The following is a 144179-nucleotide window of genomic DNA, read 5'->3' as shown; positions in this document are numbered from 1 at the left end:
CTATTGAGTGGCAGAACCAAGATCTGAACCAAGTCTGTTACCTTCAAAGCCTAAGTCCTCATCACAACAAAACTCAATTAATATTTACATTTAGCGAATTACTTTGCAACCTGGGGAGTTCTTGGCACAATCCCGAATAAGAGTGAGAAAGAAAGAAATAGCACTGTTCCTACAGTCAACCAAAATTTTTGGAGCAGCTGCTAGATGCCTGGCCCTTTTTGGGGTTCAGCAGTGATCACGACAGGAAGAGTCCTGCTTTCATGAACCATGTAGTGGGGAGGAGAGACGGGTGCAACTTGGGTGAGGGATTTCACCTTGCTGGGCCTCTGTTTTCTCATCTGGAAAATGGGATGGGTGTTCCTCATTTTCTGGGATTGTCCAGCCCTCACATTCTCTGATTCCATAAGAAGCATTTGTTTTCCTGTTTCTTTAAAATTCATTCAGGCCGTGAGCCGTGATGAACGTTGTTAGCTGCTCCCCAAATCACTCTATTCCCACCCTTTTCCTGTGATCAGGTCTTTCCCGAAACATGACTCACAATCAGTCAAGTCACAGAACCTAAGGGGCACCCAGCAGAAAAATTCCAACCCTTGCTTCTCAGGAGCTCTGCGGTCTACCTGCCAGGTAAACTTAACTCACCTGGCACAAGGTGGCCATCCCTGGTTTCCCATCAACATGATCTCAGGCACAAACCTCCTTGTTTTTCCATTTTGTCTTTAAGTTCCTTGTTGAAACAACTGTACAAATATGACAAAGATAGAAAATCAGGCATCTTCTGCCCCCAGTGCCTACTAATAAATGATTTTCTGCCACTTAAATGATAAAGATAGAACATTTCAACATTCTGCTGCCCTTATTATTTGTCATTTTTGTTGATATTTCTATTGAATACATCTTTCAATATTTTAACAATGGAACGTTTATTTAGGTTGTTCCAGACCCAGCCTTTAGTGGTAAAGGTTTTGTTGTTATATCTCTATTAAGTTTCCTTTAAAAATCATTATCCTATTTAAATGGATTAAGTCAATTTTATAGGCATTTATCTTATGATATTGATGAAATTAGTACATAGAGGGCAGTAGGACAAGTTGATTGGATTTGAGAACCTCTATTAGCACAGTTAAGTATAAATATTATCTATATGTAAACCAAAGTACAGGCTGAGTGAGATTCTCTGACACTTTTTCACTGTCTGCCCCTCAAGCCTGTGAGAAATGGAATATTTCTTGCCATCTCAGTAAACAAAGGATGTCACAGTCATCAGCACTTGCAGCCCTCCAGTGTGAGCCACGGGCCCTGAGGAGCTCAGGATATGCAAATACAGAATGCAGGCCCCAGAGAGCTGAGGTGCATATCAAAGGAAGGATTTCAGTGAGCCCAGACTCTGGCATCTTCGCATACAAAGAAAAGCGCTACATTCCTCACGTCGGGAGAGCTGGTTTTCCTTAGTTAACAATCACCTTTTGATGTTCCCCATTACCTGCGCCAGTCCCCTGCCCTGTACCCTCCCCCGCCCCCCCCCCCCCGCCCCGTACTTCAGCTCAGGGAGGAAGGAGCGCAGAGGGACTCGGCTGAATAAGGGGCCTGCGAGCCTCGAGAGAAGTTTTCAGCCGCTTTCCCCGCAGTCAGGAGGAGGGGCGCTGACGCTGCAGCCGGACCCTGCGCCTCCCTTGCCCCGTTTCCCCTCAGGACGCTCAGGCCGAACCCCTCCCCACGCCCCCCAGGCCCTGCGAGCCAGGCCGAGGGCAGGGGTGAGAGGAGGGACCGAAGTTCCCCGGGACCAGACGCTGGGGGCCGCTCTTTCTACACAGCAGCGGCGGGTGGCAGCGAACGCCTGCCCCTCAGAAGCTGGTCTTGCGCTGCCGCCCGGGAACCGGACCAGGCGGAGGGTCGGCGCCTACTTACCCGGCCCGCCGTCCGCACCACTGTCGCGGCTTCGGCCGCCCGGGCCCCTCCAGAGCCGGCAGCCTCAGTGAGGCCGCCCTCCCCTCGGGCTCCGGGGCAGGTCCGTGACGGCGGAGGGAAGAGACCCCGAGCCGGGAGTTCCAGCTCTGCGGAAACGCGGGCTCCATTCTGGGCGCAGGGGGTGGGACCGCTCTGCCCAGAGGCCTTCCGGGAGGGAGGGGGGCGCCGGGGGAGGGAGCCGCCAGGAGCGCAGGGCCCCAACAGGGGTCCTGGAGGGGCGGCCCGGCCTGGGGGGCCCCGCCCACTGTGACCGCAGTCCAGGCCTTTTTCCTGGAATCCTACGCAAAAATGTTAGAAAGATACACGGTCTAGAGTAAATATTCACAAATGATTGTTGCTGCTGTGCTTACTATCCTAATAAAGGTGTAAAATCCATAAAACACTTTAAGTTCAAAATTAAATACGAATTTTTACCTTTCTAATTATGTCTCTGCTATTCACAATTGTCGTTAATGAATCAGAGACTGTGGCATCACTAGTTAAAAATGAGCTTGTTAAAAAAATAGAACTCAGGCCCACCGGACCTACTGAATCACAATCTGCACTTCTACAATCTCCCCAGTGTACTTGTGTACCCATGAATAGCTGAAAGGTACATTTCTACCTCGACATGTCTTTTCTGTCTGAGAAATACACACATCTTATCCAATTTGATATAAATAAACACTCAAAATGCATATGTGTTAAAATGCCTGTGTTAAAACCATCATTTTATCATTTCTTTCCAGATAAGTATAGTCTCTATATTGGTTTTGTGGATCACATGCCACACTCTTTTCTTGTAGTTAGAAATAAGGTAGAGAAAGTTACTTTGTAAAATATATCTGTATATCTATATATCTATCTATATCTATATATCTGTCTATACCTATATCTATATATAGATATACATATATATATATATATATATTAGTGGATAATTGAAGACACTCTTCTAAATTAAAACCAGTTCTCTGGTTCTCCTAACTTGCTGTTTTCTTCTTGGGTCACATTATGAACTCTTCCCGCGGCCACGTGGCATGGGTACTTTTAATTTCAGGGACTGCTGCCATTCCAGGATATGGCCATTGATTTCTCTCAAGAGCAGTGAGAATGCCTGGACCAAGATCGGTGGAAATTGTACGGGGATGTGATGTCAGAGAAGTTTAGGGACCTGCTCTCCTTGGGTGAGGATACCTTCCTTCCAGAATTCCTTATCCAACCACAGGGTTTAGAGTCCTTCATTTGTAGAATGTCTCCTGGAATCTTCTGCTTCCTACAATAGGGTTCCAGACTGCAACGTTTCAGGAAACATTGGGAGTTTGTGGGTATAATTTATCTTATTCTTTTAAAATTGCAGCCTCCCTCAGCCGCATAGCACGGGGAGAGCAGCTCGGTGCTTTGTGACCACCAAGAGGGGTAGGACAGGGAGGGTGCGAGGGAGGGAGATGCAAGAGGGAAGAAATATGGGAACATATGCATAAGTATAACTGATTCACTTTGTTATAAAGCAGAAAATAACACAGCATTGTAAAGCAATTATACTCCATTAAAGATGTTAAAAAAATAATAAAAAATAAATAAAATTGCAGCCTCCCTTTTAATATACTTTGTAACTGCTTGGGATGTGTCTATATGAACTGTGTACTATATGCTTCTGTTATAGTCCTTACAATATTTTATTGTCTTATTTTCTGTAACAATTTTCCATGGATTCTTTGGGCTTAAGGTATATTAAAAGGGAGACTGTGATTCTGGGACTTCCCTGGTGATGCAGTGGTTAAGAATTCGCCTGCCAATGCAGGGGACACGGGTTTGATCCCCGGTCCGGGAAGATCCCACGTGCCACGGAGCAACTAAGCCAGTGGGCCAAAACTACCGAAGCCGGTGCGCCTTGAGCCCGTGCACCATTTATTTTTTGGAGAATAAAACCACCTCTGAGTGATCAAAATTTAGACCAGCTAGTCAAAATGCTTCATCACCTGTTCTTCTAAAACACTGATCAACGGAACAAGTTTTACTAGGGATAACAGTGTAATTGTATTCTGGAGTTCATATCGGCAATATGGTTTATGACCTTGATGCTGGATCACGACGTTTCAATGGTATAACTGCTATTAATTGTCTGTTTGTTCAACGATTAAAGTCTCACGTGATCTGAGTTCAGACTGGAGTCATCCTGGTTGCTTACTGTCTATTGCAGATTTCTTCCAGTATGAAAGGACAAGAGCAATACGGCTTACTTTACAAAATGTCTGCAAACTAAACGATGATACAATCTACATTCAATTAATTTATACATACCCTACTGTAGAACCGGGTTTGTTACGGTGGCAGTGCCCGGTAATTATGTAAAACTGAAACCTTTATCTGCACTGGTTCAAGTCCTCTTCCTAAGAATATGTGTATAATCAACATTCTTTCACAAATGACCCAATTTAATTCACCGTAGCATTCCTCATATTAACTAAATGGAAAATCCTAGGCTATATACAGATCCAGAAAGGGCCCCAAATCATCAGCCCCCATGGATTATTGCAACCCATTGCTGAGGCATTTAAATTTCTTATTAAACAACCACTATGTCCATCAACATCATCAATTTATATATTATTGCCACAATGCTAGCCTTAGCCCTCGCTCTCACAACATGAATCCCCCTTCCCATATCTTATCCACTAATTAATATAAATGTAGGCATATTATTTATATTAGCCATATCACACCTAGCCATTTATTCCATCCTCAGGTCTGGATGAGCTTCACATTCAAAATACTCACTCACTGGAGCTCTAGGGACAGTAGCACACACAATCTCATATGAAGTAATGTAGCAGTTATTCTATTCCCAGTCTTACTGATAAATGCATCATTTCCACTTTCAACAGTAATTATTACACGAGAACACCTATGACTAATTTTATCCTGACCCCTACCGATAATTTGATTATCTCCACAGTAGCAGAAATCCAATGAAGCCCCACTTGATTTAACAGAAGTAGAATCAAAACCTGTATATGTCTTCAATGTAGAAAATGTAGCAGGCCCATTCACCCCGTCCTTCCTAGAGAATATGTCAATTTCCTTATAATAAACATTTCCTCAACAAACTATTTTTAGGAGCATTCGACAATCCCTAGGTGCCAGAATTATATACAGCCCAAGTCATCATTAAAACACATCTAACAATCTCCTTTCTATGAATTTGAGCATACTACCCAGAAGTTTGATATGATCAACATATACATCTCTTATAAAAAGTTTTTTTACTACTAACATTAGCCCTATGTATATGAGAGTTTTCACTACTTGTCATCATACCAGGCAACCCACCACAAACTTAAGAAATATGTCTGACAAAAGAGTTACTTTGATAGAGTAAATCATAGAGGTTTCAATGCTCTTATTCCTGGAATTGAATTCTTCCTAAGAATTTTACATTCTCCATGTTACCACATCACAGCACATGCTGTATAGTAAGGTTCTCTAAGTAAGCTTCAGGCCCATACCCCCAAAATGTTGTCGTATATCCTTCCTGTACTAATAAACTCTCATTGTTTTTACTATCATTCTACTGACCATTTTCCCAGGAAATATAATTGTATAACAAACTAACACTGGTTAATGGTACCCCCATTCTTTCTAATAAAAAACACGAACCCATAAGCTACAGAAGCATCCAACAAATATTTCCTAAAACAATCCACCACATCAATACTACTTATAATGGCTATTATCATTAATCTAATGTACTCTGGTCAAAGAACACGATGAATAACAAAAATCTTTAATCCAGCAGCATCCACCCTCATGACAATCGCCCTTGTCACAAAAGTAGGACTTTCCCCATTTCACTTCTGAGTGCCTGAAGTCACACAAGGCATCCCATGAACAGCAGGCCTGATGCTATCCTGACAACATTGCACCCCTATCAGTTTTATATCACATGTCACCATCCATCAAGCTAAATATACTATTAATCATAGTGATATTATAAATCATAGCTGGAGGCTGAGGCAGACTTAGCCATACTCACCTGGAAAAAATTACACCCTCCTCATCAATTGCCCATTAGGATGAATAACAACTATTATAATGTATATTCAGATTATAACAATCCTAAACATACTAATTTATATCATAACAACACTATCTTCTTATTTATGCCCAGATCATGTACTACAAGAGTATCCTTATCACACACATGAGATAAAACACCTCCCATCATAATCCTTTTCCTCAGCATTATAATATCATTAGGACATCACCCATCACTATCAGGGTTTTTACCCAAATGAATAATTATCCAAGAGATAACAAAAATGACAATATAATTCTACCAACACTAATAGCCATCATAGCAGTCCTCAGCATATATTTTTACTTGCAGCTAACATACTCCACATCAGTAACTATATTCTCTTCATGAAACAACACAAAAACAAAACAATTTGAACATACAAAGAAATAACCTTCCCATCATTACCAATCATAATACCCACACGATTACTACACATAACACCCATTCTGTCAGTGCTGGACTAGGAATTTAGGTTAGTTCAGACCAAGAGCTTTCAAAACCCTAAACAAGTAAAATTTACTTAATTCCTAAAAATAAGGATTGCAAGACTTTATCCTACATCAATTGAATGTAAAGCAAACATTGTAATTTAGCCAAATCTTTATGAGATTGATGAGTTTTAACCCCAGGAAACTTTAGTTAACAGGCAAATCCTCTAGTCAACTGGCTTCAGTCTACTTCTTCATTTGAGAAAGAAAAAAAAGGCAGGAAAATCACCGGCATAATTGAAGCTGCTTCTCTGAAGTTACAATCCAATTTGTTGATTCACCAGAGGGTTTACCAGAAAGAGGGCTCAATCTCTGCCTTTAGATTTACAGTCAAATGCTAACTCAGTCATTTTACCTCTGTTCATACACTGCTGATTATTTTCAACAAATCACAAAGATATCGGCATTTTATATTTACTATTTGGTGCTTGAACGGGAGTAGCAGGCAGCACCTTAAGTATATTAATCCAGGCTGAGCTTTGCTAACCTGGAGCACTACTTGGAGATGTCCAAATCTGTAAGGGAGTCATAACAGTCCCTGCACTTGTAATAATTTTCTTTATAGTTGTACCCGTTATGATTGCAGGGTTTGAAAACTGACTTGGGCCACTAATAACTCGGACACCTGAGGTAGCATTTCCCCAAAAAGATGATGTAAACTTTTGACTACTTCCCCCATCATTCTTACTCTTACTATTATCACAAATAGTAGAAGCTGGCTCTGGTACCAGTGGAACCGTATATTCAGCTCTAGCCTGCAATCTGGCCCACGTGGGAGCCTCTTTTGACCTAACCATTTTCTCCTTACATTTAGCAGGTGTCTCTTCAATTCTTGGTATTATTACTTTTATTACTATAGTCTTTCATACAAAACCAGCAGTCATATCCCAATACCAAACACCACTACTAGTTTAATCTTCCCCAACTATAGCCATATTACTATAATTACCAATGTCAGTCCGAGCAGCCAGAATTGCCATACTGTTAAGAGATAGAAGTCTAAACACTACTTTCTTTGACCCTGCAGGAGGAGACCGAATCCTATACCAACACCTATTTTGATTCTTTGGTCACCCTGAAGTCTGCACTCATGGCCTACCAGGGTTTGTTATAAACTCGCATATCATTACATACTATTTAGGAGAAAAAGTGCCTTTCAGCTATTTGGGAATAGTATGAGTCATGTCTACTGGCTTTTTAGGATTTCTCTTGTGGGCCCATCATATGTTTACCATAGGGATAGCTGTCAACTCAGGAGCATACTTTGCATCAGCTACCGTAATTACTTCTATCCCTACAGGAGTAAAAGTATCTAGCTGATTAGCAACTCTTTCTTTAATTTTTTTTTTTTGGCTGCGTTGGGTCTTGGTTGCTGCACGTGGGCTTTCTCTGCTTGCGATGAGCGGCAGCTACTCTTCGTTGAGATGCGCAGCCTTTTCATTGCAGTGGCTTCTCTTGTTGCAGAGCACGGCCTCTAGGAGCGTGGGCTTCAGTAGTTGTGGGTTGCGGGCTCTAGAGTGCAGGCTCAGTAGTTGCGTCGTATGGGCTTTTTGCTCCGCGGCATGTGGAATCTTCCCAAACGAGGGCTCAAACCCATGTCCCCTGCATTCGCAGGCGAATTCTTAACCACTGTGTCACCAGGGAAGTTCCTGGTTAGCAACTGTTCACGGAGGTTATATTATATGACCTCCCACTATATTATGAGTTTTAGGCTTTAGTTTTTCTTTTTACAGTAGGTAGTTTGACAGGAATCATCTTAGCCAACTCATCCCCAGACATTGTCCTCCAGGATACATACTATGTAGTAGCACACTTCCATGACCTAATGTTCATGGGAGCAGTCTTCACTATTATAGGAGGCTTCCTACACTGATTCCCACTATTCTCAGGTTATACAGTTAACTCAGCATGAGCAAAAATTCACTTTCCAAGTATATTTGTAGTAGTAAATATGACTTCCTGCAGCACTTTCTTGGCCTCTCAGTGATGTCACTACGTTAGTCTGAGTACCCTGAGGCACACACAACATGAAGTATTTTGTCTTTAGGCTCATTCATCTCAGTAGCAGCAGTAATGCTAATAATCTTCATACTTTGAAAAGCATTTGCATCTAAACAAGAAGTCTTAGCAGTGAAACTGCTACTCCTAACCTAGAATGGTTACATGAATGCCCTCCACCATATCCTATGTTTCAAGATCCTACCTATGTAAATGTAAAATAAGGAAGGACTCAAGTCCTTTTCAACAAGTTTCAAGCCAACACCATAACAATTATGTCTTTCTCAATAAATGAGATAAAAGTAAAAAGTGATGTAGATTTGTCAAAGTTAAATCATAGTTTAAAATCCTGTATATCACTAAGGTATATCAATTTCATCTAGGCTCTCAAGACACAACATCACTGATTGTGGATGAACTTTTACGTTTTCATCATCACACAATAGTGATTTTTAAAATAAGTTCTCTAGTCCTCTATATTATTTCACTAATATTGACATCTAAACTAACTCATATATGTACAATAGATGCACAGGTAGAGAAAATGTGAACAATATACTAGCCATTATTGTAATCTTAGCTGCTCTACCATCATTGTGAATCCTTTACATGATACATGAAATCAATAACTCTTCCCAAACCATAAAAAACTATGGGTCAGTAATGATACTGAAGCTACAAGTACACAGATTATGAAGATTTAAATGTTGACTCCTCTGTAATCCCCACATCAGAGCTAAAACCAGGAGAATAATGACTAATAGAAGTCAACAACCGAGTAGTTAGAGATAGTCATTGAATATTAGTTAATTTCATCTGAAATTGTTGTACACTCCTGAGCTGTTCCTTCTCAGGCCTAAAATGAGCTGCTATCCCAGGACGCCTAAATTAAAGAATCCTAATACCAACAGAACCAGGCCTATGTTGTGGACAAGAGAGCTCATTTTCCTGAGTTCAAAGACAGGACAGAGGGATATGGCTGAGATATGGGGTGAATCTGGAATCATCCCATGGGGATGCACTCTCCAAGCTCCAGGATAGGAATGGGGCCTCTAGGGTCCCAAAACACCCACCATGCCCTCCCAAGAAGCATCTTGGCAACATTCCCTGTCAGTGATGAGGCAGCCCTAGCACTTGTCACGCCCCGATGTTGTGTCCTACGTGGGCCCCATGCTCTTGGGACCACACCCCACACTCTGCAGGTCCATGCTACAGGGTCCTTTGTGCCTCTGGAGTAGAGACCACACAGCAAGCAGTTCCCTCCCCAACCAGCAGGAGGAGGGGAGGAGAGCAGGGGCACCAGGGGAATCTCACTCAGACAACAACACCCCAGGGGCGCCAGCGGGACCAGTGATGATGCAGATGAGGCCCAGGCCAAGAGGTGGAACCAGAGGACCCAAAAGGCAGCTGGTCAGGTCCTGGCTCATCTGCACACCTTTGTCCCTCGTACACCCCCTTCCTCATACACCCTCTCCTTGAATGCAGATGCTTCAGATGCAAACAGGTAGAACTTCAGACTGAAAGTCAACTCTTCCAAAGTGAGCCATCAGCAAACACTGCAGGATTCCACTACAGTGGGTGCCCTGGAGTCGACAACTCAGGGACCAAAGTGGATATCGGTGCCAGGGGCAGTGGGAGGGAATGGGGAGTGAGACTTTCATGGTTGTGGAATTTTGGTTTTGCAAGATGAAAAGTTCTAGGAATGGTGGTGACGGCTCCACGAGAAAGTGAATAGATCTGATGCCTCAGAAACGTGCACTTAAAATGGTGACGATGGTAAAAGGTATGTGACGTGTGTTTTATTTCACTTAAAATAAATTCTTAAAATAATGTCTTGTGAATCGAGATTCCATTTCGACTCCCCTTCATCACAAATGTTGGAGGCCCAGACACAGTTCCCTACCTTAGGGGCCATCACTGTACCCTCACAGACCACGTGGGAGACCATTCTTGGGGGGGGGCTAGTCTGTGCTCACCTGACCTCTGTCCAGGGGGACCCAGGCAGTGGTGACCCCCATATATTAGACTTATGATATGTGATGATATTAATATGATACAACCAAGTGTTGTTACTCACCAGAACACAGAGCAGCAACCCACTCAAACATGCCTGACCTCATGTGAATGTGACAAGATTTAGAGAAGAAAATGAACCACAGGTTAATCAGGGCAACACCCTTAATGCAGAGGTTGGAAATCTCAAAGGGGACAGGACACACGGCAGGCAAACAGCACATACGCGGACTCCCCGTACATGTGATCCTGACCCATGCAGATGTGGTGAGACCCACACAGTCCCCACACCCTGTACCTGGGGTCACACATCCACACTCACCAGGGTGACCCACCTCCCCAGACTCTGCCTCTAAAGTCACACGTTCTCTCTCAACAGGTGACCCCTCCTACCCAGACGCCTCCACCTGGGTCAAATGTCCACGGTCCCAGGGTGACCTCACCTCCCCAGACCCTGCACCTGTTGTCACACGTCCCCTTGGCCAGGACACCATGGCTCTGCTGGTGGCTCCCCTACTGTGGAAACAAGCTGGGTCCCTGGGACCTCCTGGGTTGAGAAAAAGTGTAAGGTGGGTCTCCTCTCCCCACATTTGTCCCAGAGAAGTCCTGCTCTTTTCCCTTTGGTTCTGTGTGATTTTAACTGTTTTTAAAGCTTTCATGCTAGAGTTGAACACATGACCTTGGTTCTGGCAGGCTCAGTCCTTTCTCGTCCCACTTACATGTTGAGAAAACTCACAGAACAGCAGGGCTGAAAGCCGAGGGGTAGCTCTGGACTCTGCTGAGTAGGGACAGTAGACTGGAAGGAGAGCTCAACAGCATCCTCAGCTGTTACCCATTGGCCTTTTGCCCGATTTGCATGCCCTGCAATCAATTCACCAGCTAAACCTGCCTCCCTACGCACCATGCACTTGCTGGTGAATTGGAATTATTGCCAGGTGGCCCTCCTGCAGATTCTCCACAAGCCCCAGGGAAGGTGAACCTTGCAGGGATTAAGACTAAGGCCCCAACCATAGCACTGACACTTGGGAGGACCAGGTAACCACACTCAGAAGAGAGGCTGTTACGTAGACAAGCCCACCTCAACTCCAGACCCCAGACATCTAACCACTGACCTTCAGATGCAGGCATGGAGCTTCCCAGTACTGAGGCCAGGCTGGGTTTCTACCCAGGTTCCCATAGTCCTAGCATACACAGAACATGGTCAGGTCTAAATCTTCTTATTATAGACAACACATGGTCAGCTCTAAACATAATCAGTAGACAGGACATGCAGAGGTCTAAATCTACCATGTAGACAGAGCTTGATCATGTTTAAACTAGCTTAGGGCTGATCTCACAGGAGGTACAGGTCACACACATGGGTCTCTCATCTTTGGACACCCACATCAGGAAAGTGAACAAAATCTTTGTCATTAAACATCTCAACAGGCAAAACAGAAATGTTACCAATATCTCTGGCCACCTGATGGTCAGGATCCACGGGTGAGCCACGAACTTAGAGTGCAGCCCAGTCTGCTGCCAGGACAGACAAGAAGTGGCCTTATTCCAGCCTCCCAGGCTTCCAGAAGGAGGTGGCTGCACTGGAAGCCCAGGCAGGACAGTTCTGCATGGTCCGGTACGGGAGATCCGGTCTGTCCATTCTGCTGTGGCCAATTCCGGGCAGGGCGCTCAGGGCTGCTGAGAACCCTGCACTCAGGTCTTGCTTCCCTGCAGCATGTGTGTGTGTGTGTGCGTGTGTGTGTTTGTGTGTGTGTAGAGGGGGCAGTGGCTGACGGCTCCCATGGCTCCCATCCCGGGCACCGCGCTGTCTTCCAGGGGAGGCACGGGGAGAGCTAGGGGCACAGAAGCTGTTGGAGAGGAGAACCCACCGCGGAACTCCTTGCACACTGGCTCGCCCCACCTGGTGACCCGCCTGCCCATCGTGGGCCGCATGTCACACCCCAGTCCCCACCCCCGAGGGCAGGGAGCCTGCTCTTTCAAAAGCACAAGGTCTCACATGAAGGAGACCCAGCGGGGACTGTCACACTCCCATTCCTGATGCTGAGTTTGGGAGAATGAACCCCCTTGACTGGGCGATGGGACTCTGTGAGGAAAGAGGTGGCGGCTCCATCCAAGTTGGGGCCTGGCTGAGAGATGGGAACACAGGAGCCAAGTGCAGGACCTGGAGGGCAGGCCAACAGGAGGGGCACCCCCAGCCTTGGCCGGGCTCTCCAACTGTGACATTGTAGCTTTAGGGGATCTGGGGCAGGTGACTGAATGTAATGGGGTCTAAACTGGACCCTGAATGGGGCTTAAAGAAGGTGTGAAGGATGTTACTGAGACAGTGACAGTCATTGGAAGACAGACTCTGTGTCAGGACATCCTGCTCCATCCATTTAAATCCCTGAGATCTGTGATCTTTATGTGGCTATGCAGGATTGTTAGAGCAGCTGCGTGTGGATATATCTGCAAGTGGTTCCAGCAAACACACAGTTGTGCACACAGGGAGGCACAGCAAACACACAAACATATGTAGGTGCACAGCACAAATATATTCACACACTAGCATATGAACACACATGCACGCATATGCCCATGCACACACTAACGTGAGCAAGTGCACACTAACTAACGTGTGCAAGTGCACATACCTATGCACATGCACAGCATATGTATGTAAATAGGCACATGCACACGCATGTACATAGCACACACACAGGGAATAAAGTTTATCCATAAAGTGAATCCATAAAGCATTAATTCCTGAACACAAGTGAAGCTGACATGTATTTTTCCCTTTTGTTAGCTTTGATGTTTTTCACAATAAAACGTTTAAGAAAAAGGTTAATGGCAAATGACTTTTGATTCATAGGACTTTCTGACGTTATTCCACAAATATTATGACAGGAGAAATGAATGTAGATATTACATGTGTCCACTAATGGATGAATGGAGAAGAAAAACATGGTCCATCAATACAAGGGAATGTTATTCACCCTAAAAAGGAAGGCAATTCTGACACAGGCTGCAGCAGGGATGAACCTTGAGGGCATTATGCTCAGTGATGTAAGCTTGACACAAAAAAACAAACAGTGCTTGATCCACTCATACAAGGCCCTTAGAGCAGTCGGAAACATAGAGACAGAAAGTAGGATGTTGAGTACCAGGGGCTGAGGGAGGGACAATGGGGACTGAGTGTTTAATGGGGACTGTTTCAATTTTGCAAGATGAACAAGTTCTGGAGGACGATGGCAGTCAGGTTTGTACAGCAGTGCGAATTACTTCTTGACCCTGAAATGTGCACTTAAAAATGGTTAAGACAATAAATTTTATGTTTTGTGTACTTGACCACAATTTTTAAAACTTTTTTAAAAACAACAGGAAGTAGTCCATGAATACCACAAGATGCACAACTTCACTAACAACCAAGGGATTAAAACCATAAGAAAACTACTGTGCACATAACTACCAGAATGGCAGACATGAAGACACAGTATCAAATATCAGCAGGATGTGGAGCAATGGAAAGCCTTGTGCAAAGCAGGGGGTGCAACCACTTCTGAAACAATCGGGCCTCAGAGAGCAAAGTCCATGCACACAGACCCACAGTGTTCCTCCCAGATGAACACAAACCCCCCAGCCCTGCACCAGGACACACGGACATGGACTCTGCAGTCACAGGAGCCAAACATGAAAGAACCTGAAGGCCATCACAAGCGGATGCAGAAATGAACCATGCACGCTCCTATGAAGGAATACTCCACAGCAATGGAGTACATTTTGTTTAAAGGTAGTAAAACTATAAAAATTATTTTAAAAAAAACTATATTCACAAGATGGAAGAATCTATAATTCTGGCACCTAGGGATTGTCAACTGCTCCTAAAAATAGTTTGTTGTGGAAATGTTTATTATAAGGAAATTGACATATTCTCTAGGAAGGACGGGGTGAATGGGCCTGCTACATTTTCTACATTGAAGACATATACAGGTTTTGATTCTACTTCTGTTAAATCAAGTGGGGCTTCATTGGATTTCTGCTACTGTGGAGATAATCAAATTATCGGTAGGGGTCAGGATAAAATTAGTCATAGGTGTTCTCGTGTAATAATTACTGTTGAAAGTGGAAATGATGCATTTATCAGTAAGACTGGGAATAGAATAACTGCTACATTACTTCATATGAGATTGTGTGTGCTACTGTCCCTAGAGCTCCAGTGAGTGAGTATTTTGAATGTGAAGCTCATCCAGACCTGAGGATGGAATAAATGGCTAGGTGTGATATGGCTAATATAAATAATATGCCTACATTTATATTAATTAGTGGATAAGATATGGGAAGGGGGATTCATGTTGTGAGAGCGAGGGCTAAGGCTAGCATTGTGGCAATAATATATAAATTGATGATGTTGATGGACATAGTGGTTGTTTAATAAGAAATTTAAATGCCTCAGCAATGGGTTGCAATAATCCATGGGGGCTGATGATTTGGGGCCCTTTCTGGATCTGTATATAGCCTAGGATTTTCCATTTAGTTAATATGAGGAATGCTACGGTGAATTAAATTGGGTCATTTGTGAAAGAATGTTGATTATACACATATTCTTAGGAAGAGGACTTGAACCAGTGCAGATAAAGGTTTCAGTTTTACATAATTACCGGGCACTGCCACCGTAACAAACCCGGTTCTACAGTAGGGTATGTATAAATTAATTGAATGTAGATTGTATCATCGTTTAGTTTGCAGACATTTTGTAAAGTAAGCCGTATTGCTCTTGTCCTTTCATACTGGAAGAAATCTGCAATAGACAGTAAGCAACCAGGATGACTCCAGTCTGAACTCAGATCACGTGAGACTTTAATCGTTGAACAAACAGACAATTAATAGCAGTTATACCATTGAAATGTCGTGATCCAGCATCAAGGTCATAAACCATATTGCCGATATGAACTCCAGAATACAATTACACTGTTATCCCTAGTAAAACTTGTTCCGTTGATCAGTGTTTTAGAAGAACAGGTGATGAAGCATTTTGACTAGCTGGTCTAAATTTTGATCACTCAGAGGTGGTTTTATTCTCCAAAAAATAAATGGTGCACGGGCTCAAGGCGCACCGGCTTCGGTAGTTTTGGCCCACTGGCTTAGTTGCTCCGTGGCACGTGGGATCTTCCCGGACCGGGGATCAAACCCGTGTCCCCTGCATTGGCAGGCGAATTCTTAACCACTGCATCACCAGGGAAGTCCCAGAATCACAGTCTCCCTTTTAATATACCTTAAGCCCAAAGAATCCATGGAAAATTGTTACAGAAAATAAGACAATAAAATATTGTAAGGACTATAACAGAAGCATATAGTACACAGTTCATATAGACACATCCCAAGCAGTTACAAAGTATATTAAAAGGGAGGCTGCAATTTTATTTATTTTTTATTATTTTTTTAACATCTTTAATGGAGTATAATTGCTTTACAATGCTGTGTTATTTTCTGCTTTATAACAAAGTGAATCAGTTATACTTATGCATATGTTCCCATATTTCTTCCCTCTTGCATCTCCCTCCCTCGCACCCTCCCTGTCCTACCCCTCTTGGTGGTCACAAAGCACCGAGCTGCTCTCCCCGTGCTATGCGGCTGAGGGAGGCTGCAATTTTAAAAGAATAAGATAAATTATACCCACAAACTCCCAATGTTTCCTGAAACGTTGCAGTCTGGAACCCTATTGTAGGAAGCAGAAGATTCCAGGAGACATTCTACAAATGAAGGACTCTAAACCCTGTGGTTGGATAAGGAATTTTGGAAGGAAGGTATCCTCACCCAAGGAGAGCAGGTCCCTAAACTTCTCTGACATCACATCCCCGTACAATTTCCACCGATCTTGGTCCAGGCATTCTCACTGCTCTTGAGAGAAATCAATGGCCATATCCTGGAATGGCAGCAGTCCCTGAAATTAAAAGTACCCATGCCACGTGGCCGCGGGAAGAGTTCATAATGTGACCCAAGAAGAAAACAGCAAGTTAGGAGAACCAGAGAACTGGTTTTAATTTAGAAGAGTGTCTTCAATTATCCACTAATATATATATATATATATGTATATCTATATATAGATATAGGTATAGACAGATATATAGATATAGATAGATATATAGATATACAGATATATTTTACAAAGTAACTTTCTCTACCTTATTTCTAACTACAAGAAAAGAGTGTGGCATGTGATCCACAAAACCAATATAGAGACTATACTTATCTGGAAAGAAATGATAAAATGATGGTTTTAACACAGGCATTTTAACACATATGCATTTTGAGTGTTTATTTATATCAAATTGGATAAGATGTGTGTATTTCTCAGACAGAAAAGACATGTCGAGGTAGAAATGTACCTTTCAGCTATTCATGGGTACACAAGTACACTGGGGAGATTGTAGAAGTGCAGATTGTGATTCAGTAGGTCCGGTGGGCCTGAGTTCTATTTTTTTAACAAGCTCATTTTTAACTAGTGATGCCACAGTCTCTGATTCATTAACGACAATTGTGAATAGCAGAGACATAATTAGAAAGGTAAAAATTCATATTTAATTTTGAACTTAAAGTGTTTTATGGATTTTACACCTTTATTAGGATAGTAAGCACAGCAGCAACAATCATTTGTGAATATTTACTCTAGACCGTGTATCTTTCTAACATTTTTGCGTAGGATTCCAGGAAAAAGGCCTGGACTGCGGTCACAGTGGGCGGGGCCCCCCAGGCCGGGCCGCCCCTCCAGGACCCCTGTTGGGGCCCTGCGCTCCTGGCGGCTCCCTCCCCCGGCGCCCCCCTCCCTCCCGGAAGGCCTCTGGGCAGAGCGGTCCCACCCCCTGCGCCCAGAATGGAGCCCGCGTTTCCGCAGAGCTGGAACTCCCGGCTCGGGGTCTCTTCCCTCCGCCGTCACGGACCTGCCCCGGAGCCCGAGGGGAGGGCGGCCTCACTGAGGCTGCCGGCTCTGGAGGGGCCCGGGCGGCCGAAGCCGCGACAGTGGTGCGGACGGCGGGCCGGGTAAGTAGGCGCCGACCCTCCGCCTGGTCCGGTTCCCGGGCGGCAGCGCAAGACCAGCTTCTGAGGGGCAGGCGTTCGCTGCCACCCGCCGCTGCTGTGTAGAAAGAGCGGCCCCCAGCGTCTGGTCCCGGGGAACTTCGGTCCCTCCTCTCACCCCTGCCCTCGGCCTGGCTCGCAGGGCCTGGGGGGCGTGGGGAGGGGTTCGGCCTGAGCGTCCTGAGGGGAAACGGGGCAAGGGAGGCGCAGGGTCCGGCTGCAGCGTCAGCGCCCCTCCTCCTGACTGCGGGGAAAGCGGCTGAAAACTTCTCTCGAGGCTCGCAGGCCCCTTATTCAGCCGAGTCCCTCTGCGCTCCTTCCTCCCTGAGCTGAAGTACGGGGCGGGGGGGGGGGGGCGGGGGAGGGTACAGGGCAGGGGACTGGCGCAGGTAATGGGGAACATCAAAAGGTGATTGTTAACTAAGGAAAACCAGCTCTCCCGACGTGAGGAATGTAGCGCTTTTCTTTGTATGCGAAGATGCCAGAGTCTGGGCTCACTGAAATCCTTCCTTTGATATGCACCTCAGCTCTCTGGGGCCTGCATTCTGTATTTGCATATCCTGAGCTCCTCAGGGCCCGTGGCTCACACTGGAGGGCTGCAAGTGCTGATGACTGTGACATCCTTTGTTTACTGAGATGGCAAGAAATATTCCATTTCTCACAGGCTTGAGGGGCAGACAGTGAAAAAGTGTCAGAGAATCTCACTCAGCCTGTACTTTGGTTTACATATAGATAATATTTATACTTAACTGTGCTAATAGAGGTTCTCAAATCCAATCAACTTGTCCTACTGCCCTCTATGTACTAATTTCATCAATATCATAAGATAAATGCCTATAAAATTGACTTAATCCATTTAAATAGGATAATGATTTTTAAAGGAAACTTAATAGAGATATAACAACAAAACCTTTACCACTAAAGGCTGGGTCTGGAACAACCTAAATAAACGTTCCATTGTTAAAATATTGAAAGATGTATTCAATAGAAATATCAACAAAAATGACAAATAATAAGGGCAGCAGAATGTTGAAATGTTCTATCTTTATCATTTAAGTGGCAGAAAATCATTTATTAGTAGGCACTGGGGGCAGAAGATGCCTGATTTTCTATCTTTGTCATATTTGTACAGTTGTTTCAACAAGGAACTTAAAGACAAAATGGAAAAACAAGGAGGTTTGTGCCTGAGATCATGTTGATGGGAAACCAGGGATGGCCACCTTGTGCCAGGTGAGTTAAGTTTACCTGGCAGGTAGACCGCAGAGCTCCTGAGAAGCAAGGGTTGGAATTTTTCTGCTGGGTGCCCCTTAGGTTCTGTGACTTGACTGATTGTGAGTCATGTTTCGGGAAAGACCTGATCACAGGAAAAGGGTGGGAATAGAGTGATTTGGGGAGCAGCTAACAACGTTCATCACGGCTCACGGCCTGAATGAATTTTAAAGAAACAGGAAAACAAATGCTTCTTATGGAATCAGAGAATGTGAGGGCTGGACAATCCCAGAAAATGAGGAACACCCATCCCATTTTCCAGATGAGAAAACAGAGGCCCAGCAAGGTGAAATCCCTCACCCAAGTTGCACCCGTCTCTCCTCCCCACTACATGGTTCATGAAAGCAGGACTCTTCCTGTCGTGATCACTGCTGAACCCCAAAAAGGGCCAGGCATCTAGCAGCTGCTCCAAAAATTTTGGTTGACTGTAGGAACAGTGCTATTTCTTTCTTTCTCACTCTTATTCGGGATTGTGCCAAGAACTCCCCAGGTTGCAAAGTAATTCGCTAAATGTAAATATTAATTGAGTTTTGTTGTGATGAGGACTTAGGCTTTGAAGGTAACAGACTTGGTTCAGATCTTGGTTCTGCCACTCAATAGCTGTTTGGCTTTGGGAAAGTTACTAAACCTCCCTGAGCTTATTTCCTCCTTTGTAAAGTGAGGATCAATGTATCTGAGCCAGCAGAGCACCTGCATGAGAGATGTGCACTAAATATTGGTCTTTCTCACTCTCCCACGCTATCTCTCTGTTCTTCCCAGAGAAGTTGTACAGAAGGATATAGTACTTTTTTAAAAAAATTAATTAATTTTTGGCTGTGTTGGGTCTTCGTTGCTACGCGCGGGCTTTCTCTAGTTGCGGCGAGCGGGGGCTGCTCTTTGTTGCGGTGCGTGGGCTTCCCATTGCAGTGGCTTCTCTTGCTGCGCTTGTTGTGGAGCACCGGCTCTAGGCACGCGGGCTTCAGTAGTTGTGGCCTGCAGGCTCAGTAGTTGTGGCGCTTGGGCATAGCTGCTCCGCGGCATGTGGGATCTTCCCTGCCCAGGGCTCGAACCCATGTCCCCTGCGTTGGCAGGCATATTCTTAACCACTGCGCCACCAGGGAAGTCCCATATAGTACTTTATAAAGAGGGGTTTTAATTTATTTCAGATAGTGTACATTTTTCTTGTAGAAAAGATTATTCCACTATAGAAACATTAACACGCAATACCACTACAAATGCAGTATTCTATGGGTTAGATATTATCAGTAAATCTTATAAGTGATTGGGCAAATGCCAAAGCACTAGGTACTGGGGAGTAAGAAGACTCAAATCTGGGGTGCCCCCACCCCAATTTCAAGAGCAGCGCGTGTTTTTCAAATCCATATTTCATCCGGTCTTTGTTTCTCATCCATCCTCTGTGTCTGCCTTTCTCAAGAAGGCTCAGATCCTCCGCTTTCGCACCCTCCCGGCTGGCTGTGCCCCAGCTCCCGTCCTGGATGCTCTGCATGCATGGGTGTGCCTGCTCTCCCTGTGCGTCACCAGCTTTGCCAGGGAGCTGCTGTATCGTGCACTGCTCGCTGTACCCCAGAGTACCTAGACCCTTCTGGTACATGAAGTACACCCTCATCACCATGAGTGCACGCCCATCCCCTTACCTTATATCCTGCCTCTAAGGCAGGCTTGGGGGTGACTACAGTGTGCATTCAGCTATGTGAGGTGCTGGGATCAAAGTGAAGTTCCCAACTTTTGAAGTTGCAGGCTTGAGGGGCACACAGTGATTTAAAGTCAGGTCACCTGACTTAAAGGGGGGGCTGACTGATTTAAAGCCAGGGCAGCTGACTTAAACCCTGCGTCCCTCGGCTGCAGGACGAGCCCAGCTTTGGCGGTGCACGGGTTCGCTCCAAGCCAGCACTGCTGTTCAGGAAGAGCTTCCAGTAGCGCCTTAGTGCAGGGGGGACTTGGTCCGTTGTCTTGCCGCTGCCCTCAGAGGGGGGCCGCCTGCTCTTCTGGAGGAGAATCAGGGAGGGGGAAGTGCAGAGTCCCTTGTCTGATGGCAGGGAAGGGGGTGCGGGGCTGTGTGGTGTCCTGGGGCTGGACTCACCAGGTCGACTCATCCTCTCAGCCTCCTAACCTCCCCCCACACACCCCACAAGAGTTTCCAATAATATGTAATTGCGCCTTAGGTTCTCGGTCTTCAAACTCATAGCCAGGCTCCCAGGTCCCTCGATTCAGTCAATTCCTCTGTGCTCTTTCTTCTATTAGATACAGTCCCAGAGGGAGGGGCTGGGGGATGGGACTGGAGGGACTCCCGCAGCACTGGCCTCAGCTGACTAAAGAGATCCGGGGCCTGTGCTCTCACATATGTGCGAGGACCCTTAAGGCGGCATCGAGGGGGCCAGTTAGAGGCAGTCCTTGCTGCCTCAAGTGAGTATGGATCACCATCGGGTGGGAAGCACGCTGACCCCTGAGAAGTACTGTTAGGAGGATGTGTTCCTCCCTCGGCTTCAAGGACGTGGGTGGGCTTCAGGGCTCCAGTTCCCCTCCAGGCCTCCAGGTCCGACTGCACCCCAGCGGCCTTGCAGACCTGGCTTCCTGTCCCAGAACTTGCCAGGTTCCAGGAAGAATCCAGACTGCAGAGATGGTGCCTGAGCGCTCCAGCTTAAGAAGTGCTGTCCCTGGGGACCCAACAGTGGAGGGAGGAAGGGTGAGGGGAGTAGGGGGGTGGGGTCGGGAGGGGTGGCTGCCCTGGGAGACGTTGAGAGAGAAATATCGCCCCCCACACCCCCTGGCCCCTGCAACTGACCCATTGGTGCCATAGGATATCAGGGCCTTTTAATCAGAGATATCTCTCTTTCTTTACTCCTGTGTTCAAAACTATGCGAAACCAACTCTTCATCCTCTTGCTGCCTTGCCAGGACTTTGAAAGCACTGTTCTCTTGAAGCGCTCGTTCCCTAAACTGCAGTTTGGAGCTGTCCCAGCTATTTAAAAGTGTTCTCCTTAAACTGAGACTAAATCCTACTCTTTTGGAAAAATGACCTTCACTTCAGAGGAGATGGTCTTTTCAGCCCATTCCTTCCTTCTGTTTCCCTCTTAAGAACCCCTGTGCTCAAAGAGCTTGGTGATTTATTTTTTGCTTGATGTAGAAAAGAAACCTTCCGCATGCACCCCAAAAAGCTTTCCTGGAACACACGTGTCTCAAAACCATGACAGTGTTTTGCAGTTAGTATACATTGGGTAGACTGCCTAGTAATCCCTCCAAGAGCCAGAGGTGAGCGACACCTTTACTTATTTGATTGGATGCCCTTCAAGTTTAGGAAGGTCCCATTCTTGTGCCCCAGCAGATGAGACAGAGCCCTGGATGGCTGTGGCTGTGATTAGATAACTTCTGATGATTTGATTTCCCTTACTGAGCTGCTGCTTCTAGGTGAAATTCATTTTATTACCTGTTGTGGTTTTTTTTGTTTGTTTGTTTTTTTGCCGTACGCGGGCCTCTCACTGTTGTGGTCTCTCCCGTTGCGGAGCCCAGGCTCAGCGGCCATGGCTCACGGGCCTAGCTGCTCCGCGGCATGTAGGATCCTCCCGGACCGGGGCACGAACCCGTGTCCCCCACGTTGCAGGCGGACTCTCAACCACTGCGCCACCCGGAAAGCCCTACCTGTCCATTTTTTAAAGAAAGACTGACAAAGTGACTGTAATAGGTCAGGAGTCTGAGCTCAGGGTTGGTCAAAGGTACTCAAAGGGAGGAAGGTGGATAAAAATAGGCGGGTAAAATAGGAGGGTTGGCAAGTACAGCCAGGACAATCGTGTTCACCATGCATACTAATAAAGGCCAGAATCTCCTCATTTATGTCTGGTGCGAAGTTCTGATGGTTTCACAGGATCCAACTCAAATCATATTCAAACTAGGGGGCTTCCCAGAGGGTGCTGAAGCACCGGCAGAGCCCACCTGCACTCCCACTTTGGCACTCCAGGATCAGAGTTGGGTTTGGAGATGGGGTTGCTGTAACCCCAAGGAGGTGAGCAGAGAGGAGGAGTCGATTACCGGTCTCCTCTGACTCTCTGGCCCAGATTGCCTGGCTTCACAGGGGGGACAGAGTTTTGCTTTCAGCAACTGGTGGGGCACTTCCAGGCTGGTGGGGTTGCCCAGTGGCCCGACAGCCTGACAGGCTGACTGCGGTGTGACCGCCCTTTGTTTCTCCAGAATCTGTACATCAGGAGGTGCATGGTTGCGGGAGCCCATTCACCGACCCTCCCCTCAAGGGGGATGGCACCTTCCCTGGCTGTACCCTATGATCACCAGGTACTTGAAATGAATGCAAGTTTTTGACTTCAAGGAAGAGCTCACATAACCCCTTCTGCCTCATAATGTGTGGGATTTACTATAATGGAAGGACATTATAAAGAACAGGTAGAAAACTCACCTGTTGGTCTCCATGTAGGATTTTATTTTGCATGAATCCCTCCTACATGAGTAGATAGCAGAGGTTTATTTTTGTTCCCGTGTGTGTAGTTGTGGCAGAGGATGTAGGTATGGTGATTTGATGCCCTCAAAGAAATATTCTCAGAATTCTCAAGACTTCTCTTGATTGGAACCGAAAGAGACCTGGAAAAGGAGGAAAAGAAAAGGAGGAGGGAGAACGAATGACTGTTTCTCAGTAAATTCACATTCCTGGTTGATTGTTCTGTCTTCTCGTTTCTTTTAACTTCTACGTATGTCTAATGGAATAATGTAGAAAGGCTGATTTTTATGCTTTAAAAGATTTTACATCACGAAGAAACTAGAAGTGGCTAACAGAACTTATTCAAATCCATGTTACATAGAGACTTTGATATTAAATTTGTATACTAAAATGGGTTAATCCAAATTTTCTCTTTCTTTTTGAGTGAATATTTGTAACATTTTTGTAGATGATAATTTATCCTAGATATACAAAATTGTGAGAATGGGTACCATTTTTCACCACTTAAATGATTTCTTTTAAATGAATAGATCGTACAGTTTAAATGCCAATGTTGAGTCTTACGCGTTGTTTTTTAATTCCTTGATTTCCAAAACTTGTGTTTATTTAATTGATTTCTATCTAATAATCTGTGTCTCCCCTTTATTGTTTCTTACTTTATATTTTATTGATCTATAGTTAATTTGCATTATTATATTAGTTTCAGAGGTACAACATAGTGATTCATAAATGTTTAGGTTGTTCTCCATTTATGCTTATTATAAAAGAGTGGCTCTATTCCCCATGCTATACAGTACGTCACTGTAGATTATTGATTTTATACATAGTGGATTATTCCTCAGAATCTCCTACCACTATTTTGCTCCTCCACCCTGTCTCTCCCTGCTGGTAACTACTAGTCTGTTCTTTAATCTGTGAGTCTGTTTTGTTGTTGTTGTATTCAATTTTTTAGATGCCACGTGTAAGTGATAACCTACCAGGCTTGTTTTCTCTGTGGCTTATTTTACTAAGCATAATACCCTCCAAGTCCATCCATGTTCTTGCAAATGGCAAAATTTCATTTTTTGCTGAAGTCATCATAAAAAATCTTTTTTATCCCCTAACCTATTGATGAACACTTAGTTTGACTCTGTATCTTGGCTATGGCAAATGACACTGTTATGAACATTGGTGTGCAGTTATTTTTTTAAAATAGTGTTTTTGTTTTCTTCTGATATACCCAAGAGTGAAATTGCTGGGTATTATGGTAGTTCTCTTTTTAGTTTTCTGTGGAACCTCCATTCTGCTTTCCACAGTAGCTGCACTACTTCACATTCACATCAAGAGTGTACAAGAGTTTCCCTTTCTCCACATCCTCACTAACCTTTGTTATTTGTGACCTTTTTGATGACAGCCATTCTGACAAGACTGAGGTGATATATCTCATTGTTTTGATTTGCATTTTATTGCCGATTAGCTATGTTTAGCATCTTTGTGAGTTCTGGCTGTCTATCTGTATTTTTTCCTTGGAAAAATGTCTATTTAGGTCTTCTCATTTTTTAAAAAAAGATTTTGGGTGTTGTTCTGATATTGAGTTGTACGTGCCGTTTCTGTAGTTTAGATATGAACCCTTGCTTGGTCATCTTTTTGGTGTTAACCTCTTACCATGTGCAAATATTGTCTCTCCTTCAGCAGGTTGTCTTTTCATTTTGTCTCTGGTTTCCTTTGCTGTGCAAAATCTTTTAAGTTTAGTGAAGTCCCATTTGTTTATTTTTGCTTTTGTTTCATTTGCCTTAGTAGACTGAACCCAAAACTGTTGCTGTCATTTATGTTGCAGAATGTTCTGTATTTTCCTCTAGGGGTTTTATGGCCCTACCTTTAGGTCTTTACTCAGTTTTGCATTTATTTTATATATGGTGCGCTAAAATACTCTAATTTTATTCTTTTCCATGTAGCTGACCAGTTTTCCCAGTACCACTTATTGAAGAGACAGTTTTTTCTCCATATTGCCTGTTTTGTCATAAATCAATTAAATATAAGTGTGTGGGCTTATTTCTGGGATCTCTATTCTATTCCAGTGATCTTTGTGTCTGTTTTTGCTCCGGTCCGATTCTCTTTGATGACTGTCCCTTTGCAGTATAATCTGAAGTCAAGGTGCATGATGCCTCCAGCTCTGTTCTTTCTCAAGACTGTTTGGCTATTTGGGGTCTTTGTGTTTCTATACAAATTTTAAATTTACTTTTTCAAATTCTGTGAAAATGTTTTGGTATTCTGATAGGGATTGCATTAAATCTGTAGATTGTCTTTGGTAGTGTGGTTATTTTAACAGTATTAATTCTTCCAGTCCATGCACCTGCTATATTTCCCCATCTTTTTCTGTTGCCTTCAACTTCTTTCACCAATGGCTGATAGATTTCTGAGTACATGTCTTTTACCTGCTTAGGTGTGTTTGTTCCTAGGTATCTTATTCTTTTTGGTGAGATTGCATATGGTATTGTTTTCTTAATTTTTTTCTTTCTGACAGCTTTGAGTTTTGTTTTTTCTTCTTTTTCTAATTCCTTCAGGTGTAATGTTAGGTTGTTTATTTGATATTTTTCTTGTTTCCTAAGAATAAGCTTGTATCACTATAACTTCCCCCTGTGAACTGCGTTGGCTGTGTCCCATAGATTTTGGATCATTGTGTGTTCATTTTCATTTGTCTTGGGTATTTTTAGAATCCCTCTTTAATTTCTTCAGTGTTCCTTTATTCCCTTTTTATTCCCTTCATCTGTGATGTGAGGACTATCTTTAATATTACGTTTGGATTTCTTTCACTTGTGTGTGTGTGTGTGTGTGTGTGTGTGTGTGTGTGTGATTATTTAAGTTGCTGAGCTCTTAATTTCACATGGATACTAACAACCCTGCATTGTTAGTGTGCTCCCCCACAGTTACTGAATTTGACCTTATATTTTACATCTACTTGTTTTGTGTGTCCCTTAACTTCTTATTGTGAATATAGATGATTCTATTATTGTTTTCTTTCATGCTTCCTATTAGCTGTGTACATGGTTGATTTCCTGCCTTTGTTGAATATTTGCCTTATCCAATGAGGTTTTTCCTTTAGTAAGTTTCCTTTCCTAATTTTTATGTTTCAGTCGTGGCCTTTTCTTTTTCACTGAGAACAGCCCCTTTAAGATTTCTCATAAAGCTGGTTTGGCGATGCTGAGCTCTTTTAGTTTTGCTTCTCTGTAAAACTTTAGATCTCACCATCAAATGTGAAGGAGAGCCTTGCTGGGTAGAGTATTTTTGGTTATAGGTTTTTCCCTTTCATGACTTTAAATATACCATGCCACTCCCTTCTGGCATGCAGAGGTTATCCTGAAAAGTCAGCTGATAACTTTATGCAAGTTCCCACGTTTGTAACTTGTTGCTTTTCCTTTGCTCCTTTTAATAGTGTCTTTTTATCTTTATTTCTTTGCCATTTTAATTACAATGAGTCTTGACGTGGTCCTCTTTGGACTGATCCTGTTTTGGCCTTACTGTGTTTACTGGACTTGGATGTCTGTTTTCTTTCCCAGGTTATGGAAGTTTTCAGCTCTTATGTCTTCAGGTATGTTCTACACTGCTTTCTCTTTCCTTTTTGCTTCTGGGACCAGTATAAGGCAAATATTAGTACACTTGATGTTGTTTCACAAGTCTGTTCAACTTTCCTCATTTCATTTTAATCTCTTGTTTTACCGTTCATCTTCAGTGATTGCCTGTACTCTGTCCTTCAGGTTTCTGATTCATTCCTCTGTATCATTTAGTCTACAGTAGTTTCCTTCTGTGTATTTTTCATTTCAGTTATTGTATTCCTCATCTCTGTTTTGTTGTTCTTTAATGGTCCAACTCTTTTTTAAAAAAAATTCTCACTTCTTGCTCTGGTCGTCCATTCTTCTCCTGAGTCCTTTGGTCAACTTTATAGTCATTACTTTGAACTCTTTGTTGAGGAGATGGGCTATCTCCACTTCACTTAGATCTTCTTCTTACCTTGTTCTTACCTTGTTCCTTCATTTGGATCGTGTTTCTGTGTCACCTCGTTTTTCTTAACTTGCTGTTTTTATTGCCATGTATGTAGTAGGTTCATTACACTTCCTGACCTTGGAGAAGTGGCCTTTTGTAGGAGAGGTCCTATGTGTCCCAGCAGCCCACTGTCCCCTGGTCACTAGAACTATATGTTCCAGGTGTACCCCCTATGTGGGCTGCTTGGGCTCTTCTGTTGTGGAGGGCTGACTACTGTGGGTGGTCTGGTAGGCTTGCCTGCCCCCAGAGTGCTTGTTTGCCAGCCTCTGCCTTGTATGGAGGCTGTCCGTGCTGCTTGGTGAGGCTACATCATAAGGCAGCTGGCTGCACAACTCTGGGGGACACCAGATCTAGTGCTGGTTCACTTATGGGTAGAATTGCAGTCCAGGTGATATCAGGGCTAGTGCCCAGTCGCTTGGTCCTGGGGCTATGCTGGCCACTGGGAGGAAGACACAGGTCCTGAGTTCTGGCTGCAGGGCCCAGGAGTCGCAGAGTGGTGTTGGATCAGTCTTCCTGACACAGCTGTCTGCAGGGTCTGGGGTATCCCTAATCTTGTGTTGGCATTCTGATGGGCAGGGGCAGGACCCAGCTGAGTCCATGGCTGCTTCTGGCCTGCAAGTGAGTGTTCTGGTCACACAGGCTGCTGGGCTGTGGTATTCCTGGAGCTGCTGTGTGCCTGTTGGTGTATGAGGCTGATCCCACTGCTAGAGCAGGTTTGCTGTTGGGTAGGTCCAAGCTCCATCCAGTCCCTGTGCAGTAATCACCTGCTGACGGTGAGGCTGATTCCAAGGCCAGAGCAGGCTCACTTGTCAGAGGGGCCAGGGACTCTGGGGCTGGTGCCTGTCCACTGAGGTGTGGAGGCTGGTCCTGGGGCTTTTGGTGGCTGGGCCCATGTCCAGGGGCAGCTGTGCATTGAGAGGGTCTGAAGGCAGGCTGTTTGCTGGTGGATGGGGCTATTCCCCTGCTCAGTTAGTTGCTTGGCCTGCAGCATCCTAGTACTTGTGTCTATAGTCTTGTGGAAATGGGTAGGGCTAGGTCCTGAGTCTAAAAAGATAGAGGGTGGATTCTGAAATTATGCTTGCTGGTACCAGTGGCCACGAGGTAGAAGGAGCTCCCCCAAGTGTCTGCTGCCAGTGTCTATGTCCCTGAGGCTGTGCTGTAGTTGCCTCTTGCCTCTCTGGGAGAGTCTCCAAGATCAGGAGGTAGGTGTGACCCAGGATCCTTTCAAATGAGTGCTTCTGTTCTGATTCTCGGGTCATGTGGGATTTTGTGAGCATCTTTTTTTTTTTTTTTTTTTTTGCGGTATGCGGGCCTCTCACCGTTGTGGTCTCTCCCGTTGCAGAGCATAGGCTCTGGACGCGCAGGCTCAGCAGCCATGGCTCACGGGCCCAGCCGTCCCGTGGCATGTGGGATCCTCCCGGACCGGGGCACGAACCCGTGTCCCCTGCATCGGCAGGCGGACTCTCAACCACTGCGCCACCAGGGAAGCCCTGTGAGCATCTTTTAAGTGTGGAATCTCTATTTCCCACAACCCTCTGGCTCTCTGGAAAGTAAGCACTACTGGTCTTCAAAGCCCAACTTTCTAGAACTCTTCTTTCCAGCCCAGGATCCCTGGGCTTGGGAGCCTGATGTTGGGTTCATACCCCTTGCTACCTGGGAGCACCTCAGAAATTGTAATTATTCTCCCATTTGTGGGCCACCCACCTGGTGGTATGGGTCTTGACTCTATTGAGATTTTGCCCTTCCTTCCTGTCTTGCCGAGGTGCCTTCCTTATATCTTGAGCTCTAAAACATCTTTTATGGTAGGTCCCGGCCTTTTTCATCCATTGCTGTTGTGTAAAGAGTTGTGACTTTGGTGTGCCCATGAGAGGCATCAAGCTCTGGGTCTTTGAATGCTACCATCTTGGACAATCTCTCCACTTCATTCTTAGATCATATCATTTAATTTTTCTTAGTATCTTATTTGATTAGCGACAGTTTGAAATTTATTATCACTCATGTTTACTTCTCCTGTTTTAAAAAATTTAATGGTGCATTCATTCATTTTGAAATGAAGGTAGTGACCTGTGAATTTCAGTACCTCAAAAATCAAGGATAGGACAAAAGTCTTTTCTACCTGTGTTACCCTCAAACTCTGCACCCCACCCCAGCCTGGGGATTAACCTCTTGCACCCATGCTCACCTTCTGTTTTTGGACCGTTCACCATCACTGCATCTGTATGTGTGTTGACGAAGTGAACTCTGGTCTTTCCAGTTTTTGTGTGTTGTTTTTTGGATTAGGTGACAGTCCTACTCTGAATGTACATTTACTGGTCTGCTGAAGTTCATATATAAACCTGTCAAGCACATTACCAGAATTGGAATTGCTTGTATATACACTTTGATAAATTTTAGAGAGAATGGTAGAACAGAAGTAAATTGTATTTCAAATCCCACAATATTCTCACACCATGAAAACCCTTCCCTTTTTAATGTATTTGTGTGTAGTTTATCTTTATGCCCATACTATATTTCCCAGAGATGGGTAAGTGTTATGTTTCTTGCTAGCACATTTACCGTATTGTTCAAAGTCAGGCGTTTAGTGGTTTAACATGATCATATTTCCATGAACTTGCAAGTACAAGATCTTCTCTCACACTGTCTATTACTCCCTGCTGTTTTATATTTCCGTCCTAGTTCTCAGTCCTGGTCTTCTCTTTATGTTCTTCATCAACCTGGATAGGTTATACTATTTTCTCTCTTATTCAAGACCAATAGAATAGAATAGAACACCCAGAAATAAACCCTGATATATGGCCAAATGATTTTTGACAAGTGGCCAAGACTTTTCAAAGTAGAAAGGATAGTATTTTCAACAAACGGTGCTGAGAAGTATTGTTGTCAACATGCAAAAGAAGGAAGATGGACCCTTACCTAACATCATGTGCAAAAATTAATGAAAACGTATCAAGAAACTAAATATAAGACCTAATAAAATAAAAAGTCTTAGAAGAAGACACAGGACAAGAGCTTCATGACATTGGATTTGTCAGTGTTTTCCTCAATATGAAACGAAGGAACAACAAAGGTACAGCTAACAAAAAAATAAACAATTTGCAGTACATAATTTAAAAAAATGTGTATCAAAGAAATGTAAACAGAATAAAATGGCAATCCACAAGATGGGAGAAAATATTTGAAAGCCATCTATCTGACAAGCGATTTCTATTCAGAATATACAGAGAACTCCTACAACTCAACAAAAAGCAAACACCCTGATTCAAAAATGGATAAAAGACTTGAATAGATGGTTCTTCAAAAAGATGTACAAATGACTGAGCACTTGAATAGATGGTCCATATCACTAAATGCATGTTTATATATTTGTGTGCATGCATACACACACAAGCACACACACACATACACAAGCAGAAAACAAGTATTGGTGAGGATGTGAGGGAGTTGGAAGCATTGTGCTATGTCAGTGGGAATGTAGAATGATACAGCTGCTTTGCAAAAGAGTATGGCAATGTTTCAGATATTGAAAAATAGAATTACTACATGATCCAGGAATTTTACTATGAGGTATTCCCAAAGGAATTGAAATCAGGGTCTTAAAGAAGTATTTGTACTCCAGTGTTTAGAGCAGTAATAATCACAGTAGCTAAAATATGAAAGCAACCTAAGTGTTCATCCACTAGTTCCTGGATAAGGAATGTGTGGTATACCCATATAATACAATATTATTCAGTGTTAAGAAGGAAAAGATCTAGGAATATGCTACAACATGGATGAATCTTGAGGAAATTTAGCTACCAAAATGCTATTTTTGTGACAGTTAGTGAGTCATAACAATACGACTACTTATTTCAATTATATGGGGTACATAGTGTAGTCAAAACCATAGAAACTGGGAGGGTAATGATGCTTTTCAGGTGGTTATGGAGCAGAAAGGAAAGTTATTTGTAAAGGATATAGAGTTACAGTTTTAAAACGTAGAAAAGAATTAGAAAGATAAATGGCGATGTTCATCGCCCAATAATATGAATGTATTTAACATCACTGAATGGTGCACTTTATAAAAATTAACATGTTATATTTTATGTTATTTTATTTTACTAACATACAAAATTGGGAAAGAATGTAATATCAGGAAAGGGAGTGGCCCTGGGATAGAGCAGAGAGTAATCAGAAGGGTGAGACACTGCATATGTTGAAGAAGAGCTGATAGTCTTCATTGGACAGAAGAGACTTTATAAAAAAGAAAAAAAATTACTCTGACGGTGTATTAAATAGATATCTGTGGGTGTACTGCTATCTCCCATGGGTTATCTTAAAGAGTCTTTAATAAAGTCCATAAGGCTTGCTGAGGCTTTTTAAAAAGCTGGATTCCCTAGGAGATAATTAGAGGGTGGTACTTAAGTCTATGTCTAGGTTGACAGATTTTGCAGGGAAGGTGAACCTGAGAAGAGTGGAGGTCCTGAGAGTGTAAGTACATGGAAATTAGAAAAAAAAATAATAAAGGGAATTAGGAAAACATTGGACTTCGAAGGTCATGTATTACTGAGTCAGACCTGAGGTTTCTAAGGAGCGACATACACAGTTGCTCTTTGGATTACTTGTTGATAAAGATAAGTGGGAAAACTAGAGTCATTTCCAAGTGTAGGCAAGATATAATGAGAGGATGGAGGTGGAAAAGTAGGGAGGCCCAGAGAAAAGTGGGAATGTCATATTGGGCCAAGATGGTGGTAATATCCAGCAGAACAGATGGTAGGGCAGACTGTGGATTCATCTCTTTTATTTCGGCTCCCCACCTCATCCTTAATAATTCTTTGGGAATATTTCATTGCTCTGTGATGCAGGTACAGAATTCGAGTGAGGAGACTACACCCTTAGTGTCCAGCTGTCTGAGTCCTCAATGTGCTTCAAATGATGGAGAGCTATTGCTTCTTTATGAGAAGAGTTAGTACCTCATAGCTAAGCTTAAGCTGGAGCTTATGCAATATTGATTCCATTTTATATATACTGTTGGCATGGAGGTTCCTCCTCCTCTTTTCTTGACCGTTATGAAATGAATCTATATTTCTCAATATTTGGGTATATCAGATAAATACATTAAGTAAAGGAATCTTATATATTGCTCCCTGCATAGTTTGCTCTTTCTTGTTTCTCTTTCACCTTTACTAAATTAGCACAGGGAGAGATCTTGAAATGTTCTAATCAGGAGAGATTAGAACATCATATTTCTAGAGAGGTTGGTTGGACAGAGCAGGGGTCCCAATGAGAATCAAAGCTTCTGTTTCTACTTGGAAGTGTACCTGTATAGAGTAGAGGGCTCCAGGAAATATCCTAGAATATTGCAATATCCCTGCGGGAGATCACTAAGAGAGGCAGGATCTGGTACCAGATCAGTGTACTATGAAATGTGTGTCAGTCGTCTGATGTGAGATTCTCAGAGCCAATCCCATATGGTAGGGCTGAGTGCAGAGTGATGCAGACCCTGTGAAAGCCTCTGATTGCATGTTAAAGATGAAGCTCTGATTTGGGGGAGAATTTTCTTACCTGACTGAATGTCACCCTTCTGTGGGGATGAGATTCTGTGCTTTTCCTCTCTTGATGACCACTGACTGAAAATCATTAGAGGATCATGTGTAGAAAGCATTCTTTATTTAACTTCTTAAAGAAGAAAACATTTTTATCCACTTTCAAATTGAGGATCAAGGGGAATGACATCAGTGACAATGTCAGAGTAGGGAGCTCTGGCTTGTGTCCATCGCCAGAAACACTGACATACGTGGTAAAACCTGTCAGAATGATCTTGTCAACACATGTAAGTTTCCTTTTCTTTTTCACCCTGTAGATTTATCTTTCATTGAAACTTACCTTACTACAGGATGTGGAGAATAAACAGGGAAGTAGAAACTGTATTTCCTGATGAGAGAATCACTAAGTCACATTAGCTGTTCTGAGCTATGCCTTACTCACCGTGACTGTAATTCAAACAAACAAACAAAACACTTTTTATTTTTTGTAAGTCAGCTCTGACATTTCCTAGTTAAAGACAAGGTAACAGATACAGACTTAGATCTACCAGAATGGAGCAAAATTTTGATTGTACCTGTGTTGAATATATGAGCATGACCTGCTACAAATCTTCATTATACTTATTGCCACAACTGACAAATTCGCTTTTTCCACTCCTGATATGTTGCATGTACGGAATGCATAGGTGACTAACCCCAGCTGGTCACAGGTAAACTCTGCCACATGGATTACTGCATGTTTTCCTGCTGGAAGACCACACATTCTCGAGTATCATGCCTGCAGAGTATCTGGGCTGTTCTTTTTTTCTGGATAAAGGTTAGATAATCACCTAATTTTATGAGAAATATAAAAATTGTATTTTCACATTCTTCAGGTTTTTATTTATCCATTCTCTTTCAAGCCCTAAGTGCAAATATTAAAGTGATTTCCAAGAGGGTGGTAAATAAGACAGCTCCATTTATGCTCCAAAGTTAGCAATAAAGCATAATACAATTGTAAATGCATTAATGTGTGATTACTATGTAGATACTTATGTAAATGCAATTTTAGTAATGCTTTGTGGAGAGCTTCAGAATCTAGGTATTAAAAAAAAAGGAGTTCTTGAAACTGTCAGGGAATTATAGAGAAGTCTTTTGTCTGTAAATATCAATCTGAAATAATGCATATTCTCAGAAATAAACTAGGCATAAAATTGTAGGAAAAAACTTCATGAAATGAAAGAGCATGTGATGGCCATACAAGAAAAATAATATTCTCAGAGAATAATGAACAGTGTGGAGTTCAGCAGAAGGGTGATGCAGATTCAGAGAGTAATACTTTGGAGAGCCTAATTATGAGTTCCTCATATTTCATCTTTGAAGAGACGGTAGTCATTTGAAATATGATGTTATAAGATGACGTTAACATACTTAAATACTTTCGTTTAGAAATGACCACTTAGAACCAGAATAAATGAAAGAGAACACAGAATTATGTTTTTGTTGATTTTTGAAAATCTCAGGTGAGTGCTGATAATTTAAAAATACATGATGTCTTTCACTGCAAAGTAAAGGAGCTGTTACAGTGGAGGATTCCTGGACTGAATGTCAATATTATGACATAGTATGAGTTTGTTTCATGTTCGGCAATTGCAATCATTGTTGCTTTTGTTGTGGTCATCCATTTACAATGCTTGGTGTCAGTTGATTTTTCTCTTGGAAAAATAAAATACAGTCTGTGTGTGTGAAAAAGAAACCATATATGATGTCTTGATAAAGTTGTATGGAATTTGAGATCTGGAAAAAAGCATTTCTTTTCTGTATTGCTAGGATGATAATTGGATATTTTTGCAAGACAGAGATTTCAGGATGAAAATCTCGTGTCTCTAAGTGGGAAGTCAGTTCATGGCGGAACATTCTATTAAAGCTGTGTGAGTGCAGAAATATTTCTTTGGAAGGAAGAGGTCACGAATCCCTTTTTAACAGTTAGTGGTTTATAGTATACCGAATGAGCAAAATGGCTATTTCTGAACTTTAGGAAAAAATAATATAATTTTTCTGCATTTATATTATGAAGCTGATGTAGAATATCAAAAATTCTTTATTTTGAAAAACAATGTAATCAATTTGACATAATTCATATATATTGAACCTGTGGTACACACACACAATAAAACTTACATTCAAAAACCTTTTGCACTTAAGAAATATTTTCTAGTGTAGTTGATTTACAATGTTGTGGGATTTTTAAATACATGTTTATTGGAGTATAATTGCTCTATAACACTGTATTAGTTTCTGCTTTACAACAAAGTGAATCACCTATATGTACACATATATCCCCATATCCCCCCCTCTTGAGACTCCCTCCCACACACCCTATCCCACCCCTGTGGGGGACATAAAGCACCGAGCTGATCTCCCTGTGCTATGTGGCAGCTTACCACTAGCTCTTTTACATTTGGTAGTGTATATATGTCAGTGCTACTCTCTCGCTACGTCCCTGTCTCCCCTTCCGCCCTGTGTCCTTAAGTCCGTTCTCTACATCTGTGTCTTTATTCCTGCCCTGTCACTAGGTTCGTCAGTACCATTTTTCTAGATTCCATATACATATATGTTCGCGTACGGTATTTGTTTTTCTCTTTCTGACTTACTTCACTCTGTATGACAGACTCTAGGTCCAACCACCTCACTACAAATAACTCAATTTTGTTCTTTTTTATGGCTGAGTAATACTCCATTGTATATAATGGGTCACATCTTCTTTATATATTCATCTGTCGATGGACATTTAGGTTGCTTCTATGTCCTGGCTATGGTAAATAGTGCTACCGTGAACATTGTGGTACATGTATCTTTTTGAATTATGGTTTTCTGTGGGTATATGCCCAGCAGTAGGATTGCTGGGTCATATGGTAGTTCTATTTTTAGCTTTTAAGGAACCTCCATACTGTTCTCCATAGTGGCTGTATCAGTTTACATTCCCACCAACAATGCAGGAGGGTTGCCTTTTCTCCACACCCTCTGCAGCCTTTATACATTGTTGTATTAATTTCTGCTGTGCAGCAAAGTGATTCAGCTTTATATATCTATATATCTATATATCTATATCTATATCTATATCTATACTTTTCCATTATGGTTTATCACAGGATATTGAATATAGTTTCCTCTGCTATACAGTAGGTCTTTGTGGTTTGTCCATCCTATGTAGAATAGTTTGCTTCTGCTATTCCAAAACTCCCAATCTTTCCGTCACTCTCTCCTTGGCATCCACAACTCTGTTTTCTATATCTGTGTGTTTGTTTCTGTTTCGCTGTCATGTTCATTTGTGTCCTGTTTTCGATTCCACATATAAGTGATATTATATGGTATTTGTCTTTCTCTTTCTGACTTACTTCACTTAGTATCATTATCTCTAGATCCATCCATGTTGCTGCAAATGGCATTATTTCATTCTTTTTAATGTCTGAGTAATATCTATTGTATACGTATACCACACCTTCTTTATACATTCATTTCTCAATGAACATTTAGGTTGTTTCCATGTCTTGGCTATTATAAATAGTGCTGCTATGAACATAGGGTTTTATGTATCTTTTTGAATTATAGTTTTGTCTAGATATATGTCCACAAGTGGGATTGCTAGATTATATGGCAACTCTCTTTATAGTTTTTTTGGGGAACCTCCATACTGTTTTCCATAGTGGCTGCACCAACTTACATGGCCACCAACAGTGTAGAAGGGTTCCCGTTCCTCCATACCCCGTCCAGCATTTGTTAAATGTAGCTTTTTTTAATGATGGCCATTCTGATCAGTGTGAAGTGATACCTCATTGTAATTTGGATTTGCATTTCTCTAATAATTAGCGATGATGAGCATCTTTTCATGTGCCTATTGGCTATCTGTATGTCTTCTTTGGAGAAATGTTTATTTAGGTCTTCTACCCATTTTTCCATTGAGTTATTTGTTATTTTGTTACTCAGTTGTATGAGCTGTTTGTATAGTTTGGAAATTAAGCCCTTGTCAGTCTCATCATTTGCTAATATTTTCTCCCAGTCCATAGGTTGTATTTTCATTTTGATTATGGTTTCCTTTGCTGTGCAACAGCTTATAAGTTTGATTAGTTCCTGTTTCCTTTTTGCTTTTACAGTAAGTCCCCTACATATGAACAAGTTCTGTTCCAAGAGTGCGTTTGTAAGTTCAACTTGTTTGTAAGTCCAACAAAGTTAGCCTAGGTACCCAACTTACACGGTCGGCTATATGGTATTGTACCGTAATAGGTTTATAATACTCTTCACACAAACAACACATAAAAAGCAAACACAAAAATAAAGAAAACATTTTTAATCTTATAGTACAGTAACTTGAAAAGTACAGTAATACAGTACAACAGCTAGGATACTCGGGCTGGCATCGAGGGAACAGGCGAGAAGAGTTACTGATTAGAGGAGGGAGAGGAGGTGGGAGAAGGCAGAGGTGAAGGATTATCAGCAGTAGGAGACAGAGGGAAAGCTGCCATTTCACTCATAACTGACGTTGATGACACAAGTTCTGGTTCCTTGCTGGATTTAATTCTATCTACCCTCTTGAAAAAATGATCCATTGATGTCTGGGTAGTAGCTCTTTTTGTTATGTATGAAAAACAACCAAAAACATGAATGGTTTGTAAGGAAATGACAAATTTCAGAAAATTCAGAATCTGAATACACTCTATACATAGTTTCTAGATAAAGACACAGAAAATTGCCAGATACTCAGAGGCCCCCTGGTCGCATTCAAGTGACTCCCCTTAAGGTTTAATATTGTTCTTGTATGTAAAAAAAAGATCATGTTACCTGTATTTTGTATTTTATATAAATGTTATGGCACAGTAAAATCACTTTTGGATTGGGCTTTTTTATTTTATGTTGCTTGTGAATATGCCTATATGGTTGCCTGTTGTTGTGATCATGCATTGCCACTGTTGCGTGGGATTCCATAGTGTAAATATTTAACTATTAATTAATTTATTCCAATGTGTATTACAATATGAGTGATTTTCAGTTTGTGCCTATTGAGAATAGCACTTGTATATAAACTCTAGAACTTGAGCTTTGGTGGTGTGTGTGTAAATTATTTTTCAGTATACATGTAGTAGTAAGATTTTCGAGTCATAGCTTTCATGTGTTTATCTTTTTAGATATTTCTAAATATTTTCAAAACATTTGTATGATTTTTCGTCCTCAGCAGCAATGAATGAGATTCAAGGATTATACACACTCTTGTCAAACTTGATAATACCTGTGATTTTCATTTGAACTTTCTGGTTGGTGAGTGATCATTCCAGATATCAGTTTTTTGCATTTAATTGACTACTAAGAAGCCAAGCATCTTTTGATATGTTTACTTAACATTCTGTACTCTCGTTTTTGAAATATCTTTTGGTATATTTTCCCCATTTTTGCTATTACATTATCTTCTTATTGAAGACTTTTTCTCTTTAACATCCGAAGACTTCTTATTTAGGAGGTTTTAATATATGCTTGCTATTAGTTCTTCTCTCTGTCTCTTCTTCTCTTTCTTTAGATGAGTGTCAGTTTTTAATGTTAATAACATCTAATTTGTTATTTTCCTATTTATTTAGTCTTATTTCTATTTATTTATGTAGTCTTCTTATCTGTAGCAGAACACATTATTTATTCTAAACCGCAAATATGTTTTCATTTCTTCAATAAATCTAATTATTAAGCTTTAAATTTATGTTAACTTTCTAAACTAAATATGTTGTATCATAGTGAGTATTAATTTTTCTGTGACAGCTGAAAGGTTACATTTATTCAGAAAACGTTGTATGCAACTTTCCTTTCATTTGCTCCTACTTCTCATTGATTCACAGAGGTAAACATCACTTCATCCATGGATCTGACTTTTCTCTGATTTCTCATGGTCATTCTCACTAATTCGTCTTGCCTCCTGAAATCTTTAGCAATCCCATTATTCCACAGAAGCAAAAACCTTCCTTGGGCCTTTTTCCTCAGAAGATTGATTATCCCCACATTTTAAATGGGAGATTGCAATAAGTTAGGAGAAAATGCCACAAGGGTCTCTCATTTTTTTTCCACACCTTGTATCAGCCTCTGCTTCTACTCTGTGTTCAAAGATTTTTGTACAACACATTGATGGAAGATGCCAGTTGTTTCTCTCCTTGGGGCAAAAGACAGATTAATTACCTGACAAATAAAATAAAGACAGTGTCTTGCTCTGTTCAAATGTTGGACAGGACTGCTTGCATCCTAATTTAAAAGTTTCAGATGACTGAAGCTTTAGATTCCTAAGCTGTAATCCATACTTGCACCATGCACAGCACCCAACAGGACTGCCTTACATGACCCCATGAGACTTTTGTGTGCAAGTGGAACAGATAAAAATATGAAACTATTGCTGTCTTTTTGTGTCATAAAAATGATCTTTTGTCTCATTTAAAATATTTTTTTCTAAAATCCAAACCGTGTCAGGCTAAAATATTGGAATTTCAAATATGGTAAAATCTAAGACCCTTCAAATTTCTTTCCAGTTTTGTTGATGATGGGATGCCGTCAGAGATATGACTTCATTAAACACAATAGGTGAGATTCCTTCATAGGCCTGATTGGGGAATATGAAAATAATACCCGGGAAAATCTGGACGTTTTCTAGTTCTCAAGTGTTGGTTAAGATGGTAGAAAGGGCCCTTCATTGTCCTATATGTGAATGCGGATCAATTGAGAGAGGTGGGGATAAAACAAGCAGCCTAAATATCCTTTATGTTTGTTGTGCTATTAGTAGAAAGAGGAAGGGTCAACATGTCACCATGGTTGATATAGCAAATAAGCTGCTTGAAACTACACAGAAATATACCTGCTTGTATTTTCTGTGCAGTTTCCCTCTCTTTTGGTGTGCCCTGATACCTCCCTTACCTTATGTACCAACTCCAGCAGCATTAAGCAGAAATCCAAAGAAATCTATTTGGAATTATGAGGAAGGGAAGACTCGAAAATTTTATAGCAGTCTCTATACAAGTATACACGTCACCATCCTTATCTATGTCATGCCATGCATGGAGGGTCAGTAGGTCAGGGGATTCTGGAAGCACCAAGGTCTGTGGGGTTAATCACAGCTGCATTCATGGGCAGTAAAAGAGAAGGGCCTTATCTTGGTCACTTTCTCAATGCTAGTAGCTACAAAAAGAAGAGGACAGCAGACATCTTAGGGAGAAGAGCCAACATTAAATGAAATGTCCTAATTACTCTAGGCAACCTCTCGTGATAGCCTCCCATGGCTCCTCAAATCCCTACATACAAGGGATATGTGTATCCCTACATACAAGGGATAGTGTAATATTACTGGAGCGTGTGACTGCAGCTTAACATTATGTTTGTTGAAAAAAATAAAAGTAGGTTCAAGTGATAGGGTTTGAAACGGGTTCACAGTGCGAGGGAAACTATTGTAACACTGTGGACAGAACCCTTTGGATGGATTCATCATGTTTTTGTTTTTGTTTCTTTGCTGCTTCAGAATCTGTAGTAGAGATTGGTGTGTTCCATGATGCATTCCCGCTTCTTATAAGTTTTAGATGGAATACCCCATTAGGAAGAAGTGCACGTAAGGAAGATTAGTGAGTCAAACTCCTCTGCCCTCTGTCAGGAATGGGTGCAAAGGGATTTAGACCAAGTGCTTTCATCCTTTGATGTGCAGAGTTTTCACTATATGAATGATGTTATGTCTATTTGCAGTTCAGGAGCCTTGGTCTCAATATCCCTGTTTTAAAAGTGTTATCACATGTCTGCCAGAAAGACTTTCTGATGATACTGGAGGAAATTGAGAGTTATCTTTAACAATTAAGGGTTTTGTAGCAACATGGATGGACCTAGAGATTGTTATACTGAGTGAAGCAAGTCAGACACAGAAAGGCAGATATCATTTGATACTGCTTATATGATGAATCTAGAAAAGAAAAAGAAAGGTACAAATGAACTAATTTACACAACAGAAATAGAGTCATGGATATAGGAAACAAACTTATGGTTACCAGGGGATAAGTGGGGAAGGGATAAATTGGGAGATTGGGACTGACCTATACACACTAGAGTATATAAAATAGATAAGTATTGATAAGGACCTGCTTTATAGCACAGGGAACTCTACTCAATGGTGTGTACTGGCATATATGGGAAAAGCATCTTAAAAAAAAAAAGGGTTTTGGGATTATATAATAAATATAAATGTGCAAACCTTTAACATGAAAGGAAAAATCAGTTAACTCTGTGGTCCCTGTTATGGTATAAACATTTTGTACCTCTAATTTTAAAATTTTGAAACCCAGCTCCCATGTTGATGGTATTAGGAGGTGGGGCTTTTGGGAGGTGATTAGGTCATGAGGCCAGAGACCTGAAACATGGGATTAGTGACCTAATAAATGTAGCACACAGAAGATCTCATGCCCATCACATGATTTCATTGCCGAGCGAGAAGACCCACATTATGAACCAGATATCGTTCCCTCACCAGACACTAAGTCAGCTGGCAACTTGTTCTTTTTTAAAATAATTAATCAATTAATTTTTGGCTGCGTTGGGTCTTTGTTGCAGTGTGCGGGCTTCTCATTGGGTGGCTCCTCTTGTTGCAGAGCGTGGGCTCTAGGCGTGCGGGTTTCAGTAGTTCTGGCACACGGGCTCTGTAGTTGTGGCCTGTGGGCTCTAGAGTACAGGCTCAGTATTTGTGGTGCACGGGCTTAGTGTTCCATGGCATGTGGGATCTTCCCAGACCAGGGCTTGAACCCATGTCCCCTTTATTTGTAGGCAGATTCTTAACCACTGTGCCACCAGGGAACCCCCTGGTAACTTGTTCTTGAACTTTTCAGACTCAGCAATTATGAGAAAACAAAAATATTCTGTTGTGTTATAAAATATCAAGTCTCTCGTATTTTGTTTTAGCAGTCAAAGAGCTGGCTGAGGAGAAATATCCGTGAGCTTGAAGACATATCAAGAGAAACCTTTAAATCTCAAAAGAAAAGAGAAAATGGGCAGGAAAGAAACCAACAGAACAGAGTAATCAATAATTGTGGAACAATGAAAATGCTGTGACCTATACATAATGGGTATAGCAGGAGGAGAATAAAGATAAGAAAGATCAGAAAATATTTTTTAAAAATGACTGAGAATCTCCCCAGATGAATGTCTGACACTAAATCCACAACATCCAAACTTAGAGGAACATATGAATAGTAAAGAAAACTGACCAATATCTCTCAGGAACATCAATGCAAAAATCCTCAACAAAATGTTAACAAATCGAATCCAACAATATTTTGAGAGAATTTTATATCATGAACAAGAGGGAATAATCCCAGGTATGCAAGGCTGGTTCAACATTCTAAAATCAAATAATTATATCCATCATATCAGCACCCTAAAGACAATCATTAGCATATCAATAGATTCAGAAGACCTTTGAAAAAATCTAACACCCATTCTTCATAAAAACTCTCAGTTAAAGAAATAGACTGGAGCTTTCTCAAGTTGATAACAGAGATCTACAGGAAACTTTTATCTTACATCATGATTAATGGTCAAAAACATGAAGCTTTTCCACTAAGTTCAGGTAAAAGCAAGGATGTCCCCTTTCATGACTCCTTTTCCATATTTTACTCCAAGTCCTTGCTAATGCAATAAGGCACAAAAATAAGTAAAACAAATACAGATTGGGTAGAAAAAAATGAAAGCAGCCTAAATAAAATGTGGACCAATATACTTTTTGGACACCTCACCAAAGAAAATAGACACTATGCATATAAGTATACAGAAGAATAATCCAGATTACATGCTGCCATGAAAAAGCAAATTAACAATACAATTAGATACGATTTTCGCCATTAGAATGGCTAAAATGTGAACAATGACAAGAACAAATTCTGTAGGGGATGTGGAACAATAGGAAATGTCATTTGTTATCGGTGGAAATGAAAAATAATACAGCCACTTTGGTAGTCTGATTGACACTTGCTATAATATTGAACATTCCATTACTGTACAATCTGGCAAGTGTTCTCATGGATATTTACTGAAAGTAGTTTAAAACATGCTTCCAGACGAAAACCTGCATATGGATATTTATAGCACCTAATTCAATATTGCCAAAATGTGAATGAAACTAAGGTGTCCTCCAATACGTGAATGAAATGATATAGTATTAATATATTCTGGGAATGGGATAATATTGAGCACTAAAAAAGTAAGCTATCAAGCCATAAAAATATATGGGAATTCTTTTTTTCTTTTGAAATGTAGGTGATTTTCTTTATTTTGTAATTTAAATTACAATGATTTAAATTGATTTACAATGTTATGATTTACAATGTTATGTTCATTTCAGCTGCACAGCAAGTGATTCAGTTACACATATGCATATACTCATTCTTTTTCAGATTCTTTTCTGATAAAGGTATTCCCAGAATATTGAGTAGAGTTCCCTGTGCTATACAGTAGGTCCTTGTTGCTTATCTATGTTCTATATAGTAGTATTCGTATGTTTCCCCCAAGTTCCTGATTTGTCCCTACCCCCCACCTTTCCCCTTTGGTAACCATAAGTTTGTTTTCCAAGTCTGTGAGTCTGCCTCTGTTTTGTAAGTTAGTTCATTTGTATCAATTTTTAGGTTCCACCTAGAAGTGATATCATACAATATTTGTCTTACTGTGTCTGACTTACTTCACTTAGTACAATCATCTCTAGGTCCATCCATGTTACTGCAATTGGCATTATTTTCTTGTATTTTATGGCTGAGTCATATTCCATTATATATATGTCATATTCCATTATATATATGTATCACATATTCTTTACCTATATTCATATTCCATTATATATATGTATATATATTCCATTATATGAGTCATATTCCATTATATTCCATTATATATTCCATTATATATATATTCCATTATATGGAGTCATATATGGAATATATATGTATATATATTCCATTATATGAGTCATATTCCATTATATATATGTATCACATATTCTTTACCTATATTCACATGTTGATGGACATTTTGGTTGCTTCCATGTCTTCGCTATTGTAAAGAGTGTTGCAGTGAACATTGGGGAAGATGTGTCTTTTCGATTTATGCTTTCCTCCAGATATGCGCACAGGAGTGCACTTGCTGGATCATCTGGTAGCTCTATTTTATTTTATTTTATTTCATTTCATTTCAATTTCAAGTTTTTTGGAGTATAGTTGATTTACAACACTGTGTTACTTTCTGCTGCACAGCAGAGTGAAGCAGTTGTACATATATCCAATCCTTTTTGGATTCCTTTCCCATACAGGTCATTACAGAGTATTGAGTAGAGTTCCCTGTGCTATACAGTAGGCCCTTATTTGTTATCTCTTTTATATATAGTGGTGTGTATATGTCACTCCCAATTTCCAATTTATCCCTCCTGCCTCCCCTTACACTGGTAACCTCCATTCTGTGCTCCATAGTGGCTGTTACCAATTGGCATTGCCACCAGTAACATAGTATTGGTGGTGCAGTGGTTAAGAATCCGCCTGCCAGTGCAGGGGACACAGGTTCGAGCCCTGGCCCAGGAAGATCCCACATGCCACAGAGCAACTAAGCCCGTGCGCCACAACTACTGAGTCTGCGTTCTAGAGCCCATGAGCCACAACTACTGAGCTCACGTGCCACAACTACTGAAGCCTGTGTGCCTAGAGCCTGTGCTCCACAGCCAGAGAAGCCACCGCAAACAGAAGGCTGCGTACCACAACGATGAGTAGCCGCCGCTTGCTGCAACTATAGAAAAGCCGCACGCAGCAACGAAGACCCAATGCAGATTAGAAAATAATAACTAGTAGGTTTCTCTTTTCTCCACACCCTCTGAAGCACTTCTTGTTTCTAGACATTGTGAGGATGGCTATTCTGAGTGGTTCCAGGTGATACTTCTTTGTACATCTGATTTGCATTTGTCTAACATAAAGCCATGGTGAGCATCTTCATATGTGCTTTATTTATTGTTTTTGAACAGTGTGAGTAAAATTTACCCCTTGAAAAAGGGTTATTGAAAGGTTGCCTTGTTTTGAAGTCTATTTCAATTACCTACCCCAAGACATTTGTTGAGGGCTGTTGTCATTTACAGCTCCCCAGGCATTGTGAATATGAAGTGCCTATAAGGTCCAGTTTTAGAATTGTTGTTATGGGAAACAGAAGGCGGCGGGATTTCTACTGTCCCTCTGTGGTTACTGACACAACCTTAGATGTAGGGAAAGTCCTGTTCCTGGGTTTTAAATTAGAGTGGAATGTGCCTGACCAAACATGTAAGGGCTTCTGTCCCATTCCTTCTTCCCCCTTACCCTTCATCCCCCGAACAAGTATAAACCCCTGAAAAATCACCTGTTGAGGGTGCTGTCTTGTAGCGTGGGATGACCCTAATGAAGGAGTCGGGAGGTCGGAACCCAAACACCAGGATATGTTGAGACCAGGTGATTTTCCAAATGTCATCCAGACCAGAGAGTCCACCATCCTTTGGGTGTCAGAGGGTTGGTTTAGTAGTATGAGGGCACACTTAGATCTGGAGATTGTGATCCCATGCAGAAGGGGCCAGGTACTACATGTTCAAGGAGTCAAATTAGCTGGCATATCCTCCCGAGGTCCTCAGACCCACAACAGTCCAGCCTTGGGACCAAACTGGGTCTGTTTCCAGGGATGTGACACTAGCTCGTTCACCGCGACTAAACGAATTTAGTGATCATTTTTCTTTTCTATAATTTAATTTTAAATTTATAATGGAGTATAGTTGATTTACCATGTTGTGTTCGTTTTTGATATACACCAACATGATTCATTTATATAGAGATGACTATATATTCTTTTTGGAATTATTTTCCCATTGAGGTTACTAAAGGGTGTTGAGAAGAGTTCCAAGTGCTCTACAGCAGGTCCATGTTGATTACAAATTTTCTCTCTGTAAATATGTATATTACTAACTCCAACCTCATGATTTATGCCTCCAACACACCTTTCCAGTTTGGTAACCATAAGTTTGTGTTCTAAGTCTGGGACTCTGTTTCTGTGTTGTAAGATAGTACCTTTGTATCAATTGTTAGATTCCACCGATAAGTTATATCATATGATATTTATCATTGTCTGATTTATGACACTTAGTATGAATGTATCTATGTCCTTCCGAGTGGCTGCAAATGGCCTTATTCCATTCATTTCATGGCTGAGTAATATTCCATTGTACATATCTAGCATAATTTCTTTATCCAGTCTTCCTTCCGAGGACGTTTAGGTAGCTTCCAAGTAGAGGCTCTTGTAAACAGGGCTGCATAAATTTTGGAGTGTCTGGGTCCTGTCAATTTACGTTTTTTCCAAGATACAGGCCCAGGAGTGGAAGTGCCATATGCTCTGAAGCTCTGTTTTTTAGATTTTTAAGGAATCACCACCCACTTCTCCACAGTGGCTGTTAGCAATTTACATTCCCACCATCAGCTTGTCAGGGTTCCCTTTTCTCCACGCCCTGTCCTGCATTTCAGGTTTTACACCTTGTGAGCTTGGCCATTCTGACTGGTGCGAAGTGATACCTCTTTGTAGTATTAATTTACATTGCCCGCCTGTTTTTTTGGCCAAAAATGGAGTAGGGGTTTTTCCTGAATATATTAAGGAATAACGCATACGGCCTTTTTGGCCAACTACACCATTGGCGATGTTCAGCAGCTTTGCATGTGCTTTAATGGCGAGTGCAAACTACCTCTTGAAATCCCTTTCCTGCAATTCTGCCTTGCTTACAAGGCCTTTACGAATACTTGGCTCAAGAAATGACTCCAATAGAGGTGTCAATTACAACCCTGCATGTTTGTGAATGCAGGGCCCATGAGCACCATTTTTCAACTTGTTGTTTAGGGAAGCAGCCACAAAGGGGCAGGGTTTCTACAGACCCACTCTGGTTACTGGAGCACCTGAAGGATAGGGAAATTCTTCTTCCAGATTAGGAAACTAGAGTGGCATATGCCTGTCCAAACATCTAGGGCTTGGGTCTCATTCCATCCCCCCATTCCCCTTCTTCACATGGAAAATTCCAAGCTAATCTCTCATTCATTCCCCCTCTCCCTGTTCATCCTGCACACAAATTGCAAACTTTTAGAAACAGGAGGTTATAGGCGCTGATTCTCCAAGTGGGGAGATTGTTAATAAAGTGGCTGGATTGGCAAACCCGAGCACCAGGAGATGAAAAATGAGGTGCATTATAGACACCTTTCCCGATCACACAGTGTGCAGTCCTCTGGGTTTCCCATGCATGTTTTAGCTGTAGGAAGATTTACTTGAACCTGCAGATTTGGGACCCATGGAATGACTACCAGGCAGTATTGCTCTAAAGGGTCTGCATTTCCTCACCCAACCTCACTACTTTTCTTAGCACGAACAGTTTTCAGCCTTATGTCTCATCCTGCTGTGGGTCTAGATTTGTTTAATCCATGTTGCATCACAGCCTCTGAGCAAAAGTTTTAAGTGTTTTTCTCTGTCTCACTGTCTTTTTTTTTCAGTTTATTATTATATTGGTTACAGCTGATTTTCAATGCGCTCTTTCTTGCTGCTGTACATCCACGTGATTCACGTACAGAGAGACATCAATAAATTCTTTTTCAGATTCTTACCAGTCGTATATATTCTTTTCCAGTGAGATGAGTGTGCTGAGTGCAGTTCTTTGAGCTACCGTGTAGGCCTTGTCGATTATCAATTTGGTATTTGGAATAGTATCTTTGCTAATTTCAACCTCCTGAATAATGCCTCACCCCTCCCCACCTTTCCCCGTTAGCAGCCTTATGTGTGTGTTCTACATATTTGACTATATTTATGTTTTGTAATTTATTTCATGTGTAGCCATTTTTGATTCCAGCTTTAAGTGATATCTTATGATATGTGTTCTTTTCTTTTTGACTTATGTCACTTAGAATGATCATACGTAACTCCTCCAGAGTTGTTGCAACTGGCCTTATTATATTGATTTCTGGGCTGAGCAATATTCCACTCTACATAAGTACCACATCTCATTTATCCATGTTTTCCTTCCAGGGACATGTAGGTTATATCCAAGTCGAGGCTCTTTTAAACAGAGGCAGTAAAGTTTGGGGTGCCTGTGTCCTGTCGATTTTTGTTTTCCCAAGATATATGCCCATGAGTGCAAGTGCCCTATGCTCTGTAGCTCATTTTTTAGATGTTTTAGTAAACACAATACACTTCTCCAGAGTGGCCATTGGCAATTTACATTTCCACTATCACCCTCACAGAGCTCCCTTTTCTCCTCACCCTGTCCTGCATTTCTGGTGTTTACACTTTATGAGGATAGCTCTTCTGACTGATGTGAAGTGATACCTTTTGTAGTATTGATTTCCAGTGCCCACCTGTTTGGTTGGCTGAAAAGGGTGATGCCCTTTTCTTGAATATATTCAGAGAAAACACATACGCCCTTTTTGGCCAACTGCATCATTGTCGATATTTAGCCCCTTTTCTTGTGCTTTAATGGTGAGTCTTTTCTACCTCTTCAAATACCTTTCCTGCCATTCTTCCGTGCTTACAAGTCCTTTTCGGTGACTTACCTCAAGACATTTTTAGAGGATAGATATTTTCAACTCTTCAGTTTCGTGAATTTCAGTGCCCCTAAGTTCCATTTTTCAACTTGTGTTTTTGGGAACTGGCCACAAAACAGCGGGATTTCCTCAAGCCCTATTCTGTTTCCGTGGGCAATCCTAGCCTGTGGCCAATTCGTCTATCTGATTGGAAATGAGAGTGACATGTGCCTGTCCGAACACCTAGGACTTGTCTCTCATTGTTTCTCATCCTTACGCTTCATCCTCTGGACAAATTCCAAATTGTGCGCAACAGGATGTTGACTATGCTGACATCCCCATTTGGGCAGATTGTTAGGAAAGACGCTGGAGGGGTGAAGCTGAGCACCTGGAGATGAGGAAATGAGATGCCTTTTCCAAACTCTTCCCGATCAAACAGTGTACCATCCTCTGGGTGCGACAGGCATGTGTTACAAGTAGGAAGGGTCCTGTGCATGTAAGGAGAACACCAGGGATTTTTCCAAATCAGTGTCTCCCCGAAACCCAAACTGGGGAATTTTTAAGCTACGGCTACACATATATTCATTAAGGGCCTTGGGAGGTAGGCAGAGTCCGAACTTTAGATGATTGAAGTCTTCAGGATGAGAAGCGCTCACCATCGGCTTCCCTTAGGTTACATTTTATCTGTCGTTGATAGATGATGTCAATAAAAATATCTATTCTTTTTCAGATTATTTCCCCTTATAGGTTATTGCAAAATATTGAGTGTAGTTCCCTGTGCTATACAGTAGTTCCTTGTTGATGATCTATTTTATACATAGCAATGTGTATGTGTTAATCCCAAACTGTTAATTTATCCCTCCTCCCACCTTTCCCCTTTGGTAATAATAAATTCTAAGATTTTATACTTCTCAGAAATGGGGGAGCTGAAAGAGAGGTATCACTTTCAATGGAAAAACATTCAAAACAAGATTGTAGCTTCAGCCAAGATTATTAGATGTACATCCTTGGAAAGAAATCACTTCATTTCTCTAATGTTGACCTGACAAATAAGACAAACCTCTTCACTGAACTTGCTTATAATAAAGTGATGGAAATATCCAATGGAAGTGTTAGAAACATCTTATTTTACCCGAGCCTTATACACTGCTCTATGTTAATTACAGTTTGGCTCAGACATCTGTTCCTTGAAGTTACAATGTTCTCAATTTCTGTTACTGATCCTCCAGAGTGGGCCCCAACAAGGGTCCCCCTGCCCAGTGTCATTGTAGCCAACAAATCGAGACTGAGTTTGGTTCAGAAGCAGAGAAAACTTTATATTTTGATCATAGAATGGAAAGGTGAGAGCGTGCGCTTCCCCGCGGGCTGTGGGCGGGGCTGCTGTGTAGGGATCCCGGCAGCATCATCGGGAGGGAGGGGGTGGAGCTCTTGAGGGCCGGGCTGGCTGCAGCTCAGGCTCTAGGTCGCGGAGTCTGCATGGGGCCCCCGCGAGCTGAGGTGTCGACCCAGCCATTCTGCACTAGGAAATCGGGTCTGAAGTGCCGGGTGTGGGACCTCTGCATGCGGAACCCTAGGAGCACGTGAAATTAGACAGAGCACAAAGGAAAAAAAGGTTGGACTTTATTTTATTGCCCAGATTCTATTTTTATCTCCCAGGAATTTTTAATGGGCTTTGCCGGTGACAAACCCCTCCTCTGCCTTTTGTCCCGTTCCTCATTCTTGGGGTGCTGAGTGTGCAAACCCCTCTTCTGTAACTGCTTCATGCTTAGTTGGGAGTCCTCATACCCGGGGGGGAGGGGCAGAACTTTTCCCCATCAGCCTCCAGGTGAGATTGATTGTCCCCACGCCTCCTGCCTCACTGCTCGTCCGCCTGAGCATCAGCATTGGAAGTGTTATAGATTCTAATGACCTTTAAGGGTCCAGGAAAGAGAGGTGCAGAGACGCTTGGGGGGTCGGTTTTACCCCGACCCACATTTGTTCGGCCACCTTAGGCTGATTGTTTCTTCCAGCCTATATGCACTGACCAGTAGTCTGCGCTTTCTTCAATTAGGCCCCTGAATTAACGTACAAATAACACCAGGCTTCAGAGCCCTGCCCGCTCAACTCCCAGACAGTCCAGAGCCGGTGGTGATGCAGGACCATGACGGCCACTGAGTCAACGGCCTTTTGAAGTAGCCAGGAGTCTAGCCGGTCTTATTGGCCGCCGTCACCGTGCTGTCTGTAGGCTTTTCTGTGGTGACAGCATGGTATATTGTTTCCCCGCCAAGCTTATTAGCTCCCCTCTGGGTGCAGTAAGTCCTGCAAGCAGTAGTCTGCTCTTTTGGGGCACACTCTTGTTTTTTTCTGAGAGAAACTCCAGGTCAAGTGATGGTCACACGAGTCGTCATGGGGCCTGTTGTCCCCGGTTGTTTCTCTGGAGGTTGGAGTTGGAGGGCCATGTCACTCGAGGTCAGTGTGCCCACAGAGCGACCCCTGCAACTTCAGGGCATGGTCGGTGGTTAGGATCACCACATTGGGTCCGTTTCCCTTAGTAGGGAGCTGGCCTTGTGGGCTGCTGATTTCCAGATTTTTAGATGCCCCCAGTATCCTGGCCAGATGGGGCAGTGGGCCAAGCCCTTGGTGACCGTAGTTTATCCTACTTGGAGGGTATTCTTGTGTTGTTCCATTTCAAGTGGTCCCAGTTTTTGCACTAATACTCCAAGGGCGATTCACCTTTGACTGGGAATATAAAAGTCAAAGGGTTTAGCTAAATTAGGGACTTCCAGGGCAAAGGTCTGAATTGACTGCTCTTTCCATTCTTGAAAGGCCACTTCTGGATTCTATTCAAAAGTATCATCATCTTTTCCTTTCAGTGTTTCATATAGAGGCCCAGCTATTAGACTTTAGTTAGGGATCCAGATGCAGCAAACCCCGGCCTCCCCAGGAACCCCTAAGCTGTTTTCTAGTATTAGAAGGGGTAAGGCTGCAAATGGTTTCTTCCCTTTCCTGGGATTGGCTTCTCTGACCTTCTGTGAGAATGAAGCCCAGGCAGGTCACCTTATTCTGTGATATTTGAGCCTTTTTCTTGGACACCTTCTATCCTTTTTTGGCTAGGTAGGTCAGAGGTTTCCTTAGGAGGGCTGGCGATCAGAATGTCATCTGCATATTGAAGGAGGGTTCCGTTTTCCAGAGGTAGAACTTTTAGGTCTGTATCTAACGTTTTCCCAAAGATGGTGTGGGAAATTTTGAACCCTTGGGGCAGGACGGCCCAGCAGTATGGTTTTTGTTGTATGTTGAGTCCTGGCCCTCACAAGCCAAAATTTCTTGTGACTCTGGGACTAATGGAATACAGAAGAAGGCATCATTGAAGTCTAATACAAAATACCATGTCCTGGTGGTTGGTAGAATGACCAGCAGGGTGTAGGAATTAGGAACTACTGGATGTATATCCTCGGTGGCTTCACTGACTGTCCTGACATGCTTTACCACGTCCCCAGCAGCCCTCGGCGCTCTCGTGGTCAGGCCAATCCCAGGATATGGAGCTCACCTGGGCAGGTCCCCAGCCAACAACAGGGCTCTCGTGGTCAGGCCCCTCCCAGGATATGGGGCTCACCTGGGCAGGTCCCCAGCAGCCAACGGGACTCTCGTGGTCACGCCCCTCCCAGGGTATGGAGCTCACCTGTGCATCTACCCAGCAGCCCATGGGGCACTTGTGGTCAGGTCCCTCCCAGGTTACGGAGCTCCCCTGGGCTGGTACCCTGGCAGGGCTGGGCACACAGGAACCGTGCACATAGCCCTCATTGCAGAGCACCCCCAGCTCACCTGTCACTCAGAGCTGACACAGAGCACCGCAGAGCAGGACTTGAACTAACAAACAGCAGCTCCGACAGGTCTGTGACCCTGGGCATCACTCTGTGCGGCCTCCCTCCGCCTGGTCTTCCAGAGACTTCCACTGCAGCTGGGGCACCAGGCCTCTGTCTCCACCAACCACCCCTCCTCTCCCTGACTCCTGGGCTCTTCTCATTAGGAGAGGATCTTCTTGAAGTTGTCTCCCACTCATGGACCAGATAAAATGATTAGAAAACAAGCCAGAGCTGCAGCCCCTCGTCTATCCTGACTCTGAGGAGCCCACACCTGTTCCTTGGACCTGGCCAGTTCAGCAAGGTCCATTTTCTGCAACTGTGAGCCTCTGAGGGGTGAGGATTGGCTGCCAGCCAGCCCTCCCCAGGTGTGCCTGGGTTGAGGTCAATATAAACACCACTCCAGGCAGCAAGAGCCCCTGCAGCCGTGCCTGACGCCATATTCTCTGTCCTGTCAGCAGTGTCGGGGCTGGGCTGGTGGGAGGGAGTGTGGGGCCATGGCTTTGTGGGTGGCCTGGTGTGAGTGGGGCACTGCTGGACTTTCTGCAGGAGTTGCCGGGCTGCCACCTGCTAAAGAAGAGGATGTGTCACCCATACCTGCCACTGGAAGTTCTCCCCGGGCAGAGGTGAGGAAGGAAAAAAGCAGTGGGGGCTGGGACACGAGGGGTACCTCAGGCAGGGAAATGGAAAGCTTCCAGGTCCTGGGGCCAGGACCATCCTGGCTGGCCTGCAGGCAACAAGTCGGCTGGCGTGCTGTGGCTGGTGTGGCTGCACGGCCCTTCCTCTAGGCTTTTGAGTCCTTGCACACATTCGGGTGTTTTACCTGGGAAGGGTGGGAACAGTTCATCAGCAGCTGGCCTGGGGCTCAGCTCACATTTACTCACAGACGCCTCGGCACGGTGCCCCAGCTTTGCAATGAGGACGCTCCTTGCGAGGGTGCTGCTGGCTGCATGGGAGACGATTCCCCACCTCTGACCAACTTCAGAACTGTTTATCACTGGAGCAAGTGCCCTGATAGGGTTTTCCTCTGTATGACCGGTGGGCTCTGTTTTTTCTCTTTTTTCTTTTTTGGCTCAAGGTAGGTTTTATTCCTCTTCTTGTATTTATAGATATAAGCATGGAAATAATTCATTCATATAAATATATCTATGGGAAGGAAAGAACTTTTTTTCTGTTTTTTAAAAAAATATTATTTATTTTAATTTAATTTTATTTATATTTTTATACAGCAGGTTCTTCTTGGTTATCTATTTTATACATATAAGTGTATATGTGTCAATCCCAGTCTCCCAATTCATCCCACCACTACCAGCCTGCCATATTCCCCCCTTGGTGTCCATACATTTGTTCTTTACATTTGTGTCTCTATTTCTGCCTTGCAAATTGGTTCATCTGTACCGTTTTTCTAGGTTCCACATGTATGCTTTAATATACGATATTTGTTTGTCTCTTTCTGACTTACTTCACTCTGTATGACAGTCTCTAGATCTATCCACGTCTCTACAAATGACCCAATTTCATTCCTTTATATGGCTGAGTAATATTCCATTTTATATATGTACCACATCTTTTCCATTCGTCTGTCTATGGGCATTTAGGTTGCTTCCATGACCTGGCTATTGTAAATAGTGCTGCAATGCTGCAATGAACATTGTGGTGAATGTGTCTTTTTGAATTATGGTTTTCTCTGGGTATGTGCCCAGTAGTGGGATTGCTGGGTCATATGGTAATTCTATTTTTAGTTTTTTAAGGAACCTCCATACTGTTCTCCATAGTGACTGTATCAATTTACATTCCCACAAATAGTGCAAGAGGGTTCCCTTTTCTCCACACCGTCTCCAGCATTTGTTGTTTGCAGATTTTCTGATGGTGCCCATTCTAACTGGTGTGAGGTGATACCTCATTGTAGTTCTGGTTTATATTTCTCTAATAATTAGTGATGTAGAGCAGCTTTTCATGTGCTTCTTGGCCATCTGTATGTCTTCTTGGGACAAATGTCTATTTAGGTCATCTGCCCATTTTCGGATTGAGTTGTTTGCTTTTTTACTGTCGAGCTCCATGAGCTGTTTATATATATTGGAGATTAATCCTTTGTCTGTTGATCAGTTTGTAAATATTTTCTCCCATTCTGAGGGTTGTCTTTTCATCTTGTTTGCAGTTTCCTTTGCTTTGCAAAAGCTTTTAGGTTTCATTTGGTCCCATTTGTTTATTTTTGTTTTTTATTCCATTACTCTAAGAGGTGGATCAAAAAAGATCTTGCTGTGATTTATGTCTGAGTATTCTTCCTATGTTTTCCTCTAAGAGTTTTATAGTGTCCGGTCTTACATTTCTGTCTCTAATCCATTTTGAGTTTATTTTTGTGTGTGGTGTTAGGGAGTGTTCTAATTTCATTCCTTTACATGTAGCTGTCCATTTTTCCCAGCACCACTTATTGAAGAGACTGTCTTTTCTCCATTATATATCCTTGCTTCCTTTGTCATAGATCAGTGAACCATAGGTGTGTAGGTTTATCTCTGGGCTTTCTGGTTTTTTTCTTTTACATCTTTATTGGAGTATAATAGCTTTACAATTGTGTGTTAGTTTTTGCTGTATAAAAAAGTGAATCAGCTATATGTATACATATAACACCATATCCCATCCCTCTTGCACCTCCCTCTCACCCCCTTATCCCACTCCTTTAGGTGGTCACAAAGCACCGAGCTGATCTCCCTGTGCTATGTGGCTGCTTCCCAGTAGCTATCGATTTTACTTTTGGTAGTGTATATATGTCCATGCCACTCTCTCACTTTGTCCCAGCTTACCCTTCCCCCTCCCTATATCCTCAAGTCCTTCTCTACGTCTGTGTCCTTAATCTTTTCCTGCCCCTAGGTTCTTCATAAACTTATTTTTTTAGATTCCATATATATGTGTTAGCATACGGTATTTCTTTTTCTCTTTCTGACTTACTTCACTCTGTAGGACAGAGTCTAGATCCACCCACCTCACTACAAATAACTCAATTTCGTTTCTTTTTATGGCTGAGTAATATTCCATTGTATATATGTGCCACATATTCTTTATCCATTCATCTGTCGATGGACACTTAGGTTGCTTCTATGTCCTGGCGATTGTAAATAGAGCTACAATGAACATTGTGGTACATTACTCTTTTTGAATTATGGTTTTCTTAGGGTAAATGTCCAGTAGTGGGATTGCTGGGTCGTATGGTAGTTCTATTTTTACTTTTTAAGGAACCTCCATACTGTTCTCCCTAGCGGCTATATCAATTTCCATTCCCACCAACAGTGCAAGAGGGTTCCCTTTTCTCCAATAAATGTCTCTCCAGCATTTATTGTTTGTAGATTTGTGTGTGTGTGTGTGGTACACGGGCCTCTCACTGTTGTGGCCTCTCCCGTTGCGGAGCACAGGCTCCGGATGCGCAGGCTCAGCGGCCTTTGCTCACGGGCCCAGCCACTCTGCAGTATGTGAGATCTTCCCGGACCAGGGCACGAACCCGTGTCCCCTGTGTCGGCAGGCGGACTCTGAATCACTGCGCCACCAGGGAAGCCCTGTTTGTAGATTTTTTGATGATGGCCATTCTGACTGGTGTGAGGTGATACCTCACTGTAGTTTTGATTTCCATTTCTCTAATGATTAGTGATGTTCAGCATCCTTTCATGTGTTTGTTGGCAACCTGTATATCTTCTTTGGAGAAATGTCTATTTAGGTCTTCTGCCTGTTTTTGGATTGGGTTTTTTGATTTTGTGATATTGATCTACATGAGCTGCTTTTTGGAGATTAATCCTTTGACATTTGCTTCATTTGAAAATATTTTCTTACTCGGTGCTTTGTGACCGCCTAGACGGTGGGATAGGGAGAGTGGGAGGGAGGGAGACGCAAGAGGGAAGAGATATGGGAACATAAGTGTATGTATAACTGATTCACTTTGTTATAAAGCAGAAACTAACACACCATTGTAAAGCAATTATACTCCAATAAAGATGTAAAAAAAAGAAGAAAATATTTTGTCCCATTCTGATGGTTGTCTTTTTGTCTTGTTTATGTTTTCCTTTGTTGTGCAAAAGATTTTAAGTTTTATTAGGTCCCATTTTTATTTTTGTTTTTCTTTCCATTTCTCTAGGAGGTGGGGCAAAAAGCATCTTGCTGTGATTTATGTCATAGAGTGTTCTGCTTATGTTTTCCTCTAAGAGTTTTACAGTGTCTGGTCTTACATTTAGGTCTCTAATCCATTTTGAATTTATTTATGTGTATGGTGTTAGGGAGTGTTCTAATTTCATTATTTTACATGTAGCTGTCCAGTTTTCCCAGCACCACTTACTGAAGACACTGTCTTTTCTACATGTATACCCTTGCCTCCTTTGTCATAAATTAGTTAACCATAGGTACGTGGGTTTATCTCTGTGCCTTCTATCCTGTTCTATTGATCTATATTTCTGTTTTTGGGTCAGAACCATATTGTCTTGATTACTGTAGCTTTGTAGTATAGTCTGAAGTCTGGAAGTCTCATTCCTCCAGCTCTTTTTTTTTTCTCTCAAGACTGCTTTTGCTCTCCGGGGTCTTTTGTGTCTCCCTACAAATTTTAAGAATTTTTGTTCGAGTTCTGTAGAAGATGCCACCAGTAATTTGATAGGGATCACATTGAATCTGTAGATTGCTTTGGGTAGCATCGTCATTTCCACAATATTGATTCTTCTAATCCAAGAACACGGTATATGTCTCCATCTGTTTATATCATCTTTGATTTCTTTCATTTCTTATAGTTTTCTGAGTCTTTTACTTCTTTTGGTAGGTTTATTCCTAGGTATTTTATTCTTTTTGTTGCAGTGGTAGTGGGATTGTTTCCTTAATTACTCTTTCCCTTCCAGGTTGTCCATTTTATTGGCATAGAGTTGCTTGTAGTAGTCTCTTATGATGCTTTGTATTTCTGTGGTGTCTGTTGTAACTTCTCCTTTTTCATCTCTAATTTTATTGATTTGAGTCCTCTCCCTCTTTTTCTTGAGTCTGGCTAAAGGTTTATCATTTTTGTTTATCTTCTCAAAGAACCAGCTTTTAGTTTTATTGATCTTTGCTATTGTTTTCTTTGTTTCTATTTCATTTATTTCTGCTCTGATCTTTATGATTTCTTTCCTTCTACTAACTTTAGGTTTTGTTCTTCTTTCTCTAGGGCCTCTAGGTGTAAGGTTAGATTGTTTACTTGAGATTTTTCTTCTTTCTTGAGGTAGGCTTGTATTGCTATAAACTTCCCTCTTAGAACTGCTTTTGCTGCATCCCATAGGTTTTGGATCATCGTGTATTTGTTGCCATTTGTCTCTAGGTAGTGTTTGATTTCCTCTTTTATTTCTTCAGTGATCTTTTGGTTATTTAGTATCATATTCTTTAGCCTCCAAGTGTTTGTGTTTTTTATGGTTTTTTTTTACCTGTAATTGATTTCTAATCTCATAGCATTGTGGTCAGAACAGATGCTTGATATGATTTCAGTTTTCTTAAATTTACTGAGGCTTTATTTGTGACAAAAGCTGTGATCTATCCTGGAGAATGTTCCATGTGCAGTTGAGAAGAACATGTAATCTGGTGTTTTTGGATGGAATGTCGTATAAATATTAATTAAATCTATCTGGTCTATTGTGTCATTTAAAGCTTGTGTTTCCTTATTAATTTTCTGTCTGGATGATCTCCATTGGTGTAAGTGAGGTGTTAAAGTCCCCCGCTCTTATTGTGTTACTGTTGATTTCCTCTTTTACAGCTGTTAGCAGTTGCCTTATATATTGAGGTGCTCCTATGTTGGGTACATATATAATTGTTATATCTTCTTCTTGGATTGATCCCTTGATCATTATGTAGTGTCCTTCCTTGTCTCTTGTAACATTCTTTATTTTAAAGTCTATTTAATCTGATATGAGTATTGCTACTCCAGCTTTCTTTTGATTTTCATTTGCATGGAATGTATTTTTCCATCCCCTCACTTTCAGTCTGTATGTGTCCCTAGGTCTGAAATGGATCTCTTGTAGGCAGCATATATATGAGTCTTGATTTTGTATCCATTCAGCGAGCCTGCATCTTTTGGTTGGAGCATTTATTCCATTCACGTTTAAGGTAATTATCGATATGTATGTTCCTATTACTATTTTCTTAATTGTTATGGGTTTGTCTTGGTGGGTCCTTTTCTTCTCTTATGTTTCCCACTTAGAGAAGTTCCTTTAGCATTTGTTGTAGAGCTGGTTTCATGGTGCTGAATTCTCTTAGCTTTGGTTTGTCTGTAAAACTTTTGATTTCTCCATTGAATCTGAATGAGATACTTGCTGGGTTGAGTACTCTTGGTTGCAGGTTCTTCCCTTTCATCACTTTAAATTTATCATGCCACTCCCTTCTGGTTTGTACATTTTCTGCAGAGAAATCAGTTGTTAACCTTACGGGAGTTCCCTTGTATGTGATTTGTCATTTTTCCCTTGCTGCTTTCAATAATTTTTCTTTGTCTTTAATTTTTGTCAGTTTGATTACTATGTGTCTCGGCATTTTTCTCCTTTGGTTTATCCTGCTTGGGACTCTCTGTGCTTCCTGGACTTGGGTGGCTATTTCTTTTCCCATACTAGGGAAGTTTTTGACTATAATCTCTTCAAATATTTTCTTGAGTCCTTTCTCTCCCTCTTCTCCGTCTGGGACCCCTATAATCCGAATGTTGTTGTGTTTAATGTTGTCCCATAGGTCTCTTAGGGTGTCTTCATTTATTTTCATTCTTTTTCTTTATTCTGTTCCATGGCAGTGATTTCCACCTTTCTGTCTTCCGAGTCACTTATCCATTCTTCTGCCACAGTTATTCTGCTACTGATTCCTTCTAGTGTATTTTTCATTTCAGTTATTGTATTGTTCATCTCTGTTAGTTTGTTCTTTAATTCTTCTAGGTGTTTGTTCCTTAATTCTTCTAGGTCTTTGTTAAGCATTTCTTGCATCTTCTCGATCTTTGCCTCCATTCATTTTCCAAGGTCATGGATCATCTTCACTATCATTATTCTGAATTCTTTTTCTGGAAGGTTGCCTATCCCCACCTCATTTCATTGTTTTACTGGGGTTTTATCTTGTTCCTTGATCTGGTATAAAGTCCTCTGCGTTTTCATTTTGTCTATCTTTCTGTGAATGTGGTTTTCCTTCCACAGGCTGCAGAATTGTAGTTCTTCTTGCTTCTGCTGTCTGCTCTCTGGTGGATGAGTCTATCTTAGAGGCTTGTGCAAGCTTCCTGATGGGAGGGACTGGTGGTGGGTTGAGCTGGGTGCTGCTCTGTTGGGCAGAGCTTTAATCTGTTTGTCTGCGGATTAAACAAAACTTTAATTAAAAGTTTAATCTGCTTGTCTGCTGATGCATGGGGCTGAGTTCCCTCCCTGTTTTTTGTTTGGCCTGAGGTCACCCAGCACTGGAGCCTACCTTGCTCTTGGTGGCGGACTCTGGGAGGGATCATGCCCAGGAGTATTTCCTAAAACTTCTGCTGCCAGTGTCGTTGTCCCCACGGTGAGCCACAGCCACTCCCCACCTCTGCAGGAGACCCTCTAAAACTAGCAGATAAGTCTGGTCATTCGTCTACGGGGTCACTGCTCCTTCCCCTGGGTCCTGATGTGCGCACTACTTTGTGTGTGCCCTCCAAGAGTGGAGTCTCTGTTGAGACTGTGAGTCTCTGAGTGCAGTTGAGACTCTGAGACTCTGAATGGAGTCACACAGACTCTGGGTCCTGTGAAGCTTTGATGATTTGTGGTTCTAGATATCCTATAGGAGACGGTCCACAGCAGGTGAAGCTAATACTGTCAGTAGAGGTGGTGAAGCCAAAGATCTGCAGTTCTGGCTAGAGGTGTGATGTACATAGAGGACAAACTAATCTTGTGTGAATGTAGTTCAGGCATGTTTAAGATGAATGCAGTCATGTTAATGCCTAACATCTTCTATCTTGTGCCTCTCCTCAGGGACCCCATCCTCAGTTCCTGAGCCTCCAGTAAGTCATGTACAGGGGAATGGAGAGTGGGCTCTGTCCAGTCTGAGCCCTGAGTTAACCTGTGTGTATCTTAGGGTACTATGTATTTCTGTGGTGTCTGTTGTAACGTCATCTCTTACATTTCCAATTTATTTGGGCCCTCTCTTTAAAAAAAAAACAGACTACTCTTGTCCTTTATTCTTTACAGAAGTTTAATAAGTGTTTGACCTACTACCGTTACTCTATGTATACTTATTGCAGTGAGATTTTTACTTTTGTTTTCTTGTTAATATCAATAATTAATGAGACTTCTTTTAAGCTACCTTCAACATTGCTTATAAAGCTGTTTTATTATTGATGACAGAGCTTTAATGCAAGTCGTGCTCCAGTTGTAAATTAGAATGCGATGCACAAGCAAAAACCCCCTGAAATTTATGTCTCATTGCTTCTTGTTCTTTTTTAATTTAATTTTTATTCTTTATCAGAGCAAATTTGATTACAATGTTTTGTTTGTTCTAAGTGTGCAATATGTGGTTCTTTCACACATATACATATATCTATTCTTCTTCAGATCCTTTTCCCATGTATGTTATGACACAATGCTGAGTAGTCTTCTCTTGGTATTCCGTATGTCTCTGGTGATTATATATTTCACATGTGTTTCTATATCTATGTTAACCTCATTATCCTAACGTATCCAGTCCTCACACCTTTCCATTTGGTGAACCATAAGTGTGTTTAATGAATCCGTGATTGCCTTTCTCTGTGGAAATATCTTCATTAGTATCAATTTTTAGCTAACACATATAAGTGATATAGTACGATATGTGTCTTTTACTGTCTGACTTAGAACAATTCGCCTGATTACCTCTAGACTCATCTATGGTGCTGCAAATGGCATTGTTTCATTTTTTTCAATAGCTAGTATTCCATCTGTACATGTAGCCGTTCTTATTTGTCCACTGACCTCGTGATGGACTTTTTGGTTGCCTCCATGTCTTGGCTATTTTAATACTGCTGCAATGCACATTTGTCTGCTTTTGTCTTTCCAATTCTGTCTTCTTAGGTTATAGGTCCAGGAGTGGTCCTCCTGTATCATATAGTAGCTCAATGTTTACCTTTTAAAGGCATCTCCATTCTGTTCTCATTAGTGGCTCTTTCCGGGTTACATCCCACTTAAAGCTCAGGGTATGCAATTCTCCCAACACATTCAGCATTTATTGCTTGTAGTTTTCTTGCTGATACATATTATGGCTGGTGTGATCTGATACCTCTTTGTGGTTGAATTTGCATGTGTCTCATAATCCGTTGAAGTTGAGCTTTAAGGCATGTCCTTTTTATTTTTCAAATGTTGATTACAGCTTAGTTCTTCAAAGTGTTTTCTTAAAGTATGAGTCACATTTTGAAACTTTTTGGCCATTACCTCCCTCAAGACATTTTGAGGGCAGGATTCATTTACAGCCCTGCAGTACTTGTTCACATGAAGTGACCATTAGCACAGGCTTTAAAGCTGCTTTTGAAGGTAATGACCAGAGGGTGGCAGCCTTTCTACGTTCCCCACACTGGTGCTAGGGAAACAGACCTCTGGCCAGTGGTGTTCCTCGGTTATAAATTAGAGTGGAATGTGGCCGGATAAACCCACCAATGCTGATGTGCTTTATTTTGTTTGTTTTTGAAATTTAATTTTTATTTTTTATTGAAGTAATATTCCATTTTGTACATGGACCACTTCTTGGTGCATTCCTCTGTTGATGGACGTTTTTGTTGCTTCCAAATGTTGGCTATGGTAAATATTGCTGGAGTGCCGGATTGCCAGCCTGTGACTCTTTGATGCTCACTTTCTCAGGTGATAGGCCCAGCAGTGGGTGTGACTGATTGACTAGTAGCTCAATGTTTCCGTTTTCAAAGCACCTCCATTGTGTTTCATTGGTGGCCCTTACCACGTCCACCTTAGAACTGAGGGTACGCATTTCTCCACAATCCCTTCAGCATTTATTGTTTGCCGCATTTTTGCTAATGGCCGTTCTGACTGCTGTGAATTGATAGGTTTTAGTAATTTGGGTTTGCATGTCTTAAAAATTCCTAAAATTCATCATTTTTCCATGCTTTTTTCTTTTCTATTAAGAAAAGAAAGAAAAAAGTGGGAGTACAATATACCTTTTGAAATTGTCTTCTTGGAAGGTTGCCGTCTTTTGAATTTTTGTCGATTTTTGCCCCCAGGATTTTTTTTGGAGGGCAGGTGTAATTTACAAGGCTGCGAGTTTGGTGAATATTTAGTGACCATTAGCACTGGGGTTAAAACTGCTGTTTTGGGAAACGGCCTCAAGGAGACAGCATTTCTCCATTCCCAAATCTGGTTACTAGGGCAGCAGAGGCTTTCTGGAAGTCATGTTCCTAGGCTGTAAATTAGAGTGGAATGTGCCAGGAGAAACCCCCATGAGTTTATGCCTCATTACTTCTTCTTGGTGTTTTAAATTTTTAAAATCGGGGTAATGAGTAGAATATTGTTTGTCCTAGGTGTACACAGTCTGGTTTATTTGTACATTATATGTGTCTATTCATGTACAGATCCTCTTCCCATGTAAAATATTAGAGTGTTCCATACACTTCCCTTGCTATATGGTCAGTCTTTTGATATATGTATATAATATGTATTTGTATACGTATCGTAACGCTCTTTTTAATTTATCCATTCTGCCTACCTTTCCTTTTAGATAAGCATAGTGTTTTTCTCATTCTGTGAGTGTCTTTCTCTGTGGAAATACGTTCATATGTGTCAGTTATTAGATAACGCCTATAAGTGATATCATAGGATATAGGTCTTTTGCTTTCCGACTTACCCCATGTTCTGTGATTATCTCCAAGCTCACCTATTGTGCCTCAAAGAGCAGTGTTTAATCGTTTTCCGTGGCTAATATTCCACTGTGTACATGGACCACTTCTTCTTTATCCATTCATTTGTTGATGGACATTTTGGAAGCTTCACTGTCTTGGCTATTGTGAATAGGATGCAGTGCAGATTTTGCAACCTGGGTCTTCTCGCTTCTGGTCTTCTCAAGTGAGAGGCCCAGTGGTGTGATTGCTGGATTGAATGGTAACTCAATTTTTACTTTTAAAGGCAGCTCCTTTCTGTTCTCATTATTGGTTGTTACCACTTTACATCTCACCAGCAGCTAGAGGGTACACAGTTCTCTAAAGCCCCCTCAGTATTTATTGTTTGTAGATTTTTCCTGATCGTCAGACGAAGGGTGTGAGTTGAAAACATTTTGTGGGTTAGATTTGCATGAGTCTAATAATTCCTGCAGTTGAGCTTTTATCCATTTTCCTTTTCTTTATAAAAGAGAGTGAGACAAACTTACCTCTTCATACTATCTTCTTGAAACATTTTCCTGTTTTGAATTTTTTTCTCCATTCCCTACATCCGCATAATTTTTTAGGGCAGGTGTCCTTTACAGCCCTGAGTCCTTGTGAATGTCAAGTGACCATTAGCTGTGGGCTTAAAGCCGCTCTTGTGTGAAACAGCCACAAGGCGGCAGCATTTCTTCCTTTCCAACTCTGGGTTCTTGGGCAACAGAACTTTCCTGAAAATCGTGTTAGTAGCCTGCAAATTAGAGTGGAATGTGCCAGGGCAAGCCCCCAAGACCTTATATCTCCTTACTTCTTGTTTGTTTTTTACATTTAATTTTTATGAATTATCAAAGCAAATTTGATAAAAAAAAATACTTTGTTTCTCCTAGGTGTACAGAATCTGGTTCATTATATCAGTGTATCTGTCTATTTATCTTTGGATCCTTTACCGTGTCGGTTATTACAGAGTGTTGAGTAGACCTTTCTTGGTATTCCATAGGTATTTTGTGATTATATATTTCATATGTATTAGCACATGTTCGTTAACCCCCATATCCTAATTCATCCATTCCTTACACGTTTCCATTTGGTTAAATGTAATTTTGTTTTCTTAATCCATCCTTTTCCTTCTCTTGGAAATAAGTTCGTGGGTATCAATATTTTGGTAACACCTATGAGTGATGTCATAGGATATCTGTCTTTCAGTTTCTTTCTTACTTCAAGTTGGGTGATGATCTTTAGGTCCTTCTATGGTGGTGCAAACGGCACAGTTTCATTCTTTTCCATGGCTAATATTCCATTGTGTACATGGACCACTTCTTCCTTGTACATTTTTCTGCCGATAGACACTTTGATTTCTTCCAAGTCTTGGCTATGGTAAATGTTCCTGTAGTGCAGGATTGCCAGCCTGTATCTTTTTCAATCCGGTCTGCTCAGGTGATAGGCGCATCAAAGGGCCTACCAGATCACATGGTAGCTCAATTTTTGCCTTTAAACGCACCACCATTCTTTTCTCACTACTGGCTGTTACTAGTTTATCTCCCTGCAGCAGCCAGAGGGGACACAGGTGTCGAAAACCCTTTCAGCATTCATTCATTGTAGACTATTCTCCTGATCATCGTTCAGACGGCTTGAGGTGAACGTCTCTGTAGATTGAATTTGCAAGGCTTTATTAATTGCTACTGTTGAGCATTTTTACATTCCCTTTTCCTTTCTAAAGAAAAAAAGGAAAGAAAAGACAAAATGTGTGTAACATATGCCTCTTGAAATTGCCTTCTTGAAATGCTGACGTCTTTTGAATTTTGTGTTCGCTTTGCGACCGCAGGATTTTTTTGAAGGCAGGTGTCATTTACAGGCCTGCAATTCTTTTGAATATTAAGTGACCATTAGCGCTGGGTTTAAAGCTGCTGTTGTGTGAAACGGCCAGAAGGCGGCAGCATTTCTCCTTACCAAATCTGGTTACTAGGGCAACAGAGCTGTATTGCAAGTTGTGCTGTAGGTTGTAAATTAGAACGGAAAGTGCCAGGGAAAGCCTCTTAAGATTATGTCTCATTATTTCTTGTTCATTTATTAATTTAATTTTTATTCTTTATCACAGCCAACTTTATTACAATGTTTTGTTTGTTCTAGGTGTGGTCCTTTTACACATATACAGGTATCTATCCTTCTTCGGATCCTTTTCCCATGTAGGTTATGACACAGTATTGAGTAGTCTTCCCTTGGTATTCCGTAGGACTTTGGTAATTATATATTTCACATGTGTTTCTATACCTCTGTTAACCCCAATATCCTAATGGATCCAATCCTCACACCTTTCCATTTGGTGAACCATAAGTTTGTTTAATGAATCTGTGATTGCCTTTCTCTGTGGAAATATCTTCATTGGTATCAACGTTTAGGTAACACCTATAAGTGATACGATAGGATATGTGTCTTTCGCTTTCTCACTGCGAGTTGCATGATTACTTCTAGACTCATCTATGGTGCTGCAAATGGCATTGTTTCATTTTCTCCAAGGCTAGTGTTCCATCTCTACATGCAGCAGTTCTTCTTTGTCCACCCATCTGTTGGTGGACTTTTTGGTTACTTCCATATCTTGGGTATTGTAATACTGTGCAGTGCAGATTTGCCTTCCTGTGTCTTTCCAATTCTGTCTTCTTAGGTTATAGGTCCAGGAGTGGGCCACCTGGATCATATGGTAGCTCAATGTTTACCTTTTAAAGGCATCTCCATTCTGTTCTCATTAGTGGCTCTTTCCATGGTACGTCCCACTTCAAGTTGAAGGTATGCATTTTTCCACAACACCTTCAGCATTTATTGTTTATAGTTTTCTAGCTTATGGTTATTCTGAGTGGTGTGAGCTGATACCTCTTTGTGGTTGAATTGGCATGTGTCTCATAATCCGTTGAAGTTGAGCTTTAAGGCATGTCCTTTTTATTTTTCAAACAGTGATTACAGCTTAGTTCTTCAAAGTGTTTCCTTAAAGTATGAGTCACATTTTGAAATTTTTTGGCCATTACCTCCCTCAAGACATTTTGAGGGCAGGATTCATTTACAGCCCTGCAGTACTTGTTCACATGAAGTGACCATTAGCACAGGCTTTAAAGCTGCTTTTGCAGGTAATGACCAGAGGGTGGCAGCCTTTCTACGTTCCCCACACTGGTGCTAGGGAAACAGACCTTCCGGCCAGTGGTGTGTTCCTCGGTTATAAATTAGAGTGGAATGTGGCCAGATAAACCCACCAATGCTGATGTGCTTTATTTTGTTTGTTCTTGAAATTTAATTTATATTTTTTATTGAAGTAATATTCCATTTTGTACATGGGCCACTTCTTGGTGCATTCCTCTGTTGATGGACATTTTCGTTGCTTCCAAATGTTGGCTATGGTAAATATTGCTGGAGTGCCGGTTTGCCAGTTTGTGTGTTTTTGATTCTCATTTTCTCATGTGATAGGCCCAGCAGTGGCTATGACTGTTTGACCGGTAGCTCAATGTTTCCCTTTTCAAAGCACCTCCACTGTGTTTTCATTAGTGGCTCTTACCACGTCCCCCTTAGAACTCCAAAATCGTTTCAGCATTTATTGCTTGCAGCATTTTTGCTCATGGCCATTCTGACGGCTGTGAGCTGCTAGGTTTTTGTAATTTGGGTTTGCATGTCTGTATAAATTCCTAAAATTCATCATTTTTCCAGGCCTTTTTCTTTTCTGTTAAAAAAAATGAAAGAGAAAAAAGTGTGAGTACAATATATGTCTTGGAATTTTTTTCTTAGTAGGTTGCCCTCTTTTGAATATTTTGTTCGATTTTCGACCCCAGGAATTTTTTGGTGGGCGGATGTCATTACAGGACTGCAAGTTTGATGAATATTTAGTGACCACTAGCTGTGTGTTTAAAGCTGCTATTGTGTGAAAAGGCCACAAGGAGGCAGCACTTCTCCATTCCCCCATCTGAGTACTAGGGCAGCAAAGCCTTACTGGAAGTCGTGTTCCTAGGTTGTAAATTAGAATGGAATGTGCCAGGCAAAACCCCCATGAGTTTATCTCTCATTACTTCTTGTTGGTTGTTTGAATTTTTGTAATCGGGTTAATGATTAAAATATTGTTTGTCCTAGGTGTACACAATCTGGTTCATTTGTACATTATATATCTCTATTCATGTACAGGTCGTCTTCCCATGTAAATTATTACAGAGTGTTCCGTAGACCTCCCTTGCTATATGGTCGGTCTTTTCGTTATATGTATTGAATAGGTATTGGATACGTATGGTAACCCTAATCTTAATTTATCCATTCCCCCCACCTTTCCTTTTAGATGAGCATAGTTTGTTTTCTAAGTCTGTGAGTGTCTTTCCCTGTGGCGATATGTTCATTTGTGTCCGTTGTTAGATAACACCTATACGTGATATCATAGGATATATGTCTTTTGCTTTCCGACTTGCCTCATGTTCTGTGATTATCTCTAGGCTCATCTACGGTGTCTCAAAGAGCATCGTTTCGTTGTTTTCCGTGGCTAATATTCCATTGTGTACATGGACCACTTCTTCTTTATCCATTCATCTGTTGATGGACATTTCGGTTGCTTCCATGTCTTGGCTATTGTGAATAAGGCTGCAGTGAAGCCTTTGTAGCCTGTCTCTTCTCGATTCTGGTCTTCTCAGGTGAGAGCCCCAGCGGTGGGACTGCTGCATCCAATTGTAGCTCAATTTTTACTTTTAAAGGCAACTCCTTTCTGTTCTCATTATTGGCTCCTATCGCTTTACATCTCACCAGCAGCTAGAGGGGACACAGTTCTCTCAAACCCCTTCAGCATTTATTGTTTGTAACCTTTTTGCTGGTGGTCAGTCGACTGGTCTGAGTTGAAACCTTTTTGTAGATTAGATTTGCAGGAGTCTAAAGATTCCTGATGCTGAGCTTTTATCCGCTTTCCTTTTTTAAAAAAGAGAGTGAGTAAAACTTAACTCTTCATACTATCATCTTGAAAATTTGGTCTGTTTTGAATTTTTGGGTCATTTCCCTACCTCAGGACATTTTTTGAGGGCAGGTGTCCTTTACAGCCCTGAGTCCTTGTGAATGTTAAGTGACTATCAGCTGTGGGTTTAAAGCCGCCCTTGCGGGAAATGGCCACAAGGCGGCAGCATTTCTACATCTCCAACTCTGGGTTTTGGGGCAACAGAGCCTTCCTGGAAATCGTGTTAGTAGGCTGCAGATTAGAGTGAAATGTGCCAGGGCAAACCCCCAAGAGCTTATGTCTCCTTACTTCTTGTTTGTTTTTTAAATTTAATTTTTCTTTATTATCAGAGCCAATTTGATAAAAATGTTGTGTGTGTTCTAGGTGTACACAATCTGGTTCATTATATCTATGTATCTATCTATTCATCTTTGGATCCTTTCCCGTTAGGTTATATACACAGTGTTGAGTAGACCTTTCTTGGTATTCCATAGGTATTTTGTGATTATTTATGTCATATGTATTAGTACATGTCCATTAACACCCATATCCTAATTCATCCATTCATTGCAGCTTTCCATTTGGTTAAACATAATTTTGTTTTCTTAATCCATGCGTGTCCTTCTCTTGGAAATAAGTTCATGGGTATCGATTTTTAGGTAACTCCTATAAGTGATGTCATAGGATATCTGTCTTTCAGTTTCTCTCTCACTTCAAGTTGGGTGATTATCTCTGGTCCTTCAATGGTGGTGCAAACGGCCCTGTTTCATTCTTTTCCATGTCTAGTATTCCATTGTGAAGATGGACCACTTCTTCTTTGTGCATTTTTGTGTCGATGGACATTTTGGTTTCTTCCAAGTCTTGGCTATGGTAAATGCTGCTGCAATGCAGGATTGTCAGCCTGTGTCTTTTCGACTCTGCTCTGCTCAGTTGATCCACCCGTCAGTGGGCCTACCAGATCACATGGTAGCTCAATTGTTACCTTTAATCACACCTCCATTCTCTTCTCAACCCTGGCTGTTACCGGTTTACATCCCACCAGCAGCTAGAGGGTACACAGTTCTCTAAAACCCCTTCAGCACTTTTTTTTTTCGCTGGAGATCATTCTGACGGCTGAGAGGTGAATGTTTTTGTACATTGGATTTGCATGGCTTTATTAATTCCTGATGTTGAGCATTGTTCCATGCCCCTTTTTTTCTTAAAGAAAAGAGAAACGAAAGAAAAGACAAAATGAGCGTAACATGGGCCTCTTGAGCTTCACTTCCTGAAATGTCGCGTTTTGAATTTTTTGGTCGATTTTCGACCGCAGGATATTTTTTGTGGGCAGGTGTCATTTAGAGGCCTGCCATCATTTTGAATATTAAGTGACCATTAGCGCTGGGTTTAAAGCTGCTGTTGTGTGAAACGGCCACAAGGCGGCAACTGTTCTCATTTCCCAAATCTGGTTACTAGGGCAACAGAGCTTTAATGGAAGTCGTGTTCTGATTGTAAATTGGAATGCAATGTGCCAGCAAAGCCCCTTAAGTTTATGTCTCCTTACTTCTTTTTCTTTTTTAAATTTAATTTTCATGTTTTATCAAAGCGAATTTGATTGCAATGTTTTGTTTGTTATCGGTGTGCAAGATGTGGTTCTTTTACACATATACATATATCTCTTCTTCTTCGGATCCTATTCCCATGTAGGTTATGACACAGTGTTGAGTGGTTTTCTCTTGGTATTCCGTAGGTCTTTGGTGATTATATATTTCACATGTGTTTCTATATCTCTGTTAACCCCAATATCCTAATGTATCCAATCCTCAAACCTTTCCATTTGGTGAACCATAAGTTTGTTCAATGAATCTGTTATTGGCTTTCTCTGTGGAAATATCTTCATTGGTATCAACTTTTAGGTAACACCTATAAGTGATATGATAGGATATGTGTCTTTCGCTTTCTCACTTACTACAAGTTGCGTGATTACTTCTAGACTCATCTATGGTGCTGCAAATGGCATTGTTTCATTTTTTCCAAGGCTAATATTCCATCTCTACATGCAGCAGTTCTTCTTTGTCCACCCATCTGTTGGTGGACTTTTTGGTTACTTCCATATCTTGGGTATTGTAATACTGTGCAGTGCAGATTTGCCTTCCTGTGTCTTTCCAATTCTGTCTTCTTAGGTTATAGGTCCAGGAGTGGGCCACCTGGATCATATGGTAGCTCAATGTTTACCTTTTAAAGGCATCTCCATTCTGTTCTCATTAGTGGCTCTTTCCATGGTAGGTCCCACTTCAAGTTGAAGGTATGCATTTTTCCACAACACCTTCAGCATTTATTGTTTATAGTTTTCTTGCTGATGGTTATTCTGAGTGGTGTGAGCTGATACCTCTTTGTGGTTGAATTGGCATGTGTCTCATAATCCGTTGAAGTTGAGCTTTAAGGCATGTCCTTTTTATTTTTCAAACAGTGATTACAGCTTAGTTCTTCAAAGTGTTTTCTTAAAGTATGTGTCACATTTCGAAAATTTTAGCCATTACTTCCCCCAAGACATTTTGAGGGCAGGTTTCATTTACAGCCCTGCAGTACTTGTTCACATGAAGTGACCATTAGCACAGGCTTTAAAGCTGCTTTTGCAGGTAACGGCCAGAGGGCGGCAGCCTTTTTACATTCCCCACACTGGTACTAGGCAAACATACCTTCCTGCCAGTGGTGTTCCTCGGTTATAAATTAGAGAGGAATGTGCCTGGATAAAGCCACAAACGCTTATGTCTCCTTACTTATGTTTGTTTTTAAATTGAATTTATATTTGTTATTGGAGGAATATTCCATAATGTACATGGACCACTTCTTGTTGGTGCATTCCTCAGTTGATGGACATTTTCGTTGCTTCCAAGTGTTGCAGTGAGTTTATGATTCTCATTTTCTCATGTGATAGGCCTAGGAGTGGGTATGACTGATTGACTGGTAGCTCAATGTTTACCTTTTCAAAGCACCTCCATTGTGTTTTCCTTTGTGGCTCTTACCGCGTCCCCCTTAGAACCGAGGGTACGAATTTCTCTACAATCCCTTCAGCATTTATAGTTTGCAGCATTCTTGCTAATGGTCAATCTGACTGCTGTGACCTGATAGGTTTTTGTAAGTTGGGTTTGCATATCTTTAAAAACTCCTAAAATTAATCATTTTCTATGCCTTTTTCTTTTCCATTAAGAGTAAAGCGTGAGTACAATATATTTCTTGAAATTGTCTTCTTGGAAGGTTGCCCTCTTTTGAATTTTTGGTCGATAGTCGACCCCAGGATTTATTTGGAGGGCAGATGTCATTACAGAACTGCAAGTTTGGTGAACATTTAATGACCATTAGCACTGGGTTTAAAGCTGCTGTTGTGGGAAACGGCAACAAGGAGGCAGCCTTTCTCCATTCCCAATTCTGGGTATTAGGGCAGCAGAGCCTTTCTGGAAGTCGTGATCCTAGGTTGTAAGTTAGAATGGAATGTGCCAGGAGGAACGCCCATAAGTTTATATCTCATTACTTCTTCTTGGTTTTTAAAATTTTTTTAATCGGGGTAATGATTAGATATTGTTTGCCCAGATGTACACAATCTGGTTCATTTCTACTATATATATATATATATATATATATATATATATGTGCAGCTCCTCTTTCCATGTAAAACATTACAGATTGTTCCATAGACCTCTCTTGCTCTATGGTCGGTCTTTTTGATATATATTTATAATATATATTTGTATACGTATGGTAATGCTTATCTTAATTTACCCATTCTTCCCACCTTTCCTTTTAGATAAGCATACTTAATTTCTAAGTCTGTGAGTGTCTTTCTCTGTGGAAATATGTTCATTTGTGTTAGTTATTAGATAACGCCTATAAGTGATATCATACGATATAGGTCTTTTTCTTTTTGACTTACCTCATATTCTGTGATTATCTCCAAGCTCATCTATGGTGCCTCAAATAGAAATGTTTCATTGTTTTCCGTGGCTAATATTCTATTGTGAACGTGGACCACTTCTTCTTTATCTATACATCTGTTGATGGACATTTTGGTTGCTTCATTGTCTTGGCTATTGTGAATAAGGCTGCAGTGCAGCTTTTGCAGCCCAGGTCTTCTCGACTCTGGTCTTCTCAGGTGAGAGGCCCAGTGGTGTGACTGCTGGATTGAATGGTACCTCAAGTTTTACTTTTAATCGTAGCTCCTTTCTGTTCTCATTATTGGCTGTTACCACTTTACATCTCACCAGCATCTAGAAGGTACACAGTTCTCTAAATCCCCTTCAGAATTTATTGTTTGTAGACTTTTTGCTAATGGTCAGTCGACTGGTGTGAGTTGAAACCTTTTTGTACATTAGATTTGCAGGATTCTAATAATTCCTGAGGTTGAGCTTTCACCCATTTTCCTTTGTTTAAAATAGAGGGTGCATCAAACTTACCTCTTCATACTAGCGTCTTGAAAAATTTGCCAGTTTTGAAATTTATTGTCCATTCCCTACCTCAGCACAGTTTTTCAGGGGAGGTGTCCTTTACAGCCCTGAGTCCTTGTGCATGTTAAGAGACCATTAGCTGTGGGCTTAAAGCCACTCTTGCGGAAAACGGCCACAAGGCGGCAGAATTTCTACATTTCCAACTCTGGGTTTTTGGGCAGCAGAACCTTCCTGGAAATCGTGCTATTAGGCTGCAAATTAGAGTGGAATGTGCCAGGGCAAACCCCCAAAAGCTTATATCTCCTTACTTCTTGTTTTATAAATTTAATTTTTATTAATTATCTGAGCAAACTTGATAAAAATATTTTGCTTCTCCTAGGTGTACAGAATCTGGTTCATTATATCAATGGATCTGTCTATTTATCTTTGGATTCTTTACCGTGTAGGTTATTACTGACTGTTGCGTAGACCTCATTTGGTATTCCATAGGTATTTTGTGATTATATATTTCATATGTATTAGTATATGTCTGTTAACCCCCATATACTAATTCACACATTCCTTACACTTTGCCATTTGGTTAAAGATAATTTTTTCTCTTAATCCATGCTTTTCTTTCTCTTGGAAATAAGTTCATGAGTATCAATTTTTAGGTAACACCTAGAAGTGATGTCGTAGGATATCTGTCTTTCACTTTCTTTCTTACTTCAAGTTGGGTGATTATCTCTAGGTCCTTATATGGTGGTGCAAACGGCACTGTTTCTTTGTTTTCCATGGCTAATAAAAATATTTCATTGTTTACATGGACCACTTCCTCTTTGTGCATTTCTCTGTTGATGGACATTTTGGTTTCTTCCAAGTCTTGGCTATGTTAAATGTTCCTGCAGTGCAGGATTTCCAGCCTGTGTCTTTTCCATTCTGCTCTGCTCAGGTGATAGGCGCATCTCAAAGGATCTACGAGATCACATTGTTTCTCAATTTTTACCCTTAAACGCACCTCCATTATGTTCTCACTACTGGCTGTTAGAAGTTTACATCCCCCCCAGGAGCTAGAGGGTACACAGTTCTCTGAAACCCCTTCAGCATTTTTTGTTTGTAGACTTTTTGCTGAAGAACATCTGACGGCTGTGAGGTGAACATTTCTGTAATTGGATTTGCATGGCTTTATTAATTGCTGATGTTGCGCATTTTTCAAGTCCCTTTTATTTTAGAGAGAAAAAAAGAAAAGACGAAATGTGCGTAAAATATGCCTCTTGAAATTGTCTTGTTGAAATGTTGACGTCTTTTGAATTTTCTGGTCGATTTACGACGCCATAATTTTTTTGTTGCCAGGTGTCATTTACAGGCCTGCAGTTATTTTGAATATTAAGTGACCATTACCGCTTTGTGTGAAACGACCAGAAGGCGGCAGCACTTCTCCTTACCAAATCTGTTTACTAGGGCAACAGAGCCATAATGGAAGTTGTGTCGTAGGTTGTAAATTAGAATGGAATGTGCCAGGAAAAGCCCCTTAAGATTATGTCTCGTTACTTCTTGTTCGTTTCTTTAATTTAATTTTTATTCTTTATCACAGCAAATTAGATTACAATGTTTTGTTCTAGGTGTGCAAGATGTGGTTCTTTTACACATATTCATATATCTATTCTTCTTCAGATCTTTTTCCCATGTAGGTTATGACACAATGTTGAGTAGTCTTCTCTTGGTATGCCGTAGGTTTTTGGTGATTATATATTTCACATGTGTTTGTATATCTCTGTTAACCCCAATATCATTATGTATCCGATCCTCACACCTTTCCATCTGGTGAGCCATAAGTTGGTTTAATGAATCTGTGATTGCCTTTCTCTCTGGAAATATCTTCACTGGTATCAATTTTTAGGTAACACCCGTAAGTGATATGATAGGATATGTGTCTTTCACTTTCTCACTTACTAGCAGTTGCATGGTTACCTCTAGATTCCTCTATGGTCCTGCAAATGACATTGTTTTATTTTTTTCCTTGGCTAATATTCCATCTGTACATATACCTGTTCTTCTTTGTCCACTCATCTCTTGATGGACATTTTGGTTGCTTCCATGTCTTGGCTATTGTAATACTTCTACAGTGCAGATTTGCCTGCCTGTGTCTTTCCAAGTCTGTCTTCTTAGGCTATAGCCTGAGAAGTCGTCCTTCTGGATCATATAGTAGCTCAAGGTTTACCTTTAAAAGCCACCTCCATTCTGTTCCCACTAGTGGCTCTTACCTGGTTACATCCCACTTCAAATTGAGGGTATGCATTTCTCTAAAACCTCTTCAGCATTGATGGTTTGTAGTTGTTTTGCTGATGCTTATTCTGAGTGGTGTGAGCTGATACCTCTTTGTGGTTGGATTTGCATGTGTCTCCTACTCCCTTGAAATTGAGCTTTCAGGCATGTCCTTTTATTTTTCAAACTGTTATTACAGGTGACTTCTTCAAATTGTTTTCTTGAAGTATGTGCCACATTTTGAAAATTTTGGGCCTTTACCTGCCTCAAGACATTTTAAGGGCAGGTTTCATTTGAAGCCCTGCAGTACTTGTGCATATGAAGTGCCACTTAGCACAGATTTAAAAGCTGCTGTTGCAGGTGTCGGCCAGAGGGCGGCAGCATTTCTACATTCTCCACTCTGGTCCCGAGGGAAACAGACCTTCCTGCCAGTGGTGTTCCTCAGTTATAAATTAGAGTGGAATGTGCCCGGATAAACCCACCAAAGCTGATGTCTCCTTATTTTGTTTGTTTATGACATTTAATTTATATTTTTTGGTGGAGTAATATGCCATTCTGTACATGGACCACTTCTTCTTTGTGCATTCCTCTGTTGATGGACATTTTCGTTGTTTCCAAGTGTTGCCGATGGTAAATATTGCTGGAGTGCAGTATTGCCAGCCTGTGACTTTTGATTCTCCTTTTCTCAGGTGATAGGCCCAACAGTGGGTATGATTCAATGACTGGTAGCTCAGTGTTTACCTTTTCAAAGCACCTGCATTGTGTTTTCATTAGTGGCTCCTACCACGTCCCAATTAGCACCGAGGGTACGCATTTTTCCACAACCCCTTCAGCATTTATTGTTTTTAGAATGTTTGTTAATGGCCATTTTGACTGGTGTGGGCTGATAGGTTTTTGTCATTTGGACTTACCTGTCTTTAATAATTCCTAATATTCAGCATTTTCCACACCTTTCTCTTTTATTTAGAAAAAAATGTGAGTACAATATACCTCTTGAAATTGTCTTCTTGGAGGGTTGCCCTCTTTTGAATTTTGTGGTCGATTTTCAACGCCAGTATTTTTTTGGAGAGCAGGTGTCATTTACAGGCCTGCAATGATTGTGAATATTTAGTGACCATTAGCACTGGGTTTAAAGCTGGTGTTGTGGGAAACGGCCACAAGGCGGCAGCATTTCTGCATTCCCAAATCTGTTTACTAGGGCAGCACAGCCTTTCTGGAAGTCCTGTTACTAGGCTGTAAATTAGAATGGAATGTTCCAGGAAAAAGCCCCTGAAGTTTATGTCTCATTACTTCTTTTTTTTTTTTTTTTTTTTTTTTTTTTTTTTTGCGGTACGCAGGCCTCTCACTGTTGCGGCTCTTCCTTTGCGGAGCACAGGCTCCGGACGCGCAGGCTCAATGGCCATGGCTCACGGGCCCAGCAACTCCGCGGCATGTGGGATCCTCCCGGACCGGGGCACGAACCTGTGTCCCCCACATCGGCAGGCGGACTCTCTACCACTGCGCCACCAGGGAGGCCCTCATTACTTCTTGTTTGTTGTTTTTATTGTTTGAATCGGGGTAATGATTCGAATACAGTTTTTCCTAGGTGTACACAATCTGGTTCATTCTTACATCATATATATGTATTCATGTACAGATCCTTTTCCCATGTAAAGGATTACAGAGTGTTCTGTACACCTCCCTTGCTATGTGCTCGGGTTTTTTGATATATGTACTTAATCTGTATTTGTATAGGTATGGTAAACCTAATCTTAATTTATCCATCGCCACCACCTTTCCTTTTAGATAAGCATAGTGTGTTTTCTAAGTCTGTGTGTGTCTTTCTGTGTGGAAATATGTCCAGTTTTGTCAGTTGCTAGGTAACACCTATAAGTCATATCATAGGATATATGTCTTTTGTTTTCCAACTTACCTCATGTTCTATGATTATCTATAGGCTCATCTATGGTACCTGAAAGAGCAGTGTTTCATTGTTTTCCATGGCTAATATTCCATTGTGTACATGGACCACTTCTTCTTTATTCATTCATCTGTTGATGGACATTTAGGTTGCTTCCATGTCTTGGCTATTGTGAATAAGGCTGAAGTGCAGCTTTTGTGGCCTCTGTCTTCTGGATTCTGGCCTTCTCAGGTGAGAGGCCCAGCGGTGGGCCTGTTGCATCGAATGTTAGCTCAAGTTTTACTTTTAAATGCAGCTCCTTTCTGTTCTCATAATTGGCTGTTACCACTTTACATCTCACCAGCAGACAGAGGGTACACAATTCTCAAAAAACACTTCAGCATTTATTATTTGTAGACTTTTTGTTGATGGTCAGTTGACCTGTGTAAGTTGAAACCTTTATGTAGATTATATTTGCATGAATGTACTAATTCCTGAGGTTGAGCTTTTATCCATTTTCCTCTTTTTTAAAAGACAGTGAGTAAGACTTAGGTCTTCATACTATCTTCTTGAAAAATTTTCCTCTTTTGAATTTTGTTGGCCATTTCCTACATCAGGTCACTTTTTGAGGGCAGGTGTCCTTTACCGGCCTTAGTCCTTGTGAATGTTAAGTGACCATTAGCTGTGGGCTTAAAGCCACTCTTGCGGGAAATGGCCAAAAGGTGGAAGCATTTCTACATTTCCAACTCTGAGTTTTTGGGCAAAAGAGCCTTCCTGGAAATCGTGTTAGTAGGCTGCAAATTAGAGGGGAATGTGCCAGGGCAAACCCGCAAGAGCTTATGTCTCCTTACTTGTTGTTTTAATTTAATTTTTATTAGGTATCAGAGCAAATTTGATAAAAATGTTGTTTCTCCTAGGTGTACAGAATCTGGTTCATCGTATCAATATATCTGTCTATTCATCTTTGGGTCCTTTCCCGTGTAGGTTATTACAGAGTGTTGAGTAGACCTCTCTTGCTATTGCATACGTATTTAGTGATTATATATTTCATATGTCTTAGTACATATCTGTTAACCCCCATATCGTAATTCATCGATTCTTTACACCTTTCCAATTCGTTAAACGTAATTTTATTTTCTTAGTCCATGCTTTTCCTTCTCTTGGAAATAAGTTCATGGGTATCAATTTTTAGGTAACACCTAGAAGTAATGTCATAGGATATCTGTCTTTCAGTTTTTTTCTTACTTCAAGTTGGGTGATTATCTCTATGTCCTTATATGGTGGTGCAAACGGCACTGTTTCATTGTTTTTCGTGGCTAATATTCCATTGTATACATGGACCATTTCTTCTTTGTGCATTTTTCTGTTGATGGACATTTTGGTTTCTTCCAAGTCTTGGCTATGTTAAATGTTCCTGTAGTGCAGTTTTGCCAGCCTGTGTCTTTATCATTAGGGTCTGCTCAGGTGATAGGCGCATCAAAGGACCTATCAGATCCCATGGTAGCTCAATTTTTACCCTTAAACGCACCTCCATTATGTTCTCACTATTGACTGTTACCAGTTTACATCCCCCCAGCAGCTAGAGGGTACACAGTTCTCTCAAACCACATCAGCATTTATCCTTTGTAGACTTTTTGCTGATGGTCAGTCGACTGGTGTGAGTTGAAACCTTTTTATAGATTACATTTGCATGAGTCTAATAATTCCTGAGGTTGAGCTTCTATCCATTTTCCTTTCTTTAACAAGATAGTAAGTCAAACTTACCGCTTCATACTACGTTCTTGACAATTTTGCCGTTTTTGAATTTTTTTGGCCATTCCTCACCTCAGTACATTTTTTGAGGGCAGGTGACCTTTACAGCCCTGAGTCCTTGTGAATGTTAAGTGACCATTAGCTGTGGGTTTAAAGACGCTCCTGCAGGAAACGGCCACAAGGCGGCAGCATTTCTACATTTACAACTCTGAGATTTTGGACAACAGAGCCTTCCTGGAAATCGTGTTAGTAGGCTGCAAATTAGAGTGGAATGTGCCAGGGCACACGCCAAAGAGCTTATATCTCCTTACCTCATTTTTGTTTTTTAAAGTTAATTTTTATTTATTATCAGAACAAATTTTATAAAAATGTGTTTGTTCTAGGTGTACAAATTCTAGTTCATTATATCTATGTATCTATCTATTCATCTTTGGTTCCTTTCCCGTGTAGGTTATTACAGAGTGATTAGCTCAATTTTTAACTTTAAATGCACCACCATTCTGTTCTCAATACTGGCTGTTACCAGTTTACATCCCAGCAGCAGCTAGAGGGCACAGAGTTCTCTAAAACCCTTTCAGCATTCATGTTTTGTAGACTATTTTGCTGATGATCATTCTGATGATGGTAAGGTGAACGTCTTTGTAGATTGCATTTGCCTGGCTTTATTATCTCCTGATATTGAGCATTATTCCATGCATTTTTTTAAACCAAAAAAAAGAAAGAAAAGACAAAATGTGTGCAAAATATGCCTCTTGATATTGTCTTTTTGAAATGTTGACATGTTTTGAATTTGCTGGTCGATTTACGACCCCAGGAATTCTTTGAGGCCCGGTGTCCTTTACAGTCCTGTGACCATTACCTCTTGGTTTAAAGCTGCTGGTGTGTGAAACAGCCACAAGGAGACAGCATTTCTCCTTTACCAAATCTGGTTACCAGGGCAACAGAGCTTTAATGGAAAACCTGTTCTAGTTTGAAAATTAGAATGGAATGTGCCAGGAAAAAATCTTTTAAGCTTATGCCTCATTATTTCTTGTTCATATTTTTAATTTAATTTTTATTTTGTATCACAGCAAATTAGATTTTTGTTGTTGTTCTAGGTGTGCAAGATGTGGTTCTTTCACACATATACATATGTGTATTCTTCTTCGGATCCTTTTCTCAGGTAGGTTATGACACAATGTTGAGTGGTCTTCTCTTGGTATTCCGTAGGTCTTTGGTGATTATATATTTCACATGTATTTGCATATCTCTGTTAATCCCAATATCATAATGTATCCAATCCTCACACCTTTCGATTTGGGGAACCATAAGTTTGTTTAATGAATCTGTGATTGCCTTTCTCTCTGGAAATATCTTCATTGGTATCAATTTTTAGGTAACAGCTATAGGTGATATACGTTAGCTGTCTTTCAATTTCTCACTTACTACAAGTTGGCTGATTACCTCTAGACTCATCTATGGTGCTGCAAATGGCATTGTTTCATTTTTTCCCGAGCTAATATTCCATCTCTACAGGTAGCAGTTCTTCTTTGTCCACCCATCTGTTGATGGACTTTTGGTTGCTTCCATGTCTTGGCTATTGTAATACTGCTGCAGTGCAGATTTGCCTGCCTGTGTTTTTCCAATTCTGTCTTAGTATGTTATAGGCCCAGGAGTGGGCCTGCTGGATCATGTAGTAGCTCAATGTTTACCTTTTAAAGGCACCTCCATTCTGTTCCTATTAGTGGCTGTTACCAGGTTACGTCCCAGTTCAAATTAAGGGTATGCATTTCTCCACAAACTCTTCAGCATTGATCTTTTGTGGTTTCTTTCCTTATGGTTATTCTGAATGGTGTGAGCTGATACCTCTGTGTGGTTGGATTTGCAGGTGTCTCATAATCCCTTTAAATTGAGCTTTCAGGCATGTCCTTTTATTTTTCAAATGGCTATTACAGCTTAGTTTTTCACATGGTTTTCTTGAAATATGTACCACATCTTGAAATATATTGGCCTTTACCTACCTCAAGACATGATGAGGGCACATTTCCTTTACAGCCCTGAAGGACTTGTTCATATGAAGTGACAATTAGCATAGGTTTTAAAGCTGCTTTTGCAAGTAATGGCCAGGGACGGAACATTTCATAATTCTATGAAATGTAATTGAGCACATAATATATAGTTTTTTCTTTTAAATTTCCATTGTTACGTTTTCAAAGTACAATTATAATTGAAGTTCTTTGTAACAAGAGAAATTTAAAAAGATTAAAGGAAAAGATAATATTTTACCACTTGCCATCCTTTACTGTTTACTGAAACGACTAGCGTAATGTGTAGATTTCTCATTTTATCCAGGAGTTCTATAGATCTGGAATATCATATTTCACTGTAGAAAAACAGATTTACCTCTCAAACAATTTACAGGCTACATAACGGTCCATAGAACAAAAGTACCAACTATTTCAGATTTAGCTTTTTGAAGGACACTCAGTAACATTCTGTTTTATTTTCTTGTTCTGCTAATTTGTTTTGACACCAGAAAAGATTTTTAAAATACAACAAAAATAATAAAGCTTGGGGTAAGTATTAGGATAAGGTACGGGTTAGGGTTATTGTACAGGTGAGAATTAGGGAACAGGAAAGAGTTAGGGCATAGATTAGGATATGGGGTAGGGCACGGCTAGGTGTTAGGGTACGGGTTAGCATTAGGGTATGATTAAGTGTATGCGTTAGGGTTAGGGAACGGGTACGCTTTAGGGTGAGCGTATGTGTTAGGGTATGGGTTAGGATGAGGGGACAGGTAGAGTTAACTTTGCCTAAACCTAACCCATCCCCTAACCCTACCCTGTACACTAACACGTACGCTAAACCTGAACCGTGGTCGTACCATAACCTGTACCGTAAACCGTCCCCTAACCCTTACCTGAAGCATTACCCTAACCCGTACACTAACACTAAAGGATACCCTAACACGTAGGCTAACACTAAACCATTGTCGTACCATAATTTGTACCAAAACTGTCCCCGTTTCCTAACACTAAACCGTCCCTGGTCCCTAACACTAACACTAACACTAACCCTAAACCTTACCCAAAATCTTATTCTAACCGATCCCCTATTCCTAACACGTATGCTAACAGTAACCCGTACCCTAACACGTATGCTCACCCTAAACCGTTGTTGTACACTAACCTGTACCATAAACCGTCCCCATCCCCTAAACCTTACCCAAAGCCTTACCCTAACCCATCCCCTAATGCTAACCCATACGCTAACACTAACCGGTACCCTAACATGTACGCTAACCCTAAACCGTTGTCGTAACCTAACCTGTACCCTGAACCGTCCCTGTCCCCGTCCCCTAACCCTAACCCTAACCCTAATCCTAACCCTAACCCTTACCCGAAGCCTCACACTAACCGTCCCCTAATCCTAACCCGTACGCTGACACTAACCCGTGCCCTAACACGTACGCTCACCCTAAACCGTTGTCGTACCCTAACCTGTCCCCTAAACCGTCCCCATCCCCTAACCCAAACCCTAACCCTTACCGGAAGCCTTACCCTAACCCGACCCCTAATCCTAACCCGTACGCTAACACTAACCCATGCCCTCACAGGTACGCTCACCCTAAACCGTTGTCGTACCCTAACCTGTCCCCTAAACCATCCCCGTCCCCTAACCCTAACCCTAACCCTAACCCTTACCCGAAGCCTTACACTAACCCGTCCCCTAATCCTAACCCGTACGCTAACACTAAACCGTGCCCTCACACGTACGCTCACCCTAAACCGTTGTAGTACCATAACCTGTCCCGTAAACTGTCCCCGTCCCCTAACCCTAACTCTAATCCTAACCCTAACCCTAACCCTTACCCGAAGCCTTACCCTAACCCGTACCCTAATCCTAACCCGTACAATAATACTAACCCGTGCCCTCACACGTACGCTCACCCTAAACCGTTGTCGTACCCTAACCTGTCCCCTAAACCGTCCCCTAACCCTAACCCTAACCCTAACCCTAACCCTTACCCGAAACCTTACCCTAACCCGTCCCCTAATCCTAACCCGTACGCTAATACTAACCCGTGCCTTCACACGTACGCTCACCCTAAACCGTTGTCGTACCCTAACCTGTCCCCTAAACCGTCCCCGTCCCCTAACCCTAACCCTTACCCGAAGCCTTACCCTAACCCGTCCTAAATGTACGCTAATACTAACCTGTACCCTAAAACGTATGCTCACCCTAAACCGTTGTTGTACCCTAACCTGTCCCCTAAACCGTCCCCGTCCTCTAACCCTAACCCTAACCCTAACACTTACCTGAAGCCTTACCCTAAACCGTCCCCTAATCCTAACACGTATGCTAACACTAACCCGTGCCCTCACACGTACGCTCACCCTAAGCCGTTGTCGTACCCTAACCTGTCCCCTAAACCGTCCAGGTCCCCTAACCATAAACCTAAACCTAACCCTAACCCTAACCTTACCCGAAGCCTTACCCTAACCCGTCCCCTAATCCTAACCCATACGCTAACACTAACCCGTGCCCTCACACGTACGCTCACCCTAAACCGTTGTCATACCCTAAACTGTCCCCTAAACTGTCCCCGTCCCCTAACCCTAACCCTAACTCTAACCCTTACCCAAAGCCTTACCCTAACCCGTCCCATAATCCTAACCTGTACGCTAACACTAACCCGTGCCGTCACACAGACGCTCACCCTAAACCGTTGTCATACTCTAACCCGTCCCCTAAACCGTCACCATCCCCTAACCCTAACCCTAACCATTACCCGAAGCCTTACCCTATCCCGTCCCCTAATCCTAACCCATACGCTAACACTAAACTATACCCTAACACGTACGCTCACCCTAAATCGTTGTCGTACCCTCACCTGTATCCTAAACTGTCCCCGTCCCCTAACCCTAACACTAGCGCTAACCCTAACCCTAACCCTTACCCGAAGCCTTACCCTAAGCCAACCCCAAATCCTAAACCGTACGCTAACACTAACCTATACCCTAACACGTATGCTCGCCCTAAACCGTTGTCATACACTAACCTGTACCCTAAACTGTCCCCGTCCCCTAATCCTAACCCTAGGCCTAACTCTAACCCTAACCATTAACCGAAGGCTTACCCTAACCCGTCCCCTAATCCTAACCCATACGCTAACACTAAACTATACTCTAATACGTAAGCTCACCCTAAACCATTGTCATACCCTAACCTTTACCATAAAACGTCCCCATCCCCTAACCCTAACCCTAGCCCTAACCCTAACCCTAACCCTTACCCAAAGCGTTACCCTAAACCGTCCCCTTATCCTAACCCGTATGCTAACACCTATCTGTACCCTAACACGTACGCTCACCCTAAACCGTTGTCGTACCCTCACATTTGTCCTAAACCGTTCCCGTTCCCTAACCCTAAACCTAGCCCTAACCCTAACCCTACCCCTTACCCTAAGCCTTACCCAAACCCGCCCTCCAATCCTAACCCATACGCTAACACTGACCCGTACCCTAACAGTACACTCACCCTAAACCGTTTCGTACCCTACCTGTACCCTAAACTATCCCCGTCCCCTAACCCTAACCCTAGCCCTAACCCTAACCCTAACTATTACCCGAAGCCTTACCCTATCCCGTCCCCTAATCCTAACCCATATGCTAAAACTAAACCATACCCTAACATGTACGCTCACCCTAAACCATTGTCATAACCTAACCTATACCCTAAACAGTCCCCATCCCCTAATCCTAACCCTAGCCCTAACCCTAACCCTAACCCTCACCCGAAGTCTTACCCTAAGCCATCCCCAAATCCTAAACCGTACGCTAACACTAACAAATACCCTAACACGTACGCTCACCCTAAACCGTTGTCGTACCCTAACCTGTATCTTAAACTGTCCCCCTCCCCTAACCCTAACCCTAGCCCTAACCCTAACCCTAACCATTACCCGAAGCCTTACCCTAACCCGTCCCCTAATCCTAGCCCATATGCTAACACTAACCCGTACGCTCACACGTACGCTCACCCTAAACCGTTGTCGTACCCTAACCTGTCCCCTAAACCGTCCCCGTCCCCTAACCCTAACCCTAACCCTAACCCTTACCCGAAGCCTTACCCTCACCCGTCCCCTAATCCTAACCCGTACGCTAACACTAACCCGTGCCCTCAAACGTACGCTCACCCTAAACCGTTGTCATACACTATCCTGTACCCTAAACTGTTCCCGTCCCCTAACCCTAACCCTAACCCTAGGCCTAACTCTAACCCTAACCATTAACCGAAGCCTTACCCTAAGCCATCCCCAAATCCTAAACCATACGCTAACACTAACAAATACCCTAACACGTACGCTCACCCAAAACCGTTGTCGTACCCTAACCTGTATCCTAAACTGTCCCCCTCCCCTAACCCTAACCCTAGCCCTAACCCTAAGCCTAACCATTACCCGAAGCCTTACCATAACCCGTCCCCTAATCCTCGCCCATACGCTAACACTAAACCGTACGCTCACACGTATGCTCACCCTAAACTGTTGTCGTACCCTAACCTGTCCCCTAAACCGTCCCCTAACCCTAATCCTAACCCTAACCCTAACCCTAACCCTTCCCGAAGCCTTACCTTCACCCATCCCCTAATTCTAACCCGTATGCAAGGACGAACCCGTGCTCTCACTAGAATGCTCACCTTAAACCGTTGTCGTACACTCACCAGGACCCTAAACCGTCCCCGTCCCCTAACCCCAACCCTAGTCCGAACCGTAACCCTAACCCTTACCCGAAGCCTTAGCCTAACCCGTCTCCTAATCCTAACCCGTACGCTAACACTAAACCGTGTCCTCACACGTACGCTCACCCTAAACCGTTGTCATACCCTCACCCGGACATTAAACCGTACCCGTCCCCTAACCCTAACCCTAGCCCGAACCCTAACCCTAACCCTTACCCTTACCCGAAGCCTTACCCTCACCCGTCCCCTAATCCTAACCCGTACGCTAACACTAAACCGTGGCCTCACACGTACGCTCAGCCTAAACCTTTGTTGTACCCTCACCCGGACCCTAAACCGTCCCCGTCCCCTAACCCTAACCCTAGCCCGAACACTAACCCTTACCCGAAGCGTTAACCTCACCCGTCCCCTAATCCTAACCCGTACGCTAACACTAACCCGTGCCCTCACACGTACGCTCACCCTAAACCGTTGTCGTACCCTCACACGGACCCTAAACCGTCCCCATCCCCTAACCCTAACCCTAGCCCAAACCCTAACCCTACCCCTTACCCGAAGCCTTACCGTCACCCGTCCCCTATTACTAACCCGTACGCTAACACTAACCCGTTCCCTCACACGTACGCTCACCCTAAACCGTTGTCGTACCCTCACCCAGACCCGAAACCGTCCCCGTCCCCTAACACTAACCCTAGCCCAAATCCTAACCCTAACCCTTACCCGAAGCCTTACCGTCACCCGACCCGTAATCCTAATTCATATGCTAACACTAACCCGTGCCCTCACACGTATGCTCACCATAAACCGTTGTGGTACCCTCACCCGGACCCAAACCGTCACCGTCCCCTAATCCTAACCCTACCCCAAACCCTAACCCTAACCCTTATCCGAGCCTTACCCTAACCCGTCCCCTAATCCTAACCCGTATGCTAACACTAACCCACGCCCTGATACGAACGCTCACCCTAAACTGTTGTCCTACCCTCACCCGGACCCTAAACCGTCCCCGTCCCCTAACCCTAACCATAGCCCGAAACCTAACACTTACCCGAAGCCTTACCCTCACCCGTCCCCAATCCTAATCCGTACGCTAACACTAACCCGTGCCCTCACACATACGCTCACCCTAAACCCTTGTCGTACCCTCACCCGGACCCTAAACCGTCCCCGTCCCCTAACCCTAACCCTAACCCTAACCCGAGCCCTAACCCTAAACCTTACCCGAAGCCTTACCCTCACCCGTCCCCTAATCCTAACATGTGCGCTAACACTAGCCCGTGCCCTCACACGTACGCTTACCCTAAACCGTTGTTGTACACTCACCCGGACCCTAAACCGTCCCCGTCCCCTACCCCTAATCCTAGTCTGAACCCTAACACTAACACTTACCCGAAGCCTTATCCTAACCCGTCCCCTAATCCTAACCCGTACGCTTTCACTAAACCTTGGCCTCACACGTACGCTACCCTAAACCGTTGTCATACCCTCACCCGGACCCTAAACGTCCCCGTCCCCTTACCATAACACTAGCCCGAACCCTAACACTAACCCTTACCCGAAGCCTTACCCTCAGCCGTCCCCTAATCCTAACCCGTACGCTAACACTAACCTGTGCCCTCACACGTACGCTCACCATAAACCGTTGTACCCTCACTCGGACCCTGAACCGTCCCCGTCCCCTAACCCTAACCCTAGCCCAAACCCTAACCCTAACTCTTACCCGAAGCCTTACCCTCACCCGTGCCCTAATCCTAATCTGTACGCTAACAATAACCCGTGCCCTCACACATATGCTCACCCTAAACCGTTGTCGTACCCTCACCCGGACCCAAACCGTCACCGTTCCCTAACCCTAAACCTAGCCCAAACCCTAACCCTAACCCTTATCCGAAGCCTTACCCTAACCTGTCCCCTAATCCTAGCCCGTACGCTAACACTAACCCGTGCCCTAATACGTACGCTCACCCTAATCCGTTGTCCTACCCTCACCCGGACCCTAAACCGTCCCCGTCCCCTAACCCTAACCCTAGCCCGAAATCTAACCCTTATCCGAAGCCTTACCCTCACCCGTCTCCTAATCCTAATCCGTACGCTAACACTAACCCGTGCCCTCACACGTACGCTCACCCTAAACCGTTGTCGTACCCTCACCAGGACCCTAAACCGTCCCCGTCCCCTAACCCTAACCCTAGCCCGAACCCTAACCCTAACCCTTACCAAAAGCCTTACCATCACCCGTCCCTAATCCTAACCCGTACGCTAACATGAAACCGTGCCCTCACTCATATGCTCACCTTAAACCGTTGTCGTACACTCACCAGAGCCTTAATCCGTCCCCGTCCCCTAACCCTAACCCTAGCCCAAACCCTAACACTAACACTTACCCGAAGCCTTACCCTCACCTGTCCCCTAATCCTAACCCGTATGATAACAGTAAACCGTGCCCTCACACATATGCTCACCCTAAACCTTTGTTGTACCCTCACCCGGACCCTAAACCGTCCCTGTCCCCTAACCCTAACCCTAGCCTGAACCCTAATCCTTACCCGAAGCCTTACCCTCACCCGTCCCCTAATCCTAACCCATACGCTAACACTAACCCGTGCCCTCACACGTACGCTCACCCTAAACCGTTGTCGTACCCTCACCCGGACCCTAAACCGTCCCCGTCCCCTAACCCTAACCCTAGCCGGAACCCTAACCCTAACCCTTACCCGAAGCCTTAGCCTAACCCGTCTCCTAATACTAACCCGTACGCTAACACTAAACCGTGGCCTCACACATACGCTCACCCTAAACCGTTGTCGTACCCTCACCCGGACATTAAACCGTCCCCGTCCCCTAACCCTAACCCTAGCCCGAACCCTAACCCTAACCCTTACCCGAAGCCTTACCTTCACCCATCCCCTAATTCTAACCCGTATGCAAGGACGAATCCGTGCTCTTACTAGTATGCTCACCTTAAACCGTTGTCGTACCCTCACCCGGACCCTAAACCGTCCCCGTCCCCTAACACTAACCCTAGCCCGAACCCTAACCCTAACCCTAACCCTTACCAAAAGCCTACCTTCACCCGTCCCCTAATCCTAACCCGTACGCTAACATGAACCCGTGCCCTCACTCGTATGCTCACCTTAAACCGTTGTCGTACATTCACCAGAACCCTAAACCGTCCCCGTCCTCTAACCCTAACCCTAGCCCAAACCCTAACCCTAACACTTACCCGAAGCCTTACCCTCACCTGTCCCCTAATCCTAACCCGTATGATAACAGTAACCCGTGCCCTCACACATACGCTCACCCTAAACCTTTGTTGTACCCTCACCCGGACCCTAAACCGTCCCCGTCCCCTAACCGTAACCCTAGCCCGAAGCCTAACCCTTACCCGAAGCCTTACCCTCACCCGTCCCCTAATCCTAACCCGTACGCTAACACTAACCCGTGCCCTCACACGTACGCTCACCCTAAACCGTTGTCGTACCCTCACCCAGACCCTAAACCGTCCCCATCCCCTAACCCTAACCCTAGCCCGAACCCTAACCCTAACCCTTACCCGAAGCCTTACCCACACCCGTCCTCGAATCCTAACCCGTACGCTAACACTAACCCGCGCCCTCACAGGTACGCTCACCCTAAACCGTTGTCGTACCCTCACCCGGACCCTAAACCGTCCCCGTCCCCTAACCCTAATCCTAGTCTGAAACCTAACACTAACACTTACCCAAAGCCTTATCCTAACCCGTCCGCTAATCCTAACCCGTACGCTGTCACTAAACATTGGCCTCACACGTACGCTCACCCTAAACCGTTGTCGTACCCTCACCCGGACCCTAAACATCCCCGTCCTCTACCATAACCCTAGCCCGAACCCTAACACTAACCCTTACCCGAAGCCTTACCCTCACCCGTCCCCTAATCCTAACCCGTATGCTAACACTAGCCCGTGCCCTCACACGTACGCTCACCCTAAACCGTAGTCGTACCCTCACCCGGACCCTAAACGTCCCCGTCCCCTAACCCTAACCCTAGCCCAAACCCTAACCCTAACACTTACCCGAAGCCTTACCCTCACCTGTCCCCTAATCCTAACGCATATGATACCAGTAACCCGTGCCATCACACATACGCTCACCCTAAACCTTTGTTGTACCCTCACCCGGACCCTAAGCCATCCCCGTCCACTAACCCTAAACCGAGCCCGAACCCTAACCCTTACCCGAAGCCTTACCCTCACCCGTCCCCTAATCCTAACCTGTAGGCTAACACTAGCCCGTGCCCTCACACATACGCACACCCTAAACCGTTGTTGTACACTCACCCGGACCCTAAACCGTCCCCGTCCCCTAATGCTAACTCTAGTCTGAACCCTAACCCTAAGCCTTACCCGAAGCCTTAATCTAACACGTCGCCTAATCCTAACCCGTACACTAACACTAAACCGTGGCCTCACACGTACGCTCACCCTAAACGGTAGTCGTACGCTCACCCGGACCCTAAATGTCTCCGTCACCTAACCCGAACCCTAGCCCAAACCCTCACCCTAACCCTTACCCGAAGCCTTACCTTCACCTGTCCCCTAATCCTAACTAGTACACTAACACTGACCCGTGCCCTCACAAGTAAGCTCACCCTAAACCGTTGTCGTACCCTACCCGGACCCTAAACCGTCCCCGTCCCCTAACCCCAACCCTAGTCCAAACCATAACACTAACCCTTACCCGAAGCCTTAGCCTAACCCGTGTCCTAATCATAACCCGTACGCTAACCTAAACCATGGCCTCACACGTACGCTCACCCTAAACCGTTGTCGTACCCTCACCCGGACCCTAAACCATCCCCGTCCCCTAACCCTAACCCTAGCCCGAACCCTAACTCTAATCCTTACCCAAAGCCTTACCTTCACCCGTCCCCTAATCCTAACCCGTACGCTAACATGAACCCGTGCCCTCACTCGTATGCTCACCTTAAACCGTTGTCGTACACTCACCAGAACCCTAAACCGTCCCCGTCCCCTAACCCTAACCCTAGCCCAAACCCTAACCCTAACACTTACCCGAAGCCTTACCCTCACCTGTCCCCTAATCCTAACCCGTATGATAACAGTAACCCGTGCCCTCACACATACGCTCACCCTAAACCTTTGTTGTACCCTCACCCGGACCCTAAACCGTCCCCGTCCCCTAACCCTAACACTAGCCCAAACCGTAACCCTTACCCGAAGCCTTACCCTCACCCGTCCCCTATTCCTAACCCGTACGCTAACACTAACCCATGCCCTCACACGTACGCTCACCCTAAACCGTTGTCGTACCCTCACCCGGACCCTAAACTGTCCCCGTCCCCTAACCCTAACCCTAGCCCGAACCCTAACCCTAACCCTTACCCGAAGCCTTACCTTCACCCATCCCCTAATTCTAACCCGTATTCAAGGACGAACCAGTGCTCTCACTAGTATGCTCACCTTAAACCGTTGTCGTACACTCACCAGGACCCTAAACCGTCCCCGTCCCCTAACCCCAACCCTAGTCCGAACCGTAACCCTAACCCTTACCCGAAGCCTTAGCCTAACCCGTCTCCTAATCCTAACCCGTACGCTAACACTAAACCGTGGCCTCACACCTACGCTCACCCTAAACCGTTGTCGTACCCTCACCCGGACATTAAACCGTACCCGTCCCCTAACCCTAACCCTAGCCCAAAGCCTAACCCTAACAGTTACCCGAAGCCTTACCCTCACCCGTCCCCTAATCCTAACCCGTATGCTAACACTAACCCGTGCCCTCACACGAACGCTCACCCTAAACCGTTGTCGTACCCTCACACGGACCCTAAACCGTTCCCATCCCCTAACCCTAACCCTAGCCCGAACCCTAACTCTAACCCTTATCTGAAGCCTTACCCTAACCCGTCCCCTAATCCTAACCCGTACGCTAACACTAACCCATGCCCTGATACGTACGTTCACCGTAAACCGTTGTCGTACCCTCACCCGGACCCTAAGCCGTCCCCGTCCCGTAACCCTAACCCTAGCCCGAAACCTAACCCTTACCCGACGCCTTACCCACACCCGTCCCCTAATCCTAATCCGTACGCTAACACTAACCCGTGCCCTCACACGTACGCTCACCCTAAACCGTAGTCGTACCCTCACCCGGACCCTAAACGTCCCCGTCCCCTAACCCTAACCCTAGCCCAAACCCAAAACCTAACCCTTACCCGAGCCTTACCCACACCCGTCCCCTAATCCTGACCCGTACGCTAACACTAACCCGTGTTCTCACACATACGCTCACCCTAAACCGTTGTCGTACCCTCACCCGGACCCTAAACCGTCCCCATGCCCTAACCCTAACCCTAGCCCGAACCCTAACCATAACCCTTACCCGAAGCCTTACCCTCACCCGTCCCCTATTCCTAACCCGTACGCTAACACTAACCCGTGCCCTCACAAGTACGCTCACCCTAAACTGTTGTCGTACCCTCAGCCAGACCTTAAACCGTCCCCGTCCCCTAACCCTAACCCTAGCCCGAACCCTAACCCTAACGCTCACCCAAAGCCTTACCCTCACCTGTCCCATAATCCTACCCCATATACTAAAACTCACCCATACCCTCACACGTACGCTCACGCTAAACCGTTGTCCTACCCTCACCCGGACCCAAACCGTCCCCGTCCCCGTCCCCTAACCCTAGCCCGAACCCTAACCCTAACCCTTACGCGAAGCCTTACCCTTACCCGACCCCTAATCCTAATCCATACGCTAACACTAACCTGTGCCCTCACTCGTACTCTCACCCTAAACCGTAGTCGTACCCTCACCCGGGCCCTAAACCGTCCCCGTCCCCTAAGCCTAACCCTAGCCCGAACCCTAACCCTAACCCTTACTCGAATCCTTACCTTCACCCATCCCCTAATTCTAACCCGTATACAAGGACGAACCCATGCTCTCACTAGTATGCTCACCTTAAACCGTTGTCGTACACTCACCAGGACCCTAAACCCTCCCCGTCCCCTAACCCCAACCCCAGTCCGAACCGTAACCCTAACACTTACCCGAAGCCTTAGCCTAACCCGTCTCCTAATACTAACCCGTATGCTAACACTAAACCGTGGCCTCACACGTATACTCACCCTAAACCGTTGTCGTACCCTCACCCGGACATTAAACCGTACCCGTCCCCTAACACTAACCCTAGCCCGAACCCTAACCCTAACCCTTACCCGAAGCCTTACCCTCACCCGTCCCTTTATCCTAATCCGTACGCTAACACTAACCCATGCCCTCACACGTACGTTCACCCTAAACCGTTGTCGTACCCTCACCCGGAACCTAAACCGTCCCCGTCCCCTAACCCTAACCCTAGCCCGAACCCTAACCCTAACGCTTACCCAAAGCCTTACCCTCACCCGTCCCATAATCCTACACCGTACACTAAAACTAACCCATACCCTCACACGTACGCTCACGCTAAACCGTTGTCGTACCCTCACCCGGACCCAAACCGTCCCCGTCCCCTCACCGTAACCCTAGCCCAACCCTAACCCTAACCCTTACCCGAAGCCTTACCCTCACCCGTCCCCTATTCCTAACCCGTACGCTAACACTAACCCGTGCCCTCAAACGTACCCTCTCCCTAAACCACTGTACCCTCACCCGGACCCTAAACCGTCCCCGTCCCGTAACCCTAACCCTAGCCTGAACCCTAACCCTTACCCGAAGCCTTACCCTCACCCGTCCCCTAATCCTAACCCGTACGTTAACACTAACCCGTGCCCTCACTCGTACGCTCACCCTAAACCGTTGTCGTACCCTCACCCGGACCCTAAACCGTCCCCATCCCCTAACCCTAACCCTAGCCCGAACCCTAACCCTAACCCTTACCCGAAGCCTTACCCTCATCCGTCCCCTATTGCTAACCCGTACGCTAACACTAACCTGTGCCCTCACACGTACGCTCACCCTAAACCGTTGTCGTACCCTCACCAAGACCCGAAACCGTCCCCGTCCACTAACCCTAACCCTAGCCCAAACCCAAAACCTAACCCTTACCCGAAGCCTTACCACACCCGTCCCCTAATCCTAACCCGTACGCTAACACTAACCCGTGCCCTCACACGTACGCTCACCCTAAACCGTTGTCGTGCCCTCACCCGGACCCTAAACCATCCCCATCCCCTAACCCTAACCCTAGCCCGAACCCTAAACCTAACCCTTACCCGAAGCCTTACCCTCACCTGTCTCCTAATCCTAATCCGTACGCTAACACTAACCCATGCCCTCACACGTACGCTCACCCTAAACCGTAGTCGTACCCTCACTCGAACCCTAAACCGTCCCCGTCCCCTAACCCTAACCCTAGCCCGAACCCTAACCCTAACCCTTACCCGAAGCCTTACCCACACCCGTCCTCGAATCCTAACCCGTACGCTAACACTAACCCGTGCCCTTACACGTACACTCACCCTAAACCGTTGTCGTACCCTCACCCGGACCCTAAACCGTCCCCGTCCCCTAACCCTAACCCTAGCCCGAACCCTAACCCTAACCCTTACCCAAAGCCTTACCCTCACCCGTCCCCTAATCCTAACCCGTATGCTAACACTAACCCGTGCCCTCACACGTACGCTCACCCTAAACTGTTGTCGTACCCTCACACGGACCCTAAATCGTCCCTATCCCCTAACCCTAACCCTAGCCCGAACCCTAACCCTAACCCTTACCCGAAGCCTTACCCTCACCCTTCCCCTATTGCTAACCCGTACGCTAACACCAACCCGTGCCCTCACACGTATGCTCACCCAAAACCGTTGTCGTTCCCTCACCCAGACCCGAAACCATCCCTGTCCACTAACCCTAACCCTAGCCCAAACCCTAACCCTAACACTTACCCGAAGCCTTACCCTCACCTGTCCCCTAATCCTAACCCGTATGATAACAGTAACCCGTGCCCTCACACATACGCTCACCCTAAACCTTTGTTGTACCCTTACCCGGACCCTAAACCGTCCCCGTCCCCTAACCCTAACCCTAGCCCGAACCCTAACCCTTACCCGAAGCCTTACCCTCACCCGTCCCCTAATCCTAACCCGTACGCTAACACTAACCCGTGCTCTCACACGTACGCTCACCCTAAACCGTTGTCGTACCCTCACCCAGACCCTAAACCGTCCCCATCCCCTAACCCTAACCCTAGCCGAACCCTAACCCTAACCCTTACCCGAAGCCTTACTCGCATCCGTCCCCTATTTCTAACCTGTGCGCTAACACTACCCCGTGCCCTCACACGTATGCTCACCCAAAACCGTTGTCGTTCCCTCACCCTGACCCGAAACCGTCCCCGTCCACTAACCCTAACCCTAGCCCAAACCCAAAACCTAACCCTTACCCGAAACCTTACCCACACCCGTCCCCTAATCCTAACCTGTACGCTAACACTAACCCCTTCCCTCACACGTACGCTCACCCTAAACCGTTGTCGTGCCCTCACCCGGACCCTAAACCATCCCCATCACCTAACCCTAACCCTAGGCAGAACCTTAACCCTAACCCTAACCCGAAGCCTTACCCTCACCCGTCTCCTAATCCTAACCTGTACGCTAAAACTAACCCATGCTCTCACACGTACTCTCACCCTAAATCATTGTCGTACCCTCAACCGGACCCTAAACCGTACCCGTCCCCTAACCCTAACCCTAGACCGAACCCTAACCCTTACCCGAAGCCTTACCCTCACCCGTCCCCAATCATAACCCATACTCTAACACTAACGCATTCTCTCACACGTATGCTCACCCTAAACCGTTGTCGTACCCTCACCCAGACCCTAAACCGTCCCCGTTCCTAACCCTAACTCTAGCCCGAACCCTAAACCTAACAATTACCCGAAGCCTTACCCTCATCCGTCCCCTAATCCTAAGCTGTACGCTAACATTAGCCCGTGCCCTCACACGTACGCTCACACTAAACCGTTGCTGTACACTCACCCGGATGCTAAACCATCCCCGTCCCCTAACCCTAACCCTACTCCGAACCCTAACCCTAACCCTTACCCGAAGCCTTACGTTCACCCGTCCCCTAATTCTAACCAGTATGCAAGGATGAATCCGTGCTCTCACTAGTATGCTCACCTTAAACTGTTGTCATACACTCACCAGGACCCTAAACCGTCCCCGTCCCCTAACCCCAACCCTAGTCCGAACCGTAACCCTAACCCTGACCCGAAGCCTTACCCTCACCCGTCCCCTAATCCTAATCCGTACGCTAACACTAACCCATGCCCTCACGCGTACGTTCACCCTAAACCGTTGTCGTACCCTCACCCGGACCCTAAACCGTCCCCGTCCCCTAACACTAGCCCTAGCCCGAACCCTAACCCTAACCCTTACCAAAAGCCTTACCTTCACCCGTCCCCTAATCCTAACCCGCACACTAACATGAACCCGTGCCCTCACTCGTATGCTCACCTTAAACCGTTGTCGTACACTCACCAGAACCCTAAACCGTCCCCGTCCTCTAACCCTAACCCTAGCCCAAACCCTAACCCTAACACTTACCCGAAGCCTTACCCTCACCTGTCCCCTAATCCTAACCCGTATGGTAACAGTAACCCGTGCCCTCACACATACTCTCACCCTAAACCTTTGTTGTACCCTCACCCGGACCCTAAACCGTCCCCGTCCCCTAACCCTAACCCTAGCCCGAACCCTAACCCTTACCCGAAGCCTTACCCTCACCCGTCCCCTAATCCTAACCCGTACGCTAACACTAACCCGTGCCCTCACACATACGCTCACCCTAAACCGTTGTCGTACCCTCACCCGGACCCTAAACCGTCCCCGTCCCCTACCCCTAAACCTAGTCTGAACTCTAACACTAACACTTACCCGAAGCCTTATCCTAACCCGTCCCCTAATCCTAACACGTACGCTTTCACTAAACCTTGGCCTCACACGTACGCTACCCAAAACCGTTGTCATACCCTCACCCGGACCCTAAACGTCCCCGTCCCCTTACCATAACCCTAGCCCGAACCCTAACACTAACCCTTACCCGAAGCCTTACCCTCAGCCGTCCCCTAATCCTAACCCGTACGCTAACACTAACCTGTGCCCTCACACGTACGCTCACCATAAACCGTTGTCGTACCCTCACTCGGACCCTGAACCGTCCCCGTCCCCTAACCCTAACCCTAGCCCAAACCCTAACCCTAACTCTTACCCGAAGCCTTACCCTCACCCGTGCCCTAATCCTAATCTGTACGCTAACAATAACCCGTGCCCTCACACGTATGCTCACCCTAAACCGTTGTCGTATCCTCACCCGGACCCAAACCGTCACCGTCCCTAACCCTAAACCTAGCCCAAACCCTAACCCTAACCCTTATCCGAAGCCTTACCCTAACCCGTCCCCTAATCCTAACCCGTACGCTAACACTAACCCGTGCCCTAATACGTACGCTCACCCTAATCCGTTGTCCTACCCTCACCCGGACCCTAAACCGTCCCCGTCCCCTAACCCTAACCCTAGCCCGAAACCTAACCCTTATCCGAAGCCTTACCCTCACCCGTCTCCTAATCCTAATCCGTACGCTAACACTAACCCGTGCCCTAATACGTACGCTCACCCTAATCCGTTGTCCTACCCTCACCCGGACCCTAAACCGTCCCCGTCCCCTAACCCTAACCCTAGCCCGAAACCTAACCCTTACCAAAAGCCTTACCATCACCCGTCCCTAATCCTAACCCGTACGCTAACATGAAACCGTGCCCTCACTCATATGCTCACCTTAAACCGTTGTCGTACACTCACCAGAGCCTTAATCCGTCCCCGTCCCCTAACCCTAACCCTAGCCCAAACCCTAACACTAACACTTACCCGAAGCCTTACCCTCACCTGTCCCCTAATCCTAACCCGTATGATAACAGTAAACCGTGCCCTCACACATATGCTCCCCTAAACCTTTGTTGTACCCTCACCCGGACCCTAAACCGTCCCTGTCCCCTAACCCTAACCCTAGCCTGAACCCTAATCCTTACCCGAAGCCTTACCCTCACCCGTCCCCTAATCCTAACCCATACGCTAACACTAACCCGTGCCCTCACACGTACGCTCACCCTAAACCGTTGTCGTACCCTCACCCGGACCCTAAACCGTCCCCGTCCCCTAACCCTAACCCTAGCCGGAACCCTAACCCTAACCCTTACCCGAAGCCTTAGCCTAATCCGTCTCCTAATACTAACCCGTACGCTAACACTAAACCGTGGCCTCACACATACGCTCACCCTAAACCGTTGTCGTACCCTCACCCGGACATTAAACCGTCCCCGTCCCCTAACCCTAACCCTAGCCCGAACCCTAACCCTAACCCTTACCCGAAGCCTTACCTTCACCCATCCCCTAATTCTAACCCGTATGCAAGGACGAATCCGTGCTCTTACTACTATGCTCACCTTAAACCGTTGTCGTACCCTCACCCGGACCCTAAACCTTCCCCGTCCCCTAACACTAACCCTAGCCCGAACCCTAACCCTAACCCTTACCAAAAGCCTACCTTCACCCGTCCCCTAATCCTAACCCGTACGCTAACATGAACCCGTGCCCTCACTCGTATGCTCACCTTAAACCGTTGTCGTACATTCACCAGAACCCTAAACCGTCCCCGTCCTCTAACCCTAACCCTAGCCCAAACCCTAACCCTAACACTTACCCGAAGCCTTACCCTCACCTGTCCCCTAATCCTAACCCGTATGATAACAGTAACCCGTGCCCTCACACATACGCTCACCCTAAACCTTTGTTGTACCCTCACCCGGACCCTAAACCGTCCCCGTCCCCTAACCCTAACCCTAGCCCGAACCCTAACCCTTACCCGAAGCCTTACCCTCACCCGTGCCCTAATCCTAATCTGTACGCTAACAATAACCCGTGCCCTCACACGTTTGCTCACCCTAAACCGTTGTCGTACCCTCACCCGGACCCAAACCGTCACCGTCCCTAACCCTAAACCTAGCCCAAACCCTAACCCTAACCCTTATCCGAAGCCTTACCCTAACCTGTCCCCTAATCCTAACCCGTACGCTAACACTAAACCGTGCCCTAATACGTACGCTCACCCTAATCCGTTGTCCTACCCTCACCCGGACCCTAAACCGTCCCCGTCCCCTAACCCTAACCCTAGCCCGAAACCTAACCCTTATCCGAAGCCTTACCCTCACCCGTCTCCTAATCCTAATCCGTACGCTAACACTAACCCGTGCCCTCACACGTACGCTCACCCTAAACCGTTGTCGTACCCTCACCTGGACCCTAAACCGTCCCCGTCCCCTAATCCTAACCCTAGCCCGAACCCTAACCCTAACCCTTACCAAAAGCCTTACCATCACCCATCCCTAATCCTAACCCGTACGCTAACATGAAACCGTGCCCTCACTCATATGCTCACCTTAAACCGTTGTCGTACACTCACCAGAGCCTTAATCCGTCCCCGTCCCCTAACCCTAACCCTAGCCCAAACCCTAACACTAACACTTACCCGAAGCCTTACCCTCACCTGTCCCCTAATCCTAACCCGTATGATAACAGTAAACCGTGCCCTCACACTTATGCTCACCCTAAACCTTTGTTGTACCCTCACCCGGACCCTAAACCGTCCCCGTCCCCTAACCCTAACCATAGCCCGAAACCTAACATTTACCCGAAGCCTTACCCTCACCCGTCCCCTAATCCTAATCCGTACGCTAACACTAACCCGTGCCCTCACACATACGCTCACCCTAAACCCTTGTCGTACCCTCACCCGGACCCTAAACCGTCCCCGTCCCCTAACCCTAACCCGAGCCCTAACCCTAAACCTTACCCGAAGCCTTACCCTCACCCGTCCCCTAATCCTAACATGTGCGCTAACACTAGCCCGTGCCCTCACACGTACGCTCACCCTAAACCGTTGTTGTACACTCACCCGGACCCTAAACCGTCCCCGTCCCCTACCCCTAATCCTAGTCTGAAACCTAACACTAACACTTACCCGAAGCCTTATCCTAACCCGTCCCCTAATCCTAACCCGTACGCTTTCACTAAACCTTGGCCTCACACGTACGCTACCCAAAACCGTTGTCATACCCTCACCCGGACCCTAAACGTCCCCGTCCCCTTACCATAACCCTAGCCCGAACCCTAACACTAACCCTTACCCGAAGCCTTACCCTCAGCCGTCCCCTAATCCTAACCCGTACGCTAACACTAACCTGTGCTCTCACACGTACGCTCACCATAAACCGTTGTCGTACCCTCACTCGGACCCTGAACCGTCCCCGTCCCCTAACCCTAACCCTAGCCCAAACCCTATCCCTAACTCTTACCCGAAGCCTTACCCTCACCCGTGCCCTAATCCTAATCTGTACGCTAACAATAACCCGTGCCCTCACACGTATGCTCACACTAAACCGTTGTCGTACCCTCACCCGGACCCAAACCGTCACCGTCCCTAACCCTAAACCTAGCCCAAACCCTAACCCTAACCCTTATCCGAAGCCTTACCCTAACCTGTCCCCTAATCCTAACCCGTACGCTAACACTAACCCGTGCCCTAATACGTACGCTCACCGTAATCCGTTGTCCTACCCTCACCCGGACCCTAAACCGTCCCCGTCCCCTAACCCTAACCCTAGCCCGAAACCTAACCCTTATCCGAAGCCTTACCCTCACCCGTCTCCTAATCCTAATCTGTACGCTAACACTAACCCGTGCCCTCACACGTACGCTCACCCTAAACCGTTGTCGTACCCTCACCTGGACCCTAAACCGTCCCCGTCCCCTAACCCTAAACCTAGCCCGAACCCTAACCCTAACCCTTACCAAAAGCCTTACCATCACCCGTCCCTAATCCTAACCCGTACGCTAACATGAAACCGTGCCCTCACTCATATGCTCACCTTAAACCGTTGTCGTACACTCACCAGAGCCTTAATCCGTCCCCGTCCCCTAATGCTAACTCTAGTCTGAACCCTAACCCTAAGCCTTACCCGAAGCCTTAATCTAACACGTCGCCTAATCCTAACCCGTACACTAACACTAAACCGTGGCCTCACACGTACGCTCACCCTAAACCGTAGTCGTACGCTCACCCGGACCCTAAATGTCCCCGTCACCTAACCCGAACCCTAGCCCGAACCCTAACCCTAACCCTTACCCGAAGCCTTACCTTCACCTGTCCCCTAATCCTAACTCGTACACTAACACTGACCCGTGCCCTCACAAGTAAGCTCACCCTAAACCGTTGTCGTACCCTACCCGGACCCTAAACCGTCCCCGTCCCCTAACCCTAACCCTAGCCCGAACCCTAACCCTAACCCTTACCCGAAGCCTTACCTTCACCCATCCCCTAATTCTAACCCGTATGCAAGGACGAACCCGTGCTCCCACTAGTATGCTCACCTTAAAACGTTGTCGTACACTCAGCAGGACCCTAAACCGTCCCCGTCCCCTAACCCCAACCCTAGTCCAAACCATAACACTAACCCTTACCCGAAGCCTTAGCCTAACCCGTGTCCTAATCATAACCCGTACGCTAACCTAAACCATGGCCTCACACGTACGCTCACCCTAAACCGTTGTCGTACCCTCACACGGACCCTAAACCGTCCCCATCCCCTAACCCTAACCCTAGCCCGAACCCTAACTCTAACCCTTACCCGAAGCCTTACCCTCACCCGTCACCTATTCCTAACCCGTACGCTAACACTAACCCATGCCCTCACACGTACGCTCACCCGAAACCGTTGTCGTACCCTCACCCAGACCCGAAACCGTCCCCGTTCCCTAACCCTAACCCTAACCCGAAACCTAAACCTAACCCTTATCCGAAGCCTTACCCTAACCCGTCCCCTAATCCTAACCCGTACGCTAACACTAACCCGTGCCCTGATACGTACGTTCACCGTAAATCGTTGTCGTACCCTCACCCGGACCCTAAGCCGTCCCCGTCCCGTAACCCTAACCCTAGCCCGAAACCTAACCCTTACCCGACGCCTTACCCACACCCGTCCCCTAATCCTAATCCGTACGCTAACAGTAACCCGTGCCCTCACACGTACGCTCACCCTAAACCGTAGTCGTACCCTCACCCGGACCCTAAACGTCCCCGTCCCCTAACCCTAACCCTAGCCGAAACCCAAAACCTAACCCTTACCCGAGCCTTACCCACACCCGTCCCCTAATCCTGACCCGTACGCTAACACTAACCCGTGTTCTCACACATACGCTCACCCTAAACCGTTGTCGTACCCTCACCCGGACCCTAAACCGTCCCCATGCCCTAACCCTAACCCTAGCCCGAACCCTAACCATAACCCTTACCCGAAGCCTTACCCTTACCCGTACCCTAATCCTAATCCGTACGCTAACACTAACCTGTGCCCTCACACGTACTCTCACCCTAAACCGTTGTCGTACCCTCACCCGGACCCTAAACCGTCCCCGTCCCCTAAACCTAACCCTAGCCCGAACCCTAACCCTAAACCTTACCCGAAGCCTTACCCTCACCCGTCCCCTATTCCTAACCCGTACGCTAACACTAACCCGTGCCCTCACAAGTACGCTCACCCTAAACTGTTGTCGTACCCTCAGCCAGACCTTAAACCCTCCCCGTCCCCTAACCCTAACCCTACTCGAACCCTAACCCTAACGCTCACCCAAAGCCTTACCCTCACCTGTCCCATAATCCTACCCCATACACTAAAACTCACCCATACCCTCACACGTACGCTCACGCTAAACCGTTGTCCTACCCTCACCCGGACCCAAACCGTCCCCGTCCCCGTCCCCTAACCCTAGCCCGAACCCTAACCCTAACCCTTACGCGAAGCCTTACCCTTACCCGACCCCTAATCCTAATCCATACGCTAACACTAACCTGTGCCCTCACTCGTACTCTCACCCTAAACCGTAGTCGTACCCTCACCCGGGCCCTAAACCGTCCCCGTCCCCTAAGCCTAACCCTAGCCCGAACCCTAACCCTAACCCTTACCCGAATCCTTACCTTCACCCATCCCCTAATTCTAACCCGTATACAAGGACGAACCCATGCTCTCACTAGTATGCTCACCTTAAACCGTTGTCGTACACTCACCAGGACCCTAAACCCTCCCCGTCCCCTAACCCCAACCCCAGTCCGAACCGTAACCCTAACACTTACCCGAAGCCTTAGCCTAACCCGTCTCCTAATACTAACCCGTATGCTAACACTAAACCGTGGCCTCACACGTATACTCACCCTAAACCGTTGTCGTACCCTCACCCGGACATTAAACCGTACCCGTCCCCTAACACTAACCCTAGCCCGAACCCTAACCCTAACCCTTACCCGAAGCCTTACCCTCACCCGTCCCCTATTGCTAACCCGTACGCTAACACCAACCCGTGCCCTCACACGTATGCTCACCCAAAACCGTTGTCGTTCCCTCACCCAGAACCGAAACCGTCCCCGTCCACTAACCCTAACCCTAGCCCTAACCCAAAACCTAACCCTTACCCGAAACCTTACCCACACCCGTCCCCTAATCCTAACCTGTACGCTAACACTAACCGCTGCCCTCACACGTACGCTCACCCTAAACCGTTGTCGTGCCCTCACCCGGACCCTAAACCATCCCCATCACCTAACCCTAACCCTAGGCAGAACCTTAACCCTAACCCTAACCCGAAGCCTTACCCTCACCCGTCTCCTAATCCTAACCTGTACGCGAAAAATAACCCATGCTCTCACACGTACTCTCACCCTAAATCATTGTCGTACCCTCACCCGGACCCTAAACCGTCCCCGTCCCCTAACCCTAACCCTAGCCCGAAACCTAACCCTTACCCGAAGCCTTACCCTCACCCGTCCCCAATCATAACCCGTACTCTAACACTAACGCATTCTCTCACACGTATGCTCACCCTAAACCGTTGTCGTACCCTCACCCAGACCCTAAACCGTCCCCGTTCCTAACCCTAACTCTAGCCCGAACCCTAAACCTAACAATTACCTGAAGCCTTACCCTCATCCGTCCCCTAATCCTAAGCTGTACGCTAACACTAGCCCGTGCCCTCACACGTACGCTCACAGTAAACCGTTGTTGTACACTCACCCGGATGCTAAACCATCCCCGTCCCCTAACCCTAACCCTACTCCGAACCCTAAACCTAACAATTACCCGAAGCCTTACCCTCACCCGTCCCCTAATCCTAATCCGTACGCTAACACTAACCCATGCCCTCAGGCGTACGTTCACCCTAAACCGTTGTCGTACCCTCACCCGGACCCTAAACCGTCCCCGTCCTCTAACCCTAACCCTAGCCCAAACCCTAACCCTAACTCTTACCCGAAGCCTTACCCTCACCCGTGCCCTAATCCTAATCTGTACGCTAACAATAACCCGTGCCCTCACACGTATGCTCACCCTAAACCGTTGTCGTACCCTCACCCGGACCCAAACCGTCACCGTCCCTAACCCTAAACCTAGCCCAAACCCTAACCCTAACCCTTATCCGAAGCCTTACCCTAACCCGTCCCCTAATCCTAACCCGTATGCTAACACTAACCCGTGCCCTAATACGTACGCTCACCCTAATCCGTTGTCCTACCCTCACCCGGACCCTAAACCGTCCCCGTCCCCTAACCCTAACCCTAGCCCGAAACCTAACCCTTATCCGAAGCCTTACCCTCACCCGTCTCCTAATCCTAATCCGTACGCTAACACTAACCCGTGCCCTCACACGTACGCTCACCCTAAACCGTTGTCGTACCCTCACCTGGACCCTAAACCGTCCCCGTCCCCTAACCCTAACCCTAGCCCGAACCCTAACCCTAACCCTTACCAAAAGCCTTACCATCACCCATCCCTAATCCTAACCCGTACGCTAACATGAAACCGTGCCCTCACTCATATGCTCACCTTAAACCGTTGTCGTACACTCACCAGAGCCTTAATCCGTCCCCGTCCCCTAACCCTAACCCTAGCCCAAACCCTAACACTAACACTTACCCGAAGCCTTACCCTCACCTGTCCCCTAATCCTAACCCGTATGATAACAGTAAACCGTGCCCTCACACATATGCTCACCCTAAACCTTTGTTGTACCCTCACCCGGACCCTAAACCGTCCCCGTCCCCTAACCCTAACCATAGCCCGAAACCTAACACTTACCCGAAGCCTTACCCTCACCCGTCCCCTAATCCTAATCCGTACGCTAACACTAACCCGTGCCCTCACACATACGCTCACCCTAAACCCTTGTCGTACCCTCACCCGGACCCTAAACCGTCCCCGTCCCCTAACCCTAACCCTAACCCGAGCCCTAACCCTAAACCTTACCCGAAGCCTTACCCTCACCCGTCCCCTAATCCTAACATGTGCGCTAACACTAGCCCGTGCCCTCACACGTACGCTCACCCTAAACCGTTGTTGTACACTCACCCGGACCCTAAACCGTCCCCGTCCCCTACCCCTAATCGTAGTCTGAACCCTAACACTAACACTTACCCGAAGCCTTATCCTAACCTGTCCCCTAATCCTAACCCGTACGCTTTCACTAAACCTTGGCCTCACACGTACGCTACCCAAAACCGTTGTCATACCCTCACCCGGACCCTAAACGTCCCCGTCCCCTTACCATAACCCTAGCCCGAACCCTAACACTAACCCTTACCCGAAGCCTTACCCTCAGCCGTCCCCTAATCCTAACCCGTACGCTAACACTAACCTGTGCTCTCACACGTACGCTCACCATAAACCGTTGTCGTACCCTCACTCGGACCCTGAACCGTCCCCGTCCCCTAACCCTAACCCTAGCCCAAACCCTAACCCTAACTCTTACCCGAAGCCTTACCCTCACCCGTGCCCTAATCCTAATCTGTACGCTAACAATAACCCGTGCCCTCACACGTATGCTCACCCTAAACCGTTGTCGTACCCTCACCTGGACCCAAACCGTCACCGTCCCTAACCCTAAACCTAGCCCAAACCCTAACCCTAACCCTTATCCGAAGCCTTACCCTAACCTGTCCCCTAATCCTAACCCGTACGCTAACACTAACCCGTGCCCTAATACGTACGCTCACCCTAATCCGTTGTCCTACCCTCACGCGGACCCTAAACCGTCCCCGTCCCCTAACCCTAACCCTAGCCCGAAACCTAACCCTTATCCGAAGCCTTACCCTCACCCGTCTCCTAATCCTAATCCGTACGCTAACACTAACCCGTGCCCTCACACGTACGCTCACCCTAAACCGTTGTCGTACCCTCACCCGGACCCTAAACCGTCCCCGTCCCCTAACCCTAACCCTAGCCGGAACCCTAACCCTAACCCTTACCCGAAGCCTTAGCCTAACCCGTCTCCTAATACTAACCCGTACGCTAACACTAAACCGTGGCCTCACACATACGCTCACCCTAAACCGTTGTCGTACCCTCACCCGGACATTAAACCGTCCCCGTCCCCTAACCCTAACCCTACCCCTACCCTAACCCTAACCCTTACCTGAAGCCTTACCTTCACCCATCCCCTAATTCTAACCCGTATGCAAGGACGAATCCGTGCTCTTACTAGTATGCTCACCTTAAACCGTTGTCGTACCCTCACCCGGACCCTAAACCGTCCCCGTCCCCTAACACTAACCCTAGCCCGAACCCTAACCCTAACCCTTACCAAAAGCCTACCTTCACCCGTCCCCTAATCCTAACCCGTACGCTAACATGAACCCGTGCCCTCACTCGTATGCTCACCTTAAACCGTTGTCGTACATTCACCAGAACCCTAAACCGTCCCCGTCCTCTAACCCTAACCCTAGCCCAAAACCTAACCCTAACACTTACCCGAAGCTTTACCCTCACCTGTCCCCTAATCCTAACCCGTATGATAACAGTAACCCGTGCCCTCACACATACGCTCACCCTAAACCTTTGTTGTACCCTCACCCGGACCCTAAACCGTCCCCGTCCCCTAACCCTAGCCCGAACCCTAACCCTTACCCGAAGCCTTACCCTCACCCTTCCCCTAATCCTAACCCGTACGCTAACACTAACCCGTGCCCTCACACGTACGCTCAACCTAAACCGTTGTCGTACCCTCACCCAGACCCTAAACCGTCCCCATCCCCTAACCCTAACCCTAGCCCGAACCCTAACCCTAACCCTTACCCGAAGCCTTACCCACACCCGTCCTCGAATCCTAACCCGTACGCTAACACTAACCCGCGCCCTCACAGGTACGCTCACCCTAAACCGTTGTCGTACCCTCACCCGGACCCTAAACCGTCCCCGTCCCCTAACCCTAACCCGAGCCCTAACCCTAAACCTTACCCGAAGCCTTACACTCACCCGTCCCCTAATCCTAACCTGTGCGCTAACACTAGCCCGTGCCCTCACACGTACGCTCGTCCTAAACCGTTGTCCTACCCTCACCCGGACCCTAAACCGTCCCCGTCCCCTAACCCTAATCCTAGTCTGAAACCTAACACTAACACTTACCCAAAGCCTTATCCTAACCCGTCCCCTAATCCTAACCCGTACGCTGTCACTAAACATTGGCCTCACACGTACGCTCACCCTAAACCGTTGTCGTACCCTCACCCGGACCCTAAACATCCCCGTCCTCTTACCATAACCCTAGCCCGAACCCTAACACTAACCCTTACCCGAAGCCTTACCCTCACCCGTCCCCTAATCCTAACCCGTATGCTAACAATAGCCCGTGCCCTCACACGTACGCTCACCCTAAACCGTAGTCGTACCCTCACCCGGACCCTAAACGTCCCCGTCCCCTAACCCTAACCCTAGCCCAAACCCTAACCCTAACACTTACCCGAAGCCTTACCCTCACCTGTCCCCTAATCCTAACGCATATGATACCAGTAACCCGTGCCATCACACATACGCTCAGCCTAAACCTTTGTTGTACCCTCACCCGGACCCTAAGCCATCCCCGTCCACTAACCCTAAACCTAGCCCGAACCCTAACTCTTACCCGAAGCCTTACCCTCACCCGTCCCCTAATCCTAACCTGTAGGCTAACACTAGCCCGTGCCCTCACACATACGCTCACCCTAAACCGTTGTTGTACACTCACCCGGACCCTAAACCGTCCCCGTCCCCTAATGCTAACTCTAGTCTGAACCCTAACCCTAAGCCTTACCCGAAGCCTTAATCTAACACGTCGCCTAATCCTAACCCGTACACTAACACTAAACCGTGGCCTCACACGTACGCTCACCCTAAACCGTAGTCGTACGCTCACCCGGACCCTAAATGTCCCCGTCACCTAACCCGAACCCTAGCCCGAACCCTAACCCTAACCCTTACCCGAAGCCTTACCTTCACCTGTCCCCTAATCCTAACTCGTACACTAACACTGACCCGTGCCCTCACAAGTAAGCTCACCCTAAACCGTTGTCGTACCCTACCCGGACCCTAAACCGTCCCCGTCCCCTAACCCTAACCCTAGCCCGAACCCTAACCCTAACCCTTACCCGAAGCCTTACCTTCACCCATCCCCTAATTCTAACCCGTATGCAAGGACGAACCCGTGCTCTCACTAGTATGCTCACCTTCAAACTTTGTCGTACACTCAGCAGGACCCTAAACCGTCCCCGTCCCCTAACCCCAACCCTAGTCCAAACCATAACACTAACCCTTACCCGAAGCCTTAGCCTAACCCGTGTCCTGATCATAACCCGTACGCTAACCTAAACCATGGCCTCACACGTACGCTCACCCTAATCCGTTGTCGTACCCTCACCCGGACCCTAAACCATCCCCGTCCCCTAACCCTAACCCTAGCCCGAACCCTAACTCTAATCCTTACCCAAAGCCTTACCTTCACCCGTCCCCTAATCCTAACCCGTACGCTAACATGAACCCGTGCCCTCACTCGTATGCTCACCTTAAACCGTTGTCGTACACTCACCAGAACCCTAAACCGTCCCCGTCCCCTAACCCTAACCCTAGCCCAAACCCTAACCCTAACACTTACCCGAAGCCTTACCCTCACCTGTCCCCTAATCCTAACCCGGATGATAACAGTAACCCGTGCCCTCACACATACGCTCACCCTAAACCTTTGTTGTACCCTCACCCGGACCCTAAACCGTCCCCGTCCCCTAACCCTAACACTAGCCCAAACCGTAACCCTTACCCGAAGCCTTACCCTCACCCGTCCCCTATTCCTAACCCGTACGCTAACACTAACCCATGCCCTCACACGTACGCTCACCCTAAACCGTTGTCGTGCCCTCACCCGCACCCTAAACCATCCCCATCCCCTAACCCTAACCCTAGCCCGAACCCTAAACCTAACCCTTACCCGAAGCCTTACCCTCACCTGTCTCCTAATCCTAATCCGTACGCTAACACTAACCCATGCCCTCACACGTACGCTCACCTTAAACCGTAGTCGTACCCTCACTCGAACCCTAAACCGTCCCCGTCCCCTAACCCTAACCCTAGCCCGAACCCTAACCCTAACCCTTACCCGAAGCCTTACCCACACCCGTCCTCGAATCCTAACCCGTACGCTAACACTAACCCGTGCCCTTACACGTACGCTCACCCTAAACCGTTGTCGTACCCTCACCCGGACCCTAAACCGTCCCCATCCCCTAACCCTAACCCTAGCCCGAACCCTAACCCTAACCCTTACCCAAAGCCTTACCCTCACCCGTCCCCTAATCCTAACCCGTATGCTAACACTAACACATGCCCTCACACGTACGCTCACCCTAAACCGTTGTCGTACCCTCACACGGACCCTAAACCGTCCCTATCCCCTAACCCTAACCCTAGCCCGAACCCTAACCCTAACCCTTACCCGAAGCCTTACCCTCACCCTTCCCCTATTGCTAACCCGTACGCTAACACCAACCCGTGCCCTCACACGTATGCTCACCCAAAACCGTTGTCGTTCCCTCACCCAGAACCGAAACCGTCCCCGTCCACTAACCCTAACCCTAGCCCTAACCCAAAACCTAACCCTTACCCGAAACCTTACCCACACCCGTCCCCTAATCCTAACCTGTACGCTAACACTAACCCCTGCCCTCACACGTACGCTCACCCTAAACCGTTGTCGTGCCCTCACCCGGACCCTAAACCATCCCCATCACCTAACCCTAACCCTAGGCAGAACCTTAACCCTAACCCTAACCCGAAGCCTTACCCTCACCCGTCTCCTAATCCTAACCTGTACGCGAAAAATAACCCATGCTCTCACACGTACTCTCACCCTAAATCATTGTCGTACCCTCACCCGGACCCTAAACCGTCCCCGTCCCCTAACCCTAACCCTAGACCGAACCCTAACCCTTACCCGAAGCCTTACCCTCACCCGTCCCCAATCATAACCCGTACTCTAACACTAACGCATTCTCTCACACGTATGCTCACCCTAAACCGTTGTCGTACCCTCACCCAGACCCTAAACCGTCCCCGTTCCTAACCCTAACTCTAGCCCGAACCCTAAAGCTAACAATTACCCGAAGCCTTACCCTCATCCGTCCCCTAATCCTAAGCTGTACGCTAACACTAGCCCGTGCCCTCACACGTACGCTCATACTAAACCGTTGTTGTACACTCACCCGGATGCTAAACCATCCCCGTCCCCTAACCCTAACCCTACTCCGAACCCTAAACCTAACAATTACCCGAAGCCTTACCCTCACCCGTCCCCTAATCCTAATCCGTACGCTAACACTAACCCATGCCCTCAGGCGTACGTTCACCCTAAACCGTTGTCGTACCCTCACCCGGACCCTAAACCGTCCCCGTCCCCTAACACTAACCCTAGCCCGAACCCTAACCCTAACCCTTACCAAAAGCCTTACCTTCACCCGTCCCCTAATCCTAACCCGTACTCTAACATGAACCCGTGCCCTCACTCGTATGCTCACCTTAAACCGTTGTCGTACACTCACCAGAACCCTAAACCGTCCCCGTCCTCTAACCCTAACCCTAGCCCAAACCCTAACACTAACACTTAACCGAAGCCTTACCCTCACCCGTCCCCTAATCCTAGCACGTACGCTAACACTAACCCGTGCTCTCACACGTACGCTCACCGTAAACCGTTGTCGTACCCTCACACGGACCCTAAACGGTCCCCATCCCCTAACCCTAACCCTAGCCGAACCCTAAACCTAACACTTACCCAAAGCCTTACTCGCATCCGTCCTCTATTTCTAACCTGTACGCTAACACTAACCCGTGCCCTCACACGTACCCTCACCCTAAACCGTTGTCGTACCCTCACCCAGACCCTAAACCGTCACCATCCCCTAACCCTAACCCTAACCCTAACCCTAACCCTAACCCTAACCCTCACCTGGACCCTAAACGTCCCCGTCCCCTAACCCTAACCCTAGCCCAACCCTAACCCTAACCCATAACCGAAGCCTTACCCTCACCCGTCCCCTAATCCTAATCCGTACGCTAACACTAACCCGTGCCCTCACACGTATGCTCACCCTAAACCGTTGTCGTACCCTCACCCGGACCCAAACCGACACCGTCCCCTAACCCTAACCCTAGCCCAAACCCTAGCCCTAACCCTTCTCCGAAGCCTTACCCTAACCCGTCCCCTAATCCTAACCCGTACGCTAACACTAACCCGTGCCCTGATACGTACGCTCACCCTAAACCGTTGTCCTACCCTCACCAGGACCCCAAACCGTCCCCGTCCCCTATCCCTAACCCTAGCCCGAAACCTAACCCTTACCCGAAGCCTTATCCTCACCCGTCCCCTAATCCTAATCCTTACGCTAACACTAACCCGTGCCCTCACACGTACGCTCACCCTAAATCGTTGTCGTACCCTCACCCGGACCCTAAACCGTCCCCGTCCCCTACCCCTAATCCTAGTCTGAAACCTAACACTAACACTTACCCAAAGCCTTATCCTAACCCGTCCCCTAATCCTAACCCGTACGCTATCACTAAACCTTGGCCTCACACTTACGCTCAACCTAAACCGTTGTCGTACCCTCACCCGGACCCTAAACATCCCCGTCCCCTTACCATAACCCTAGCCCGAACCCTAACACTAACCCTTACGCAAAGCCTTACCTTCACCCGTCCCCTTATCCTAACCCGTACGCTAACATGAACCCGTGCCCTCACTCGTATGCTCACCTTAAACCGTTGTCGTACACTCACCTGAACCCTAAACCATCCCCGTCCCCTAACCCTAACCCTAGCCCAAACCCTAACCCTAACACTTACCCGAAGCCTTACCCTCACCTGTCCCCTAATCCTAACCTGTATGATAACAGTAACCCGTGCCCTCACACATCGCTCACCCTAAACCTTTGTTGTACCCTCACCCGGACCCTAAATGTCCCCGTCCCCTAACCCGAACCGTAGCCCGAACCCTAACCCTAAGCCTTACCTCAAGCCTTACCGTCACCCGTCCCCTAATCCTAACCCGTACGCTAACACTAACCCATGCTCTCACACGTACGCTCTCCCTAAATCGTTGTCGTACCCTCACCGGACCCTAAACCGTCCCCGTCCCCTAACCCTAGACCGAACCCTAACCCTTACCCAAAGCCTTACCGTCACCCGTCCCCTAATCCTAACCCATACGCTAACACTAACCCATGCTCTCACACGTATGCTCACCCTAAATCATTGTCGTACCCTCACCCGGACCATAAACCGTCCGTGTCCCCTAACCCTAGCCCGAACCCTAACCCTAACCCTTACCCAAAGCCTTACCTTCACCCGTCCCCTACTCCTAACCCGTACGCTAACACGAACCCATGCCCTTACTCGTATGCTCACCTTAAACCGTTGTCGTACACTCACCAGGACCCTAAACCGTCCCCGTCCCCTAACCCTAACCTGAACCCTAACCCTTATCCGAAGCCTTACCCTCACCCGTCCCCTAATCCTAACCCATACGCTAACACTAACCCGCGCCCTGATACGTACGCTAACCCTAAACCGTTGTCCTACCCTCACCCGGACCCTAAACCGTCCCCGTCCCCTAACCCTAACCCTAGCCCGAACCCTAACCCTAACCCTTACCCGAAGCCTTACCTTCACCTTTCCCCTAATTCTAACCCGTATGCAAGGACGAATCCGTGCTCTTACTAGTATGCTCACCTTAAACCGTTGTCGTACACTCACCAGAACCCTAAACCGTCCCCGTCCCCTAACACCAACCCTAGTACGAACCGTAACCCTAACCCTTACCCGAAGCCTTAGCCTAACACATCTCGTAATCCTAACCCGTACACTAACACTAAACCGTGGCCTCACACGTACGCTCACCCTAAACCGTTGTCGTACCCTCACCCGGACATTAACCCGTATCCGTCCCCTAACACTAACCCTAGCCCGAACCCTAACCCTAACCCTTACCCAGAGCCTTACCCTCACACGCCCTCTAATCCTAACCAATACGCTAACTCTAACCCGTGCCCTCACAGGTACGCTCACACTAAACCGTTGTCGTACCCTCACCCGAACCCTAAACCGTCCCCGTACCCTAACCCTAACCCTAACCCGAGCCCTAACCCTAAACCTTACCCGAAGCCTTAACCTTACCTGTCCCCTAATCCTAACCTGTGCGCTAACACTAGCCCGTGCCGTCACACGTACGCTCACCCTAAACCATTGTTGTACACTCACCCGGACCCTAAACCGTCCCCGTCTCCTAACCCTAATCCTAGTCTGAACCCTAACACTAACACTTACCCGAAGCCTTATCCTAACCCGTCCCCTAATCCTAACCCGTACGCTATCACTAAACCTTGGGCTCACACGTACGCTCACGCTAAACCGTTGTCGTACCCTCACCCGGACCCTAAACTTCCCCGTCCCCTAACCCTAACCCTAGCCCGAACCCTAACCCTAACCCTTACCCGAAGCCTTACCCTCACCCGTCCCCTAATCCTACCCCATACGCTAACACTGACCCGTGCCCTCACACGTACGCTCATCCTAAACCTTTGTCATACCCTCACCCGGACCCTAAACCGTCCCCGTCCCCTAACCCTAACCCTAGTTCGAACCCTAACCCTAACCCTTACCCGAAGCCTTACCTTCACCAGTCCCTAATCCTAACCCGTACGCTAACATGAACCCGTGCCCTCACACGTACGCTCACCCTAAACCGTTGTCGTGCCCTCACCCGGACCCTAAACCATCCCCATCCCCTAACCCTAACCCTAGCCAGAACCTTAACCCTAACTCTTACCCGAAGCCTTACCGTCACCCGTCCCCTAATCCTAAACCGTGCGCTAACACTAACCCATGCTCTCACACGTACGCTCACTCTAAATCATTGTCGTACCCTCACCTGGACCCTAAACCGTCCCCGTCCCCTAACCCTAACCCTAGACCGAACCCTAACCCTTACCCGAAGCCTTACCCTCACCCGTCCCCTAATCCTAACGTGTACGCTAACACTAACCCATGCTCTCACACATACGCTCACCCTAAATCATTGTCGTACCCTCACCCGAACCCTAAAGCGTCCCGGTACCCTAACCCTAGCCCGAAACCTCACCCTTACCCGAAGCCTTACCCTCACCTGTCCCCTAATCCTAACCCGTACGCTAACACTAACCCATGCCCTCACACGTACGCTCACCCTAAATCGTTGTACCCTCACCCGGACCCTAAACTGTCCCCGCCCCCTAACCCTAACCCTAGCCCGAACCCTAACCCTAACCCTTACCCGAAGCCTTACCCTCAACCGTCCCCTAATCCAAACCCGTACGCTAACACTAACCCGTGCCCTCACACGTACGTTCACCCTAAACCGTTGTCGTACCCTCACCCGGACCCTTAACCGTCCCCGTCCCCTAACCCTAACCCTAGCCCGAACCCTAACCCTAACCCTTAACCGAAGCCTTACCTTCACCCATCCCCTAATTCTAACCCGTATGCAAGGACGAACCCGTGCTCTCACTAGTATGCTCACCTTAAACCGTTGTCGTACACTCACCCAGACCTGAAACCGTCCCCGTCCCCTAACCCTAACCCTAGCCGGAACCCTAACCCTAACCCTTACCCGAAGCCTTACCCACACCCGTCCTCGAATCCTAACCCGTATGCTAACACTAACCCGCGCCCTCACATGTACGCTCACCCTAAACCTTTGTCGTACCCTACCCGGACCCTAAACCGTCCCCGTCCCCTAACACTAACCCTAGCCCAAACCCTAACCCTAACCCTTACCAGAAGCCTTACCCTCACACGTCCCTAATCCTAACCCGTATGCTAACACTAACCCGTGCCCTCACATGTAGGCTCACCCTAAACCGTTGTAATACGCTCACCCGGACCCTAAACCGTCCCCATCCCCTAACCCTAACCCTAGCACGAACCCTAACCCTAACACTTACCCGAAGCCTTACCCTCACCCGTCCCATATTCCTAACCCATACGCTAACACTAACCCGTGCCCTCACACGTACGCTTACCCTAAACTGTTGTTGTACACTCACCCGGACCCTAAATCGTCCCCGTCCCCTAACCCTAATCCAAGTCTGAACCCTAACACTACCACTTACCCGAAGCCTTATCCTAACCCGTCCCCTAATCCTATCCCGTACGCTAACACTAACCCGTGCCCTCACACGTACGCTCACCCTAAACCGTTGTCGTACCCTCACCCGGACCCTAAACGTCCCGTCCCCTAACCCTAACTCTAGCCCGAACCCTAACCCTAACCCTTACCCTAAGCCTTACCCTCACCTGTCCCCTAATCCTAACGCGTATGATAACAGTAACCCGTACCCTCACACATACGCTCACCCTAAACCTTTTTGTACCGTCACCCGGACCCTAAGCCAACCCGACCACTAACCCTAACCCTAGCCCGAACCCTAACTCTTACCCGAAGCCTTACCCTCACCCGTCCCCTAATCCTAACCCGTACTTTAATACTAACCCGTGCCCTCACACGTACGCTTACCCTAAACCGTTGTCGTACCCTCACCCGGACCCTAAACGTCCCCGTTCCCTAATCCTAACCCTAGCCCGAACCCTAACCCTAACCCTTACCCAAAGCCTTACCCTCACCCGTCCCCTAATCCTAATCCGTACGCTAACACTAACCCGTGCCTTCACACGTAAGCTCACCCTAAACCGTTGTCGTACCCTCACCCGGACCCAAACTGTCACCGTCCCCTAACTCTAACCCTAGCCCAAACCCTAACCCTAACCCTTATCCGAAGCCTTACCCTCACCCGTCCCCTAATCCTAACCTGTACGCTAACACTAACCCGTGCCCTGATACGTACGTTCACCCTAAACCGTTGTCCTACCCTCACCCGGACCCTAAACCGTCCCCATCCCCTAACCCTATCCCTAGCCCGAAACCTAACCCTTACCAGAAGCCTTACCCACACCCGTCCCCTAATCCTAATCCATACGCTAACACTAACCCGTGCCCTCACACGTACGCTCAACCTAAACCGTTGTCGTACCCTCACCCGGACACTAAACCGTCCCCGTCCCCTAACCCTAACCCTAGCCCGAACCCTAACCCTAACCCTTACCCGAAGCTTTTCCCTTACCCGTCCCCTAATTCTAATCCGTACGCTAACACTAACCTGTGCCCTCACATGTACTCTCGCCCTAAACTGTTGTTGTACCCTCACCCGGACCCTAAACCGTCCCCATCCCCTAATCCTAACCCTAGCCCGAACCCTAACCCTAACCCTTACCCGAAGCCTTACCTTCACCCATTCCCTAATTCTAACCCGTATGCAAGGACGTACCCGTGTTCTCACTAGTATGCTCACATTAAACCGTTGTCGTACACTCACCAGGACCCAAAACCGTCCCCGTCCCCTAACCCTAACCCGAACCCTAACCCTTATCCGAAGCCTTACCCTCACCCATCCCCTAATCCTAACCCATACGCTAACACTAACCCGCGCCCTGATACGTACACTAACCCTAAACCGTTGTCCTACCCTCACCCGGACCCTAAACCGTCCCCGTCACCTAACCCTAACCCTAGCCCGAAACCTAACCCTTACCCGAAGCCTTACCCTCACCCGTCCCCTAATCCTAATCCATACGCTAACACTAACCCATGCCCTCACACGTAAGCTCACCTTAAACCGTTGTCGTACCCTCACCCGGACCCTAAACCGTCCCCGTCCCCTAACCCTAACCCTAACCCGAGCCCTAACCCTAAATCTTACCCGAAGCCTTACCCTCACCCGTCCCCTAATCCTAACCTGTGCGCTAACACTAGCCCGTGCCCTCACATGTACGCTCACCCTAAACCGTTGTCGTACCCTCACCCGGACCCTAAACCGTCCCCATCCCCTAACCCTAACCCTAGCCAGAACCTTAACCCTAACCCTTACACGAAGCCTTACCCTCACCCGTCCCCTAATCCTAACCCGTACTCTAACACTAACCCATGCTCTCACACGTATGCTCACCGTAAATCATTGTCGTACCCTCACCCGGACCCTAAACCGTCCCCGTACCCAAACCCTAACCCTAGCCCGAACCCTAACCCTTACCTGAAGCCTTACCCTCACCCGTCCCCTAATCCTAACCCGTACGCTAACACTAACCCATGCCCTCACACGTACGCTCACCCTAAATCGTTGTACCCTCAACCGACCCTAAACTGTCGCCGTCCCCTAACCTTAACCCTAGCCAAAACCCTAACCCTAACCCTTACCCGAAGCCTTACCCTCACCCGTCCCCTAATCCTAACCCGTATGCTAACACTAACCCGTGCCCTCACACGTACGCTCACCCTAAACCGTTGTCATACCCTCACCCGGACCCTAAACCGTCCCCATCCCCTAACCCTAACCCTAGCCCGAACCCTAACCCTAAACCTTACCCGAAGCCTTACCCTTACCCGTCCTCTAATCCTAATCCGTACGCTAACACTAACCTGTGCCCTCTCACGTACGCTCACCCTAAACCGTTGTCGTACCCTCACCTGGACCCTAAACCGTCCCCTTCCCCTAACCCTAACCTTAGCACGAACCCTAACCCTAACCCTTACCCGAAGCCTTACCTTCACCCATCCCCTAATTCTAACCCGTATGCAAGGACGAATCCGTGCTCTTACTAGTATGCTCACCTTAAACCGTTGTCGTACACTCACCAGAACCCTAAACCATCCCCGTCCCCTAACACCAACCCTAGTACGAACCGTAACCCTAACCCTTACCCGAAGCCTTAGCGTAACACATCTCGTAATCCTAACCCGTACACTAACACTAAACCGTGGCCTCACACGTACGCTCACCCTAAACCGTTGTCGTACCCTCACCCGGACATTAACCCGTATCCGTCCCCTAACACTAACCCTAGCCCGAACCCTAACCCTAACCCTTACCCAGAGCCTTACCCTCACACGCCCTCTAATCCTAACCAATACGCTAACTCTAACCCGTGCCCTCACAGGTACGCTCACCCTAAACCGTTGTTGTACCCTCACCCGAACCCTAAACCGTCCCCGTACCCTAACCCTAACCCTAACCCGAGCCCTAACCCTAAACCTTACCCGAAGCCTTAACCTTACCTGTCCCCGAATCCTAACCTGTGCGCTAACACTAGCCCGTGCCGTCACATGTACGCTCACCCTAAACCATTGTTGTACACTCACCCGGACCCTAAACCGTCCTCGTCCCCTAACCCTAATCCTAGTCTGAACCCTAACACTAACACTTACCCGAAGCCTTATCCTAACCCGTCCCCTAATCCTAACCCGTACGCTAACACTAACCCGTGCCCTCACACGTACGCTCACCCTAAACCATTGTCGTACCCTCACCCAGACCCGAAACCGTCCCAGTCCCCTAACCCTAACCCTAGCCCGAATCCTAACCCTAACCCTTACCGGAAGCCTTACCCTCACCCGTCCCCTAATCCTAACCCGTATGCTAACACTAACCTGTGCCCTCACACGTACGCTCACCCTAAATCATTTTCGTACCCTCGCCCGGACCCTAAACCGTCCCCGTACCTTAACCCTAACCCTAGCCCGAACCCTAACCCTAACCCTTACCCGAAGGCTTAACCTCACCCGTCTCCTAATCGAAACCCGTACGCTAACACTAACCCATGCCCTCTCACGTACGCTCACCCTAAACCGTTGTCGTACCCTCACCCGGACCCTAAACCGTCCCCGTCCCCTAACCCTAACCCTAGCCCGAACCCTAACCCTAACCCTTACCCGAAGCCTTACCTTCACCCATCCCCTAATTCTAACCCGTATGCAAGGACGAATCCGTGCTCTTACTAGTATGCTCACCTTAAACCGTTGTCGTACACTCACCAGAACCCTAAACCGTCCCCGTCCCCTAACACCAACCCTAGTACGAACCGTAACCCTAACCCTTACCCGAAGCCTTAGCCTAACACATCTCGTAATCCTAACCCGTACACTAACACTAAACCGTGGCCTCACACGTACGCTCACCCTAAACCGTTGTCGTACCCTCACCCGGACATTAACCCGTATCCGTCCCCTAACACTAACCCTAGCCCGAACCCTAACCCTAACCCTTACCCAGAGCCTTACCCTCACACGTTCTCTAATCCTAACCAATACGCTAACTCTAACCCGTGCCCTCACAAGTACGCTCACCCTAAACCGTTGTCGTACCCTCACCCGAACCCTAAACCGTCCCCGTACCCTAACCCTAACCCTAACCCGAGCCCGAACCCTAAACCTTACCCGAAGCCTTAACCTTACCTGTCCCCTAATCCTAACCTGTGCGCTAACACTAGCCCGTGCCGTCACACGTACGCTCACCCTAAACCATTGTTGTACACTCACCCGGACCCTAAACCGTCCCCGTCCCCTAACCCTAATCCTAGTCTGAACCCTAACACTAACACTTACCCGAAGCCTTATCCTAACCCATCCCCTAATCCTAACCCGTACGCTATCACTAAACCTTGGGCTCACACGTACGCTCACGCTAAACCGTTGTCGTACCCTCACCCGGACCCTAAACGTCCCCGTCCCCTTTCCATAACCCTAGCCCGAACCCTAACACTAACCCTTACCCGAAGCCTTACCCTCAGCCGTCCCCTAATCCTAACTCGTACACTAACACTGACCCGTGGACTCACAAGTAAGCTCAACCTAAACCGTTGTCGTACCCTCACCCGGACCCTAAACCATCCCTGTTCCCTAACGCTAACCCTAATCCGAACCCTAACCCTAACACCCGAAGCCTTACCCTCATCCGACCCCTAATCCTAACCTGTACACTAACACTAGCCCGTGCCCTCACACATACGCTCACCCTAAACCGTTGTTGTACACTCACCCGGATGCTAAACCATCCCCGTCCCCTAACCCTAACCCTACTCCGAAACCTAACCCTAACCCTTATCCGAAGCCTTAGCCTAACCCATCCTCTAATCCTAACCTGTACTCTAACACTAAACCGTGGCCTCACACATACGCTCAACCTAAACCATTGTCATACCCTCACCCGGACCCTAAACTTCCCCGTCCCCTAACCCTAACCCTAGCCCGAACCCTAACCCTAACCCTTACCCGAAGCCTTACCCTCACCCGTCCCCTAATCCTACCCCATACGCTAACAGTGACCCGTGCCCTCACACGTACGCTCATCCTAAACCTTTGTCATACCCTCACCCGGACCCTAAACCGTCCCCGTCCCCTAACCCTAACCCTAGTTCGAACCCTAACCCTAACCCTTACCCGAAGCCTTACCTTCACTCGTCCCTAATCCTAAACCGTACGCTAACATGAACCCGTGCACTCACACGTACGCTCACCCTAAACCGTTGTCGTGCCCTCACCCGGACCCTAAACCATCCCCATCCCCTAACCCTAACCCTAGCCAGAACCTTAACCCTAACTCTTACCCGAAGCCTTACCGTCACCCGTCCCCTAATCCTAAACTGTGCGCTAACACTAACCCATGCTCTCACACGTACGCTCACCCTAAATAATTGTCGTACCCTCACCTGGACCCTAAACCGTCCCCGTCCCCTAACCCTAACCCTAGCCCGAACCCTAACCCTAACCCTTAACCGAAGCCTTACCTTCACCCATTCCCTAATTCTAACCCGTATGCAAGGACGAACCCGTGCTCTCACTAGTATGCTCACCTTAAACCGTTGTCGTACACTCACCCAGACCCGAAACCGTCCCCGTCCCCTAATCCTAACCCTAGCCGGAACCCTAACCCTAACCCTTACCCGAAGCCTTACCCACACCCGTCCTCGAATCCTAACCCGTATGCTAACACTAACCCGCGCCCTCACATGTACGCTCACCCTAAACCTTTGTCGTACCCTACCCGGACCCTAAACCGTCCCCGTCCCCTAACACTAACTCTAGCCCAAACCCTAACCCTAACCCTTACCAGAAGCCTTACCCTCACACGTCCCCTAATCCTAACCCGTATGCTAACACTAACCCGTGCCCTCACACGTACGCTCACCCTAAACCGTTGTCATACCCTCACCCGGACCCTAAACCGTCCGCATCCCCTAACCCTAACCCTAGCACGAACCCTAACCCTAACACTTACCCGAAGCCTTACCCTCACCCGTCCCATATTCCTAACCCATACGCTAACACTAACCCGTGCCCTCACACGTACGCTTACCCTAAACTGTTGTTGTACACTCACCCGGACCCTAAATCGTCCCCGTCCCCTAACCCTAATCCTAGTCTGAACCCTAACACTAACACTTACCCGAAGCCTTATCCTAACCCGTCCCCTAATCCTAACCCGTACGCTAACACTAACCCGTGCGCTCACACGTACGCTCACCCTAAACCGTTGTCGTACCCTCACCCGGACCCTAAACGTCCCCGTCCCCTAACCGTAACTGTAGCCCGAACCCTAACCCTAACTCTTACCCTAAGCCTTACCCTCACCTGTCCCCTAATCCTAACGCGTATGATAACAGTAACCCGTACCCTCACACATACGCTCACCCTAAACCTTTTTGTACCCTCACCCGGACCCTAAGCCAACCCGACCACTAACCCTAACCCTAGCCCGAACCCTAACTCTTACCCGAAGCCTTACCCTCACCCGTCCCCTAATCCTAACCCGTACTTTAACACTAACCCGTGCCCTCACACGTACGCTTACCCTAAACCGTTGTCGTACCCTCACCCGGACCATAAACGTCCCCGTTCCCTAACCCTAACCCTAGCCCGAACCCTAACCCTAACCCTTACCCAAAGCCTTACCCTCACCCGTCCCCTAATCCTAATCCGTACGCTAACACTAACCCGTGCCTTCACACGTAAGCTCACCCTAAACCGTTGTCGTACCCTCACCCGGACCCAAACTGTCACCGTCCCCTAACTCTAACCCTAGCCCAAACCCTAACCCTAACCCTTATCCGAAGCCTTACCCTCACCCGTCCCCTAATCCTAACCTGTACGCTAACACTAACCCATGCCCTAACACGTAAGCTCACCTTAAACCGTTGTCGTACCCTCACCCGGACCCTAAACCGTCCCCGTCCCCTAACCCTAACCCTAACCCGAGCCCTAACCCTAAATCTTACCCGAAGGCTTACCCTCACCCGTCCCCTAATCCTAACCTGTGCGCTAACACTAGCCCGTGCCCTCACACGTACGCTCACCCTAAACCGTTGTCGTACCCTCACCCGGACCCTAAACCGTCCCCGTCCCCTAACCCTAACCCTAGCCCAAACCCTAACCCTAACCCTTACCCGAAGCCTTACGCTCACACGTCCCCTAATCCTAACACGTATGCTAACACTAACCCGTGCCCTCACATGTACGCTCACCCTAAACCGTTGTTGTACCCTCACACGGACCCTAAACTATCCCCATCCACTAACCCTAACCCTAGCCCGAACCCTAACCCTAACACTTACCCGAAGCCTTACCCTCACCCGTCCCCTATTCCTAACCCGTACGCTAACACTAACCCGTGCCCTCACACGTACGCTCACCCTAAACCATTGTCGTACCCTCACCCAGACCCGAAACCGTCCCCGTCCCCTAACCCTAACCCTAGCCCGAACCCTAACCCTAACCCTTACCGGAAGCCTTACCCTCACCCGTCCCCTAATCCTAACCCGTATGCTAACACTAACCCGTGCCCTCACACGTACGCTCACCCTAAACCGTTGTCATACCCTCACCCGGACCCTAAACCGTCCCCATCTCCTAACCCTAACCCTAGCCCGAACCCTAACCCTAAAGCTTACCCGAAGCCTTACCCTTACCCGTCCTCTAATCCTAATCCGTACGCTAACACTAACCTGTGCCCTCTCACGTACGCTCACCCTAAACCGTTGTCGTACCCTCACCTGGACCCTAAACCGTCCCCTTCCCCTAACCCTAACCTTAGCACGAACCCTAACCCTAACCCTTACCCGAAGCCTTACCTTCACCCATCCCCTAATTCTAACCCGTATGCAAGGACGAATCCGTGCTCTTACTAGTATGCTCACCTTAAACCGTTGTCGTACACTCACCAGAACCCTAAACCGTCCCCGTCCCCTAACACCAACCCTAGTACGAACCGTAACCCTAACCCTTACCCGAAGCCTTAGCGTAACACATCTCGTAATCCTAACCCGTACGCTAACACTAAACCGTGGCCTCACACGTACGCTCACCCTAAACCGTTGTCGTACCCTCACCCGGACATTAACCCGTATCCGTCCCCTAACACTAACCCTAGCCCGAACCCTAACCCTAACCCTTACCCAGAGCCTTACCCTCACACGCCCTCTAATCCTAACCAATACGCTAACTCTAACCCGTGCCCTCACAGGTACGCTCACCCTAAACCGTTGTTGTACCCTCACCCGAACCCTAAACCGTCCCCGTACCCTAACCCTAACCCTAACCCAAGCCCTAACCCTAAACCTTACCCGAAGCCTTAACCTTACCTGTCCCCTAATCCTAACCTTTGCGCTAACACTAGCCCGTGCCGTCACATGTACCCTCACCCTAAACCATTGTTGTACACTCACCCGGACCCTAAACCGTCCCCGTCCCCTAACCCTAATCCTAGTCTGAACCCTAACACTAACACTTACCGGAAGCCTTATCCTAACCCGTCCCCTAATCCTAACCCGTACACTATCACTAAACCTTGGCCTCACACGTACGCTCACGCTAAACCGTTGTCGTACCCTCACCCGGACCCTAAACGTCCCCGTCCCCTTTCCATAACCCTAGCCCGAACCCTAACACTAACCCTTACCCGAAGGCTTACCCTCAGCCGTCCCCTAATCCTAACCCGTACGCTAACACTAACCCGTGCCCTCACACGTACGCTCACCCTAAACCGTTGTCATACCCTCAACCGGACCCTAAACCGTCCCCGTCCCCTAACCCTAACCCTAGCCCAAACCCTAACCCTAACCCTTCTCCGAAGCCTTACCCACACCTGTCCTCGTATCATAACCCGTATGCTATCACTAACCCGTGCCCTCACACGTACGCTCACCCTAAACCGTTGTACCCTCACCCGGACCCTAAACCATCCCCGTCCCCTAACCCTAACACTTGTCCGAACCGTAACCCTAACCCTTACCCAAAGCCTTACCTTCACCCATCCCCTAATTCTAACCCGTATGCAAGGACGAACCCGTGCTCTCACTAGTATGCTCACCTTAAACCGTTGTCATACACTCACCAGGACCCTAAACCGTCCCCATCCCCTAACCCCAACCCTAGTCCGAACCGTAACCCTAACCCTTACCCGAAGCCTTAGCCTAACCCGTCTACTAATCCTAACCCATACGCTAACACTAAACCGTGGCCTCACACGTACGCTCACCCTAAACCATTGTCGTACCCTCACCCGTACCCTAAACTGTCCCCGTCCCCTAACCCTAACCCTAGCCCGAACCCTAACCCTAATCCTTACCCAAAGCCTTACCTTCACCCGTCCCCTAATCCTAACCCGTACGCTAACATGAAACCGTGCCCTCACTCGTATGCTTACCTTAAACTGTTGTCGTACACTCACCAGAACCCAAAACCGTCCCCGTCCCCTAACCCTAGCCCAAACCCTAACCCTAACACTTACCCGAAGCCTTACCCTCACCTGTCCCCTAATCCTAAACCGTATGATTACAGTAACCCGTGCCCTCACACATACGCTTACCCTAAACCTTTGTTGTACCCTCACCCGGATCCTAAACCGTCCCCGTCCCCTACACCTAACCCTAGCCCGAACCCTAACCCTTACCCGAAGCCTTACCCACACCCGTCCTCGAATCCTAACCCGTATGCTAACACTAACCCGCCCCCTCACACGTACGCTCACCCTAAACCTTTGTCGTACCCTCACCCGGACCCTAAACCGTCCCCGTCCCCTAACACTAACCCTAGCCCAAACCCTAACCCTAACCCTTACCAGAAGCCTTACCCTCACACGTCCCCTAATCCTAACCCGTATGCTAACACTAACACGTGCCCTCACACGTAGGCTCACCCTAAACCGTTGTAATACCCTCACCCGGACCCTAAACCGTCCCCATCCCCTAACTCTAACCCTAGCATGAACCCTAACCCTAACACTTACAGAAGCCTTACCCTCACCCGTCCCATATTCCTAACCCATACGCTAACACTAACCCGTGCCCTCACACGTATGCTTACCCTAAACTGTTGTTGTACACTCACCCGGACCCTAAATCGTCCCCATCCCCTAACCCTAATCCTAGTCTGAACCCTAACACTAACACTTACCCGAAGCCTTATCGTAACCCGTCCCCTAATCCTAACCCATACGCTAACACTAACCCGTGCCCTCACACGTACGCTCACCCTAAACCGTTGTCATATCCTCAACCGGACCCTAAACGTCCCCGTCCCCTAACCCTAACCCTAGCCCGAACCCTAACCCTAACCCTTACACAAAGCCTTACCCTCACCTGTCCCCTAATCCTAACGCGTATGATAACAGTAACCCGTACCCTCACACATACGCTCACCCTAAACCTTTTTGTACCCTCACCCGGACCCTAAGCCAACCCGACCACTAACCCTAACCCTAGCCCGAACCCTAACTCTTACCCGAAGCCTTACCCTCACCCGTCCCCTAATCCTAACCCGTACTTTAACACTAACCCGTGCCCTCACACGTACGCTCACCCTAAACCGTTGTCGTACCCTCACCCGGACCCTAAACGTCCCCGTCCCCTAACCCTAACCCTAGCCCGAACCCTAACCCTAACCCTTACCCGAAGCCTTACCCTCACCCGTCCCCTAATCCTAATCCGTACGCTAACACTAACCCGTGCCTTCACACGTAAGCTCACCCTAAACCGTTGTCGTACCCTCACCCGGACCCAAACTGTCACCGTCCCCTAACCCTAACCCTAGCCCGAACCCTAACCCTAACCCTTACCCGAAGCCTTACCTTCACCCATCCCCTAATTCTAACCCGTATGCAAGGACGTACCCGTGCTCTCACTAGTATGCTCACATTAAACCGTTGTCGTACACTCACCAGGACCCTAAACCGTCCCCGTCCCCTAACCCCAACCCTAGTCCGAACCGTAACCCTAACCCTTACCCGAAGCCTTAGCCTAACCCGTCTCGTAATCCTAACCCGTACGCTAACACTAAACCATGGCCTCACACGTACGCTCACCCTAAACCGTTGTCGTACCCTCACGCGGACATTAAACCGTTCCCGTCCCCTAACCCTAACCCTAGCCCGAACCCTAACCCTAACCCTTACCCGAAGCCTTACCCTCACCCGTCCCCTAATCCTAATCCGTACACTAACACTAACCCATGCCCTCACACGTACGTTCACCCTAAACCGTTTTCGTACCCTCACTCGGACCCTAAACCGTCCTCGTCCCCTAACCCTAACCCTAGCCCGAACCCTAACACTAACCCTTACCCAAAGCCTTACCTTCACCTGTCCCCTAATCTTAACCCGTACGCTAACATGAACCCGTACACTCACTCGTATGCTCACCTTAAACTGTTGTCGTACACTCACCAGAACCCGAACCGTCCCCGTCCCCTAACCCTAACCCTACCCCGAACCCTAACCCTTACCCGAAGCCTTACCCTCACCCGTCCCCCAATCCTAACCCGTACGCTAACACTAACCCGTGCCCTCACACGTACGCTCACCCTAAACCGTTGTCATACCCTCAACCGGACCCTAAACCGTCCCCGTCCCCTAACCCTAACCCTAGCCCAAACCCTAACCCTAACCCTTCTCCGAAGCCTTACCCACACCTGTCCTCGTATCATAACCCGTATGCTATCACTAACCCGTGCCCTCACACGTACGCTCACCCTAAACCGTTGTACCCTCACCCGGACCCTAAACCATCCCCGTCCCCTAACCCTAACACTTGTCCGAACCGTAACCCTAACCCTTACCCAAAGCCTTACCTTCACCCATCCCCTAATTCTAACCCGTATGCAAGGACGAACCCGTGCTCTCACTAGTATGCTCACCTTAAACCGTTGTCATACACTCACCAGGACCCTAAACCGTCCCCATCCCCTAACCCCAACCCTAGTCCGAACCATAACCCTAACCCTTACCCGAAGCCTTAGCCTAACCCGTCTACTAATCCTAACCCATACGCTAACACTAAACCGTGGCCTCACACGTACGCTCACCCTAAACCATTGTCGTACCCTCACCCGTACCCTAAACTGTCCCCGTCCCCTAACCCTAACCCTAGCCCTAACCCTAACCCTTACCCAAAGCCTTACCTTCACCCGTCCCCTAATCCTAACCCGTACGCTAACATGAAACCGTGCCCTCACTCGTATGCTCACCTTAAACTGTTGTCGTACACTCACCAGAACCCAAAACCGTCCCCGTCCCCTAACCCTAGCCCAAACCCTAACCCTAACACTTAACCGAAGCCTTACCCTCACCTGTCCCCTAATCCTAACCCGTATGATTACAGTAACCCGTGCCCTCACACATACGCTTACCCTAAACCTTTGTTGTACCCTCACCCGGATCCTAAACCGTCCCCGTCCCCTACACCTAACCCTAGCCCGAACCCTAACCCTTACCCGAAGCCTTACCCTCACCCGTCCCCTAATCCTAACCCATACGCTAACACTAACCCGTGCCCTCACACGTACGCTCACCTAAACCGTTGTCGTACCCTCACCTGGACCCTATACCGTCCCCGTCCCCTAACCCTAACCCTAGCCCGAACCCTAACCCTAACCCTTACCCGAAGCCTTACCCACACCTGTCCTCGAATCCTAACCCGTACGCTAAAACTAACCCGCGCCCTCACACGTACGCTCAGCCTAAACCGTTGTCATACCCTCACCCGGACCCAAACCGTGCCCGTACCCTAACCCTAACCCGAGCCCAAACCCTAACTCTAATCCTTACCCGAAGCCTTACCCTCACCCGTCCCCTAATCCTAACCCGTATACTAACACTAACCCGTGCCCTCACACGTACGCTCACCCTAAACCGTTCTCATACCCTCACACGGACCCTAAACCGTCCCCGTCCCCTACCCCTAACCCTAGCCGGAACCCTAACCCTAACCCTTACCCGAAGCCTTACCCACACCCGTCCTCGAATCCTAACCCGTATGCTAACACTAACCCGCCCCCTCACACGTACGCTCACCCTAAACCTTTGTCGTACCCTCACCCGGACCCTAAACCGTCCCCGTCCCCTAACACTAACCCTAGCCCAAACCCTAACCCTAACCCTTACCAGAAGCCTTACCCTCACACGTCCCCTAATCCTAACCCGTATGCTAACACTAACACGTGCCCTCACACGTAGGCTCACCCTAAACCGTTGTAATACCCTCACCCGGACCCTAAACCGTCCCCATCCCCTAACTCTAACCCTAGCACGAACCCTAACCCTAACACTTACAGAAGCCTTACCCTCACCCGTCCCATATTCCTAACCCATACGCTAACACTAACCCGTGCCCTCACACGTACGCTTACCCTAAACTGTTGTTGTACACTCACCCGGACCCTAAATCGTCCCCATCCCCTAACCCTAATCCTAGTCTGAACCCTAACACTAACACTTACCCGAAGCCTTATCGTAACCCGTCCCCTAATCCTAACCCATACGCTAACACTAACCCGTGCCCTCACACGTACGCTCACCCTAAACCGTTGTCATATCCTCAACCGGACCCTAAACGTCCCCGTCCCCTAACCCTAACCCTAGCCCGAACCCTAACCCTAACCCTTACACAAAGCCTTACCCTCACCTGTCCCCTAATCCTAACGCGTATGATAACAGTAACCCGTACCCTCACACATACGCTCACCCTAAACCTTTTTGTACCCTCACCCGGACCCTAAGCCAACCCGACCACTAACCCTAACCCTAGCCCGAACCCTAACTCTTACCCGAAGCCTTACCCTCACCCGTCCCCTAATCCTAACCCGTACTTTAACACTAACCCGTGCCCTCACACGTACGCTCACCCTAAACCGTTGTCGTACCCTCACCCGGACCCTAAACGTCCCCGTCCCCTAACCCTAACCCTAGCCCGAACCCTAACCCTAACCCTTACCCGAAGCCTTACCCTCACCCGTCCCCTAATCCTAATCCGTACGCTAACACTAACCCGTGCCTTCACACGTAAGCTCACCCTAAACCGTTGTCGTACCCTAACCCGGACCCAAACTGTCACCGTCCCCTAACCCTAACCCTAGCCCAAACCCTAACCCTAACCCTTATCCGAAGCCTTACCCTCACCCGTCCCCTAATCCTAACCTGTACACTAACACTAACCCGTGCCCTGATACGTACGTTCACCCTAAACCGTTGTCCTACCCTCACCCGGACCCTAAACCGTCCCCATCCCCTAACCCTAACCCTAGCCCGAACCCTAACCCTAACCCTTACCCGAAGCCTTACCTTCACCCATCCCCTAATTCTAACCCGTATGCAAGGACGTACCCGTGCTCTCACTAGTATGCTCACATTAAACCGTTGTCGTACACTCACCAGGACCCTAAACCGTCCCCGTCCCCTAACCCCAACCCTAGTCCGAACCGTAACCCTAACCCTTACCCGAAGCCTTAGCCTAACCCGTCTCGTAATCCTAACCCGTACGCTAACACTAAACCATGGCCTCACACGTACGCTCACCCTAAACCGTTGTCGTACCCTCACGCGAACATTAAACCGTTCCCGTCCCCTAACCCTAACCCTAGCCCGAACCCTAACCCTAACCCTTACCCGAAGCCTTACCCTCACCCGTCCCCTAATCCTAATCCGTACACTAACACTAACCCATGCCCTCACACGTACGTTCACCCTAAACCGTTTTCATACCCTCACTCGGACCCTAAACCGTCCTCGTCCCCTAACCCTAACCCTAGCCCGAACCCTAACACTAACCCTTACCCAAAGCCTTACCTTCACCTGTCCCCTAATCTTAACCCGTACGCTAACATGAACCCGTACACTCACTCGTATGCTCACCTTAAACTGTTGTCGTACACTCACCAGAACCCGAACCGTCCCCGTCCCCTAACCCTAACCCTACCCCGAACCCTAACCCTTACCCGAAGCCTTACCCTCACCCGTCCCCCAATCCTAACCCGTACGCTAACACTAACCCGTGCCCTCACACGTACGCTCACCCTAAACCGTTGTCATACCCTCAACCGGACCCTAAACCGTCCCCGTCCCCTAACCCTAACCCTAGCCCAAACCCTAACCCTAACCCTTCTCCGAAGCCTTACCCACACCTGTCCTCGTATCATAACCCGTATGCTATCACTAACCCGTGCCCTCACACGTACGCTCACCCTAAACCGTTGTACCCTCACCCGGACCCTAAACCATCCCCGTCCCCTAACCCTAACACTTGTCCGAACCGTAACCCTAACCCTTACCCAAAGCCTTACCTTCACCCATCCCCTAATTCTAACCCGTATGCAAGGACGAACCCGTGCTCTCACTAGTATGCTCACCTTAAACCGTTGTCATACACTCACCAGGACCCTAAACCGTCCCCATCCCCTAACCCCAACCCTAGTCCGAACCGTAACCCTAACCCTTACCCGAAGCCTTAGCCTAACCCGTCTACTAATCCTAACCCATACGCTAACACTAAACCGTGGCCTCACACGTACGCTCACCCTAAACCATTGTCGTACCCTCACCCGTACCCTAAACTGTCCCCGTCCCCTAACCCTAACCCTAGCCCTAACCCTAACCCTTACCCAAAGCCTTACCTTCACCCGTCCCCTAATCCTAACCCGTACGCTAACATGAAACCGTGCCCTCACTCGTATGCTCACCTTAAACTGTTGTCGTACACTCACCAGAACCCAAAACCGTCCCCGTCCCCTAACCCTAGCCCAAACCCTAACCCTAACACTTACCCGAAGCCTTACCCTCACCTGTCCCCTAATCCTAACCCGTATGATTACAGTAACCCGTGCCCTCACACATACGCTTACCCTAAACCTTTGTTGTACCCTCACCCGGATCCTAAACCGTCCCCGTCCCCTACACCTAACCCTAGCCCGAACCCTAACCCTTACCCGAAGCCTTACCCTCACCCGTCCCCTAATCCTAACCCATACGCTAACACTAACCCGTGCCCTCACACGTACGCTCACCCTAAACCGTTGTCGTACCCTCACCTGGACCCTATACCGTCCCCGTCCCCTAACCCTAACCCTAGCCCGAACCCTAACCCTAACCCTTACCCGAAGCCTTACCCACACCTGTCCTCGAATCCTAACCCGTACGCTAAAACTAACCCGCGCCCTCACACGTACGCTCAGCCTAAACCGTTGTCATACCCTCACCCGGACCCAAACCGTGCCCGTACCCTAACCCTAACCCGAGCCCAAACCCTAACTCTAATCCTTACCCGAAGCCTTACCCTCACCCGTCCCCTAATCCTAACCCGTATACTAACACTAACCCGTGCCCTCACACGTACGCTCACCCTAAACCGTTCTCATACCCTCACACGGACCCTAAACCGTCCCCGTCCCCTACCCCTAACCCTAGCCGGAACCCTAACCCTAACCCTTACCCGAAGCCTTACCCACACCCGTCCTCGAATCCTAACCCGTATGCTAACACTAACCCGCCCCCTCACACGTACGCTCACCCTAAACCTTTGTCGTACCCTCACCCGGACCCTAAACCGTCCCCGTCCCCTAACACTAACCCTAGCCCAAACCCTAACCCTAACCCTTACCAGAAGCCTTACCCTCACACGTCCCCTAATCCTAACCTGTATGCTAACACTAACACGTGCCCTCACACGTAGGCTCACCCTAAACCGTTGTAATACCCTCACCCGGACCCTAAACCGTCCCCATCCCCTAACTCTAACCCTAGCACGAACCCTAACCCTAACACTTACAGAAGCCTTACCCTCACCCGTCCCATATTCCTAACCCATACGCTAACACTAACCCGTGCCCTCACACGTACGCTTACCCTAAACTGTTGTTGTACACTCACCCGGACCCTAAATCGTCCCCATCCCCTAACCCTAATCCTAGTCTGAACCCTAACACTAACACTTACCCGAAGCCTTATCGTAACCCGTCCCCTAATCCTAACCCATACGCTAACACTAACCCGTGCCCTCACACGTACGCTCACCCTAAACCGTTGTCATATCCTCAACCGGACCCTAAACGTCCCCGTCCCCTAACCCTAACCCTAGCCCGAACCCTAACCCTAACCCTTACACAAAGCCTTACCCTCACCTGTCCCCTAATCCTAACGCGTATGATAACAGTAACCCGTACCCTCACACATACGCTCACCCTAAACCTTTTTGTACCCTCACCCGGACCCTAAGCCAACCCGACCACTAACCCTAACCCTAGCCCGAACCCTAACTCTTACCCGAAGCCTTACCCTCACCCGTCCCCTAATCCTAACCCGTACTTTAACACTAACCCGTGCCCTCACACGTACGCTCACCCTAAACCGTTGTCGTACCCTCACCCGGACCCTAAACGTCCCCGTCCCCTAACCCTAACCCTAGCCCGAACCCTAACCCTAACCCTTACCCGAAGCCTTACCCTCACCCGTCCCCTAATCCTAATCCGTACGCTAACACTAACCCGTGCCTTCACACGTAAGCTCACCCTAAACCGTTGTCGTACCCTCACCCGGACCCAAACTGTCACCGTCCCCTAACCCTAACCCTAGCCCAAACCCTAACCCTAACCCTTATCCGAAGCCTTACCCTCACCCGTCCCCTAATCCTAACCTGTACACTAACACTAACCCGTGCCCTGATACGTACGTTCACCCTAAACCGTTGTCCTACCCTCACCCGGACCCTAAACCGTCCCCATCCCCTAACCCTAACCCTAGCCCGAACCCTAACCCTAACCCTTACCCGAAGCCTTACCTTCACCCATCCCCTAATTCTAACCCGTATGCAAGGACGTACCCGTGCTCTCACTAGTATGCTCACATTAAACCGTTGTCATACACTCACCAGGACCCTAAACCGTCCCCGTCCCCTAACCCCAACCCTAGTCCGAACCGTAACCCTAACCCTTACCCGAAGCCTTAGCCTAACCCGTCTCGTAATCCTAACCCGTACGCTAACACTAAACCATGGCCTCACACGTACGCTCACCCTAAACCGTTGTCGTACCCTCACGCGGACATTAAACCGTTCCCGTCCCCTAACCCTAACCCTAGCCCGAACCCTAACCCTAACCCTTACCCGAAGCCTTACCCTCACCCGTCCCCTAATCCTAATCCGTACACTAACACTAACCCATGCCCTCACACGTACGTTCACCCTAAACCGTTTTCGTACCCTCACTCGGACCCTAAACCGTCCTCGTCCCCTAACCCTAACCCTAGCCCGAACCCTAACACTAACCCTTACCCAAAGCCTTACCTTCACCTGTCCCCTAATCTTAACCCGTACGCTAACATGAACCCGTACACTCACTCGTATGCTCACCTTAAACTGTTGTCGTACACTCACCAGAACCCGAACCGTCCCCGTCCCCTAACCCTAACCCTACCCCGAACCCTAACCCTTACCCGAAGCCTTACCCTCACCCGTCCCCCAATCCTAACCCGTATGCTAACACTAACCCGTGCCTTCACACGTATCTCACCCTAAACCGTTGTCGTACCCTCACCCGGACCCTAAACCATCCCCGTCCCCTAACCCTAACCCTAGCCCGAACCCTAACCCTAACCCTTACCCAAAGCCTTAACCCCCCCTTCCCCTAATCCTAACGCGTATGATAACAGTAACCCGTGCCCTCACACATACGCTCACCCTAAACCTTTGTTGTACCCTCACCCGGACCCTAAGCCAACCCGACCACTAACCCTAACCCTAGCCCGAACCCTAACTCTTCCCCGAAGCCTTACCCTCACCCGTCCCCTAATCCTAACCCGTACTTTAACACTAACCCGTGCCCTCACACGTACGCTCACCCTAAACCGTTGTCGTACCCTCACCCGGACCCTAAACGTCCCCGTACCCTAACCCTAACCCTAGCCCGAACACTAACCCTAACCCTTACCCGAAGCCTTACCCTCACCCGTCCCCTAATCCTAATCCGTACGCTAACACTAACCCGTGCCCTCACACGTATGCTCACCCTATACCGTTGTCGTACCCTCACCCGGACCCAAACTGTCACCGTCCCCTAACGCTAACCCTAGCCCAAACCCTAACCCTAACCCTTATCCGAAGCCTTACCCTCACCCGTCCCCTAATCCTAACCCGGACGCTAACACTAACCCGTGCCCTGATACGTACGTTCATCCTAAACCGTTGTCCTACCCTCACCCGGACCCTAAACCGTCCCCGTCCCCTAACCCTAACCCTAGCCCGAAACCTAACCCTTACCCGAAGCCTTACCTACACCCGTCCCCTAATCGTAATCCATACGCTAACACTAACCCGTGCCCTCACACGTACGCTCACCCTAAACCGTTGTCGTACCCTCACCCGGGCCCTAAACCGTCCCCGTCCCCTAACCCTAACCCTAGCCCGAACCCTAACCCTAACCCTTACCTGAAGCCTTACCCTTACCCGTCCCCTAATCCTAATCCGTACGCTAACACTAACCTGTGCCCTCACACGTACTCTCGCCCTAAACTGTTGTCGTACCCTCACTCGGACCCTAAACCGTCCCCGTCCCCTAACCCCAACCCTAGTCCGAACCGTAACCCTAACCCTTACCCGAAGTCTTAGCCTAACCCGTCTCCTAATCCTAACCCGTACGCTAACACTAATCCGTGGCCTCACACGTACGCTCACCCTAAACCGTTGTCGTACCCTCACCCGGACCCTAACCCATCCCCGTCCCGTAACCCTAACCCTTACCCAAAGCCTTACCCTCACCTCTCCCCTAATCCTAACGCGTATGATAACAGTAACCCGGGCACTCACACATACGCTCACTCTAAACCTTTGTTGTACCCTCACCCGGACCCTAAGCCAACCCGACCACTAACCCTAACCCTAGCCCGAACCCTAACTCTTCCCCGAAGCCTTACCCTCACCCGTCCCCTAATCCTAACCCGTACTTTAACACTAACCCGTGCCCTCACACGTACGCTCACCCTAAATCGTTGTCGTACCCTCACCCGGACCCTAAACGTCCCCGTACCCTAACCCTAACCCTAGCCCGAACACTAACCCTAACCCTTACCCGAAGCCTTACCCTCACCCGTCCCCTAATCCTAATCCGTACGCTAACACTAACCCGTGCCCTCACACGTATGCTCACCCTGAACCGTTGTCGTACCCTCACCCGGACCCAAACTGTCACCGTCCCCTAACCCTAACCCTATCCCAAACCCTAACCCTAACCCTTATCCGAAGCCTTACCCTCACCCATCCCCTAATCCTAACCCGTATGCTAACACTAACCCGCACCCTCACACGTACGCTCACCCTATACCGTTGTCGTACCCTCACCCGGACCCTAAACCGTCCCCGTCCCCTAACCCTAAACCTTGCCTGAACCCTAACCCTAACCCTTACCCGGAGCCTTACCAACACCGGTCCTCGTTTCCTAACCCGTACGCTAACACTAACCCGTGTCCTCACACATACGCTCACCCTAAACCTTTGTCGTACCCTCACCCGGACCCTAAACCGTTCCCGTCCCCTAACACTAATCCTAGCCCGAACCCTAACCCTAACTCTTACCCGAAGCCTTACCTTCACCCATCCCCTAATTCTAACCCGTATGCAAGGACGAACCCGTGCTCTCACTAGTATGCTCACCTTAAACCGTTGTCGTACACTCACCAGAACCCTAAACCGTCCCCGTCCCCTAACCCTAACCCGAAACCTAACCCTTACCCGAAGCCTTACCCTCAACCGTCCCCTAATCCTAACCCATACGCTAACACTAACCCGCGCCCTGATATATACGCTCACCCTAAACCGTTGTCCTACCCTCACCCGGACCCTAAACCGTCCCTGTCCCATAACCCTAACCCTAGCCCGAAACCTAAACGTCACCCGAAGCCTTATCCTAACCCGTCCCCTAATCCTAACCCGTACGCTATGACTAAACCTTGGCCTCACACGTACGCTCACCCTAAACCGTTGTTCTACCCTCACCCGGACCCTAAACGTCCCCATCCCCTTACCATATACCTAGCCCAAACCCTAAGACTAACCCTTACCCGAATCCTTACCCTCACCCGTCCTGTAATCCTAACCCGTACGCTAACACCCGTGCCCTCACACGTACGCTCACCCTCAACCGTTGTCGTACCCTCACCCGGACCCTAAGCCGTCCCCGTCCCCTAACCCTAACCCTATCACGAACCCTAACCCTAACCCTTACCCGAAGCCTTACCCACACCCGTCCTCGTATCCTAACCCGTACGCTAACACTAACCCGCGCCCTCACAGGTACGCTCACCCTAAACCGTTGTCGTACCCTCACCCGGACCCTAATCCGTCCCCGTCCCCTAACCCTAACCCTAGCCCAAACCCTAACCGTAACCCTTACCCGAAGCCTTGCCCTCACACGTCACCTAATCCCTACCCGTTTGCTAACGCTAACCCGTGCCCTCACACGTACCCTCACTCTAAACCGTTGTCGTACCCTCACCCGGACCCTTAACCGTCCCCATCCCCTAGCCCTAACCCTAGCCGGAACCGTAACCCTAACCCTTACCCGAAGCCTTACCCTCACCCGTCCCCTATTCCTAACACGTACGCTAACACTAACCCGTGCCCTCACACGTAGGCTCACCCTAAACAGTTGTCGTACCCTCACCCAGACCCGAAACCGTCCCCGTCCACTAACCCTAACCCTAGCCCAAACCCAAAACCTAACCCTTACCCGAAGCCTTACCCACACCTGTCCCCTAATCCTAACCCGTACGCTAACACTAACCCGTGCCCTCACACGTACGCTCACCCTAAACCGTTGTCGTACCCTCACACGGACCCTAAACTGTCCTCATCCCCTAACCCTAACCCTAGCCCGAACCCTAACCCTAACCCTTACCCGAAGCCTTACCCTCACCCGTCCCCTATTCTTAACCCATACGCTAACACTAACCCGAGCCCTCACACGTACGCTCACCCTAAACCGTTGTCGTACCCTCACCCAGACCCGAAACCGTCCCCATACCCTAACCCTAACCCTAGCCCGAACCCTAACCCTAACCTTTACCCGAAGCCTTACCCTCACCCGTCCCCTAATCCTAATCCGTACGCTAACACTGACCCGTGCCCTCACACGTACGCTCACCTTAAACCTATGTCGTACCCTCACCCGGACCCTATACCGTCCCCGTCCCCTAACCCTAACCCTAACCCGAGCCCTAACCCTAAATCTTACCCGAAGTCTTACCCTCACCCGTCCCCTAATCCTAATCCGTACGCTAACACTAACCTGTGCCCTCACACGTATGCTCACCCTAAACCGTTGTCGTACCCTTACCCGGACCCAAACTGTCACCGTCCCCTAACCCTAACCCTTGCCCAAACCCTAACCCTAACCCATACCCGAAGCCTTACCCTCAACCGTCCCCTAATCCTAACCCCTACGCTAACACTAACCCGTGCCCTGATACGTACTCTCACCCTAAACCGTTGTCCTACCCTCACCTGGACCCTAAACCGTCCCCGTCCCCTAACCCTAACCCTAGCCCGAAACCTAAACCTTACCCGAAGCCTTACCCTCACCCGTCCCCTCATCCTAATCCGTACGGTAACACTAACCCGTGCCCTCACACGTATGCTCACCCTAAACCGGTGTCGTACCCTCACCCGGACCCTAAACCGTCCCCGTCCCAACCCTAATCCTAGTCTGAACCCTAACACAAACGCTTACCCGAAATTATCGTAATCCGTCCCCTAATCCTAAACCGTACGCTATGACTAAATCTTGTCCTCACACGTACGCTCACTCTAAACCTTTGTCCTACCCTCACCGGACCCTAAACGTCCCCGTCCCCTTACCATAACCCTAGCCCGAATCCTAACACTAACACTTACCCGAAGCCTTACCCTCAGCCGTCCCCTAATCCTAACCCGTACGCTAACACTAACCCGTGCCCTCACACGTACGCTCACCCTAAACCGTTGTCCTACCCTCACCCGGAACCTAAACCGTCCCCGTCCCATAGCCCTAACCCTAGCCCGAAACCTAAACCTCACCCGAAGTCTTATCCTAACCCGTCCCCTAATCCTAACCCGTACGCTATGACTAAACCTTGGCCTCACACGTACGCTCACCCTAAACCGTTGTTCTACCCTCACCCGGACCCTAAACGTCCCCGTCCCCTTACCATAAACCTAGCCCAAACCCTAAGACTAACCCTTACCCGAAGCCTTACCCTCACCCGTCCTCTAATCCTAACCCGTACGCTAACACCCGTGCCCTCACACGTATGCTCACCCTAAACCGTTGTCGTACCCTCACCTGGACCTCAAACCATCCCCGTCCCCAACCCTAACCCTAGACCAAACCCTAACCCTAACCCTTACCCGAAGCCTTACCGTCACCCGTCCCCTAATCCTAACCCGTATGCTAACACTATTCCGTGCCCTCACACGTACGCTCACCCTAAACCATTGTCGTACCCTCACCCGGACCCTAAACCGTCTCCGTCCCCTAACCCTAACCCTAGCCCAAACACAAAACCTAAGCGTTACCCGAGGCCTTACCCACACCCATCCCCTAACCCTATCCCATACGCTAACACAAACCCGTGTCCTCACACATACGCTCACCCTAAACCTTTGTCGTACCCTCACCCGGACCCTAAACCGCCCCCATGCCCTAATCCTAACGCTAGCCCGAACCCTAACCCTAACCCTTACCCGAAGCCTTACCCTTACACGTCCCCTAATCCTAATCTGTACGCTAACACTAACCTGTGCCCTCACACGCACGCTCACCCTAAACCGTTGTCGTACCCTCACCCGGACCCTAAACCGTCCCCGTCCCCTAACCCTAACCCTAGCCCGAAACCTGAACCTTACCCGAATCCTTACCCTCACCCGTGCCCTAATCCTAATCCGTATGGTAACACTAACCCGTGCCCTCACACGTACGCTCACCCTAAACCGTTGTCGTACCCTCACCCGGACCCTAAACCGTCCCCGTCCCCTAACCCTAATCCTAGTCTGAACCCTAACACTAACGCTTACCCGAAGCCTTATCCTAACCCGTCCCCTAATCCTAACCCGTGCGCTCTGAATAAATCTTGTCCTCACACGTACGCTCACTCTAAACCTTTGTCCTACCCTCACCCGGACCCTAAACGTCCCTGAACCCTTACCATAACCCTAGCCCAAACCCTAACACTAACACTTACGCGAAGCCTTACCCTCAGCCGTCCCCTAATCCTAACCCGTACGCTAACACTAACCCGTGCCCTCACACGTACGCTCACCCTAAACAGTTGTCGTACCCTCACCCAGACCCGAAACCATCCCCGTCCACTAACCCTAACCCTAGCCCAAACCCAAAACCTAACCCTTACCCGAAGCCTTACCCACAACCGTCCCCTAATCCTAACCCGTACGCTAACACTAACCCATGTCCTCACACATACGCTCACCCTAAACCGTTGTCGTACCCTCACCCGGACCCTAAACCGTCCCCATGTACTAACCCTAACCCTAGCCCCAACCCTAACCCTAACCCTTACCCGAAGCCTTACCGTCACCCGTCCCCTAATCCTAACCCGGACGCTAACACTAACCCATGCTCTCACACGTACACTCACCCTAAATCATTGTCGTACCCTAACCCGGACCCTAAACCGTCCCCGTCCCCTAACCCTAACCCTAGACCAAACCGTAACCCTTACCCGAAGCCTTACCCTCACCCGTCCCCTAATCCTAACCCGTACGCTAACACTAACCTATGCCCTCATTCGTACGCTCACCCTAAATCGTTGTGCCCTCACCCGGACCCTAAACGTCCCCGTCCCCTAACCGTAACCCTAGCCCAAATCCAAAACCTAACCCTTACCCGAAGCCTTACCCACACCCGTCCCCTAATTCTAACCCGTACGCTAACAATAACCTGTGTCCTCACACATACGCTCACCCTAAACCGTTGTCGTACCCTCACCCGGACCCTAAACCGTCCCCGTCCCCTAACCCTAATACTAGCCCAAACCCTAACGCTAACCCTTACCCGAAGCCTTACCTTCACCCATCCCCTAACTCTAACCCGTGTGCAAGGACGAACCCGTGCTCTCACTAGTATGCTCACCTTAAACCGTTGTCGTACACTCAGCAGGACCCTAAACCGTCCCCGTCCCATAACTCCAACCCTAGTCCGAACCGTAACCCTAACCCTTACCCGAAGCCTTAGCCTAACCCGTCTCCTAATCCTAACCCGTACGCTAACACTAAACCGTGGCCTCACACGTATGCTCACCGTAAACCGTTCTCGTACCCTAACCCGGACATTAAACCGTACCCGTCCCCTAACCCTAACCCTAACCCGAACCCTAACCCTAACCCTTACCCGAAGCCTTACCCTTACCCGTCCCAGAATCCTAATCTGTACGGTAACACTAACCCATGCCCTCACACGTAAGTTCACCCTAAACCGTTGTCGAACCCTCACCCGGAACCTAAACCGTCCCCGTCCCCTAACCCTAACCCTAGCCCGAACCCTAACCCTAACCCTTACCCAAAGCCTTACCTTCACCCGTCCCCTAATCCTAACCCGTACGCTAACATGAACCCGTGCCCTCCTCGTATGCTCACCTTAAACCGTTGTCGTACACTCACCAGAACGCTAAACCGTCCCTGTCCCCTAACCCTAACCCTAGCCCGAACCCTAACCCTAACCCTTACCCAAAGCCTTACCTTCACCCGTCCCCTAATCCTAACCCGTATGCTAACACTAACCCGTGCCCTCACACGTACGCTCACCCTAAACCGTTGTCGTACCCTAACACGGACCCTAAACCGTTCCCATCCCCTAACCCTAACCCTAACCCAAACCCTAACCCTAACCCCTATCTGATGCCTTACCGTAACCCCTCCCCTATTCCAAACCCGTACGCTAACACTAACCCGTGCCCTCACACGTACGCTCACCCTAAACCGTTGTCGTACCCTCACCCAGTCCCGAAACCGTCCCCGTCCCCTAACCCTACCCCTAGCCCGAACCCTAACCCTAACCCTTACCCGAAGCCTTACCCTTACCCGTCCCCTAATCCTAATCCGTACGCTAACACTAACCCGTGCCCTCACACGTATGCTCACCCTAAACCGTTGTACACTCACCCGGACCCAAACCGTCACCGTCCCCTAACCTAACCGTAGCCCGAACCCTAACCCTAACCCTTACCCGAAGCCTTACCGTCACCCGTCCCCTAATCCTAACCCGTGCGCTAACACTAACCCGTGCCCTCTCGGTACGTTCACCCTAAATCATTGTTGTACCCTCACCCGGACCCTAAACCGTCCCCGTCCCCTAACCCTAACCATAGCCCGAACCCTCACCCTTACCCGAAGTCTTACCCTTACCGGTCCCCTAATCCTAACGTGTACGCTAACACTAACCCATGCCCTCACACGTACGCTCACCCTAAATCGTTGTACCCTCACCCGTACTCTAAACTGTCCCCGTCCCCTAACCCTAACCCTAGCCCGAACCCTAACCCTAACCCTTACCCGAAGCCTTACCCTCACCGGTCCCCTAATCCTAACCCGTACGCTAACACTAACCTGTGCCCTCACACGTACGTTCACCCTAAACCGCTGTCGTACCCTCACCCGGACCCTTAACCGTCCCCGTCCCCTAACCCTAACCCTAGCCCAAACCCTAACCCTAAGCCTTACCCGAAACCTTAACCTCACCCGTCCCCTAATCCTAACCCGTACGCTAACACTAACCCGTGCCCTCAGACGTACATTCACCCGAAACCGTTGTCGTATCCTCACCCGGATGCTAAACCGTCCCCGTCCCCTAACCCTAACCCTAGCCCGAACCCTAACCCTAACCCTTACCCGAAGCCTTACCTACACCCATCCCCTAATTCAAACCCGTATGCAAGGACGAACCCGTGCTCTAACTAGTATGCTCACCTTAAACCGTTGTCGTACACTCACCAGGACCCTAAACCATCCCCGTCCCCTAACCCCAAGCCTAGCCCGAACCCTAACACTAACCCTTACCCAAAGCCTTACCGTCACCCGTCCCCTAATCCTAATCCGTACGCTAACACTAACTCATGCCCTCACACGTACGTTCACCCTAAACCGTTGTCGTACCCTCACCCGGACCCTAAACCGTCCCCATCCCCTAACCCTAACCATAGCCCAATCCTAACCCTAACGCTTACCCAAAGGCTTACCTTCACCATTCCCCTAATCCTAACCCATACGCTAACACTAACCCGCGCCCTGATACGTACGCTGACCCTAAACCGTTGTCCTAACCTCACCCGGACCCTAAACCATCCCCGTCACCTAACCCTAACCCTAGCCCGAAACCTAACCCTTACCCGAAGCCTTACCCTCACCCGTCCCCTAATCCTAATCCGTACGCTAACACTAACCCGTGCCCTCACACGTACGCTCACCTTAAACCGTTGTCGTACCCTCACCCGGACCCTAAACCGTCCCCATCCCCTAACCCTAACCCTAACCCGAGCCCTAAGCCTAAATCTTACCCGAAGCCTTACCCTCACCCGTCCCCTAATCCTAACCTGTGCGCTAACACTAGCCCGTGCCCTCACACGTACGCTCACCCTAAACCGTTGTCGTACCCTCACCCGGACCCTAAACCGTCCTCGTCCCCTAACCCTAACCCTAGCCCAAACCCAAACCCTAACCCTTACCCGGAGCCTTACCCTCACCCGTCCCCTAATCCTAATCCGTACGCTAACACTAACCTGTGCCCTCACACGTACGCTCACCCTAAACCGTTGTCGTACCCTCACCCGGACCCTAAACCGTCCCCGTCCCCTAACCCTAACCCTAGCCCGAACCCTAACCCTAACCCTTACCCGAAGCCTTACCTTCACCCATCCCCTAATTCTAGCCCGTATGCAAGGACAAACCCGTGCTCTCACTAGTATGCTCACCTTAAACAGTTGTCGTACACTCACCAGGACCCTAAACCGTCCCCGTCCCCTATCCCTAACCCTAGCCAGAACCTTAACCCTAACCCTTACACGAAGCCTTACCCTCACCCGTCCCCTAATCCTAACCCGTACTCTAACACTAACCCATGCTCTCACACGTATGCTCACCGTAAATCATTGTCGTACCCTCACCCGGACCCTAAACCGTCCCCGTACCCAAAACCTAACCCTAGCCCGAACCCTAACCCTTACCCGAAGCCTTACCCTCACCCGTCCCCTAATCCTAACCCGTACGCTAACACTAACCCATGCCCTCACACGTACGCTCACCCTAAATCGTTGTACCCTCAACCGACCCTAAACTGTCGCCGTCCCCTAACCTTAACCCTAGCCAAAACCCTAACCCTAACCCTTACCCGAAGCCTTACCCTCACCCGTCCCCTAATCCTAACCCGTACGCTAACACTAACCCGTGCCCTCACACGTACGTTCACCCTAAACCGTTGTCGTACACTCACCAGAACCCTAAACCGTCCCCGTCCCCTAACCCCAACCGCAGTCGGAACCATAACCCTAACCCTTACCCGAAGCCTTAGCCTAGCCCGTCTCCTAATCCTAACCCGTACGCTAACACTAAACCATGGCCTCACACGTACGCTCACCCTAAACCGTTGTTGTACCCTCACCCGGACCCTAAACCGTCCCCATCCCCTAACCCTAACCCTAGCCCGAACCCTAACCCTAACCCTTACCCAAAGCCTTACCTTCACCCGTCCCCTAATTCTAACCCGTACGCTAACATGAACCCGTGCCCTCACTCGTATGCTCACCTTAAACCGTTGTCGCACACTCACCAGAACCCTAAGCCGTCCCCGTCCCCTAACACTAACCCTAGCCCAAACCCTAACCCTAACACTTACCCGAAGCCTTACCCTCACCTGTCCCCTAATCCTAACACGTATGATAACAGTAACCTGTGCCATCACACATACGCTCACCCAAAACCTTTGTTGTACCCTCACCCGGACCCTAAGCCATCCCCGTCCACTAACCCTAACCCTAGCCCGAACCCTAACTCTTACCCGAAGCCTTACCCTCACCCGTCCCCTAATCCTAACCTGTAGGCTAACACTAGCCCGTGCCTTCACACATACGCTCACCCTAAACCATTGTTGTATACTCACCCGGACCCTAAACCGTCCCCGTCCCCTAATCCTAATTCTAGTCTGAACGCTAACCCTAAGCCTTACCCGAAGCCTTAATCTAATCCATCCCCTAATCATAACCCATACACTAACACTAAACCGTGGCCTCACACGTACGCTCACCCTAAACCGTTGTCGTACGCTCACCCGGACCCTAAATGTCCCAGTACCCTAACCCGAACCCTAGCCCGAACCCTAACCCTAACCCTTACCCGAAGCCTTACCGTCCCAGTCCCCTAATCCTAACTCGTACACTAACACTGACCCGTGCCCTCAAAAGTAAGCTCAACCTAAACCGTTGTCGTACCCTCACCAGGACCCTTAACCGTCCCCGTTCCCTAACCCTAACCCTAATCCGAACCCTAACCCTAACACTTACCCGAAGCCTTACCCTCATCCGTCCCCCAATCCTAACCTGTACGCTAACACTAGCCCGTGCCCTCACACG

The sequence above is a fragment of the Lagenorhynchus albirostris genome, chromosome 16, assembly GCF_949774975.1.
Source record: "Lagenorhynchus albirostris chromosome 16, mLagAlb1.1, whole genome shotgun sequence".
In the NCBI taxonomy this organism is placed as follows: Eukaryota; Metazoa; Chordata; class Mammalia; order Artiodactyla; family Delphinidae; genus Lagenorhynchus; species Lagenorhynchus albirostris.
The sequence above is the reverse complement of the archived record's forward strand: the minus strand, read 5'-3'. Positions refer to the sequence as shown.